Here is a 125,396-nt window from a genome sequence, read left to right as displayed (position 1 = left end):
ATGATCTGTCGACATTTATCAAATTGTACTGAAACTTCCTGCTTCCTTCACAGCTGTCGTGATTTGTTTTATATGGTATGACTTTATGTGCATAACTGGATGGAAAAGTTATGGTGGGATCTTTTTGTGTGTAAAATTAATTCTGCGAGAAATGGCTGCTGAAACGACTTTATGGTCAAATATTTATATAGGCCTAATAACCATCATATTGAAGTAAACTTGCAGTCAGGTGATGATTTGGTGTGTGGACCGCTATGACTCGAGGAAACTGCAGTTTATTAGTCTACAGATGAGAGAAATTATGATTTGATTATATTTATTAGGATTAACCATTAGACAAAGCCAATTGCGACAGCTAGTCTTACTGGGATCCGACATATAACAAAAAATACATAAATTAATTCATGGGGTTGTGAAAGTGCCAGTTGATGAGCTTGAGGGTCTTATTGTGGTGACATCCTTGTGCCATGTCTGAAGAAAGATCTTTGTTGTCATAATCAATGTTCCCCCTAAGCTCCGAGTATGTGTGGGCAGGCAACTCCCCCGGGACTGCCTCACAGAAGAAATATCAGCTCGCCCTGCGCAGAAACGCACGAGATTAAACTTCACTGAACTATCTAGTTTTCCCTGTTAATACCTGTCAATGTTTCCCTTTACAGTAGGAACTGTGATTGAATCAACGCAATATTATCTACTTTCAATGCAACATAATGAAGCAAAAACAAACTATGCAAGACTTTTTATGCAAAACTGTTGTAGTCATTATGTGTCAGAGTAGGATTCTGTTGCATTGACAGGCAAGACTCAGGCCGTACTCTACACAGACCGGTGCACCATAACCAATCAGCTGCAGTAAGTCTATATGCAAATAGACCATTGCCATATATGGATCAGTGCCATTCACTTTGAACTGGACTGTTTTTACAGAATGAGCTTGTCTTGAGATCAAACCGAGAGCTACATGTAGCACAGTGTACACGTTCGTTCATATCCTTTGCTAGTGAGTTATTAGCCCAGTCAAATATCATTTGTAGTCAGCAATGGGGGAGTGATTGCTTCCTACAAGAGCACAAAATGTGTGCACTTGTTGACATCTTTGAAAAAGAGAGTCTGGTAAATAGCTTTTTTTAGTCTTAAAAGGGCAGTGTTGTATTTTGAGACAGGCTAAGATAAGATAAGTTGCCAATAGGCAGAAGGTAGCATAATTTGTCTGATTCTCTTATATGGGAATAATGGTGCATTTTATTTTGTTAAGTAATTTCTTGCATCAAGCAACACAACTAAATGTAAGTCACTTTTCTGAAAGACAAGTAGATAGACAGGTTAATGTCAAGCCCTTCATGTTTTTTCTCTCAAATTATTTAAACTGTAGGCCTACATTGAACACCATACTTTGATTGCTATTGTAGGCTGAATGATAGAACAGCTATTTCCATGTTAGCATGTCATGGGATGCATTTTCATCAAATAGCCACAGTAGCCTACTTGAACCCTGTTATAACTGTAACTTAAAGATGGGTACAGCCTCAGTGTTCACAGTAAACGAGTGCCAGAGGTTCCACAGAATTCTCACAATGTTCAAGTTTGCACTCAGCAGACCTGAAATTTGCTTGTGTACTTTTTGAAATCAGACTTGTATCTCTGTCTGAACACACAGTATGAGATGCTTCCCACTGGGCAAAGATGTCAATTCAATGTCTTTTCCATGTTGGTTCAACAAAATTTCATTGAAATGACATGGAAACAACGTTGACTCAACCAGTGTGTGTGCCCAGTGGATTGGTGCCTTCCATACCGTCTGGGTTAAAGCTATAATCTACAGTTGAAACAATAGCAAAGCGCCACCCTGCCTCTGATTTGGTAAAAAGCTGAGGGACCAAGCTTTAATTTCCTGACTGATGTCTTCAGATGTTGCTTCAAAATAACCACAATTGTTCTGCCTCATGATGCCATCTATTTTGTGAAGTGCACCAGTCCCTCCTGCATCAAAGCACCCCAGAACATGATGCTGCCACCCCGGTGCTTCACGGTTGGGATGGTGTTCTTCGGCTTGAAAGCTTCACCCTTTTTCCTGATCATTTATGGCCAAACAGTTCTATTTTTGTTTCATCAGACCAGAGGACATTTCTCTAAATGGACAATGACCCCAAGCATACTTCCAAAGTTGTGGCAAAATGGCTTAAGGACAACAAAGTCAAGGTATTGGAGTAGCCATCACAAAGCCCTTACCTCAATCCTATAGAAAATGTGTGGGCAGAACTGAAGAAGTGTGTGCGAGCAAGGAGGCCTAAAAACCTGACTCAGTTACACCAGCTCTGTCAGGAGGAATGGGCCAAAATTCCCCCAACTTATTGTGGGAAGCTTGTGGAAGGCTACCCAAAACATTTGACCCAAGTTAAACAATTTAAAGGCAATGCTACCAAATACTAATTGAGTGTATGTAAACTTCTGACCCACTGGGAATGTGATGAAAGAAATAAAAGCTGAAATAAATAATTGTCTTTCATATGTAAATGCACTTAAGCCTTTGTCAAAGAACACAACTCTTAGTCTTACACATAAATTCCCTCACAGTCATTGTATGTCCCAGCAGTGTTGAGTTGTTCTCTTGATCAAACAAACTCTTTATTGATCTGAGTTATCAGCCACATTGATTTGAGTAACATGGGTGAATACCAAACATTCACCACCTTGAAATTCTACAAGTTAATAAAAACACGACACCTAGCATATCATTTACATTGTTCATGGAGTGTTTAATTGAATTATCCAGGGTAGACAGAATTGCATGCAAAATGTACTTTAAAAAAAGTATTGCTTAGCTCCTTGCAAATGCTAGACCCCTTGCACTTGTCTAGGAAAACACTAGACAATTAAACAATTTTGTAGCTCAAACAATGGATGTTTTACACTTGCCTCTATATAAGACATAGCCAGAACAGCACAGATCACTGTTTCTTTCACAGTGCACAACACAACATGCCTACCGTTGGCTAAATTGTTTTCATTGACTCTTTATCAGAGAGCCTGTCTGACAGGCAGTATATTAGAACCCAGTTGAACTCTTCTTGAACATTTTATAGTGCAGTATGAAGTCATTTTTATTAAGGTACCCCCCCACCCCCAAAACAGGCAGTACCATCTCCCTAATGATGTTCCTACCATGCTCCTTCCTTTTAATTTCTCCCTCTCCCCCTCTATTTCTTCTTCACTTCTCTGTGTTTCTGTCTCTCTCCTCTCAGACATGTTAACCTTGGCCCTGATATTCCCTGTCAGGGTTGCTTGCTCCACAGCCCACCACTGCTTTGATTGATCAGAATAGACTGGACAGGACACAGGTCTACATTGGTTTACAGCCCTGCCCTTTTCACACTCAACTGTATTTATCTTGTAGGTATTATATGTTATACATTGTGAAAGTAGATTTGAACAGAAAATCTAAGGAATCTAAGAAGAATTCAGGATTTGGCTATTAGGGGAGAAATCACTCTGGTATGCAGTTCTTCTCCTGACACTTGTGTGGAGTGCCGCACCAGTGCACTTTTCACATGGGAGAAGAGAAACAGCATGTGACTTAAAATTGGCCTGTGATCATCACACATCAGTAGTGTTGCTTGATAGTCTACCACCTCTCCTGTATGAACCCGATGTAGTTGGAGTGATAATCTATGCCTCCTGGAATTGAAAGTACCTGGTACCCGCTGTGTGCTAACCCTTGTATGGTTCATTGTCATCAGGTTGGCTAAGGCTGCACAAGCCTTATTTTTGTTCATGTAGCTTCCACTGCATCTCTGAGGAAGAAGTGCCTCTATAGGAATTATATGATTGCTCCTCGTCTCTGAAATACCCATATCACACCACATGCTGGCTTCAGTGTTGAGTGCCTTTCTCCTTCCTCTCTCTCTCCCTTTCTTTATTTTCTCTCTCCCCCTGTGAGAGCATCTGGGAGAGGTCTTAATTAACGAGTAACTGATCTGTTAATGATTCATTCCTGCTGAGCTCCTAATGAGAACGGAGGCTGGAGGAGGAGGAAGGGGAAGAGGAGGTGGAGTAGAGCAGGGGCTGTCAGCCCCAACCAGCTGATGATTAATACAGGGACTGCTGGGCTTTGTCTCCTGAGTCCTGCATGGTGTGCTACTGGGTTGACACATCCTCTGACACACACACCTGTGATCCCTCCCAGTCAAGGACACAGTGACTGCATTTGTTCTGAGCAATAAAAAGAGCTGTGTTTGTCAGGTCTTTCATTGCGTTAGCAACGATCCTCCAGAGGTTTTCTGTGAGTGAATTCCGAAGCCATAAGAGTATGGATTTTTAGCATTGTAAGAAATGCCTCATCAGTACTGGACTGATCACCAAATTCAAAATGACATCCAATGGTGAAGGATTTTGCAGGGATTTGGGTTTTATTGTTATATTACATGGAACAAGACTGTGCGCATACATAAGTGGAACAGGCAATTTCTCCTTTGTTTGTTTTAGCATTACTTTGGAATTTTGCAAGGATTCTGTGTAAAAGAAGAAGGAATGACAGTAAGGCTGTTCCCTATAGAACATTTCTCACTTTGCACACCTTGTCAGCCTCACATACAATACATACAGTACTTACCACTATGCGAGGTCATTGATAGGAAGGGTCAACAGTTCCCTGTTTTTTCCTACTTCCTTCCATACTGCGACACTCAAAGGCAGATAGAAGTGTAACGGATGTGAAATGGCTAGCTACTTAGCGGTGGTGCGCGCTAATAGCGTTTCAATCGGTGACGTCACTTGCTCGGACACCTTGAAGTAGTTGTTCCCCTTGCTCTGCAAGGGCCACGGCTTTTGTGGAGCGATGGGTAACGATGCTTCGTGGGTGTCAGTTGTTGATGTGTGCAGAGGGCCCCTGGTTCGAGCCCGGGTATGGGCGAGGGGACGGACTAAAGTTGTACTGTTACAGAAGGAAATCAAGAAAAGGCCACGGTTCCAGTGTATTATCTAGAGCTGTACCAGACTGAGCAACATTAATGTAAGCTCTCGGGATCAGGCGGCTTTGAGAGGCTACCACACTGCTACTGTACATTGTCTTTATGTTGTCTCCACAGGAGTGTGATTACATTTTACATTTGCATTTTAGTAATTTAGCAGACACTTATCTAGAGCGATTTACAGTTAGTGCATTCATCTTAAAGTAGCAAGGTGAGACAACCCCCCTCCCCTCTGTTTTTATACTGCTGCTACTTCCTGTTTATTATCTATGTGTAGTCACTTTACAAATGACCTAGACTGTTTATACCTGGTTCTAACAGGCAGTCTTTGACCTGATCTTGAACACATTCTAATTGTGCCCACATTTTTATACAAGTGTAGTCGATTAAAGGACGCATTGTGATCTTGTCTGTTTACACTTAAAATATCAGGTCAAGATCAGGGCGAATGACGCATGTTAACGGCGGGAGCTGGAAAAAGACCTATCACTCCAGCTGGTGTGTGTGTGTGTGTGTGACCCATACTGTGTGTGTAACTGCCCTAGTTTCAGTGGATCCAGTGGGTGTGTGGTTCTCCTGTGTGGACTGGTCAGTGTGTTCTTGTCACTCTGTTCCATCAGCATCTGAGCTCCCTGTTGTAGCCGTGAAGACCGAGGACAGTGTGACCTTCAGAGAGACAGGAATCAGATTAGAAACCCTAGGCTGAGAGACAGCCTTCAATTATACAGCTGAGAGACAGGGAATAGTGAAGGAAATTGACTTGCATTGACATTGTCAGTGAGCCTGTGTGTTAGTTTGTGCGTGCGCACGTGTGCGTATGTGAAGAGGTTCGGTTGGTGCTAGTGAGATGTGTTTTTTCCTTGAGGATCCACAATCCCATGGGACTACTCTCTTGCCCTCTGACATTTTTCTATGGCTGCCCCAGCACCTGTCACCGTGGTGATAAGGGGATCAACATTGATTCCAATTACTGTTCAACACCTGGCTGGGATCAGTCACAGGTCATCAATATCCTCTATAGTGGACAGGGGATGAAACAAGGTTTAGATGTTCAATGAGATGATATACGACCACGGGGAGGCAGTGGATGGCCAGAGCAGTTGCAAACTCAGTCTTTACTCTGCTGTCACAAATGTGTTTTTAATGAGTGTGCACCCCTGACTCCTCTGCAGAGGAGAGACAGCCCTGTTCTGTAGGTTCAGCCTGACCTGAATATTTTCTGAGAAGCAGCGGGGCTGAACAGACCTAAAATCACATACTGTAACGTAAATAACCTTCACCCTCTGCTCTACATCATCCATCTGTATGTAGGCCTGGTTTTCCTGCATAGAGGTCATTCCTGCTTCTATCCACAATACAAAGGGGATATTAATTACTGGTGAAGCAACGACTTTCTTATAATATGGGAATACGTTTTTGTATGGACATGTCTTCAACAGACAAACAAAAAAAGAAACATACAAGAAAATGGGAAAGGACAAATAAGGAATAGTATTTACACCAGATAAATATTTATAGGTAACTGACACAATAATGAAAACACTTAATGAGCGATTCAAAGTATATTGACAGCAGATACTTCCACATACAGTGCCTTCGGAAAGTATTCAGACCCCTTGGCGTTTTCAAAATTTTGTTAGGTAACAGCCTTATTCTAAAATAGATTTTTTTTAAATCCTCATCAATCTGCACACATTACCCCATAATGACTAAGCAAAACAAAAACAGTTTCAGAAAAGTTTGCTAATTTATTAAATAATAAAAAACATTTCACATTTACATAAGTATTCAGTACCTTTGGCAGCAATTACAGCCTAGAGTCTTCTTGGGTATGACGCTACAGGCTTGGAACACCTGTATTTGGGGAGTTTCTCCCATTCTTTTCTGCAGATCCTTTCAAGCTCTGTCAGATTGGATGGGGAGCATTGCTGCACAGCTATTTTCAGGTCTCTCCAGAGATGTTCGATCGGGCTCAAGTCCGGGGTCTGGCTGGGCCCCTCACGGACATTCGGAGACTTGTCCCGAAACCACTCCTGCGTTGTCTTGGCTGTGTGCTCCAGACGAGATGCTTGGCATTCAGGCCAAAGAGTTCAAGCTTGGTTTCATCAGACCAGAGAATCTTGTTTCTCAAGGTCTGAGAGTCTTTAGGTGCCTTTTGGCAAACTCCAAGTGGGCTGTCATGTGCCTTTACTGAGAAGTGACTTCTGTCTGGCCACTCTACCATAAAGTCCTGATTGGTGGAGTGCTGCAGAGATGGTTGTCCTTCTGGAAGGTTCTCCTATCCCAACAGAGGAACTCTAGAGCTCTGTCAGAGTGACCATTGGGTTCTTGGTCACCTCCCTGGCCAAGGCCCTTTTTCCCCGATTGCTCAGTTTGTCCGGGCGGCCAGCTCTAGGACGAGTCTTGCTGGTTTCCAAACTTTTTCCATTTAAGAATAATGGAGGCCACAATGTGCTTGGGGACCTTCAGTGCCACAGAAATGTTTTTGTACCCTTCCCCAGATCTGTGCCTCGACACAATCCTGTCTCAGAGCTCTATGTGCAATTCCTTCAACCTCATGGTTTGGTTTTTGCTCTGACATGCACGTTCAACTGTGGGACCTTATATAGACAGGTGTATGCCTTTCCAAATCGTCTCCAATCAATTTAAATGAACACACAGGTGGAATCCAATCAAGTTGTAGAAATATCTCAAGGATGATCAATGGAAACAGGATGCACCTGAGCTCAATTTTGAGACTCATAGCAAGGGGTCTGAATACTTATCTAAATAAGGTATTTCTGTTTTTTATACATTTGCAAACATTTCTAAAAAACTGTTTTTCGCATTTGTCATTATGGGGTATTACGGCTACCATGGCTATGCCCCCATAGGATGACAATTCCTCCATCCACAGGGCACGAGTGGTCACTGAATGGTTTGATGAGGATGACAACGATGTAAACCATATGCCATGGCCGTCTCAGTCACCAGCTCTCAACCTAATTGAACACATGGGAGATTCTGGAGCAGCGCCTGACGCAACATTTTAGCAATTGCTTCCCTCACATAAGCTCGGCTTCACCAATTTGCTGCATATTCTTGGGTAATTTAAGGAAACCACACTGACAATACTCACCCAGTTTCTCCATGATTAATGCACAAGTTGATGTGCATCATTACATTTGACTGTTGTATTTACTGAGGTCACACCAGCACTATCTATGACCTGAGGATGAGGACCAACAAGCCATACATCACCAGATACATTCCACTATGTACTGTATATAACTAGTGATCATATGATACAAATACAACCGTCGGTTTTAGAACCATACAATCAAACGAATAGCCCTTTCAGGACAACACAGCATAACAACATATGACCATTTTAGAAATATCAACTGAGGAAGCACTCTCCCTCTGTATGTTATTGCAGGTCTAAAACCATGCATTGTTGATTGAGACATGGTAGTCACAGTCACTTCCTCAGCATAAAACTCCAGATCCTCCATCCATTCAGTCCATAATGAGGTGTTCTACTGGTCCATCAGATTGATCTTTTCACATTGACTAGTGAGATTGGAGGGGATTCACCGCCCTCTCAGTGAGTCCATTGACTCCAGTTTGTTAGTCATTGAGTCCAGTGAGTGTCAGTGGAGTCCTCTGAGACCTGTTTGTCTAAGGACTCACCTCTGAGCGGATGACAACACCTCCCTGCCAAGAAATGTCACCATGAAATGTCAGGAGCGACTATCTGAACAGAGGAGAATGTCACATGCTGTCCCTGTCCTGTTGTGTTGAGCTGGAGGCCACACAGGAAACAGGGGGGAGGGGAAAGTGTAACATTCTGCTTTATAATGGCATCTCATTGTAATTGGCTGTCTGCCTTCCTGGCCAATGGTAGTCATTGGTCTTGATGGAAGCCTCATCAGACTGTATGATAAGGGAGCGGTTATCCATGTTCTTTTCCCAGTCACTGTCAGTGGGACAGGTGTGGTCTTCACTGCCAAGGAAAACAAAGAGAGGGTACATAGCTCGGATAGTGCATTCAACACCTTCATGATTATAAAATGGAATCTGTCCCAGTTTCCGGTCATTATTTATATTATCTGTAGTATACAGACTAACCACAGTTATGTGTTGCGAGGTACCTGTGTTGTGCGTCCATGGCCATAGAGGTGTCCTCATAGATTTTCAGCATGGTTTCTGTGCGGTCATCATGAAGCTCTTTGGGCTCCTGAAATCTGGTTTGACCAGTATTTTACTTAATTATTTATTTGACATAGAATTTCTGTATTTTGTATCGATGGAGTTGTAGTTTGTAAGGGAACCGTATATCATTATTACCTTGGTTCTAGGCGCTCTTTAACCTTGGCGATAGACAGGATGTATGGTCCAATCTGTCGGGCGATGGTGGTCAGGTACAAGTTCTCCTGCTTCAGCTGCTGCAGGTCCTGGAGCTGTGCTAGAATGTGGTCGAACACAAATGCCATGTCAAAGTACAGAACAAAGCACATGCATCACATCCAAAGATGGGATTAGATCATGATGCATGTTACCAAGTCCAAATGTACATACAGTACATACAACAGATTGATGTTTAGTTAATGGGTAAACCTTACCTTCATAGATCTCCTGCTCATTAGTGACCCTCTGAAAGGTCTCCTCCCAAATCTAAAAGGGAAATATGGTTTACTTCCTTTAATAAGGGCAAATCATTCACAAGGCCAAGTCATTCATCTGCACAAAACATCGGATATAGTAAATGATCTATAAGCTGCTTGACCTCCTAAACATATTGCTGCTGTTCGATATGGGGCCTGTGGATGTACCTCTTCAAACAGAGCCCTCATGGTCTCCACAGAGGAGTACTGGGAGGAGATCTGTCCGTCGATGTGCAGGGAGCGGTCCAGGATCTCCCCCATGGTGTCTGTGTTGATGAGGGAGTGGTGTTTGGTCAGGTCCCTGTGTAGCTCCTGTACCTGGTCCTTCATGTTCTGGATCTCAGTCTGGAGGGTCTGGGTCAAACACACAGATTAATGTATGCACGCACGCACGCACCAACACTGTCACAGACACCCTATCACAAGTGAAGTGGCCAAGTCACTCTACCCATAGTTGTTGTCATTGTGATCATGTCACTCACCCTGTAACTGTTCTCATAGTTGCGGCAGTGCTCAGTGAAGGGTGTGTCGGCCCCCTCTGCCAGGAGGACCTTGGTGCAGATGTAGCGGTGGGAGGTAGACTTTCTCCCCGCGGCCGAGCCCAGGGGCATGTCACTGAGGGACGGGGAGCGGCACGACATGGAGAAGGGGGAATGGAGCCTGAGGGAGGGGAGATAAAACCACAGGGCATCATTCATCGGGAAGCCTCGTCCTAAGTAACAGTTATTTATTTAAGGCTATAAATATATATATATCAGAGAGTACGTTTTACAGCCTATCTATCCCATTTTATATAAATATACTGTCCCTCATGTTCAATATTATATTCAGGTGTTCTCACTGCTAATGTTCCAGAGAGAGTGATTCATAGTTGAAGCGTGCACCTCAAAACCATAACTCAACACAGGCTATTCCGATAATGGCATTCTGAAGACCATGTTTACAACTAACAATGTAAAACATTTGCTTGCCCGAGTTCCAGTTCAGAAAATTACTTTGCTATAACATTTTGAACAATAGAACCATTGCTTCATATACTGTATTTGCAACCAATGGAAATGATAAATATTGTAGACTGTACTTGAGTCGCTTTTGAGACCCGGCTGAACTGGAAACATAAAATTCTCCCCGTGAGCTTTAAGACAAAGAGACAACCAGGACAGACAGACAGACGGGCCCTGACCTGGCTTTCCCTCACTCCTTACCACCACCACTACCACTGGAGTAATAGATAGCGATTAATGTAATACTGTAGACCACTTTAACAGACTTTCCTAACACTTAATATTACAATTTTAACCAAATATTTGTCATAGTTTACAATTGTCCACAAATGAGGGAGGGCTATGTATCATACCAATGAAACACGGAATAAACTCTGGAATATATAACAGGTGGAAATATCATTAGCCAGTTGGTAAAGACAGATATTCTATAATTACGGAAAAGTTTATCAGCACACAACTGGGGAAGACATGTAGCTTACCTGGGCCCTGGAATGCTTTCAGTCCTGATTTCTTGCTTGGCACATGCCCTGATACAGCAGTAGAACTATCCCGAGAGTGAGTCTCTGATTGTTTGCTGTGAATGTCTCTTTCTCACCCTGCCATACGCATTTAGTCCTCTGAGCATCCACTTGCTGCCCCCACCACTGATACCAATTTAAGACATTGGCAAAAGCAGTGACATCAATGGCATGGAACAAATTGGCCCCGCCACTCCTGTGTGCCTAGCTACCAGATGAATCCTGGAGAGTTCTGTGAAATTCTGATAAAAATAGTGCCAGCCTGCTCAGTGCCGTCCCCACCCACTCCGTATCCTACATGGAGGGGGCACTGGTTGGGAGGGAGGACTGTCAGTATGTTGGGGGTTTGGGAAAAGGGGGAGTTACAGACCTGTGAACAGTTGGGAGTGATTGATGTGGAAAATTGGTCAGGGAGCATGCGTCCCTTGTGTCTACATGGACAGGGACAGAGTCTGCATCTGAATGAGTTTGTGAGAACAAATGGCTCCATTTTGAAAACAAATGAATCTCTATGTCTGTGTCAAATACCTACAACTATAGCTTACACCAACTAGGAACCAAGGCTCTGGAAGGGGACATTTTGATTCTGTTAAAACTCTGGTAACAGCTAAGCCCAGTGTAAGCTCAGTCCTTGAATTTGGGTCCAGTCATCCTCACTGTATCTTATACTTCAGCCAAATACATTGACACCCCAGTATGTGTGTGTATTGAGAGACATACTGTCATGTGTGTCAAGGTTTGCAAGAGATCCAGACTGTGTTGTGATATCCAGACAGACACAGAGCCTTGCTGGAAAAAGCTGTTTCCTGGAACCCTGGCTTTGCGCTGGTCACTCTGGCCCAGCCCACTGTTATCACCCGTATTTCTGGCACGGAAAGGACGGGACTAGCGCCCGCTATAACAGGAAGACCGCCACCAAAAAGGTGAGTTACGTAGCCTAAGCATGTCTGTGCCCAGAGCTTACAGGCAGACAGGATAAGTGACATAGTGGGGCTCATAATGGAGTCTCCTTCCCTCTCTCTGTGGTTATCACCATCTGCCAGTTGTGCTTCCAAGAATTGTTTATATTATATCTCATGTTTCAAGGAGATCATCTCATATTTTATATGTGCAAACATTTGGGTCCAGAGATTTGGTCTCATTAAAAAGCTCCACTTGTACACTGAAAGACAGAGATTAGGGAAGAATATTTTGCACAAGAGTTAAAGGCCAAGCAGACTCACAGGGCTGCAATACTAGTTGCGCCGGTAATGGAGGCTGGGCGGCGCTGTCCCAGCAGCAGGAGGGGCTCCAGACAGCGAGCAAACTCAACCCTGTAGCCTGTGTTAATCTGAGGGGAGAGAGAGATCATCTGGGTCAGAGCTTGTTAGCACCTTTCTTTGAAGAAAGAGACAACACATTTACTGTGTGTATAGTATTAAATGCTAATTTTACATGACATCCTTACAAAAAAAGATTCCAGTCAGTGTGCAGTATAACTGCAGTATGTTGCAAATACTGCGTCCAAAATACCACAGTCGACTGCAGTTACTGCAGTTTCAAAACAGCAATATTTTTTTGTAAGGGCAGTGTGGATTGAAGTCACATTGTTTTTTAAGAACAGAGTAGACAAGCCACACTCACTTTGCTGCTTTGCACTGGTCGCAGTTGATGAGGGAGCTTCACAATCCTCCTCAGCCTTTCCATTAGTTGCTGTGGAGGAGAGAGCCACGATGTTTGATGCAAACCTCTGGTTAATTTACCCATTCTATCTTTGATTCTCTTCAGAATATAAAGTGCCAGCACTCACATATCCCATGTCCAGAAACTCAAACTTGTTGGCTGAGCTGAGAAAGGCTGAGCAGGTGACCAGGTGAACCTTGGAGAGGGCATCAGAGAGGGTCAGAGGTCAACCACACTGGAGGGCTTGTGAATAATAAACTGTTCAGCTAATAATGGCCAAACTATACCACTGTCAAATGTATTTATGGGTATCAACTAGGTAACAACTAGTTATTGGCCTACACTGTTAATTACAGGCCTGGGGATATAGAGATATGATGATCTAACCTGCAGGGTTGGCAGGAGGGCAGCAAGGTGTGAGAGCTGCTCCTTTAGCGCCTTCTCCTTTTCTTCATGTTGGCTACAAACACACACAACATTTCCACTACACGTCTATCCCCTCGATGCAATACAGAAACCCATACTTCATGTATCCAGGTCCTTATCTATGTTCTGCTCTCCGTAACAAACACATACACACCGACAGACACTGAGACGGAAACACACAGCCTGCCATAAATAGCTTTTAACTCCCTTCTGGGAATCCAGACAGTCACTGGGCCGCTTCCAGGCAGCGAGCCGAGAAAGATGGTGGACACGGGGCCCAAAAATCTCAATGAAGATCTCTACACAATGCAACCTGATACACTCTCTCCTATACAGACTTCAGAGGCAGTAATGCTGCAGTCCAGTGGCCCCCAGGATCTAGCTTCCTGCTCCACTGGTTGTGATGGACTGCTACCAGAGAGTAAATATCAATACCAGAGGTTATCTACACATTTTCATTGATTAAATGTAACCATGAACTGCAGCTGTGGACATGGAACGATGAGTAGTTGTGTTGAAGCAGTCCTTACTCTGTTTGCCTAGTCATTCTTGTTTGAATTGTTTACTGTGAAGTCTATCTCTTGGGGCCAAATAGAAACTAGCCTACACCAGGGTGTAACATATAATCGCTGCAATACATTCATGTTGGTAAATTAGATTTGCTAACTATGTACAAACTGTACAATGTAAAGCACATTGAGACCTAGGGAAAATCGCTAAATTCAATCCATGCCAATCAGATTGCCTATCCATAGTTTTTCTGTTATCAAAGCAACAGTTTCATAGCAAAGTAATGCAGTACCTTTGAGCCGCTCGCAACAGAATGTTCTTCCTCTCAGCCAGTCTTTCCTGTCAGATGAGAGCAGAGAAAAAGTTAACCACAAGGAAAATGGATATGAAAACGTCTGCTAGTAGTCGGTCTACTGTGAAAAAGACTGTTGGCCTTGTTTGCCACCCTCCATTTTTCAAAATAACTGTCTGAGGATTTAACTTCTGATTCATTTCCTCTAAAATGTAATTTTGTGGTACACATTGTCTTGTAATTGAACCAGTATGGGTTTGGTCCATTCATGGAGTTTTTGTTGAGAGCTGAAGACCCTTGCAATCTTTTAACAAAAAGAGCAAGAGAGTCACCCAGTGGTGAGGCCCCATCATAGCATCTTCAGAGTTATATATTCCATGTAAAGGGCATATCACATATTCAAATGTAGAATCATTTTCATTGTGTTGCACCTAGATAGTTAAATTTCACAATGCTTATTTAATACATTTCAGGTGACCTGAAAAGAGTCCTGTAGAGTCCTGAAAAGAGTCCTTACCTGCATACTGGTGAAGATGTTGCAGATTGCATTCTCCTCTTCCTCCATATTGGAGCCCACCGCTCCTATCATGGCCCTCAGCATGATAATAGCCTCACAGGCCGATGTCTGCAGCTCCTTCACTGCCTACAGAGAAAGCAAGGCTCACACATGGTCATGGTATATATTCTCACTCACCTGTAGCTAAACCACACACATGATCATATGCTTTATCTCAAACTCAAGACCCACCCGGTACCTTTTCAAAATCGACAACATAAGCATCCTATATTATGTCAAGTAAAATACAGCATGGAAACAGAGTTGCAGAGGGAGATTCATACTAGGCCATGGAGTTGTGAGTGCGTTAGGGGAGAGTGGGGTATGTTGAGCCACCCTTGTTTATATGTGACCATACACAAAATGTATAATTTGACCAAATATTTAGGAAGAGGTCATCATTTCATGTAGTCTGTGAAGGAAGAAACCACATTGAAAAAGTGGTAAGCAAACTTAGGTCCCCAAAAATGTATTTTCACTATGTCAAATGAGGTTTCATGATGCTTGTATCTAAACCAAAGTAGATAATTTAAAGATTGTTGTATACATCAGTTGGGGGCTTGTGTTCTCTAAAAGCTTCAATATGAGGTCCTAAACTTAGCATGCTATAGCTGTGTGGGCTAATATAAACAAAAATACAAAAAAAGAAACATCCCTTTTTCAGGACCCTGTCTTTCAAAGTTAATTCGTAAAAATCCAATAACTTCACAGATCTTTATTGTAAAGGGTTTAAACACTGTTTCCAATGCTTGTTGAATGAACCATAAACAATTAATGAACAAGCCCCTGTGGAATGGTCGTTAAGACACTTAACAGTTTACAGATGGTAGGCAATTAAGGTCACAGTTATGAAAACTTAGGTCACTATAGAGAAGCCTTTCTACCAACTCTGAAAAACACCAAATGAAAGATGCCCAGGGGCCCTGCTCATCTGCGTGAACATGCCTTAGGCATGCTGCAAGGAGGCATGAGGACTGCAAATGGGCCAGGGCAATAAATTCCAATATCCGTACTGTGAGACGCCTAAGACAGCGAGACAGGGAGACAGGACGGACAGCTGATCGCCCTCGCAGTGACAGACCACGTGTAACAACACCTGCACAGGATCGGTACATCCCAACATCACACCTAAGGGACAGGTACTGCATGGCAACAACAACTGCCCGAGTTACACCAAAAATGCTCAGACTGTCCGCAATAGGCTGAGAGAGGCTGGACTGAGGCTTGTAGGCCTGTTGTAAGGCAGGTCCTCACCAGACATCACCGGCAACGACGTCGCCTATGGGCACAAACCCACCATTGCTGGACCAGACAGGACTGGCAAAAAGTGCTCTTCACTGACAAGTCGTGGTTTTGTCTCACCAGGGTTGATGGTCAGATTTGCATTTGAGCATTACACCGAAGCCTGTACTCTGGAGCGGGATCGATTTGGAGGTGGAGGGTCCGTCATGGTCTGGGGCGATGTGTCACAGCATCATCGGACTGAGCTTGTTGTCATTGCAGGCAATCTCAACTCTGTGCATTAAAGGGAAGACATCCTCCTCCCTCATGTGGTACCCTTCCTGCAGGCTCATCCTGACATGACCCTCCAGCATGACAATGCTACCAGCCATTCTGCTTGTTCTGTGCGTGATTTCCTGCAAGACAGGAATGTCAGTGTTCTGCCATGGCCAGCAAAGAGTCCAGATCTCAATCCCATTGAGCACGTCTGGGACTAGAGGGCTAGGGCCATTCCCCCCAGAAATGTCCGGGAACTTGCAGGTGCCTTGGTGGAAGAGTGGGGTAACATCTCACAGCAAGAACTGGCAAATCTGGTGCAGTCCATGAGGAGGAGATGCACTGCAGTACTTAATGCAGTACCCCCCCCCCCCCCCTTTGAGGAGCATCCAGACGCTGCACTTGATGAAATTATGAAATTGCTTCTTCCAATTATTGATAAACATGCACCTGTTAAGAAACTGACTGTTAGAACTGTTAAGGCTCTATGGATTGATGAGGAATTGAAAAAACTGTTTGGTTGAAAGAGATGGGGCAAAAGGAGTGACTTATACGTCTGGCTGCACATCTGACTGGTGGACTTACTGCAAATTTAAAAACGATGTGACTAAACTCAACAAAAAGAAGAAGACATTTTATTATGAAGATAAGATCAATGATATAAACAATGATAGAAAAAAACTTGAGTTAATAAAATTATGGGCAGAAAGACAAATTCAACTCCATCTTTCATCCAATCAGATTGCTTATTCATGACAAAAACTTTTGATGTTGCAATTTTTTAAAGGATTATTTAATTGGCAAAGTGGGCGAACTTAGGCAGGAAATGACCACAACAAACAGTGAGCAATTATATTCATGCATAAAAAAAACTATTAATGAAAGAAAAGCAGTGCATGTATGAATTTTGTAAAGTTAGTGTGGGAGAGGTGGAAAAATTATTGTTAACGATCAACAATGACAAACCTCCTGGCATTGACCATTTAGATGGAAAGCTACTGAGGATGGTGGCTGACTCTATAGCCACTCCTATCTGTCATATTTTTAATCTGAGCATTAAGGAAAGTCTTTGTCCTCAGGCCTGGAGGGAAGCCAAAGTAATTCCGCTACCCAACAGTGATAAAGCGGCCTTTACTGGTTCTAACAGCAAACCTATAAGCTTGCTGCCAGCTCTTAGCAAACTGTTGGAAAAAATTGTGTTTGACCAAATACAATGATATTTTTCTGTAAACAAATTAACAACAGACTTTCAGCATGCTTATAGAGAAGGGCACTCAACATGTACTGCACTGACACAAATGACTGATGATTGGTTAAAGGAATTGATAATAAGAAGATTATGGGAGCTGTACTGTTAGATTTCAGTGCAGCCTTTGATATCATTGACCATAAACTTTTGTTGAAAAAACTTAAGTGCTATGGCTTTCAACCGCTGCCATATTGTGGATTCAGAGCTGTCTATCTAATATAACTCAAAGGGTTTTCTTTAATGGAAGCTTCTCTAATGTCAAACATGTAAAGTGTGGTGTACCGCAGGGCAGCTCTCTAGGCCCTCTACTCTTTTCTATTTTTATCAATGACCTGCCACTGGCATTAAACAAAGCATGTTTGTCCATATATGCTGATGATTCAACCATATATGCATCAGCAACCACAACTAATGAAGACATTGAAACCCTTAACAAAGTGTTGCAGTCTGTTTTGGAATGGGTGGCCAGTAATAAACTGGTCCTGAATATCTCTAAAACTAAGAGCATTGTATTTGGAACAAATCATTCCTTAAGTGCTAGACCTCAGCTGAATCTGGTAATGAATGGTGTGGCTGTTGAACAAGTTGAGGAGACTAAATTACTTGGCGTTACCTTACATTGTAAACTGTCACCATCAAAACATATAGATTCAATGGTTGCAAAGATGGTAATAAAGAGATGCTCTGCTTTTTTGATATCACACTCCAAAAAGCAAGTTCTGCAGGCTCTTGTTTAGTCTAATCTTGATTATTCTCCAGTTGTGTGGTTCAGTGCGGCAAGGAAAGACCTAGTTAAGCTGCAGCTGGCCCAGAACAGAGCGGCACATTTTGCTCTTAATTGTAATCAGAGGGCTGATATAAATACTATGCATGCCAGTCTCTCTTGGCTAAGAGTTGAGGAGAGACTGACTCCATCACTTCTTCTTTTTGTAAGAAATATTAATGTGTTGGAAATCCCAAATTGTTTGCATAGTCAACTTACACACAGCTCTGACACACCCACTTATCCCACCAGACATGCCACCAGGGGTCTTTTCATAGTCCCCAAATCCAGAAAAAAATCAAGAAAACGTACAGTATTATATAGAGCCCTTATTGCATGAAACTTCCTTCCATCTCATATTGCTCAAATAAACAGCAAACTTGGTTTCAAAAAACAGATAAAGCAACACATCGCAGCACAACGCCTCTCCCCTAGTTGACCTGGATAGTTTGTGTATATACATTGATATGTAGGCTACGTGTGCCATTTTAAAAATGTATGTAGTTCTGTCCTTGAGCTGTATCTAATGATGTTCTGTATTATGTCATTCTGTATTATGTTTCATGTTTTGTGTGGACCCCAGGAAGAGTAGCTGCTGCTTTTGCAACAGCTAATGGGGATCCTAATAAAATACCAACGTGGCCATCGTCATAGGATGCCGCCTTTCCAACAAGTCAGTTCGTCAAATTTCTGCCCTGCTAGAGTTGCCCCTGTCAACTGTAAGTGCTGTTTTTGTGAAATGGAAATGTCTAAGAGCAACAACGGCTACAATGCAAATTGGTAAGCCACACTAGCTCACAGAAAGGGGCCGCTGAAAAATCGTCTGTCCTCGGTTGCAACACTCACTACCGAGTTTCAAACTGCCTCTGAAGCAACGTCAGCAGGATAACTGTTAGTCGGGAGCTTAATGAAATGGGTTTCCATGGCCGAGCAGCCGCACACAAGAGAAAGATCATTATGCACAATGCCAAGCGTCAGCTGGAGTGTTGTGAAGCTCGCCGCCATTGTACTCTGGAACAGTGGAAACTCATTCTCTGGAGTGATGAATCACACTTCACCATCTGGCAGTCCAAAGGACGAATCTGGGTTTGGCGGATGCCAGGAGAAACGCTACCTGCCCTAATGCACAGTGCCAACTGTAAAGTTTGGTGGAGGAAGAATAATGGTCTGGGACTGTTTTTCATGGTTTGGGCTAGGCGCCTGAGTTCCAGTGAAGGGAAATTTTAACACTACAGCATACAATGGCATTCTAGACTATTCACGGCAAAAGTTTGGGGAAGGCCCTTTCCTGTTTTAGCATGACAATGCCCCTGTGCACAAAGCGAGGTCCATACAGAGATGGTTTGTCGAAGTTGATGTGGAAGAACTTGACTGGCCTGCACAGAGCCCTGACCTCAATCCCATCAAACACCTTTGGGGTGAATGTAAGATAGACTGTGTGAGCCAGGCCTAATCGCCCAACATCAGTGTCCAACATCCGTGTCCGACCTCACTAATACTCTTGTGGCTGAATGGAAGCAAGTCCCCGCAGCAATGTTCCAACATTTAGTGGAAGCCTTCCCAGAAGAGTGGAGGCTGTTATAGCAGCAAAGGGTGGACCAACTCCATATTACTGCCCATGATTTTGGAATGAGATGTTCGACGAGCAGGTGTCCACATCCTTTTGGTCATGTAGTGTATCTTTGTTAGAAATAATACTGATGCTGAATGTTAAAAATGGCTAAATTCCTCCTTTACAGAGGAAAACTGTGATTTTCAGAGGTAGTGACTGTGACATATCAATGTAATCCCAGGTAGCGCACATTTGTCCTTGGAAGTTGTGGGAATGTATATTTTTGGTTTTATATTGGTTATGGGAACAAAGCAATATGATTCCTGACATACTGTAGTAGTTACAATTTTGCATGTTCTAGTAACATTTATTTTTTAGGTTGCAGGGAGGTTGTGAGAACATATTACTCTGGTTCCTTGAAGGTTTTCATGAGAGGTTTTATTAACACTGAGAATGGAAATTATAGGTTATTTCAAGGTTTTTGAATAACTTTCTTAAAACTTTCATTGAATGTTTCAATAAGACATTCAATAACATTGCTAACTTACTTTCAGTTAACTTGTTTGAACATATGGAATATAATTTCCTTTGGCATTAATCATGCAAACACATTTTATTTTGACATGGGATCAATGAGCTTCGAACACAATCTTCTATTCTCTATCCATTGAATTAGTCCAAAGTGCCACCAGAATGGTGCAATGATACTGTATTTTTTTTACACAGCTGTTCATTTCAGTCTATCCAAATAGACCCCATTTCAAAGGAAACAAGCACGGATTAAGATCAGGCCAACACACATGAACACACTTAAGATTGTTTTTATGGAACCTTATCTTCACGTTCTCAGAATGGAATGTATGTTTTTAAAGAGTAACTCTCACCTCTAATTTCAGCCTTTGCCCAATACCTTTAAATACATTTAAAAAAGCATTCTGGTGAGAAGTTGTGGGTGGGGGAAATTGCTTATAAATATTCATTTTTGGGGTGGGTAAACCTAGTTGTACCTGATCCCAACACTTTATCACTAAAGCATACTTACCAGAAGTCCACTGGCACGCTCTGAAAATAGAATTATGTGCATTGCATACAAATACGGCTCTGGACAGTTAGCTCACAGTGGCACAACGCCGAGTTCCTGACATCTATTGCCACTTGCGGTGTAAATTTGAATACCCCATGGGGGCAAATTCAAAAAAAAAAATGTGGCCTGACATTTATTGCGGTATTGTGTTGGGAAGAAAAGTGCAATCATCACCTTGCAAATGAAGGATTAGGGGCTCAATTCAATCCAACCCTCATTGCAGTATTTACGAAATAACTATTTTTCCAGTGGTCAAAGTAACTCACAGACTGGTCTTGGGAACTGCATAAAAACCTACAACTACTATAGTACCAGGGCGACCCCTCTCACAGGTATGCTTTCACTTTTCAGAATTAGAAGTGTGTGGGCATGGGATGAATATTGTAAATTACATTGTTTAAAAAATAAATAAAAGACAACTGCTCCATGTGGGATTAGAACTCATAACGACTAAATATGAGCCAACTGTTTTAGCAGACTACGCCACCAATCAGACATGGTAGTGAAAATATACAAATAATGTTACGGTGCGTGAATGAGGACCCAAAAGCGAATTAACGTAAACAGAACTTCTTTAATAACAAAACATAGGTAGGCTCAGATGGACCGGCAGATTCCGACAGGACAGGACAAGGTTGCAGCAAACATGACGATAGTCTGGTTCAGGCATGAAAAACACAAACAAGAATCCGACAAAGACAGGAACAAAAACAGAGAGAGATATAGAGGACTAATCAGAGGGAAAAAGGGAACAGGTGGGAAAAGGGGTGACGAGGTAGTTAGGAGGAGACAAGGAACAGCTGGGGGAAAGAGGGGGAGAAAAGGTAACCTAATAACGACCAGCAGAGGGAGACAGGGTGAAGGGAAAGGACAGAAACAAGACACAACATGACAATACATGACAGTACCCCCCCACTCACCGAGCGCCTCCTGGCGCACTCGAGGAGGAAACCTGGCGGCAACGGAGGAAATCATCGATCAGCGCACGGTCCAGCACGTCCCGAGAGGGAACCCAACTCCTCTCCTCAGGACCGTACCCCTCCCAATCTACTAGGTACTGATGACCACGGCCCCGAGGACGCATGTCCAAAATCCTACGGACCCTGTAGATGGGTGCGCCCTCGACAAGGATGGGGGGGGGGGGAAGACGAGCGGGGGCGCGAAGAACGGGCTTGACACAGGAGACATGGAAGACCGGGTGGACGCGACGAAGATATCGCGGAAGAAGAAGTCGCACTGCGACAGGATTAATGATCCGAGAAATACGGAACGGACCAATGAACCGCGGGGTCAACTTGCGAGAAGCGGTCTTAAGGGGAAGGTTCTGAGTGGAGAGCCAAACTCTCTGACCGCGACAATATCTAGGACTCTTAGTTCTACGCTTATTAGCAGCTCTCACAGTCTGCGCCCTATAACGGCAAAGTGCAGACCTGACCCTCTTCCAGGTGCGCTCGCAACGTTGGACAAAAGCCTGAGCGGAGGGGACGCTGGACTCGGCGAACTGAGATGAGAACAGCGGAGGCTGGTACCCGAGGCTACTCTGAAAAGGAGATAGCCCGGTCGCAGACGAAGGAAGCGAGTTGTGGGCGTATTCTGCCCAGGGGAGCTGTTCTGACCAAGACGCAGGGTTGCGAAAAGAAAGACTGCGTAAGATGCGACCAATAGTCTGATTGGCCCGTTCTGCTTGACCGTTAGACTGGGGGTGAAAGCCGGAAGAGAGACTGACGGAAGCCCCAATCAAACGGCAAAACTCCCTCCAAAATTGAGACGTGAATTGCGGACCTCTGTCCGAAACGACGTCTGACGGAAGGCCATGAATTCTGAAAACATTCTCGATGATGATTTGTGCCGTCTCTTTAGCAGAAGGAAGCTTAGCAAGGGGAATAAAATGAGCCGCCTTAGAGAACCTGTCGACAACCGTAAGAATAACAGTCTTCCCCGCTGACGAAGGCAGTCCGGTGACAAAATCTAAGGCGATGTGAGACCACGGTCGAGAGGGAATGGGAAGCGGCCTGAGACGGCCGGCAGGAGGGGAGTTACCGGACCTAGTCTGCGCGCAGACCGAACAAGCAGCCACGAAACGACGCGTGTCATGCTCCCGGGTGGGCCACCAAAAACGCTGGCGAATGGAAGCAAGCGTACCCCGAACGCCAGGGTGGCCGGCTAACTTGGCAGAGTGAGCCCACTGAAGAACGGCCAGACGAGTAGGAACGGGAACGAAAAGAAGGTTCCTAGGACAAGCGCGCGGCGACGGAGTGTGAGTGAGTGCTTGCTTTACCTGCCTCTCAATTCCCCAGACAGTCAACCCGACAACACGCCCCTCAGGGAGAATCCCCTCGGGGTCAGTGGAGGCTACTGAAGAACTGAAGAGACGAGATAAAGCATCAGGCTTGGTGTTCTTAGAGCCCGGACGATAAGAAATCACGAACTCGAAACGAGCGAAAAACAGCGCCCAACGCGCCTGACGCACATTAAGTCGTTTGGCAGAACGGATGTACTCAAGGTTCCTATGGTCAGTCCAAACGACAAAAGGAACGGTCGCCCCCTCCAACCACTGTCGCCATTCGCCTAGGGCTAAGCGGATGGCGAGCAGTTCGCGGTTTCCCACATCATAGTTACGTTCCGACGGCGACAGGCGATGAGAAAAATACGCGCATGGGTGGACCTTGTCGTCAGAGAGGGAGCGCTGAGAAAGAATGGCTCCCACGCCCACCTCTGACGCGTCAACCTCGACAACGAACTGTCTAGAGACGTCAGGTGTAACAAGGATAGGAGCGGATGTAAAACGATTCTTGAGGAGATCAAAAGCTCCCTGGGCGGAAACGGACCACTTAAAGCACGTCTTGACAGAAGTAAGGGCTGTGAGAGGAGCTGCCACCTGACCGAAATTACGGATGAAACGACGATAGAAGTTCGCGAAGCCGAGAAAGCGCTGCAGCTCGACGCGTGACTTAGGGACGGGCCAATCAATGACAGCTTGGACCTTAGCGGGGTCCATCTTAATGCCTTCAGCGGAAATAACAGAACTGAGAAATGTGACGGAGGAGGCATGAAAAGTGCACTTCTCAGCCTTCACAAAAAGACAATTCTCTAAAAGGCGTTGGAGGACACGTCGAACTTGCTGAACATGAATCTGGAGTGACGGTGAAAAAATCAGGATATCGTCAAGGTAAACGAAAACAAAGATGTTCAGCATGTCTCTCAGGACATCATTGACTAATGCCTGAAAGACAGCTGGAGCGTTAGCGAGGCCGAAAGGAAGAACCCGGTATTCAAAGTGCCCTAACGGAGTGTTAAACGCCGTCTTCCACTCGTCCCCCTCCCTGATGCGCACGAGATGGTAAGCGTTACGAAGGTCCAACTTAGTGAAAAACCTGGCTCCCTGCAGGATCTCGAAGGCTGAAGACATAAGAGGAAGCGGATAACGATTCTTCACTGTTATGTCATTCAGCCCTCGATAATCTATGCAGGGGCGCAGAGACCCGTCCTTCTTCTTGACAAAAAAAACCCCCGCTCCGGCGGGAGAGGAGGAGGGGACTATGGTACCGGCGTCAAGAGCTACAGACAAATAATCTTCGAGAGCCTTACGTTCGGGAGCCGACAGAGAGTATAGTCTACCCCGGGGGGGAGTGGTTCCCGGAAGGAGATCAATACTACAATCATACGACCGGTGTGGAGGAAGAGAGGTGGCCCTGGACCGACTGAACACCGTGCGCAGATCGTGATATTCCTCCGGCACCCCTGTCAAATCACCAGGCTCCTCCTGTGAAGAAGAGACAGAGGAAACAGGAGGGATAGCAGACATTAAACATTTCACATGACAAGAGACGTTCCAGGAGAGGATAGAATTACTAGACCAATTAATAGAAGGATTATGACAAACTAGCCAGGGATGGCCCAAAACAACAGGTGTAAAAGGTGAACGAAAAATTAAAAAAGAAATGGTTTCGCTATGATTACCAGAGACAGTGAGGGTTAAAGGTAGCGTCTCACGCTGAATCCTGGGGAGAGGACTACCATCCAAAGCGAACAAGGCCGTGGGCTCCCTTAACTGTCTGAGAGGAATGTTATGTTCCCGAGCCCAGGTCTCGTCCATAAAACAGCCCTCCGCCCCAGAGTCTATTAAGGCACTGCAGGAAGCTGACGAACCGGTCCAGCGTAGATGGACCGACAAGGTAGTGCAGGATCTTGAAGGAGAGACAGGAGTAGTAGCGCTCACCAGTAGCCCTCCGCTTACTGATGAGCTCTTGGCTTTGACTGGACATGAAGTGACAAAATGACCAGCAGAACCGCAATAGAGACAGAGGCGGTTGGTGATTCTCCGTTCCCTCTCCTTAGTCGAGATGCGGATACCTCCCAGCTGCATAGGCTCAGCACCCGAGCCGGCAGAGGAAGATGGTAGTGATGCGGAGAGGGGGGCAACGGAGAACGCGAGCTCCTTTCCACGAGCTCGGTGACGAAGATCAACCCGTCGCTCAATGCGAATAGCGAGTTCAATCAAGGAATCCACGCTGGAAGGAACCTCCCGGGAGAGAATCTCATCCTTTACCTCTGCGCGGAGACCCTCCAGAAAACGAGCGAGCAAAGCCGGCTCGTTCCAGCCACTGGAGGCAGCAAGAGTGCGAAACTCAATAGAGTAGTCTGTTATGGATCGATTACCTTGACATAGGGAAGACAGGGCCCTGGAAGCCTCCTCCCCAAAAACAGATTGATCAAAAACCCGTATCATCTCCTCCTTAAAGTCCTGATACTGGTTAGTACACTCAGCCCTTGCCTCCCAGATTGCCGTGCCCCACTCACGAGCCCGTCCAGTAAGGAGAGATATGACGTAGGCGACACGAGCAGTGCTCCTGGAGTAAGTGTTGGGATGGAGAGAAAACACAATATCACACTGGGTGAGGAACGAGCGGCATTCAGTGGGCTCCCCAGAGTAACACGGCGGGTTATTGATTCTGGGCTCCGGAGATTCGAAAGCCCTGGAAGTGGCCGGTGGATCGAGGCGGAGATGGTGAACCTGTTCTGTGAGGTTGGAGACTTGGGCGGCCAGGGTCTCAACGGCATGTCGAGCAGCAGACACTTCCTGCTCGTGTCTGCCTAGCATCGCTCCCTGGATCTCGACGGCTGAGTGGAGAGGATCCGAAGTCGCTGGGTCCATTCTTGGTCGGATTCTTCTGTTACGGTGCGTGAATGAGGACCCAAAAGCGAATTAACGTAAACAGAACTTCTTTAATAACAAAACATAGGTAGGCTCAGATGGACCGGCAGATTCCGACAGGACAGGACAAGGTTGCAGCAAACATGACGATAGTCTGGTTCAGGCATGAAAAACACAAACAAGAATCCGACAAAGACAGGAACAAAAACAGAGAGAGATATAGAGGACTAATCAGAGGGAAAAAGGGAACAGGTGGGAAAAGGGGTGACGAGGTAGTTAGGAGGAGACAAGGAACAGCTGGGGGAAAGAGGGGGAGAAAAGGTAACCTAATAACGACCAGCAGAGGGAGACAGGGTGAAGGGAAAGGACAGAAACAAGACACAACATGACAATACATGACAAATAATTGACAAGAATACCATTGTCATCTATTTCTTGTTTTGATCGATGTAGCTACGAATATAAACATAGAATTCTGATAGCCTACATGTTTTGTTTTTCTTTGTAAAAGCACATAGATGTGTATGAAAAGATAAGCAAAAACTGTCAAAAATGTAAATGTGTCTTACTGCCTTTTGAATTTTGTGTAATGTCAGTAGTCAAGTCAAGGAAGCATCATGCAAAATATATTGGCAAACTCCACTGAGAGTACCAATACCATTGCCAAATAAGGCGCACTGTCACCTGCTTTTTTAGTAAGCCTTGAGGTGGTACTACCCAGAACATCTAGAAGGGAGCGGATTTCATACAGAAGCCCTCAGTTGAGATAACGTAGAGGTACCTTCTCAAGGTGCCTCTGCATCACGATTTCAATGGTAGAGTTGAACCGCTATAGGGGCAAAAACAGCTAGATTTACTACTAATTTACTACTAATAGACAAAATAAATATATACAAACTGTCAAAATTAAGACCAGAATTGACGTGTTTCTAATAACTAATCTTAAAACATCTGGTTTTTGATGTAATAAAAATCATGGAAGTTACTCTTTTTAAATAACATTCTTAGAACGTTCTCTGAATGTTACTAAAGTTTTCTTGACGTTTTTATTGAACTTTTCTTAACGTTTTCAGAATAATTTGAGAGCATTAGCTTGAATAGAACCATGAGGAAACATGTAGGAAACATTATGCTGAAGTACTGGAATTCCCACAGAAGAGCTGAACTATTTGAGAACATTCCCAATGTCAAACCAGTTTGAGAACGTTCCAAGAGCATTACCAAAATTGAAAGACCATGTTTGTACTTTTAGGAAACGTTCTGTTAAAATAATGAAATTCTAAGAAAATAGTGTTTTTTTTGTCAAATTCCTTAAATGTGCTGAGAATGTTCCAAAACCAAGCAACTACCCTCAACCATTCCCAGAAAGTTGTGGAAGGTTGTATGCAAAATAACCATAGGACAACCACGCTCTCACCAATCTCTAAGAAACATGTAGTTCTCAGAATGTACACAGGCATTGAGCATGTTGCTCTACAAAGGAGAGTAGGTAACATCGAGGTCCTACTACTACGGAGGAGGAATGCCTACTGGATATCCTGTTTAAAAACATTGACCTCTAGTGGTCTGAATATTGACTTTGATTTCTGCAGTGGCGTGAAAAGTACCCAGTTGTGATACTTGAGTAAAGTATAGATACCTTAGTAGAAAGTTACTCAGCCAGTAAGATACTACATGAGTAAAAGTTTTCGAATGTAAATATACTTAAGTATAAAAAATACATGTAATTGCTAAAATAAACTAAAGTATCAAAAGTAAAAGTATAAATAATTTCACATTTCTTATATTAAGTAAAGCAGATTACATGTTCTTGTTTTTAAATTGTACAGATAGCCAGTGGCACACTCCAACACTCAGACATAATTTACAAATTATGCATTAGTGTTTAGTGAGTCCGCCAGATCAGAGGCAGAAGGGATGCCCACGTGTTATCTTGATAAGTGCGTGAATTGGACAATTTTCCTGTCCTGTTAAGCGTTCAAAATTTAACAAGTACTTTTGCATGTGAGGGAAAATGTAGAGAAGAAAAAGTACATTATTTTCTTTAGGAATGTAGTGAAGTAAAAGTAAATGTTGTCCAAAAAAGAAATAGAAAAGCAGTACAGATACCCCAAAAACCTACTTAAGTAGTACTTTGAAGTATTTTTAGTTAAGTACTTTACACAACTGGATCTCAGGCCCTTCTAATTAACAATTTTCTATGAACAAGTCTTATAAATGAATATATTATTTATTCAGCTTATCCACATACATCCAATATGTTCCCCCTGTTGATGATGCTTATTATGCATTATGGTTGAACCAAAATATTACATGGAACAAAAATTGAATGAAATTGGAAACAATTAAATATACTGTATTTGTGAAATTCAATGAAACAATCATGTATGTTGATGATAATCTTATGCTAATGATAACAATAGCCAAATATATTCAATATGCTGTAAACTGTTGTCTTTTAACAGTTTCACAAAATTAATTTGAATTAACCTGATAATTATGACACACCCCTCACTATTGTAATTGGTTGCACTAATTGCACTGTTTTGTCTACATAACCTGGTTCAAGCATTCATGACATCACCCTGAAGAAGGCACAGTGATGCCGAAACATTGGTGGTTTACCCAATACATACCTGGAGTTTATACATAGAGTGTGCAACTTTCTTTGTTTTTCTAGCTGGGATAACACACAATGTATCTAGAGAACAAAAGTCACAATTCACCTACCAGCACTGCCTGGTCTAGTATCTCACAGCCTTGTATGTATGCTGTCTCAATATCGATGCAGTGTATCCGGCTCTCTCTGTGGAATTTAGCAGAAACATCAATTAGCTTTACTCACAGTGTTCCTGTCTGAATCTGTGGCGTGGCTGTAGTAGGAGCTTCACTCACACTTGCATGTCTCTGAAACACTTGATGCAGAGCATCAACTTCTTCTCTGTGGAGAACATGATGTAGGGCTCATCGTGGAGAGCTGTGGAGACATTATGTTAGACCATCACATCACTGTTTCCTTACAATAAGATAATCATCCCACGAACATGGCAACACTTAATTACACATTCACTTGATGAAGGTTATTCTACATGTAACTAATGATGTTATTATTACACATTCTCGTGTTCCACTATATAACTAATGTTTTGTAATTACACATTTGAAAGTCATCTGTGAATTACCATGTTAATAACTCAAACCAAAATCTGATCTTGGTACATGTAACGACAAGGTTCCACAACCATTGAATCCACATGCAATACCAGGGTTGATAAATAGGCTAGGACCTGGTAACAACAATTGTAACAAGGCACATTAACTACTGGCCATTTTCAATGAGTTTATTTCTATGTTATGACCTGGCACAAAGGCTATACTGAATCAAGTGTGATGCAAGAACATTGTAGTTACATAGGATATACTTGCAGTTATCATGTACCTACCCAGGAGCAAGCAACTGAATGTAAAGTGTAGCCCAGTAGGGTATAATCTTTATAGTTACTACGCAGTTACAATGTAATAACCTTTGCAGACAATAGACTAACCAGGATAAATTAGGAGACAGGAGAACATTAGGATGAACCCTTTTACAATGTAACAATCTTTAACAACCAACTCTGTGATTACATTGTTGTTACAAGGGATATGCATGTATTTACAATGCACATACCCAGGAGCAAGCAACTTAATGTAAAGTGCAAGTACACCGTTCTTTCTCAAAGATTGTTACATTGTGCAATGTAACTAAAAGGGTTATACCTAATGTTATCATGTCTCTTATTTTCTCCTGGTTAGCTTAGTAAAATCTATGTTGTTAACAGTTATTACTGTGTTAGTTACGCAGTAATAGGAGAAACTTAACGTAAAGTGTTACCATAGGTTATTATTAGATAACAATGTAATTATAGCTAGAAGCCGCTGAGCTCTTGTTGTAGTGTGAACATAATACAGGTGGTACTCACAGCACATCCGGTGGCACACTTTGGTGCGTTTGGCCAGGAACACAATCTCATGGTGGGAGAACATCTTGGCCTTGTGTGTGGAATCCCTGCAAGCTCCACACAGGGGTTGGCTACACGTGTTACAGTAGTACATTGGCCCTGTGTCCTATAAAACACACACACACACACACACACACACACACACACACACACACACACAATATGATCCATGATAATAAATGCTCTCTATTAAGATCTATAGCATGGTTTGTTAGAGTTATTTCTGTTGTGAGGTACCTGTTTGTTGCTCTGCTGGTCACAGTTGGCACACTGGACTGTCTCTTCACAGTCATCAGTAGAGTTATCAACTAGGAACTTCAGCAAACGGTCCTCTGGTGGGAGTGCATTCATTCCTTTTACAACTGATGGGTATCTGTGACACAGATGGATCCAGCAACAAAAGCACAGTAAAAATGTTTCATGCAGTGCTTCATTCAAATTGTTATTTCTCGCTACACTGATCATAAAAGAGTAGTGAGTTGCATTCCCAAGGCTCTCCAGCAGATGGTGCAACATATCTAATCGCAGAAGCTTTGCTAACATATTCTGAATTCAGTAGGTGGCAGTAGTTTTTTTACTACAGGTAAAACACATGGCATGTCATAAACATGTCAAACAATAATTCATTTTAGAGTTTAAGTATGCAACCTCTAACATTGACCTGGTTCTACCAGATCAGAGGCAGTAGGATTCTCTTCCCTCCTCGCCAATGTTTATCTAGTTTGCATAGCAACAGGGTCTATTGTGTGCTACTAATAGCAGTGTAGCAAATTCCCGAGATTACATGGTTATTGAGTGAGTGGATGGCAGTGGTGTAAAGTACTCATTACATTTTTAATGCTTAGCTGGACAGGAAAATGATCTAATTCACACACCTATCAAGAGAAGCAGTATTACACGGGTGACCCGGGATGTTCTCTTGATAGGTGTGTTAATTAGATCATTTTCCTGTCCAGCTAAGCATTAAAAATGTAATGAGTACTTTTAGGTGTGAGGGAAAATGTATGGAGTAAAAAGTACATTGTTTTCTTTAAGAATGTAGTGAAGTAAAAGTTGTCAAAAATATTAATAGTAAAGTACAGATGACCAAAAAAGTCATTTTACTTAAGTACTTTACACCACTGTCATCCACTCACTCAAGAACCATGTAATCTCGGGAATTTGCTACACTGCTATCAGTAGCACACAATAGACCCTGTTGCTATGCAAACTAGATAAACATTGGCGAGGAGGGAAGAGAATCCTACTGCCTCTGATCTGGCGGACTCACTAAACACATGCTTCGTTTGTAAATGATGTCAGAGAGTTGGAGCGTGCCCCTGGCTATCCGTAAATTAAATAAAAATAGGGAAAGTGGCCATTTGGTTTGCTTAATATAAGGAATTTGAAATGATTTATGCTTAAGTATATTTTTAGCAATTACATTTACTTTTGATACTTAGGTATATTTCAAACCAAATACTTCTGGACTTTTACTCAAGTAGCATTTTACTGTGTGACTTTCACTTTTACTTGAGTAATTTACTATTAAGGTATCTTTACTTTTACTCAAGTATGACAATTAGGTAGTTTTCCCACCGCTGATGGTTGGTAGTACTGATGAAAATAGCAACAAACAGCACTTCCGTATTGCCCATGCACAGGCCACAGGGCCAGGGGGACCTGCAGGGAGAGAGTGTGCCCAATGGGTTATCTCCCCTCTGAACACACTTCACTCTAGTAGCCTACTACACAATGGTCCCTCCATAGATCCATCTGCTCACTCCTGCAAGCTCTTCAATACCTGGAATGAGAGGAACTCTGGTATAAATTATGCCTGGTCGAGAGCCACAGGGAGCCAATTTTAAATAGGGAAACCATCCCATAGCAGTCGTACTCGTACCAACTATGTTTTATTTAACTTATCATCTTGCATGATCGGATGGGATCCAGTGTTTGGTTTCATCCCAGATATGTAATCACAGAACACACAAGGAGACCTTGGGTTCTGGGGGGACAATGCAACTGCAGAACAAAGCAGCAACCATAGCAGTTGTGGGCTCGGGCAGGCAGGGCAACAAATCCCCTCTGGACCACTAGAGATCTACAGGGACAGATTTAGCTGTAGGCTTTGATACTATCAGAACCCGCAGAAGCGATAATCTTACAGCTAGTTGTAAGATTATTTTACAGTCTGATGACCTGCGGTCATCCCCTTTCTCCCCTACAAATAAAATCCAACTTAACCCAGGATGTTTCAAAATTACCCAATGTCAGAGGAAAGATTTGGACAGAAAGGATTTCAGCAATCTACTGTTTGTTTGGCATCACGTTGGGGAGTTGATCAGGGGACCTCAGGATGTATTCAGGAAATGGACTGAAATTACTGATCGTGTCAGCTGCATACTGTCCCACTGTGCACAGATGACAATTCAACATCTACTCCACATTGTTTCAATGTAATTTCATTGAAATTACATGGAAACAACATTGATTCAACCAGTGTGTGCACATTGGGGTATCTGTTCAAAGCAGTGTATCAGTTTGGCTGTAACATCATCCCCAATGTGTTGCTCATCACTACTTGATCCAGTGATCTAAATGGGGTTGCCACCACTTTTCTTTGTATCTGCTTGTGTTTTGGGGTTTGAAGATAATCAAAGATAAGTGATACGTTCATATGCTGAAAACTATCTTTAGTGATAGAAAAGGCCCAATCTAAGATCAGTTTTATTTCCAGTATAATCTTTTTCCTGGAGAAGTTTTGTTCCACATAGCCATGTGCTCTTTGATCAGTAAGAGCTAATCTAATCCAGAGGGCCTTTAGGTAATACTGTTGGCCATGACTCATTCTCCAGTAGGGGATAACATGGATTGGGCACTGTGAGGTCACATTTAATTGCCCTGAGCTCCCGGCTCCATTGCCAAGATGCCTGTGTAGGTTTTGTTGTAGTGTGACTGCATGGTGGCCTTAACATGGTGCTAACTCAGAGCCAGGGCTGACCCTGCAGCTGTCCCAGCCGCTCAAACCATCCTGCCCTGGTCGGGCTAGACCAGGTCACTCTGAGCCATAGTCCTTAGCAGACTGCTTGACTTTAATCCACTAAGGCTGGTATTGATTGTAAGGATAGGTGAGTCCCTGTCATGTTCTCCATTCATGTGTAGATCAGAGTTGGCTGTGCAGTATGTATGCTCTAAGCGCCCTGTAGAACTGGAGAGTTACACAGATTCTTAAGGGGATTCCTCCTATTTCATAGCCAAGACTGAGATGCAATGCCTCATGCTCAAACCCAATGTTTAAACAAGTAACAAGTAACTATAGGTCACCACAAAGATACAAATGTGGTTGGGGGCATTTAGTTATTCTTAGACTAACAATAGTGTCAAATCAAATGCACAGCTTGTGTGTTCAGAAAGCTTCTTTCAGTAAGTTAAGATCAGTCCCTTACCCGCAGAGGGGGCAGTTGAGACGACTTTCATTGGCTCTGCCTTGTAGGCAGCGCGCACAGAAGATGTGGTAACAGTCTAAGAGGCATGGGTGCTGGTACTGCTCATGGCACAGGTGACAAAACAGGGGATGGACATTGGAACAGTCCACTCCACACAGATTATCCAAAGGAGAGAGGACACCCCCTGCCATCTACAGAGAGAATGTAGTGACAGTGAATCCCTTAGGATTAGCCTCTTTTTCTTTCTTTTTTTAACTAAACTGACATTTAAAATAAGCCACGATGTAAGTAGGACAACATGTTTGACTTCACATATAGAGTTTGAGATCATATAGATAATTTTTCAAATGGAATAATGTGATGCAGGACTAGCCTGGGTACCAGTCACTTTCTGCTAACATTCCACTCCTTGTACCCCGTGTCAATGCCAATGACTCGGAGTACAAGAAGTGGAACTGGAACATTAGCATTACCACACTGGTACCCAGGCTAATGCAGTACATAATACTCCCATACCTTTAGTCTAATTTAGTTGGAACAGTTAGGTTAGAGATAACTTCCCTCTTTCACTTACCTTGCCAGCCATGGTAGAAGTCCTCAGTGCTGTGATGAAAAAACACACATGATGTGACATGAAAGTTCTATTGTTTTGTCATATTAGTACTTCTATTGTAGCCTACTGCTCTATATGTCCAACCAAACACAAGGCATCCCCAACACAAGATCTCACTGTAAAAGTGTAGTGGATGGAGTCTGTTCCTACATATGGACAGCACGGAGCGCTACTGTCTTACCTTTCAGTGGTACTATCAACTACCCCCAGCAGGAATGACAGCAATGCAGAAACTCTTCTGGAGTGGCCTGGTTGAGCCCTGACGCCAGGCAGCTGACTGCTCCCCTAGCCAGCAGCCATTCTGCTCACAGAGTGGGGGACTGGGGATGGGCCAACAGTGCAACCATACTGTCACAGATGACAAAGGGAAATCAGATATTGTTGCCATGTCAGCAGGGGAAAAATCCCCCCAATATAGAATATTCTCCCCTTAGTTAACCAGGAATCAGGGATTGAATGGGTATCACCACCAACACATATGCTGCAGTCTCAGAAATATTGAAATGAGGGCAGGCTTTTTGACTCAATTGTAGAGAGAAGCTATTTTATTTTGGGCAACAACAGGATTTAGAGGATACCTGTACCCTACATATGCCTGTTGAAGTTATACTAATTGTCAATAATAATTGTTGAATTGGACTACCCTCAAAATGGTCTGTAGCCGAAGTGTAGAACAATTATTAATCTGTTTTTGCCAAAATACTTATACCTCAAACTGGGCATAGAATATCTCCTGGATTAATCTATCACAGATTCATGTATTTCATGTATTTATGTAGACCGGATATAGGATTTAGCAAACCCTGCCTCTTCCTTTCTGGACAAGAATCGCCGGCCAACATGGCTCCGATTGTGAGTACTCACGTTGAAATAGGTTGTATAGCTAAGTATATCACTTTTTGTCTGTCGTTTATTGTAGTTAATGTTCACGTAATAAATCCACATTGATCTGTGTTTCCAAAGAAGAATTGTAGCACCAATCGATTGCTTTGTTTACCAGTTGGGCCTGCACCCATTGAACCACGTTGTAGCAATTTAGCTATAGTAGCTAACACAGCTAGCGAGTTGGCAAATGCTAGTAGTAACCGTGAACGATGGGTGGCTAGCCAGCGGGAAATACACTAGCTAGAAGTTAGCGTGCTAATTATAGTCACATTCGTGACCGTTTTAAAATATGTTTAATCAAATGTGTTACCAAATTGATATGCTAAAGTCTAGTCCCATCGTTAGTTTACACGCGTCACGACCAAACATTTCCGGACCAGTTTGATAACACAAATCAATCAAGTTAGCTAATTTCAAAACAATCTAGCACGTTAGATACTAAAATGACACAGTATGGTGTCCCATTCAGTATTTTTCATGTTGAAGTTAATAACGTTAGACCCTCTGCAATGTCCTGACAGAAGAAGCAGGTCGTCAAAAAGACGAAGACGGGTGGCAAGAAGAAGAAGCAGGCCCTGAAGTTCACCCTGGACTGCACTCACCCAGTGGAGGATGGCATCATGGATGCTGCCAACTTCGTAAGTAGCCTATGTTAGAGAAAAAAATGCAATATCCTATTAAATGTCATGCTTTATTACTAGACATTTTACATATATATTTTTTAATTTAACCTTAATTTAATTAGGCAAGTCAGATAAGAACAAATTCTTATTTAAAATGATGGCCTACCAGAAGGCAAAGGGCCTCCTGCGGGGACGGGTTCTGGGATTAAAAGTAATAATATTGGACAAAACACACATCACGACGAGACAACGCTACATAAAGAGACACATAAGACAGCAACACATGACAACACAGCATGGTAGCAACATGGTAGAAGCACAAAACATGGCACAAACATTATTAGGCACAGACAACAGCACAAAGGGCACGAAGGTAGAGACATCAATACATCACGCAAAGCAGTCACAACTGTCAGTAAGAGTGTCCATGATTGAGTCTTGGAGGTAAAAACGGTCCAGTGAGGTTTTTTGCAGCTCGTTCCAGTCATGAGCTGCAATGTACCCATTGCCTGTCACAAATTAGCCTCTTAGTTCCAGGAGACCTGTACACATGGGCAACCGTCGCTGAAGGCTACGTCCCATATCCCCGAAAGCATATTTACCAGCCCTCTGGTTGACCTATTTCTGATCAACTTTTCCAACCACTGAAGACAAAATTATAATCCGGGATGCCTTACCAGTCAGTACGAGTTATAACATTTATATCCCACTTCCTGAATACACTCTTATCTCCATAAAGGTGAGCTTCCATCTGGGACCTAATATGGAGTTAGTGAACTTCGTAACATTTTAATTTAAATGTTTGTTTTACCATAGTTTAAACATTTTATAACCCTTACCGACTGATAAGGTATTATAGATTTGCCTTCAGTGGGGAGGAAAGTTTCTCGGAAATGGGTAAGCTAGAGGGCTGGTAAATATGTTTTCTAGGCTTGGGCAGTATACTGTATATACGGGATAGTTTTTCAATACCATTGAAACTTGAGCTTTTCTACACGTTTTAATATTTTCAGCTATTTAACTAAATACCTGCTGTCAACTTGTGCAATGCGTTAGGAGATAAAGCAGATTGCGTTATTTCACCTGTTATATTATTTTACATTGTGAAGCTTAGTTCCCCAGCAAAGTTGAGCCAGTCACGTGTTTGTAAATAGCACATCAGGAGAAAGCGGGAGCAGGATCATCAGAGTCCAGGGGTCGTGTTTTTATATTGAAAGTCAAGTGTTTTTTGTTTTTTTTGCTTCGATTGAGTGATCAGGGACATGCAAGTATAGTTTTCCTTCACGGAAAACACATCCGGTGTAAAATAGCTTGATTTTCATCAGATGAAAATGAAATAACTGGCAATCACAAGTAAATGAGCTCACAATAAAAAAGCAAGGTCTTCTTTGCAAAAATGATGCATGGCCAGTGACTGTGACCTCAGTCTCGTGTAGCCATATCTCCAAGTGACGTTGTCATGCCTCCTTTGGAGGTCTGTAGAATTTTGTGTAAGTCAACTGCTTGACTGGTCTGCCAGCTTTCAGCGGATGTTACATTTCAAGACCCATACCCCCACATGCCTGTAGAAGGGGTGCTGCGTGTAATGTTTGTCACTGTTTTCCGACCGGGTAGGACACATTTTGCAGAGTTGTTGCGCATGCTAGTTTGCAATGTTGCAGAAAATGGAAGAAAACCTGGAGAAAAACATAATTCTGTTTTGTACTCAATACTTTTGTACTCCTGGCCATCCTCACGCACCTATGGCACTAATCTAGTGGGCACCTTTTTAGAGATCTGCACAAGCAAGGGGTTTGATTGGTTTAACATTTGAGGTGTTAATGATTTACATGGGGTTTCCACCCCATTGTAGCTACTTTCTGCCATTGAATTCAGGAGGCTTTCCGATTAGGGAAGCCTGGTTCTAGACTAGGCTACTATAACTGTGGTTATCGTACATAACTACCTTAATTAAAATTCACAAACTGTAAATTGCTACTAGAAAAATAGCAAAATGAAAATGTTTAAAATGTAAATGATATTCAACTTATGGTTCTCATATTGACAGCTGTATGTAGCATTCATTACAGGTAGTATTCCGTTGGGATGGTTCCATATTTGTCCTAAAATCGACCTTTGGCCTCGTCTTCTACAGGAACAGTTCCTGCAGGAGCGCATCAAGGTCAACGGTAAAGCTGGAAACCTGGGTGGTGGCGTGGTGTCCATTGAAAGGAGCAAGAGCAAAATCTCTGTGAATTCTGAGGTGCCATTCTCCAAAAGGTATGTGAATGAAATCTTAATTTAGATTATGAATTGTCCTTGTGATGTGGCGAGCAACATCATCTTCCATTTTATGTTGTGTTGTCTGATGGTGGTACTTGGTTTGTGTCCACAGTTATGCATGTATTGCATTTTCACCTGTTTTTATTAGGAAGGTGGAACTGTCCTTTGCTTTCAGTTGTGTTGTGGTATTGCATTTACGAAGGCAGCAAGCAACATGGCACAAATAGTTATCTGCTCATTGCGGTTTTGCCATCGATGTTGGGCTTTGATTGGCTTTCTGTTGTCTTACCTGATGGACAGTCTGGAGATTATCCCAAGTCTAATTCATTGTTTGAAGGAGTGCTTTTAAGGTGATTATTAGTGTTTCACATAAAATACTATCATTAGACAGGCAGATGAATATGAGTAGAAAAAGTTAAGAGAACGCACAATGTTTATTTTTGACTTCAGTCAGCTTTATTTCCACAAGGGGATGCGGTGCTGTGATCTGATCGAGGTCTCCAGCAGGTCTTTCATCAGTCTCAAAGTAACATTGTTGTTTCCAAGTCACCATGTATCCTCTTAGACATTCATGTATTCTTAAGCACCTTCTGAAGCTATATTTGGGCCTACATGGCAGGAAATTATGGAACACTAGCGACACCCCGCCCTTACGGGCAGTAAATAATTGCCTATTAATAATTTGATTCAGTGCAATCTCTTCCCCCCCATGTTTATTTTTTAGCTTTTCAGTCTCTGGACATGCCATTTTATATTTTAACTTCTTAGTTAATATATATATATATATATATATATATATATATATATATATATATATATATATATATATATATAAATATAACCCCCAGAATACGCCGCGGGAGTAGACAGGCACTGTTCAGCTAGCTCCCCATTCACCAGAGCCAGCTCCCCAGTCACCAGGGCCACCAGAGTTAGTACTCATATATAAATAAAATGTGTATTTCCCGTGGGATCGTGGCGCTTGCTTTCTCTGAAATGCACTGTTTTAAATCAAATTTCCCCCTCCAGTGTGGGCCTAGTGCTTAATTGATTCATTATTAACCTTTATTTTGTAAGGGTTTGAGGGTTAGATTGGAGGGCATGTTGGGAATAATGGGCCAGGGAGAAAAAAGAAGGGAAAAAAAGGAAAATAAACAAAAATACAAGACACAGCTGAGTATGAAGTGGCCATTGGTATGTCTCTGGATGGCACTTCTTGTGAGCCTAAAATGAAGAAAATTGGCACAATTGTAGGAGAAAATCCCGTCGTAATTTTGTGAATCACATGGCAAGCAGTGTGAAAAAGAAAAAAAAAAGTGTTTATTAAATTTTTTTATGCACGAGAAGGAGCGTGTTTGAAATGGAATGCACAGGACTAAATGAGGTAAAACAGACGGGCTGCGAGCATCAACGGCATCATCTTAAATGTATAGTTGGTCTACTTAGTGCCTTTTAGGCTACTACGATTTTAAGATGATACAACTGTTTATTATGGCTTTTCATGACAATTATGCTGGTTATGCTACGCGGTCTGTGAATTAACACTCGCAACTCTCGCACACACATTTCACTTCGTTGATGGACGTCTCCCTGTGTGAATTTGGCTTTACGGTATTCTAATATAGATGTTTCAGTACAGGCAGGGAAGCAAACGGGGCTCTTTTTAAAACAAGCCTTTTAACATCTGTACCCTCCACATAGATCCCTGGATGTATCCCTGATCCTTTTCTTCTGATATGGATAGGTTCAGTATTTTGAACAGATTCAGTTTGTTGGTCAGGTTTTCACAGTTGACTTAAGATGTGAATGCCATTTGACTAGCATTAATGCATGGTGATTTTGGTGATTTAGTACATCTAGGCTTTATGTAATAGGGGGGGGGGGGGGGGGTCAAGGTTTAAGTTATACATTGACTCTTGTAGATGACTGAAGTGTCTTGGGGTGCCTGACGTCTATCTCTAACAGTTGTTGGGGGAGTCTCACATAGAAATGTTAAATTCTTAGGTGGGATCCCTGATTTGTTATGGGGGTGCCAAGACCTGCTCTAAATTGAACCCGGAGAGTGCATTTGGGGGGGGTGGGGGGGGCACATTGCAGATCGAATGGTTAAATATGGAGCTGATGATTTGAGGTTCTGCAAGTTATATTGTCTGTTCTATCTGAACGTTCTGTTATGTTGCACCATCCAGAATAAACCCCAGGCCTAGCCTGATAAGTACTCAAAATGTAATGTCATTTTCAATGGTGTTTTAAATTGCTGACACTGCCCATCTATGTGCCAGGTACTTGAAATACCTGACCAAGAAGTACCTGAAGAAGAACAATCTGAGAGACTGGCTGCGTGTGGTGGCCAACACCAAGGAGAGTTATGAACTGCGATACTTCCAGATCAACCAGGATGAGGAAGAGGAGGAGGACGAAGATTAAATCCATGCTTTCTTTTGTCAATAAAATGTCTAAAGAACAAAAGCTTCTCCCATGGATTTTATTGGCTGATTTTGGACTAAATCTGCATAATGTTTGGAAGTCATTGTAACTACTTTTGCAATGAGCTGGTTAGACTTGAAAACCTGTATTCTTTATAATGTGAGGATGAGTTCTGTGCTTACAAGTTAATATCATGTGCACAAGTACAGTGAAATGCCTTTCTTGCAAAATCTAAACCCAACAATGCAGTAATCAATAACAATGTAGTACTAAAAATAACAATGTAGAAAAAAAAACAAGCTGTAGAAGCACACCCATAAAGTAAGCAATCATACTATATACACTTCTGGTACCATATTTACAATGTGTAGGGATACTGGAGTGATAGAGGTAGATATGGGTACGGTGATTAGGCAACAGGATATGCTAAACCGTACCATCAGCTTATGTGATTGGGTGTGCGTTTTAGTCAGTATAAATACGTGCATATTATGTGTGAGCAAATGGAGTGTGTAGGGCCCTTTTGAGTGTTCGTAGAAACGGTGCAAAATTAAAATGGTCTGTAGCCATTTTGAGCAGTCATGGCTTGTGGATAGAAGCTGTTCAGTAGTCTGTTGGTGTCAGACTTGCAACTTGGTACCGCTTGCTGTGATGAAGTGGAGAGCAGAACAGTCTGTGGCTGGAGTCGAAGGATTTCCCGGCCCTTCATTTCACACCGCCTGATATAGAGGTCTTGGATGGCAGGGAACTCGGGCCCCAGAGATGTACTGGGATGTCCTTACCACTCTAGGCCCATGTCAAATCTTTACAACCTGAGGGGGAAGAGTCATGTCATGGCTTCTTCACTACTGTGTGTGTGGATGAGGAACTTGAAGCTCTCCTTTTATACAGGCTTCTTTTTCACTCTGTCAATTATATATAGGTTAGTAATTGTGGGGTAACTACAATGTGATTGATCCATCCTAAGTTTTCTGTCACAGCCATTAAACTATTTTAGTCACGATTGGACTCATGGTGAAGGACACCTGTGTCTTTGTAGTGGCGAGGTGTATTGATATACCATCCAAAGTGGTATAACTTCATGTTTGCTTCATGTTTGCTTTTTTGTGCCCTTTGCAAGGCATTGGAAAACCTCTCTTGTGGTTAAATCTGTGTTTGAAATTAAGTTCTCATCTGAGGGATCTTAAAGATAATTGTATGTGTGGGGCACAGTGATAAGGTAGTCTAAAAAAATCATTGTTACACACATTTTTACTCCTCAGTAATACTTATTCACTCGTGACATTTCAGCGTTTTATTTTTTATTAATTTGTTAACATTTTGAAAAACAATTCCACTGACATTATGGGGTATTGTGTGAAAAAATATATTTAATACAATTTTAAATTTGGGCTGTAAGACAACAAAATGTGGAAAAAGTCAAGGGGCATGAATACTTTCTGAAGGCACTGTAAATGCAAAAAGTGATATTGTGTCTTATAAGGTCCTAAACGATATAACCGCCATCGATAAAAGAGTACTGTGCAGCCGTCTACATCGACCTGGCCAAGGCTTCTTATCGGTAGACTCAATAGCCTTGGTTTATCAAATGACTGCCTCGTCTGGTTCTCCAACTACTTCTCAGATAGAGTTTAGTGTGTCAAATCGGAGAGCCTGTTGTCCGGACCTCTCGCAGAGTCTATTGGTGTGCCACAGGGTTCAATTCTCAGGCCGACTCTTTTCTCTGCATATATCAATGATGTCGCTCTTGCTGCTGGTGATTCTCTGATCCACCTCTACGCAGATGACACCATTCTGTATACTTCTGGCCCCTCTTTGGACACTGTGTTAACTAAACTCCAGACGAGTTTCAATGCCATGTAACACTCCTTCCGTGGCCTCCAACTGCTCTTAAATTCTTGTAAAACTAAATGCATATTCATTAACCGCTCGCTGCCTGCACCTAGCATCACTACTCTGGGCGGTTCTGACTTAGAATATGTGGACTACAAATACCTAGGTGTCTGGTTAGACCGTAAACTCTCATTCCAGACTCACATTAAACATCTCCAATCCAAAATTAAATCTAGAATCGGCTTCCTATTTCGCAACAAAGCCTCCTTCACATACTGCTAAACATACCCTCGTAAAACTGACTCTCCTACCGATCCTTGACTTCGGCGATGTCATTTACAAAATAGCCTCCAACACTCTGCGACCTGTATGCTCTCGTTGGTTGGCCCTCGCTTCATATTCGTTGCCAAACCCACTGGCTCCAGGTCATCTATAAGTCTTTGCTATTTAAAGCCCCGCCTTATCTCAGCTCACTGGTCACCATTGCAACACCCACCCGTACCACACGCTCCAGCAGGTATATTTCACTGCTCATCACCAAAGCCAACTCCTCTGGCCTCCTTTCCTTTCAGTTCTCTGCTGCCAATGACTGGAACGAATTGCAAAAATCACTGAAGCTGGAGACTGATATCTCCCTCACTAAATTTAATCATCAGCTGTCAGAGCTGCTTACTGATCATTGCACCTGTACACTGCCCATCTGTAAATAGCCCACCCACCCAACTACCTCATCCCCATATTGTTATTTATTTTTTGCTATTTTGCACCCCAGTATCTCTACTTGCACATCATCATTTGCACATCTATCACTCCAGTGTTAATGCTGAATTGTAATTATTTTGCCACTATGGCCTATTTATTGCCTTACCTCCCTAATCTTACTACATTTGCACACACCGTATATAGATATTTCTATTGTGTTATTTACTGAACGTTTCTTTATCCCATGTGTAAGTCTGTGTTGTTTTTGTCATACTGCTTTGCTTTATCTTGGCCAGGTCGCAGTTGTAAATGAGAACTTGTTCTCAACAGGCCTACCTGGTTAAATAAAAAATTATAAAATAATAGCACAGAGCTTTCCAAGAAAACAATTTAGACATTTATGGTCTGTTTACATATTTTTTAGAGGCTATTTATACAGAACATGTGTATAAAACCGGTATAAACTGTATTTATAATTATATGAAAATATTTTAGGTTGACAATTGTGTTACACAATTTCTGATACACCTTCCTTTTACATAATCCAGAAAAATCTGGATTATGCCTCTGCCCTTCATTCCAATTAGACTGGTTTGGATTTCTCCCTGGCTGCCATTTTCACCCAATTCTGGAACTTTGAAGTTTTATGACAGCCCCTCGGGTAATTTAATAGGATCTCTATGGTTGCAATGACTTTTCGAATCTGCTTTCAAATGCAGCGCCTCTAAACAATAAATATTGCAATATTCCTTTTTCATGTGGTCAATCACATTCCTCTGGAGTTGCCTGCTTGAGTCTATTACAGATGTCATTCCCGATCCCCCCTCCACTGCTGTGGATTCTGGGGGAGCCCTCTCCCTGGCTCAGGCAGTCTATGCGACTCCAGCAGAATTGCCACGGGGTAGTGAGCCTATGTTGCTGACAGGACCCAATTCCTCACCACCACCAGATCATGCCTGCCTCTGACTCTCAGCCTGTTCCTGAACTAGGGGACCCTCCAGCAGCACTGGACCTGTCTGCTGCTACCTCTGATGAGCGGTCCAGCCCTGACCTGGGCCCATGGGAAGACCTAGCCACACCACTATCACCAGCTACTGACAGTACTGCTTCACCTGACCCATCCACAGCCCTGGGTCCCATTTGGGGTGTCCAGGATGCCTCTGTCCGGGATGCCCCTGCCCAGCATGCACCACATGACCGATCTCCAGTCCTGGTCCTGCTGCTGCTGGACTCAACCCCCGACGTGACTGTGTGGGACACACCAGACCTAATCGCGGGCGACTACCCAGACTTGACTCCCCAGTGTCCTGTCTCAGAGGCACTACATATTCCTGCTCCTGGGGTCCGAGCTGATCCACCATCTGCCCTGGACTCACCATCACTGCCTTCTGATCTGGGCCTTGCTCTGGGACCTGCCCTGGGTCCTGCACTGGGGGACTTGCCTGCCTTAGTTTGGGAACCGTCGCAGCCAGGCCTTATCTCCTCTACTGGGGAACAGCAAGACCCTGTGGGGGAACACCACCCCGCTTGCTCTCCGCTGCTGGGGCCTGCCTCAGTTGGGGAGTCGCTGCCGCTGGGCCTGCTCTCCTCCCTGGACATGGGGGCACTCCTGGCCCGCCTCTGTGGGGGAGCCCCCCCAGCACCTGACTTGCTGCAGTGGGCTGGCCCTACTCTGAAGTGCCATCAATATGGACAACCTCAGCACTCTGTCCCCTGGCTGCTTCTTGCCTGCCTCTGATGGGGTGGTGGAAATATGGTGCTCATATATAGGGGTGGCTGTTAGGAATTCCCTGCTGGTGACTTATCAGCACCTCACAACCCCTTAGCTGCACTACGGGGTACCATAAACCTGCCTCTCAAACTCTTTCTGACCTTTGTGGCATGTGCCCTGATAGGTTGCTAGGTAGGCTACTAGGTTGACTAAACAGGTCACACAATACCTCAAGTCTCCCTAAAGCAGTGGCAGAGAGCAACATCTCTGTCTCTGCCCATCAACAACTGGACTCATTCATATCTCTGAACTTGTGAGATGGGATGGGTGCCCAAAGTGAGTTGTGTGATATTTGTATATTGTTCTTCATAGTTGGTTACTACTATTGTGTATTTTATGTTGCCCCTCTGTGTTTACTGTGTTCTATAATACTCTGCAGATAGCATATACAATCTCTACAGTCCTTTGACATTTATTACTGCTCTATTCTGTATCTTGATTTGTGCCCTGGTATATTCATTCAGTATGTGTGTATTCATTACCTCGGTTTCGGTCCATTACAGAACCATTACCTTTCCTACAGAACCATCCCCATGTACATTCTCATATGCATCCCCATATTCATCGTCTCCTGTATGTGAATAAAGTTCCCTGTGTGTGTTCACTCTTTGGCTGCTTTATTCTCCTCTATCTGGGGGCGGTGTCAGTAGCTCTCTTTCAGTAGGAATTGCAATTCGTAACATACACTAACTGTACAAAACATTAAGGACACCTGCTCTTTCCATGACAGACTGACCAGGTGAATCCCGGTAAGAGTTTTGATCCCCTATTGATGTCACCTGTTAAATCCTCTTCAATCGAGATGAAGGGGAGAAGACAGATATCCATAAAAAGTGTAGTTTAAAGTTTGCCACAAGCCACCTGGGAGACACACCACACATGTGGAAGAAGATGCTCTGGTCAGATGAAACCAAAATTGAACTTTTTGGCAACAATGCAAAACGTTATGTTTGGCGTAAAAGCAACACAGCTGAACACACCATCCCCACTGTCAAACATGGTGGTGGCAGCATCATGGTTTGGACCTGTTTTTCTTCAGCAGGTACAGGGAAGATGGTTAAAATTGATCGGGAGATGGATGGAGCCAAATACAGGACCATTCTAGAAGAAAACCTGATGGAGTCTGCAAAAGACCTGAGACTGGGATGGAGATTTGTCTTCCAACAAGACAATGATCCAAAACATAAAGCAAAATCTACAATGGAATGGTTCAAAAATAAACATATCCAGGTGTTAGAATGGCCAAGTCAAAGTCCAGACCTGAATCCAATCGAGAATCTGTGGAAAGAACTGAAAACTGCTGTTCACAAATGCTCTCCATCCAACCTCACTGAGCTCGAGCTGTTTTGCAAGGAGGAATGGGAAAAGATTTCAGTCTCTCGATGTGCAAAACTGTTAGAGACATACCCCAAGCGACTTACAGCTGTAATCGCAGCAAAAGGTGGCGCTACAAAGTATTAACTTAAGGGGGCTGAATAATTTTGCACGCCCAATTTTTCAGTTTTTGAGTTGTTAAAAAAGTTTGAAATATCCAATAAATGTCGTTCCACTTCTTGATTGTGTCCCACTTGTTGTTGATTCTTCACAAAAAAATACAATTTTATATTTTTATGTTTGAAGCCTGAAATGTGGCAAAAGGTCGCAAAGTTCAAGGGGGCCGAATACTTTCGCAAGGCACTGTACACTGCTCAAAAAAATAAAGGGAACACTTAAACAACACAATGTAACTCCAAGTCAATCACACTTCTGTGAAATCAAACTGTCCACTTAAATTTCACATGCTGTTGTGCAAATGGAATAGACAACAGGTGGAAATTATAGGCAATTAGCAAGACACCCCCGATAAAGGAGTGGTTCTGCAGGTGTGGACCACAGACCACTTCTCAGTTCCTATGCTTCCTTACTGATGTTTTGGTCACTTTTGAATGCTGGCGGTGCTTTCACTCTAGTGGTAGCATGAGACAGAGTCTACAACCCACACAAGTGGCTCAGGTAGTGCAGCTCATCCAGGATGGCACATCAATGCGAGCTGTGGCAAGAAGGTTTGCTGTGTCTGTCAGCGTAGTGTCCAGAGCATGGAGGCACTACCAGGAGACAGGCCAGTACATCAGGAGACGTGGAGGAGGCCGTAGGAGGGCAACAACCCAGCAGCAGGACCGCTACCTCTGCCTTTGTGCAAGGAGGAGCACTGCCAGAGCCCTGAAAAATGACCCCCAGCAGGCCACAAATATGCATGTGTCTGCTCAAACGGTCAGAAACAGACTCCATGAGGGTGGTATGAGGGCCCGATGTGCTTACATCCCAACACCGTGCAGGACGTTTGGCATTTGCCAGAGAACACCAAGATTGGCAAATTCGCCACTGGCGCCCTGTGCTCTTCACAGATGAAAGCAGGTTCACACCATAATTTGCAAATAAATTCATTAACAATCCTACAATGTGATTTTCTGGATTTTTTGGGGGTCTGTCATAGTTGAAGTGTACCTATGATGAAAATTACAGGCCTCTCATCTTTTTAAGTGGGAGAACTTGCACAATTGGTGGCTGACTAAATACTTTTTTTGCCCCACTGTATATATATATATATATATATGTTTATATACAGTTGAAGTCGAAAGTTTACTTACACCTTAGCCAAATACATTTAAACTTAGTTTTTCACAATTCCTGACTTTTAATCCTTTTAAAAATTCCCTGTCTTAGGTCAGTTAGGATCACCACTTTATTTTAAGAATCTGAAATGTCAGAATAATAGTAGAGAGAATGATTTCTTTCAGCTTTTATTTCTTTCATCACATTCCCAGTGGGTCAGAAGTTTACATACACTCAATTAGTATTTGGTAGCATTGCCTTTAAATCGTTTAACTTGGGTCAAACATTTCAGGTAGCCTTCCACAAGCTTCCCACAATAAGTTGGGTGAATTTTGGCCCACTCCTCCTGACAGAGCTGGTGTAACTGAGTCAGGTTTGTAGGCCTCCTTGCTCTCACACACTTTTTCAGTTCTGCCCACAAATGTTCTATAGGATTGAGGTCAGGGCTTTGTGATGGCCACTCCAATACCTTGACTTTGTTGTCCTTAAGCCATTTTGCCACAACTTTGGAAGTATGCTTGGGGTCATTGTCCATTTGGAAGACCCATTTGCGACCAAGCTTTAACTTCCTGACTGATGTCTTGAGATGTTGCTTCAATATATCCACATAATTTTTATAGCCATCTATTTTGTGAAGTGCACCTGTCCCTCCTGCAGCAAAGCACCCCCACAACATGATGCTGCCCCCCCCCCCCCCGTGCTTCACGGTTGGAATGGTGTTCTTCAGCTGCAGCTTTTCCTCCAAACATAGCAATGGTCATTATGGCCAAACAGTTCTATTTTTGTTTCATAGGACCAGAGGACATTTCTCCAAAAAGAACGATCTTTGTCCCCATGTGTAGTTGCAAACCGTAGTCTGTCTTTTTTATGGTGGTTGTGGAGCAGTGGCTTCTTCCTTGCTGAGCGGCCTTTCAGCTTATGTCGATATAGTTTCCGTTTTACTGTGGATATAGATACTTTTGTACCTGTTTCCTATATATATATATATATATATATATATAAATGTGGGTATGTGAATGTATGTGTATATATATATATATATATACACATACATACACATATATATATATATATGTGTATATATAGATATATATATATATATATATATATATATATATATAGATATATTTACCAAAAACATATATGAGGGATTGGAAATGATGCAGACAATTACATTGATGGAAGCAACATTCTATCCTCAATATTAAAGCTGATCCACCCCCTCTAAAATAAAATAAATTAACATATCATACGAAGGTGGATGATGGACATCCACAAGTTACTAAATACCAATACAAAGCGTAATATTTCATAATAATGGTGGTTTCCGGATTTAAATTGACTATGTTATGTCTACCCCTGAGTTCAGGTTGCAGCGTAACCTTGACAACTGTTCTAAGCAATCAACACAGTACTGGCTGCGTACTTGCAATTTTATGTAGGTGAAAAAGCAAGTAAGTTTGTTGAATGCATGTATACCTTGACTAAATAATTGCTCAAACAAAATGTATAATATATTTGAAATTGCCAATTCAAACAAGTTTAGTGTAGGTTGCAATAATTTCAGGAACGAATACATTCTCTGTAGAATATGACTTTGTAACATTGACTGTTCAACATGCGCCGCCTTCAAATCAAGATGCAATACACACAAACATATTATCGTTGCCCTCGTGTCAGCGAGCTATTTGCATCCTATATTTTAAAGTTTAAAGACGAATTACCCACATTGCCTCAAGTTTAATAATGCCAATAGATATATTAACTTGGCTTTATGATTCTTGCCATTGTCATAATAGCCCACGTTTCATTAAAATACGCAAATTTGTCGATTATTCAAACCAAGTTGGACTTAGATGGTCTTACAACAGGATACATTACACTGCATCCAATCCATTTCAGACGAAATGCGAAGTGGGGGCTCAGGAGGGGATTGAGTGAAGTTTTTTCCCCATATCCTGGTGTAACCTCAATTTCTACAGACTTGCTTGGGAAAACGGGCAAAGAGACAGACGGGGAGAGATGCACACATTGACATTGCTACTTGCAGCACTGCATACAACTAGTAAAAGTGGTAACTAGGGGAGCATGACTTAACTAGTTGTGGTGAAAATTATGGGATGGATTGTCATGGCAACAGACCAGACGTCACAATCTGGGCATGTGTGTTCCAGTTTTGTCTCTTTCTTATTTTCAGACTGGAGGACTTGGATAGAGAAGAGTGTAAAAGGAAATACATGTTTTCCTACAAAAAGAGGGAAGTCATCATTCTTGAAAATATACAGATATACATTTTATTTACACAAGACCCAAATAATTATTTTCGGGGAGACAATACGAGGTGAACAGTGGCGTTTTGAGGGTTAACTTTCAGTTAATTCTCAGGCAAGAGGTTTTTTGGTATGCGATAAAGATGCCTGGGTCGTTAAGCAATGAAGACGAGGGACAAGAGGACATGGATTTTGAAGACGAAATACCAGGTGAGGGAGTGAAGTAAGGTGGGGGGAGTTTCTGCCCGTCAGATATTTTGCGCTGCTACGCCTAGTTGAATGCGGGAAAAGGGCTTGTCGTACTATACGTTATAGGAGACAAGAGGGGTGGGGTGCAGTAAGCGTTTCAATTTTTGCACAACCCGTTGTTTTCCTCAGGGGCACATGTCCGCACTTGTCGCCACTGTGTCATCTTCAAATATGATATAGATAGACGAATGAAAAGCCACCATCTGTGGTACTGAAATGAGCCGGTCCGAGAAAAGGGGGACAGCCTACAATCCGTGCATTCTCGAGATGTATTTTTATTAAAAGCTCAGATGTTAGGCCACCGATCTCCATTTGACTTTGATTGCGATCAGCATATATCCTACATTTTTCTTATTAGAATGAGGCACATGCACACCATTTTAATTGTGCTGTTTTGAGGGTGCGCCCTTTTATTTTGCTGTTAGGCAACAATATAATACATTTGTGTGTTTCCATTTGAGGTCAGAAGTTTCACCTCACATGTTGTGACAACTGAATAAAAGGTATACGTTATTACTAAATGAATGTCCATAGACTGTCCAACTCTCCCTGGTGATGCACCATCATCAAAATTGAACAGCTGTGTCCCAATTGTTTTGAAGCTCTTGTCCAATTGATTCGGTAGTGGCCACAAATGTGCTAGGCTGTGACTGAACCCACGTGTACCAGGAAAACACTGGTTAGGGCAACTGTCCTGTTGATAAGTCAAGTGTAATCAAACTGATTGTGGCTGTCAACCAGCACAATGGGTTGATACTCTCCACACATCCATCATACTAGTTAATTGCACATGCCATTTTCCACAATGGTGTCTTTGTTACTGCACATTTGAGTTATTTAGCAGATACCCTCATCCAGAGCGATTTACAGTAGTGAATGCATCCAGTTTTATACCTTTTCATACTGGTTCACTGTGGGACTCAAACCCACAACCCTGGTTTTGCAAGCACCATGCTCTGCCAACTGTGCCATGCAGGACTACTGCTGTGGTAGTCTTTCACAGAATATGACTGTGAAACAAAACTAATAGGCCTGCACATTTGAATGCACTCAAGACCACGTGAATCCTCCAAAGTTAGAATGGTGAGAGCATGGTGGATGAAATCTGTAAACCCATCAACTCATGTGGTCATCTGCAACAGGACATGCCTCTTATTTACACTGCTAGTTAAAGAGGGTGTCTATGTGGCCCCTGAGCCTGGTTCATAAATCTCTCCATCCATGACTGTCAACCAGGTCATACATCTCTGGGGAGCCAGTTGCTGAGCCCGGGGTGAGTTGATGAAGTGCCCTACAGCAAGTGCCTAAGTCAGGAGCCTGCCCTTTTATACTACCATGTCAGTTCAGTAAATAGAATCAAACATTCATAGTTTTCTCGTCCAGCTAGTGCCAGGCCCCAGATGATTTACGCCTGGATTAGCAGCCAGGGCAGACCAATATGCCCTCCTGCCCTCATAGCATTTGCATTAGCCTATTAGTGTGAAATGGTTGGCTGGTTATGGCACCAGTTTATCATGGTGCAATAATGACATTGCGTTAGGCCCACCTTTGTAATGTATTGTTAAGTATTTTGCTTGAATTTCATGCTGTTTGCGTGTAAGAGTGTTATGCACTGTGGATAGTTGGGGGTTTGCATTTAGCCTGTCATTAATACCAAAATGCCTGTGTCTGAGCTTCTTTCTGATAGTAGCCTATGGAATCAATACATGTACATTATTGTTTCCAACAACATTTCTGACTTTGGAACATACAGAAAAGGTTAATGAATGTAGTCATGGGTTTTATGGAGCAAACCGACTCACAAAATAACTTTTTTTGTATTGGTACAATTTAGTAAAGAACTGGTTATCTTTAGAAGGGGGGAGAGCTCTGTGATTTCAGTACATGCAGTCTGACAGCTGCAACCTGAGGGATAAAGCAATCACTTATGCATATCCCCAATAAGCAACAACTAGTGGTTAAAAAGGGAGGTAAATTGCATACAAATAGCTATGGAATGTGTTAATAAAGAAATCTTGCTCCTGTTATGTTCCAGTTGGTTCTTCATATGCTTTAGATTTATTTTCTCTGAGTGTATCAATCAGTTCTGTTCTATAATTGTGCATATACCATCTTCCTAACCATGCATGTGCCTGATGCTTTGATGAGAATGTTCTTCATATAGACCCAGCCAAGCTTGACAGCAGTCTAATGAACTTCAGGATTGGCAAGGGCCCTCCACAAGCCATGGAGGGAGAGCTGAGGACCCACAGTACAGTAGCTTCTACTGTTTGCTGTCACAGCCATACACTCCACCACTCACTGCCTCAAACTCATTGTTGTCCTTCCCATTGTCCTGTTCTTGGGCATGTCACTAGCGCTGTCCCCGTGTCTCAGTTTTACCTTTTGCTACTGCCTCTGACATTTCTCTTGGTCTTGTTTCCTTTTGAAATTGTTTTGTCCTTCAATGAAATTGAAAGATTAGCATGGGCTTTTGTGTGCCTACTAAAGTCATCCCTGATTGGTGGGGGCTATTTCTGGAGACTCCACTGTGAAAGCTGACACCATTTTTGACCATCTGTGTGTGTGTGTGTGCGTGTGTGTAATGCTTACCCAAGTAAATGTGTGTTTTATGTGTTTACTCGGTCACACTTGTTACCACTGCATTTTTGTTCAACTGCACATGTATGTTCTAATTACACTGTCATAATAATATACTGTGATCTCATAATATTTATGGTGCATGAAAAGGAATAGCAAATCACAAAGGAGCTGTAATGTTACATCAGCTGCCAGATTATACCCTGCCACCACCAGGCTTCTGCTGACTTTCCCTAAACTGACCCACAGTACAGTGCCTTGCGAAAGTATTCGGCCCCCTTGAACTTTGCGACCTTTTGCCACATTTCAGGCTTCAAACATAAAGATATAAAACTGTATTTTTTTGTGAAGAATCAACAACAAGTGGGACACAATCATGAAGTGGAACGACATTTATTGGATATTTCAAACTTTTTTAACAAATCAAAAACTGAAAAATTGGGCGTGCAAAATTATTCAGCCCCCTTAAGTTAATACTTTGTAGCGCCACCTTTTGCTGCGATTACAGCTGTATGTCGCTTGGGGTATGTCTCTATCAGTTTTGCACATCGAGAGACTGACATTTTTTCCCATTCCTCCTTGCAAAACAGCTCGAGCTCAGTAAGGTTGGATGGAGAGTATTTGTGAACAGCAGTTTTCAGTTCTTTCCACAGATTCTCGATTGGATTCAGGTCTGGACTTTGACTTGGCCATTCTAACACCTGGATATGTTTATTTTTGAACCATTCCATTGTAGATTTTGCTTTATGCACCTTCTTCCATTCCATTGTAGATTTTGCTTTGAGCACCTTCTTCCACATGTTTGGTGTGTCTCCCAGGTGGCTTGTGGCAAACTTTAAACAACACTTTTTATGGATATCTTTAAGAAATGGCTTTCTTCTTGCCACTCTTCCATAAAGGCCAGATTTGTGCAATATACGACTGATTGTTGTCCTATAGACAGAGTCTCCCACCTCAGCTGTAGATCTCTGCAGTTCATCCAGAGTGATCATGGGCCTCTTGGCTGCATCTCTGATCAGTCTTCTCCTTGTATGAGCTGAAAGTTTAGAGGGACGGCCAGGTCTTGGTAGATCTGCAGGGGTCTGATACTCCTTCCATTTCAATATTATCGCTTGCACAGTGCTCCTTGGGCTGTTTAAAGCTTGGGAAATCTTTTTGTATCCAAATCCGGCTTTAAACTTCTTCACAACAGTATCTCGGACCTGCCTGGTGTGTTCCTTGTTCTTCATGATGCTCTCTGCGCTTTTAACGGACCTCTGAGACTATCACAGTGCAGGTGCATTTATACGGAGACTTGATTACACACAGGTGGATTGTATTTATCATCATTAGTCATTTAGGTCAACATTGAATCATTCAGAGATCCTCACTGAACTTCTGGAGAGAGTTTGCTGCACTGAAAGTAAAGGGGCTGAATAATTTTGCACGCCCAATTTTTCAGTTTTTGATTTGTTAAAAAAGTTAGAAATATCCAATAAATGTCGTTCCACTTCATGATTGTGTCCCACTTGTTGTTGATTCTTCACAAAAAAATACAGTTTTATATCTTTATGTTTGAAGCCTGAAATGTGGCAAAAGGTTGCAAAGTTCAAGGGGGCCGAATACTTTCGCAAGGCACTGTACATCTAACTCACTCACACACCATCACTCTGTACCCTTAGATCGAGACTGCACTGCCACCATTTATTACCACTAACTCCCAAGACCCAGGAGCAGGAAAGTGAGCTCACAGTCAATGACTACTACTCTGATTCTATCATGAAGTCATACAGTCCACAGTTCAGAATGCTACACTATAACAGCATTTCCGCTACTAGAAAGACCAACATCAAATCAAATCAAATGTTATTGCTCACATACACATGGTTAGCAGATGTTATTGCTAGTGTAGCGAAATGCTTATGCTTCTAGATTCGACAGTGCAGCAGTATCTAACGGGTAATATCTAACAATTCCACAACAAAACTTAATACACAAAATCTAGTAAAGGAATGGGATGAGAATATATAAGTATAAAATATACGGATAAGCAGTGACAGAGCGGCTAAGATGCAATAGATAGTAAAGAATAGATAGAAAGGGATACAGTATACCTTATATACAGAAAGGGAAAAAAGTATTTGATCCCCTGATTTTGTACGTTTGCCCACTGACAAAGAAATGATCCGTCTATAATTTTAATGGTAGGTTTATTTGAACAGTGAGACAGAATAACAAAAAACAGAAAACCGCATGTCAGAAATGTTATAAATTGATTTGCATTTTATTGAGGGAAATAAGTATTTGACCCCTCTGCAAAACATGACTTAGTACTTGGTGGCAAAATCCTTGTTGGCAATCACAGAGGTCAGCCGTTTCTTGTAGTTGACCACCAGGTTTGCACACATCTCAGGAGTGATTTTGTCCCACTCCTCTTTGCAGATCTTCTCCAAGACGTTAAGGTTTCGAGGCTGACGTTTGACAACTCAAACCTTCAGCTCCCTCCACAGATTCTCTATGGGATTAAGGTCTGGAGACTGACTAGGCCACTCCAGGACCTTAATTTGCTTCTTATTGAGCCACTCCTTTGTTGACTTGGCCGTGTGTTTTGGGTCATTGTCATGCTGGAGTACCCATCCACGACCCATTTTCAATGCCCTGGCTGAGGGAAGGAGGTTCTAACCCAAGATTTGACGGTACATGGCCCGTCCATCGTCCCTTTGATGCAGTGAAGTTGTCCTGTCCCCTTAGCAGAAAACCACCCCCAAAGCTTAATGTTTCCACCTCCATGTTTGATGGGGGGGATGGTGTTCTTTGGGTCATAGGCAGCATTCCTCCTCCTCCAAACACGGTGAGTTGAGTTGATGCCAAAGAGCTCCATTTTGGTCTCATCTGACCACAACACTTTTACCCAGTTGTCCTCTGAATCATTCAGATGTTCATTGGCAAACTTCAGACGGGCATGTATAGGTGCTTTCCTGAGCAGGGGACCTTGCGGGCGCTGCAGGATTTCAGTCCTTCACGACGTAGTGTGTTACCAATTGTTTTCTTGGTGACTATGGTCCCAGCTGCCTTGAGATCATTGACAAGATCCTCCCGTGTAGTTCTGGGCTGATTCCTCACCGTTCTCATGATCATTGCAACTCCACAAGGTCAGATCTTGCATGGAGCCCAAGGCTGAGGGAGATTGACAGTTCTTTTGTGTTTCTTCCATTTGCGAATAATCGCACCAACTGTTGTCACCTTCTCACCAAGCTGCTTGGTGATGGTCTTGTAGCCCATTCCAGCCTTGTGTAGGTCTACAATCTAGTCCCTGACATCCTTGGAGAGCTCTTTGGTCTTGGCCATGGTGGAGAGTTTGGAATCTGATTGATTGATTGCTTCTGTGGACAGGTGTCTTTTATACAGGAAACAAACTGAGGTTAGGAGCACTTCCTTTAAGAGTGTGCTCCTAATCTCAGCTCGTTACCTGTATAAAAGACACCTGGGAGCCAGAAATCTTTCTGATTGAGAGGGGGTCAAATACTTATTTCCCTCATTAAAATGCAAATCAATTTATAACATTTTTGACATGCTTTTTCTGGATTTTTTGTTGTTGTTATTGTGTCTCTCACTGTTCAAATAAACCTACCATTAAAAGTATAGACCGATAATTTGTCAGTGGGCAAACGTACAAAATCAGTAGGGGATCAAATACTTTTTTTCTCTCACTGTACATATGAGATGAGTAATGTAAGATATGTAAACATTCTTAAAGTGACATTATTAAGGTGACTAGTGTTCCATTTATTAAAGTGGCCAATGATATCAAGTCTCTAGGTAGACAGCCGCCTCTCTGTGCTAGTGGTGGCTGTTTTACAATCTGATGGCCTGGAGATCAAAGCTGTTTTTTTTACTCCAAGCTTTGGAGTAAATGCGTGTGAGGGTGCCTTTGTGTGTCCTAAGACATAAGTAGAGTGAGCTATAAACACCCTCTCAATGATGGGAGAAGCCTGAAGTCACTCTCTTCACATTTGCGGTCAGGGCACCATTAACTGGGTATTTCCATAAGGAGCCTGTCAGAGAGAGTGGCCTAATGTGTGTTCCTGTAAATGCTGGACTTCTCAGGAATGAGAGGGTCATGAATCTCCCTTCTAATGGAGCGGTCCGGTGGCCAAGACCTTGCAAGAAGGTCAGAGCGGTGCTGCCTGCCCGCCGTCCACGCTTCAATGTGGGCACAGTGTGCCAAGTGAGGCTGCAGTCTAGTTCAAACTGGTCCTGGTGCCAGCTGTCCTTTGCCACATGCCACAGTGATCCCTCTCATCACCCGGTATGAAGCAGCCACCTCTGGAAGACATCACAGAGCATTAGAACAATAGCTGCCAGAACGCCAGAGGCTTCTCTCTGGGATCACACACTTAGATGTGGTGCCTTAAATACATTTTTACATGTGCAGACATAATGTGTTTGTCTCAATTGCATTGATGGTAGTGGCCATTTCTGGTAAACTTGGTGGTAAATAATGGCGGGTTTCACATATCAGCAAGGAGGAGAATTAGATGTCTTGAGATGGAAACAGCAGATTTGTGCATGGCCAAAGAGCATGGCCAAAGAGCTCTATTTTCATAAAGTTTATACAGTCTTTTTTGCTCATCTTTATCAAGGCTGCCAATAATTTTGAACCTGACTGTGGCTCAGAAATGAAAGAGCTCCCAGTGTGAGGTACTGCAGACATGTTGACTTAATAACTATAGAGCTGGCACTACCTACACTTCATTTAAATACAATTACGTTGAACCAACATGGAATATACTTTGAATTGACACATACAGTACCAGTCAAAAGTTTGGACACACCAACTCATTCCAGGGTTTTAGTAGCCACCCTTTGCCTTGATGACTTTGCACACTCTTGGCATTCTCTCAACCAGCTTCATGAGGAATGCTTTCAAACAGTCTTGAAGGAGTTCCCACATATGCTGAGCACTTGTTGGCTGATTTTCTTTCACTCTGCGGTCTAACTCATCCCACACCATCTCAATTGGGTTGAGGTTGGGTGATTGCGGAGGCCAGGTCATCTGATGCAGCACTGCATCACTCTCCTTGTCCCACTAAGCGCAAACCAGATGGGATGACGTATCGCTGCAGAATGCTGCGGTAGCCATGCTGGTTAAGTGTGCCTTGAATTCTAAATAAATCCTATTTCTTTCCTGTGATGGTCCTCATGAGAGCCAGTTTCATCATAGCGCTTGATGGTTTTTGCGACTGCACTTGAAGACACTTTCAAAGTTATTTGATCTTCATGTCTTAAAGTAATGACGGACTGTCATTTCTCTTTGCTTATTTGAGCTATTCTTGCCATAATATGGACTTGGTATTTTACCAAATAGGGCTATTTTCTCTATACCACCCCTATCTTGTAAATACAACTGGCTCAAACGCATCAAGAAGGAAAGAAATTCCACAAATTAACTTTTAACAAGGCACACCAGTTAATTTAAATGCATTCCAGGTGACTTCCCAAGCTGGTTGAGAGAATGCCAAGAGTGTGCAAGGTCGTCATCAAGGCAAAGGGTCGCTAATTTGAAGAATCTCAAATATTAAATATATTTTGATTTGTTTAACACTTTTTTGGTTACTACATGATTCCATATGTGTTATTTATTAGTTTTGATGTCTTCACTATTATTCTACAACGTAGAAAATAGTAAAAATAAAGAAAAACCCTGGAATGAGTAGGTGTGTCCAAACTTTTGACTGGTGTTGTCACATGCACCAAATATAACTGGTGTTTTACCATGAAACGCTTGCTTACGAGCCCTTCCCAACGATGCAGAGTTTAAAAATAATAATCAAAATAAAATAGTAACACAAGAATAATACCAATAAATACATGAGAATGGAACTATGTACAGGGAGTACAAGTACCAGATCATTGTGCAGAGGTATGAGGTATTTGAGGTAGATATGTACATAAAGGCACTCACGCTGGCACTGGTGCCAAGTGCCCCTAAGCCACTACTGTTTCTCCTTGAAATTAGAGAATAGTCCAAGAAACCAAATATTGTACAGTAAAGTGACTAGCCATCAGGATAGATAATGAAATATAGAGTGAAATACTTCAACTATGACAGGCAAAATGAGAAAATAAAATCCAGAAAATTACATTGTAGGATTTTTAATGAATTTATTTGCAAATTATGGTGGAAAATAAGTATTTGGTCACCTACAAACAAGCAAGATTTTTGGCCCTTACAGACCTGTAACTTCCTCTTTAAGAGGCTCCTCTGTCCTCCAGTCGTTACCTGTATTAATGGCACCTGTTTGAACTTGTTATCAGTATAAAAGACACCTGTCCACAACCTCAAACAGTCACACTCCAAACTCCACTATGGCCAAGACCAAAGAGCTGTCAAAGGACACCAGAAACAAAATTGTAGACCTGCACCAGGCTGGGAAGACTGAATCTGCAATAGGTAAGCAGCTTGGTTTGAAGAAATCAACTGTGGGAGCAATTATTAGGAAATGGAAGACATACAAGACCACTGATAATCTCCCTCGATCTGGGGCTCCATGCAAGATCTCCCGTGGGGTCAAAATGATCACAAGAACGGTGAGCAAAAATCCCAGAAACACACGGGGGGACCTAGTGAATGACCCGCAGAGAGCTGGGACCAAAGTAACAAAGCCTACCATCAGTAACACACTACGCCGCCAGGGACTCAAATCCTGCAGTGCCAGACGTGTCCCCCTGCTTAAGCCAGTACATGTCCAGGCCCATCTGAAGTTTGCTAGAGAGCATTTGGATGATCCAGAAGAAGATTGGGAGAATGTCATATGGTCAGATGAAACTAAAATATAACTTTTTGATAAAAACTCAACTCGTCGTGTTTGGAGGACAAAGAATGCTGAGTTGCATCCAAAGAACACCATACCTACTGTGAAGCATGGGGGTGGAAACATCATGCTTTGATGCTGTTTTTCTGCAAAGGGACCAGGACGACTGATCCGTGTAAAGGAAAGAATGAATGGGGCCATATATCGTGAGAATTTGAGTGAAAACCTCCTTCCATCAGCAAGGGCATTGAAGATGAAACGTGGCTGGGTCTTTCAGCATGACAATGATCCCAAACACACCGCCCGGGCAACGAAGGAGTGGCTTCGTAAGAAGCATTTCAAGGTCCTGGAGTGGCCTAGCCAGTCTCCAGATCTCAACCCCATAGAAAATATTTGGAGGGAGTTGAAAGTCCGTTTACCCAGCAACAGCCCCAAAACATCACTGCTCTAGAGGAGATCTGCATGGAGGAATTGGCCAAAATACCAGCAACAGTGTGTGAAAACCTTGTGAAGACTTACAGAAAACGTTTGATCTCTGTCATTGCCAACAAAGGGTATATAACAAAGTATTGAGATAAACTTTGGTTATTGACCAAATACTTATTTTCCACCATAATTTGCAAATAAATTCATTAAAAATCCTACAATGTGATTTTCTGTTTTTTTTCTTCTCATTTTGTCTGTCATAGTTGAAGTATACCTATGATGAAAATTACAGGCCTCTCTCATCTTTTTAAGTGGGAGAACTTGCACAATTGGTGGCTGACTAAATACTTTTTTGCCCCACTGTATATATAAACTGAAATATCACATTTACATAAGTATTCAGACCATTAACTCAGTACTTTGTTGAAGCACCTTTGGCAGCGATTGCAGCCTTGAGTCTTCTTGGGTATGACACTACAAGCTTGGCACACCTGTTTTTGGGGAGTTTCTCCCAGGTTGGGGGGTTCTTTTCATGTCTCTCCAGAGATGTTCGATTGGGTTCAGGTCTGGCCTCTGGATGGGCCACTCAAGGACATTCAGAGACTTGTCCTGAAGCCACTCCTGCATTGTCTTGGCTGTGTACTTTGGGTCATTGTGCTGTTGGAAGGTGAACCTTCGCCCTAGTCTGAGGTCGTGAGCGCTCTGGAGCAGGTTTTCATCAAGGATCTCTGTGTACTTTGCTCTGTTCACCTTTCCTTCGATCCTGACTAGTGTCCCAGTCCCTGCCGCTGAAATACATCCCCACAGCAAGATGCTGCCACCACCAGTCTTCAACCTAGGGACGGTGCCAGGTTTCCTCCAGACATGACACTTGGCATTCAGGCCAAAGAGTTCAATCTTGGTTTCATCAAACCAGAGAATCTTTTTTCTCATGGTTTGAATGTCCTTTAGGTGCCTTTTGGCAAAGTCCAAGCTGGCTGTCATTTCTACTGCGGAGTGGCTTCCGTTTCGCCACTCTACCATAAAGGCCTGATTGGAGATGGTTGTCATTCTGGAAGATTCCTCTATCTCTACAAAAGAGCTCTGTCAGAGTGACCATATGGTACTTGGTCACGTCCCGGACCAAGGCCCTTGTCCCCCGATTGCTCAGTTTGCCAGGCGTCCAGCTCTAGGAAGAGTCTTGGTGGTTCCAAACTTCTTCCATTTAAGAATGATGGAGCCACTGTGTTCTTGGGACCTTCAATTCCGCAGAAATGTTTTTGTACCCTTCCACCGATCTGTGCCAGGACACAATCCTGTCTCGGAGCTCTATGGACCATTCATTTGACATCGGGGCTTGGTTTTTGCTCTGACATGTACTGCCAACTTTGGGACCTTATATATACAGATGTGTTCCTTTCCAAATCATGTCCAATCATTTGAATTTACCACAGGTGGACTCCGATTAAGTTGTAGAAATATCTTAAGGATGATCAATGGAAACAGGATGCAACTGAGCTCAAATTTCGAGTCTCATAGCAAAGGGTCTGAATACTTACATAAATAAAGTATGTCTGTTTTTAATACACTTGCCAAAAATTCTAAAAACCTGTTTTCACTTTGTCATTATGGGGTATTGTGTGTAGATTGATGAGGAAAACATTTATTTAATCAATTTTAGAATAAGACTGTAACATAACAAAATGTGGAAAAAGTCAAGGGGCCTGAATGCACTGTATATGGTGTGTGTATATTTTGCTTTGCGTAGGGTCAGAGCAAGATAGAGTCAGCGCAGATAGTTTGGGTACTATTATTGACTATTGAGCAGTTTTGGGGGTAGAAGCTGTCTTGGAGCCTGTTGGTCTGAGAGCAAATGCTTCGGTACCGTTTGCCGGACACACGTGGGAAGATGCATGCAGCTTATCCAGTGGTGAATGGGAATGTATAGATAGACATTTCTATGGGTCTCTCATTGATAGTGAACCTTGGAAGCACCTCGTGTCTGTGTGGCCCCTCTTGACTAGCCTGGCTAAATGGAGGCTAAGTGGATTGCAAGCCAATGTTTGTGCTATGGAGACGGGGAACCCCTCCTCCCTACTCAGTGTCCCTCTGGGAGTGGTAGGCTGCAGGGCTAGTCTAGTGTTGGCTGGCTGATTGACTCTGATACATGTGCTGCATATTTCATGCCCTCCAGTCTGTGTTTGTGTGTGAGGAGGCACCGTGGGAGTGTCTCTTTATAGTGATGTACTGTCTACTGTCTAAGGCAGTCTCCCTGGCCCTGCTGTCTCTCTTACTCCTCTGTGACCCACTATGGCAGCATTGAAGTCTGGAGCACCGTTATACACTGTTGTCAGCATGCTTATATGTATACAACAATATTGAGACAATACAATTGACAGAGAACTAGCAGCCCACTAGGTTAAGGTTTGAGCCGTGCCTGGCCAACAGGATATAAGGTAAAAGGGGGAGGATGGTAAAGTGATGACTAACAGAAGCCCCATGAAATCTGTATGTGTTACAATAAGAGTCAAAGTTGTGAATACGTGTATCATGTGGTTCTGAAGGCCATGTTTGTGTTTGTGTGTGTCTAGATGAGGATGAGGATGGTCAACGTAACACTGTCCCGCTCACACCTCTGGACAGCTTTTTCACTGACAACGACTCCCCCAAACAACAGAAGAAGAAGAAACCCAAAAAGATGAAGGAGGGCAAGATGCCTAAAGTCAAGAAGAGGAAAAAGGAGGTAAACTCTTATCAGATTACAATCATGTCATGCAGAATAACACAGAACCTCTAAAAAGCTACAGTAGATGTTGTGCCGTATACTGTAGTCCTTGAGCAGCCATTTATATTGGCTGGGATTGAACTCCGATTTCTTTACTGGGGTACAATATTTGGTTTCTTGGACTATTCTCTAATTTCACGGAGAAACAGTAGTGTCTTTGGCTTAGGGGCACTTGGCACCAGTGCCAGCGTGAGTGCCAGTGTAAGCTGTGGGCTTTGAGTGCTAGTGTAGATTGTGGATCAGGAGAAGCGCCTGTCCCTGTGGCAGTCAAAATGGGCGGTCGGTCAGGAGTGCTAGAGCGTGTGCCAGTAAGTTCCAACAACATTGTGACAGAGCTATTCTGACAGCAGAACTCTACCAGGCATTAGTTCCTGGCATTCAGAAAACAAGCTTTAAACAGCAGCACTGAGCTGAGGCTCTCCACATACCACACCACCACCATATATCAAAACAGACAACAAACCACTCCTGCATTTTATTTGTTTCCACGACTGCTCCTTAGATTCTTGGCTATTTGAGGTTAACCACAAGTGTGCCTTGAAAGACATCATAGTGAAGTCAGGGGAAAATGTTTGGTGCAACACAGTGACAGTGAGCCGGAGGAAACATCCCTCTGCCATTTGAGGGCCTTGCTCTTTATACAGTTTGTTTTGTCTTTGCGGTGCCTGTTTCTCATTTGTGTGTCCCCTGCTTGTGTTCACGTTTGATCAGTGTTCTGAACTGTGGCGGTGACAGAGCAGGGATGTCCCTGTCCAGGGCTGCCAGCTGCACTGTGAGGAGCTCTGGTGGCCAGTCTGTCACCGGCCCTTTGGCTGGCCACGATAAACACTGAGCATTGGACCCCGCTGTGCTAATGAGGGGTCTCCCTGTCTCTTTCCTCTCTCTCACACACTCTCTTTCTCTCCATACCGCTCTCTTTCCATGCTCAGTTCACAAGCTCTGCTAGACAGTACACTGTAAGTGTTTATCAGGCAGCACTCTCTGTTAAGGGAAACCACAACTAGCTGTTATTCACTTACAATCTCTCCCCAAAGTCTACTGTCAGACATAGGCCACGGATCAATGGAGGTTACAGCCCTGTCAGTGGGCCTCTCTCCCGCAGGTCAGTCTCAGAGCTGAGAAAGCAAGCAGTGCTCAGACTCCCTCGAGCAGGGCCCAAGCACACACCACAGGAGAGCTGTTAGCACTGATGACTGGCTAGATCAGTTTTAAGGAGAGAAATCCCTTTAGGGGGACTGCGAGTTGATAGACAGCAGTGCCCCCCCCCCCTGTTGCACTGTACAATTGTACGCAGTTGGGTGTTTATGGTATCGTTAGGATGTGAAGTTTGTGTATTCAATCTGACATTCATTTCCTAAATAATGGTTGCACATTATACAATTAGTATGTACTAATTTAATTTAGTACTGAAACTAGATGCTGAACAGAAATTAAGTTGATACCAAAGGGAAGTCGTTATACATAGGAATAAACCATTTGGTTATGCTTTAGGACTTTATTTATTTTTCATGATCTCCCAGGAGAGTCCTCCTCTTTCTTTCCACGCTGGTCTTATGTATCCTGTGATGTGTTTGTGTACCATTGAACCCTGTGTGTGCCGTCAGTGGTTGGGTTAAGTCACTTCTCTGCAGTTTCTCTCTCTAGATTAACGGAGGTTCTGCTTCTCTGCTTCTACTACTTCCACCACCCCTCCACCCTTTTTCATTTGGACCTCCCTCCAAACTCATTCTGTCTCCTTCTCTGTATGCATAAATGAGATTTGTCTAGACGGGCGCTGGAACACAGGCTCTGCAACCACAGGCCTCTGCATAACAAGCTCGTTATGCAAACGTGTCTGATTGGATGGCACCGTTTCATTGGCTGCTGCTGCTATAGAGTGAGGGTAAGAGAGAGAGGGGGAGCGAGAGAGAGAGCTCCAGACTCTGCACGGGTTGGTCGCCATGGCAACACAGACGGGCTGGCGGTGGGGTTGGCGGGCGCTGCGGCAACGTGAGCCTTTCCCCTGCGCCACAGAGCGAGACGCCTGCGAGTCTCTCCATGGATCCACACAGGCCTACTGTGCAACAGGCAACAAGCTGCACACAGCTCTTTCATGCGCATGCACGCACACACACACACACACACACACACACACACACACACACACACACACACACACACACACACACACACACACACACACACACACACACAGACACACACACACACACACACACACACAAGCCAATGCCAGTGCTCACTCATACACTTTATCTATAAACGTTCATCTGTGTAGCCTTCCAGATGTTGCCATAGCGAGGCCATGGAGACAATAGAAGGAGACAATACCTGCCCTAGTCTTATTGACTGTGGCTGGGAGGGGGAGATGTGATTGAGCACCCGCTCAAGGTGTATGATGCTGTGTTGTTGCAGTTCTCTGTGTAAGCAGCAGCCAGTTTAGAGGTGAACAAGCCTCTGATCATGACTTCTATGGAGCTCTCAACAAGCTGGGTGCTAGATATTCAATTGATGAAATGTGACTGACCACCTCGATTCCGTCTTATATAGCAAAATTTGAAATGGTGTTTTTTACATTGGATTAAAGTAGAGACTCAGCTACAAAATGGTGTATAATACACTGCAGTTGAGGAACAATGGGAAAGTAATTCTGCTTTGAAAGTTGATACATTTGTAACCACACTTTTTAGAAAATGGCCCTACTGGAGAGCTCTTCTTTGCCTACACCAATTCTGCATCATTCACACTCTCTTAAGCATTAGCCCCACCCATCTCTTTACGGATTTACATATGGGGCAATGTGATAAACATACAGAGTAAGGTATTGTAGTAAACAACCAAAGATTTCAAGACTACAGTGGAAAGTAGTAGCCTAAAATGAGGCAAAACTCCAGGTAAAAATTTGAGGTTGAACGATTATGATTTTTCAACACCGATACAGATGATTGGAAGACCAAAAAAAGCAGATACCGATCAATCGGCTGATTTTTATATATATATTTGTAATAATGACAATTACAACAATACTGAATGAACAATGAACATTTTTATTTTAACTAAATATAATACATAAATAACATCTATTTAGTCTCCAATAAATAATGAAACATGTTCAAATTGGTTTAAATAATGCAAAAACACAGTTTTGGAGAAGAAAGTAAAAGTGCAATATGTGCCATGTAAGAAAGCTAACGTTTAAGTTCCTGAGAACATATGAAAGCTGGTGGTTCAATATTCCCAGTTCTTCAATATTCCCAGTTAAGAAGTTTTAGGTTGTAGTTATTATAGGAATTATGACGCGTCGACTATTTCTCTCTATACCATTTGTATTTCATATACCTTTGACTATTGGATGTTCTTATAGGCACTTTAGAATTGCCAGCCTAATCTCGGGAGTTGATAGGCTTGAAGTCATAAACAGCGCTGTGCTTCAAGCATTGCTAAGAGCTGCTGGCAAACGCAGTAAAGGGCTGTTTGAATGAATGCTTACGAGCCTGCTGCTGCCTACCACCGCTCAGTCAGACTGCTCTATCAAATATCAAATCATAGACTTAATTATAATATAATACACACAGAAATACAATCCTTTGGTCATTAATATTGTCAAATCCGGAAACTATAATTTCGAAAACAAAACATTTATTCCTTCAGTGAAATACGGAACCGTTCTGTATTTTATCGAACGGGTGGCAACCCTAAGTCTAAATATTGCTGTTACATTGCACAGCCTTCAATGTTATGTCATAATTACGTAAAATTCTGTCAAAATTAATTACGGTCACACAGTTCGCAACGAGCCAGGCGGCCCAAACTGTTGCATATACCCTGACTCTGTTGCACTGAACGCAAGAGAATTGACACAATTTCCCTAGTTAATATTGCCTGCTAACATTAATTTATTTTAACTAAATATGCAGGTTTAAAATATATACTTCTGTGTATTGATTTTAAGAAAGGCATTGATATTTATGGTTAGGTACATTTGTGCAACGATTGTGCTTTTTACGCGAAAGCGCTTTTGTTACATCATCACCCATTTGGCGAAGTTGAAGTAGGCTGTGATTCGATGATAAGTTAACAGGCACCGCATTGATTATATGCAACAAGCTAGTTAACCTAGTAATATCATCAACCATGTGTAGTTAACTAGTGATTATGTTAAGATTGATTGTTTTTTATAAGATAAATGTAATGCTTGCTAACAACTTACCTTGGCTCCTTGCATACACCAGGTTCTTTTGATTCTACACTCGTGTAACAGGTGGTCAGCCTGCCATGCAGTTTCCTCGTGGATTGCAATATAATCGGCCATAATCGGCGTCCAAAAAGGCAGATTACCGATTGTTATGAAAACTTGAAATCAGCCTTAATTTATTTGCCTTGCCGATTAATCGGTCGACCTCTAGTAAAAATACAATTTATCTAGTTCTAGGCCTATATCCCAATCTAACTTTGGTGCAGGTCATGTTTTTCTTCACTTTACTGTCTCTGGTAAACACGTGTGTAAATAATGGGTCATGCGAACAAAATGCTATACCTACCCCCCAGCCACATCTAGCTAAGTGGATGGGTCATTATTGTCTAGACATGTATGTATGCATGTTCATGAAATACAATAGATGGCCATAATCACCCCCAGACACACCTGGCTAACTTGATGGATCATGTAATCATCTGGCGAAGTGAAGTCTTTTGTTTTGGCATGTAGCTAGTTAGCTAGCTAAACAATGAACTATAATCCCAACCCTTACCGTACAAATGGATTATCATAGCTAGCCACCGTGCATGAAATGCTGTTGTGTGAATATGCAGGTAGCTAAAGCTAACCAACTAACTTTAATGTTAGCTACTGTAGCTAGCTAACATTAGGCTATAAATAGCAATGCAAATAGCTTTCTGAGATACAAATGATATTACTACACAGATCATACACGTAATGTTAGCTAGTGAGCCAGCAAGCTAACGTTCGCTAGCTAGTGAACAGTATGCTTTAACTTGCAATGAAAACGACTTTCTGACAAAATTAGAAACATCTGAACATTTTGCTAGACTCTTACCCGTATACATGGTTCCAGTCTGCTTCACGGAAGACTGGAACCACTTTAACTAAGTAAGACGTCTAGCTGTGTCGTTTCCGTTTAGTTTTGGAGCTACAGCTTGTTTGGTCCATTGTGTCAAGTCACTCTGGTTCTCACTGACCCTGTGCATAAAGCAGTCCATCACAACCTTTCCCCACTGATCTTTGTCAATAGCGCCTGCTAAATTCAGGGGATCATTGTTGTTGAGAGCAGTAGCAACACTTTTGCATTTCTCCATGGCTAACATTATATTTTTCAAAAAATCCACAGTAGCAAGGATTATCCATACATTTTAACCTTTATTTAACTAGGCAAGTCAGTTAAGAACACATTCTTAATTTCAATGATGGCCTAGGAACAATGGGTTAACTGCCGTGTTCAGAACGACAGATTTTTAATCTTGCAACCTTTCGGTTACTAGTCCAATGCTCTAACCACTAGGCTACCTGCCGCCCCACACTGAGAAGCTCATGTTATAGGCAGACGTGGGCTACGTGGCAGACCAATTCGAACTCATCTCCCGGCATGTCCAGCCTATCCATTATCTCAGCCAATTGTGGCTAGTGGGAAGGTTCCTGCCTTTTTCCTTGGCTAAAACAACTAGGCTTGTAATTTAACCGTTTCATTAATATTTACAGATGGCATACACTTTTGTTATAAAGGCACGTGAAAGTTCACATGTTCCAGAAGGCATTCCTGCCAAAAAAGAATTTTGATAAAAAATAAATGTTTACGTTCAAATGCCTCTCCTGTGAAGTAGTGATGTGCGACATACGCCTAGCTTCCTGAAACGGTTACAAATGGTCATCATTATCCAGATGGGACTATCTTTTTTTAAATTTTTAAAAAAAAATTTTTAATAAATTTTACCCCTTTTTTCTCCCCAATTTCGTGGTATCCAATTGTTGTAGTAGCTACTATCTTGTCTCATTGCTACAACTCCCGTACGGGCTCGGGAGAGACGAAGGCTGAATGTCATGCGTCCTCCAATACACAACCCAACCAGCCGTACTGCTTCTTAACACAGTGCGCATCCAACCCGGAAGCCAGCCGCACCAATGTGTCAGAGGCTACACCGTGCACCTGGCAACCTTGGCTAGCGCGCACTGCGCCCGGCCCGCCACAGGAGTCGCTGGTGCGCGATGAAACAAGGAGATCCCTACCGACCAATCCCTCCCTAAGCTGGACGACGCTAGGCCAATTGTGCGTCGCCCCACGGACCTCCCGGTCGCGGCCGGTTACGACAGAGCCTGGGCGCGAACCCAGGGACTCTGATGGCACAGCTGGCGCTGCAGTACAGCGCCCTTAACCACTGCGCCACCCAGGAGGCCGGTATGGGGGACTATCTTTCCTCTTGAAGTACAGACTCTGTATGTTAGTGTTATTTGCTGACTCATTGTCTGTGCATCAAATGTCTCCTGAATGATTGACAGGCAGAGGGGGTGAGATTATAAGTGAAAGTAATGATAGTGTTGAGACGATAAACAATGTTGTATCTGTGTGTGTGACAGGGAGGAGGAGGTGGAGGAGTAGGAGGTGGTGGCAGTGACTTGAAGGAGCAGGCCCCTGAGCGGGAGGATGACCGTCCACTGCAGGGTCCAGAGATTGGTTCAGAGAGCGAGAGCAGCACCTACGCCCCTACCACAAAGAAGAAGAAGAAACCTAAGGATAAGAAAGAGAAGAAACCCAAACGGAAGAAGAGAGAAGAGGAGGAGGAGGATGACGATGATGATGATGACGAAGATGATGAAAATAATAAGGTACAGTAAGAGTGCCTCTGTTAAAACATCTCTGTCTAGTTTGAAATGTATTTGATATTATTTGGGGCCTTTTTGGATTTATAGACTGAACTCTTACTTCAGTGTTGTTGTGCCCCAGGAGCCCAAGTCGTCCAGTCAGCTGATGCAGGAGTGGGGTCTGGAGGATGTGCAGTATGGCTTCACAGAGGAGGACTATACAACCCTCACCAACTACAAGGCCTTCAGCCAGTTCCTCAGGTACTATACATGTAGGATCATCATTTAATGCCTTTCTTGTCTATGGATGGCTGTCATGGCTGTGTAGCTTAGTTGTAGTTTGAGTATATCCAAATAAAACTGTACAGAGATACTGGAGCAGGGTGGTGAACACTGGACTGTTTGTTAGAGAGAGAGAGAGAGATGTTGTGGCTGTGTGTGACAGCCTGGAAGCTCAGAGACTGAATGCATTGACCGAGTATCTCAGAGAGACCAATGTGCCGAACCACAAGACATTGGTTGACAAATCACAATCAAAGTACTCACACAACAAAAGTCACTCTAGTGCAGATTGTTACAGTATATAATTAACTAAGAAAATAACAAAGATAGTAAGATCACAGTGTTCTTTCTCTTTCCCTGGCTTTCCTCAGGCCACTTATTGCCAAGAAGAACCCTAAGATCCCCATGTCAAAGATGATGACAGTGTTAGGGGCCAAGTGGCGAGAGTTCAGCGCTAACAACCCCTTCAAAGGCACCTCTGCAACTGCTGTGGCTGCCGCGGTGGCTGCTGCCGTGGAAACGGTCACCGTTGCCTCGCCCACCTCTGTCAAAGAGATCACTACACTGTCAAGCTCTCAGCCTGGGCAAATCAGAAAAGCCAAAACCAAAGAGGGAAAGGGTAAGGGCTGTCATTAAATAATTCTGTATGTCAGTATGTATTGAAATGTACTAATAAAGTACCCTCTATACCTCTCTGGCCTGTGCTGGATGTTGTTGTCCTATAGGGCCTGGGGTTCGACGGAAAACAAAGACTGTAAAGGAGGTAAAGAAGAAAAGTAAAGGGAGGAAGACCAAATCAAAGAAGAAAGCATCCTCGGTAAGGTTTGGAGCGGCACGTCTTCTTTCTTACCTTCAGTCACATAACTATGACTTGAGAAGAACACTCAGGTATGGATGAGGTACAGTGTGTGTGCTTATTGTCTTAGTTAAACAGCAAAATACAAATGTTGGGGTTTTATGTCCAAACTTGTGTGTGAACGTTATTGGCTCTCATTGCTGATTGACTGTGTGGTTGTGAATGACTCGTGTCTGTTGGCAGAGTGAGGAGGACTTTGGGCTGGAGGAGTCGGACTTTGATGATGTCAGCATCCACAGTGCCTCGGTGCGCTCTGATACCTCGGGGAATGCCAAGAAGAAAGCCCGGAAGGGTCGGAAAAAAAGGAAAAGTATGCTATGTCCGTTATCTACACTAACCAGTTCCACTAGTTTGTACTGTATATCTTCCTACCTTTTCATAACCCTCATAATATAATGACTGTTACTGCTGTGTGTGTGAAGACACAGACTACATTAACTTTTATCTGTGTTTCCTGTCTTGTGTTCAGGAGAGGATGGGGACGGCTATGAGACAGACCACCAGGACTACTGTGAGGTGTGCCAGCAGGGAGGGGAGATCATCCTGTGTGACACCTGTCCCAAAGCCTATCACCTGGTGTGTCTGGACCCTGAGCTGGAGAAAGCTCCCGAGGGCAAGTGGAGCTGCCCCCACTGTGTGAGTAGTACACCTTAACCTGGACTATCACTAAACACAGCAGAAGTACATCATCCCTATCACATTGTAGAAAGATATACAGTACATGATCACTATCCCTCATCTGTGCATTCAGGAGAAGGAGGGCATCCAGTGGGAGGCCAAAGATGATGACGATGAGGAAGAGGAGGTTGCGGTTGAGGAAGAGGACGACCACCTGGAGTTCTGCAGAGTGTGTAAAGACGGAGGGGAGCTGCTGTGCTGTGACACCTGCCCCTCCTCCTACCATATCCACTGCCTCAACCCTCCACTGCCTGAGATACCCAATGGGGAGTGGCTGTGCCCACGCTGCATGGTGAGTGACAAGTTCTCCCACCAGTCAGTGTGATGATCCAGTTGATGAACCATGTTATTTGTGAGAATGCACTTGGCTCTCCATTATTAAAATAGACTGCTGGAAACAAAATGAAAGTGTCATTCTCTGTGCAGGCTCCCAAGAGAGAAAAGAGAGATAATACCATGCTGTCTCACACAACTCTCTTTTCCCCTCTAGTGTCCACCTCCGAAGGGGAAGGTACAGAGAATTCTCCACTGGATTTGGGGGGACCCCCCCTTACCAACTGAGGTGCCCCCTGGCCCCGATGGAGAGACTGTGGACCCGCTGGTAAAGCCCCCCCTGAAGGGCCACCCGGAGAGGGAGCTGTTTGTCAAGTGGGCTGGTCTCTCCTACTGGCACTGCTCCTGGGTCAGTGAACTGCAGGTGAGACACACATTTGTCTGTTTGACTGATGCTGAGGGGTTTGCCAGTGTTTGAAAGTCAGCCATGGTCAAATATACTGGCTTACTCTCACTTTAAAAATCTAGCTTGCAGAAGTTACATGACTCTACATTTGCTACAGCACATTGTCACAAATACGACAAGAATTTTCTGCAGCATCGTTGGTTAAGCCATGGTCTTGTCTGTGGTGTGTGCAGTTGGAGCTGTACCACGCGGTGATGTATCGTAACTACCAGAGGAAGAACGACATGGACGAGCCCCCTCCGTACGACTACGGCTCTGGGGAGGAGGAGCTGAACAACGAGAAGAGGAAGAGTAAAGACCCAGAGTACGCTGCCATGGAGGAGAGATTCTACCGCTACGGCATCAAGCCAGAGTGGATGGTCATCCACAGGATCCTCAACCACAGGTGCCCACCCCAGACACACACACCTTCCTCTCCCTGTCGGGACATTCTCTCCCCCAGACTCACGCTCAGCACTTGATATACAGTGGAATAAACTAGAGACAGAAATCTCAACCATACATTTTTGTCCCAGGTTTGAAATATGTAACTGAAACCTTTCCTTTTGTATTCTGAAGCTCCCAGAGTTGTGATTGTCATTGTTCCTTGCGTTCTCTACAGTTATGATAAGGATGGAGATGTGCACTACCTGATCAAGTGGAGAGACCTGCCCTATGACCAGTGCACCTGGGAGGTGGATGACTTTGACGTCCCTGAGTATCACAACGCCAAACATTCCTACTGGGACCACAGGTCAGCTCAGAACTCACACTTTTCTCTCTCTCTCTCAATTCAATTCAAGGGGCTTTATTGGCATGGGAAACATATGTTAACATTTCCAAAGCAAGTGAAATAGATAATATACAAAAGTGAAATAAAAAACAAAAATGAACAGTAAACATTACACTCACAGAAGTCTCTCTCTCTCTCTTTCACTGTATCTCTCTCTCTCTCTCTCTCTTATGCATGCACATACAGACAAACATATTTCACATGATTTCACAACCTGAGTAGACTGTTTGTTGTTTGTCTCCTGTGATTTGACAGGGAGCAGATGATTGGTGACGACCAGCGCCCTTTAGTGGTGAGAAAGGGAAAGAAGGGCAAAGAGGAGGAGAAGAGGAGGGAGAGAGAAATCCCTCCTAACGCTCCAATCATAGATGTGAGTGGGAATCATTACTAGGGACTAAAACATACTGTACTATTGGCTCAACAATAAGCTGATACACCTCTGGCTGTTCTTTCCCCGTCACTAGCCTACCATCAAGTTTGAACATCAACCGTGGTACATCAATGCCACTGGGGGAACCCTACACCCGTACCAGCTGGAGGGGTTGAACTGGCTGCGGTTCTCCTGGGCACAGGGCACAGACACAATCCTGGCAGACGAGATGGGCCTGGGCAAGACTGTCCAGACCATCGTGTTCCTCTACTCACTCTACAAGGAGGTGGGTGAGGAGGACAGGCTCATACAGGAAAGGGGTCTATTTGTTTATTAATGTTCCATGACATTATTAAGTAAATACAATACATAATAGAATCAGTAGTGATGAAAGTAATGCGATATCTGTTGTGTATATCATCAAACAGTGTCCTTAGTCATGACTGAAATGTCCTCCCCTCTCAGGGTCACTCCAAAGGGCCATACCTGGTCAGTGCCCCCCTGTCCACCATCATCAACTGGGAGAGGGAGTTTGAGATGTGGGCCCCAGACTTCTACGTGGTGACCTACACTGGGGACAAAGAAAGCCGGGCGGTCATCCGGGAGAACGAGTTCACCTTCGAGGACAGTGCGGTCAAAACAGGCCGCAAGGTCTTCCGTATGAAGGTATCCCCATAAAATACAAATGTATTGAATCTCAGTAAACATCGACAAGCATGTCATTTACAGGCCAAAGGAGAGTGGTGGTCATATATAGACTCTCTGTTTTGGTCTTGACAGAAAGACACGGCCATCAAGTTCCATGTGTTGCTGACGTCATATGAGCTAATCACCATCGATCAGACCATTCTGGGCTCCATTAACTGGGCCTGTCTAGTGGTGGACGAGGCCCACAGACTGAAGAACAACCAGTCAAAGGTAATCCAACTCAAGTTAAACCAATGCATTCTACAAATGGATGTAATTGTTTGTTTTTTTGTCACTGGTGAACGGTAAATTGGCTAATAGTGTTTCTTAAGGTCCAAATTCTGATTTCTTTACAATCTATGATCAGTATCTTATCTATCTCCTCTCTTCCAACATCATCAACCTTGTATAGCATTATGACTCAACTCTTATTTGTGGCTTGGTTGAGTGTCTAATGTCGCTGTCACTGTTCCACAGTTTTTCAGAATTCTCAATGGGTATAAGATCTACTATAAGCTGCTACTGACTGGCACTCCTCTGCAGAACAACCTGGAGGAGCTGTTTCACCTGCTCAACTTCCTCACCCCAGAGAGATTCAAGTAAGAGCTGTGCTGTACTTCCTCCTGTGGCCATCCATTAGCCTGGCATTCTGCCTCTTGGGCCTCTTACCTGCTGCAGTAGCAGAGAGTAAAGACCTAATGCTGAGGGAGATTCAATTGTTACCACAGTGTTCTCCTTTCAAATCCCTGCATACTAAGGCTTACAGTACAGCCTAAAGCCATGGCGGACACTTAAGCGCCAGTTGCTCCTCTTAACATCGACTGGAACAAATGGGGATTGTGCCGTCTTTAAATGGTGTCTATAAACGGTTTTGCTGTGTCTGTGCTCGCTCTGTGTGCAGTAACCTGGAGGGGTTCCTGGAGGAGTTTGCAGACATCTCCAAGGAGGACCAGATCAAGAAGCTGCATGATCTGCTGGGCCCACACATGCTCAGGAGATTGAAGGCTGACGTCTTCAAGAACATGCCTTCCAAGACAGAGCTCATTGTACGAGTGGAGCTCAGCCCCATGCAGAAGTGAGTTAGTCCTCTTCTAGTACTTTTCTGTTGAACCTCTCATTGTTGTATAAAAGCCTTCAGAGTGGTTCCCCCAGGCCTAATCCCGCCTTTCATGTTTGACCTCTGACCCACAGGAAGTACTACAAGTTTATCCTGACGCGGAACTTTGAGGCGCTCAACTCCAAGGGCGGGGGCAACCAGGTGTCCCTGCTCAACATCATGATGGACCTGAAGAAGTGCTGCAACCACCCCTATCTGTTTCCCGTGGCAGCCGTGGTGAGGGAGGGAGGAGAGATGGGATCCCTCCGGGTAGAGGGAGGGAGGAGGGAGGGAGGGGAGGAGACAGGGCAGAGGGGGTAGACCATGCTAAGGCCTGCGGGGAGAGACTGATGTTTAGGAGGAATTGTGTTTCTAAATGTGTGTATCATTGGAGGCTGCTGAGGGCAGGACGATTCATAATAATGGCTGGAATGGAGTGAATGGAATGGTATCAAACACATTGGTTTCCATGTGGTTGATACCATTCCATTGACTCCATTCCAGCCATTATTATGAACCTTCCTCCCCTCAGCAGCCTCCACTGGTGTGTATTGTAGAAGTTGATAGGTCGCCAACATGCAGGTATGTTTGTTTATCAGTGAGAGTTGACTCTCTGTGTGTGAGGGGCTGTGGCCTCTTGTTGGGTTATTTGCTCATTGTGTATACGCAGGAGGCACCAGTGTTACCCAATGGCTCTTATGATGGGAACCAGCTGGTCAAGTCCTCAGGCAAACTCACCCTGCTCCAGAAGATGCTGAAGAAACTCAAAGATGAAGGACACAGAGTTCTCATCTTCTCCCAGATGACTAAGATGCTGGATCTGCTTGAGGACTTTCTGGAATACGAGGGCTACAAATATGAACGCATTGATGGAGGCATCACAGGGGGACTACGACAGGAGGCTATCGACCGCTTCAACGGTGAGTTACGCTGCTGTTCTGTATTTCTCCAGCAGGGAGCAGCACAAACAGCACTCACAGTCGCGTACTCACTCACTCATTGACTGTGTGCCTTGATTCTTACTGCAGCACCGGGTGCTCAGCAGTTCTGCTTCCTGCTCTCCACCCGAGCTGGAGGCTTGGGCATCAACCTGGCCACGGCAGACACCGTCATCATCTACGACTCAGACTGGAACCCTCACAACGATATCCAGGTACTGTGGGACATGGTACCGACTAACACAGGCATACTGTACATACAGTATACTGTCTTCTGAATGCATTATGACCCTCATAGTGTTATCTCGTTCTATCTGTCTTCCTCCTTGACTCCCTGTTATGTTTCTTTATTTCTAACTCTGTAACTGTCTCTGCCGCTCTCTCTTTCCCTCCCTCCATCTCTCTGCTGCAGGCATTCAGCAGGGCCCACCGTATAGGTCAGAATAAGAAGGTGATGATCTATCGCTTTGTGACGCGAGCTAGCGTGGAGGAGCGCATCACCCAGGTGGCCAAGAGGAAGATGATGCTGACCCACCTGGTGGTGAGGCCCGGCCTGGGCTCCAAGACCGGCTCCATGTCCAAACAGGAGCTGGACGACATCCTCAAGTTCGGCACCGAGGAGCTCTTCAAGGACGAGATGGAGGCAGCTGCACGGGCCATGGGTTCGCATCAAAAACTCTGTAAGAATAATGGTACGCACACTGACTACACTGTGTCACAATATAAAGCAATCAAGCTTCTAAACGTGCCTCTATTTTCAAGCAAGCTGCTATAGTTATGGACACACAGCCAAAGAAAGGTATAGTGTGCCACTCGTGTTACCAGAGGTATAACTAGAGCAGTGGGCTTCAAAGTTGGGGTCACGGGGGAACTGCAGTGGGGTCGCCAAATAAATAACTGAGTAGGGATTATTGTATGGGATCAATATACAATTCACCCCAAGGGTTTAGCATTTCTGTTTGAAAAGTCAGACCTGTTTTGCTAGGAACATATAGTCGTTTTGAACTGAACATTTAACCAATTTGCATTCTTCTAATATTGTCTCTAGATTTGACATGGATGTAAAGTAAACGAGCCTGTATTCCTCTGATATATTGTGATACTTGTGTTTACTCCAGGGGACATAAAAGATGGAGATGAGGGCAGTGTCATTCACTATGATGACAATGCCATCTCCAAGCTGCTGGACCGTAGCCAGAATGCCACGGAGGACACTGAGATCCAGAACATGAACGAATACCTCAGCTCCTTCAAGGTGGCCCAGTATGTTGTCAAAGACGAGGACGCAGAGGTGAGGACACACACTAACACACTCAGTCAGCATGGGCGTTGCTATGTCTAGGAGTGGCTCTGTTATGTATTCTCAAGTGTGTATGTGTGAGTATTTTAGCAGTCTCTTCATTGTATTCTCATTGATTACCAGTGTTTATTCAGTAGTAGCTAACCATTTAGTTTACCCTGGAGTATCCTTGTTCAGTATTCTTATGTTGTGTGCATGCGTGTGTGTTCAGGAGGAGCCCCAGCGGGAGATCATTAAGCAGGAGGAGAATGTTGATCCAGACTACTGGGAGAAGCTGCTGAGGCACCACTATGAGCAGCAGCAGGAGGACCTGGCCCGCAACCTGGGTAAAGGCAAACGCATCCGCAAGCAGGTCAACTACAACGACACGTCTCAGGAGGACCAAGGTTTGCCTCATACTGTACTGTACCTTCTGGCCTGCTATTCTCTTCTTCTTTAAAGGGATACTTCAGGATTTTGGCAATGAAGTCCTTTATCTACTTCCCCAGAGTCAGATGAACTCGTGGATACCATTGTCATGTCTCTAGCGTTAGTGCAATTGCTAACTCAATGATTGGACGTATTAACTGCTAGCATGTTAGTAGATACCATAGACTTTTAGTTATTGTGTTAATGCTAGTTAGCATTGGCTCATGAAACTACCTCTAACTTACTTCATACTGGATGCAGAGTATAAAACATGGATCCATGAGTTCATCTGACTCTGGGGAAGTAGATAAAGGGCTGCATTGCCAAAATCCTGAAGTATCCCTTTACTGTAACAGTAATGCTATGCTTATTGGTCCCCCTCCTTTTAGAAAACATTTGAGTGAACTTAGCATCACTAGAACAGTGGTATTCAAACTTTTTCAGTGGGGACCCCATTTGTTTTGGCCAGAATTTCTGGGGACCCCATTTTTTTCCCCAAGAATTTTGCGTGACCCCACCCCAAATCTAATGACACAACCTTACAATCGGTAAATTTATATTCTTACGTCAACAAATAACCTTCAATTCATCACATTTTCATCTTGAAAAGAAACCAATAAATACATTTACTCAATAAAATTGTATTTTTCAAATGATCTTTCTCAAAAAGTTTTGCATATGGGTCCCATACAGTAATATGTACTTTTTCATTTATTAATTTGTCGACCCCACTGCAGTTCCCCCGCGACCCCAACTTTGAAGCCCACTGCTCTAGTTATACCTCTGGTAACACGAGTGGCACACTATACCTTTTTTTGGCTGTGTGTCCATAACTATAGCAGCTTGCTTGAAAATAGTGGCACATTTGAAGCTTGATTGCTTTATATTGCTTATAGCGTTACAGTATGCAAGTTGTGTAGAGTTCCTCTTATAACACTACCCCCCATAGTTCAACAACAGGCATTTGAGACTGAAAGGGAAACATTTAAACCCATCTAAAGCAAATGCACACTCAGAGACATGAAGTGTTGATGAAGTGCACAGTCCACCAGTGTAGTGGCTGGGAGGACAGAACAGACAGAGGCTCTGCTGCTAGTCAGTAGTAGTTTTTGAAAGAATGCCTGCCCCCCAGTGGTGTAGTGGAGTAGTGTCAGTGTGCATGCCCACTGTAGCGGTCTGCGGTTCTAGCCCCCCTCCCCTCCTCCCCCAGTAGGCCCCTACACAAGTGAATGCACTGTGCTGTTTCTCTCTGATCTGATCTGTGGCTCAGAGTGGCAGGATGATCTTTCAGACAATCATTCCGAGTACTCCGTGGGGTCCGAGGACGAGGACGAAGATTTCGAGGAGAGGCCGGAAGGTGGGTGTCAATGAGACCTGCGTAATCACTACGCTATAGATACCTAACTCTCTCAGTGCCTGCTCTGTCCTGTGTAGATGGGCCTGGAACCTATCATTGATAAGATGTTGCTGAGGCACCTGGCTGATGGTGGTGGGGGGGGGGTGTTTCTCTGTAGGTGGGCGCAGACATTCTCGCAGGCAGCTGAAGAGTGACAGGGACAAACCTCTGCCACCCCTGCTGGCACGCGTAGGGGGCAACATCGAGGTAAGGAAGAAAGCACTCTGGTTTTAATGTAGTAGACAACATGTGTATGCACATTGATTTGACCAATGGGTATAATGCCCTGTGCCAGGTGCTGGGGTTCAACGCCCGTCAGCGGAAGGCCTTCCTCAACGCTATCATGCGCTGGGGCATGCCTCCTCAGGACGCCTTCAACTCTCACTGGCTGGTCAGAGACCTAAGAGGGAAAAGTGAGAAAGAGTTCAGGTATTTAAAGCTCCTCCTGTACTGTATTTTAACTGGGGTTCAGCTGCAGTCTACTGTTCACTCCCATAAGAAATGCAAGACAATTTTAGTTCAAGTATTAAAAAAATATATATATTTTTTTTGTTGTATCTTTTTCTATTTAGTTACTTTTTTTCGTGGTATTCAATTGGTAGTTACAGTCTTGTCTCATTGCTGCAACTCCCATACGAGCTCGGGAGAGGCGAAGGCCGAGAGCCGCGCATCCTCCGAAACACAACCCAGCCAAGCCGCACTGCTTCTTGACACAATGCCCACTTAACCTGGAAGCCAGCCACACCAATGTGTTTGAGGAAACACCGTACATCTTGGGACCGTGTCAGCGTGCACTATGCCCACCACAGGAGTCGCTAGTCTACGATGGGACAAGGACATCCCTGCCGGCCAAACCCTCCCCTAACCCGGACGACGCTGTCCGAATTGTGCGCCAGCCCATTGGTCTCCCGGGCGCGGCCAGCTGCGACAGAGCCTGGACTCGAACCCAGAATCTCTAGTGACACAGCTAGCACTGCGATGCAGTGTCTTAGACCACTGCGCCACTCGGGAGGCCCCAATTCAAGTATCTTTGTTACTATGATCGGAAATTGATTAGCTGTATGAATGTGACCCTGTCTCTCTTAGGGCCTACGTGTCCCTGTTCATGAGACATCTTTGTGAGCCCGGGGCAGACGGGGCGGAGACCTTTGCAGATGGGGTTCCACGAGAAGGGCTGTCCCGTCAGCATGTCCTCACCAGGATTGGGGTTATGTCTCTGGTCAGGAAAAAGGTAAACATCAACCAGTCATCCAATGACTACATAGTTACATGAATAAAACCCAGCAGAAAGCAGTAAGTTAGCCTCCTAACAGGGTTGAGAAATGTCTTGTAGCCTATGTTTAGATTGAGTAAGGCTGGTTCCCTGCCTCTAGCATCTGGTTTTAGATTGCATGCATTCAATAAAATGCAACAAGTCTAGAATGGTGGAGAAATCCAGTTTCTTCTGTTGTTAGATTGTTAACTCACTGTTGTGTCTGTATCCAGGTCCAGGAGTTTGAGCATGTCAATGGGAAATACAGCACTCCAGACCTGATCCCTACTGGACTGGAGCTGAAGAAACTGACTGAGAGTCTGTCCTCTGACCCCAACACCCCCGTCCATGCTAGCCCTGCTGCCACACCCCAGCCTCCTGGAAGTCCTGTCCCACCAGGTCAGTGTCACATCCTCACCCTGTCCAGTGTGTGTGGTACGTGTGTGTGTTTCAGAACTCCGCTTAGTTCATTAGATTCAATAGACAGGAAATGTGAGACACTGCTTGGTGATTGTTTTGCTGTTTCTACAGAGAAGGTGGACTCGATCTCAGGGCCTGCTGAAGACAAGGAGCCCACAGAACAGGAATGCAAGAAGCTACCAGAACTGGAGGTCAGAGTTCACGCTTCTTCAGAAATGTCCCTTTATTCCCCGCTCTTATTCTTCTCATCCTTCTATCCTTTACTGTCTTCATACATCTCCCCATAAATCTCATTTGATTATTATTGTAATACAAAACACATGCCACTTTCTAACTGTCACCTTTTAAAGTAAACTGTCTCCTTTTTGTTTTACTCTGTCTCCCTCTCCATCTGTGATGGCTGTCTCTCCAGACTCATGTTAGTACAGAGTCATCATCCCAGGTAGAGAAGACAGACATCGCTCCTGACAGTGATGAGACAGAGAAAGGCAGCACAGAGGACAAACCAGTCTCCTCAGAGGAGAGTAGTGAAATGACAGACATACCCTCCGCACTGATAGAGCCATCCATCAATCCTAAAGAGCCTCCATCCATACAGACAGAGCTGTTGTCCAATCAAAGCTCACCAAAAGGTGAGTGGTGCATTACATGGTTATAATCAAATGAAGTGTAAATGGTTGGTGTAATGGCTTTGGTTTGTCCCACTTCATAAAAATCAGTTGTAACATGTCTCTGTTCTGATGTGGTCATCTGATTGTCTATGACCCTCTAGCGGAGCCCTGTCGAGAGACAGAGAAGTCCTTAGAAAAAGGAGACAGTGATCCTGCTCCAGCCAAACCCGAGGAGAAGGAACTGAATCCAGGTATTTGCGGAACAGCGAAAAACATGAAAACCTTGTCACTCTTTGAGTGACACTTTTTGCAGAAAGAGGACCTCAACAATGTAAGCTAGTTGTTCCATTTCCTTAGTTGTTTCAGACGAGGCCAAGAGCGAGGACTTGCTCATGCCCGAGGGACGGCTGAATGGAGAAAAAGAAGCACAGGAGGAGATGGAGGAGTTCAGGAGGGAATTACTGGAGAAGAATGGTTTCAAGATGAGGTTCATGTTCAACATTGCCGACGGAGGCTTCACAGGTGAGGGATGGGCGGGAGAAACAGCTAAGGTGTAGGAACATTACATACACTACATGACCAAATGTATTTGGACACCTACTTGTCAAACATCTCATTCCAAAATTGTGGGCATTAATATGGAGTTGGTCCACCCTTTGCTGCTATAACAGCCTCCACTCTTCTCGGAAGGCTTTCCACTAGATAATGAAACATTACATCCTAACAGGGTTGAGAAATGTCTTGTAGCCTATGTTTAGATTGAGTACGGCTGGTTCCCTGCCTCTAGCATCTGGTTTTAGATTGAATGCATTCAATAAAATGCAACAAGTCTAGAATGGTGGAGAAATCCAGTTTCTTCTGTTGTTAGATTGTTAACTCACTGTTGTGTCTGTATCCAGGTCCAGGAGTTTGAGCATGTCAATGGGAAATACAGCGCTCCAGACTTGCTTCAATTCAGCCACAAGAGCATTAGTGAAGTCGGGCACTGATGTTGGGCGATTAGGCCTGGCTCGCAGTAGGCTTTGAAATTCATCCCAAAGATGTTCGATGGGGTTGAGTTCAGGGCTCTCTGCAGGCCAGTCAAGATCTTCCACACCGATCTCGACAAACCATTTCTGTATGGCATCGCTTTGTGCATGGGGGCATTGTTATGCTGAAACAGGAAATGTCCTTCCCCAAACTGTTGCCAGAAGTTAGATGCACAGAATCATCTAAAATGTCATTGTATGCTGTAGCATTAAGATTTCCCTTCACTGAAACTAAGGGGCCTAGTCCAAACCATGAAAAACAGCCCCAGACCATTATTCCACCTCCACCAAACTTTGCAGTTGGCACTATGCGTTAGGGCAGGTAGGAATTCGCCAAACCCAGATTCGTCATTCGGACTGCCAGATGGTAAAGCATGATTCAACATTCATTCAGCTCTAGCAGGGTAGAAGTTTTACGAACTGACTTGTTGGAAAGGTGGCGTCCTATGACGGTGCCACGTTGAAAGGCAATGAGCTCTTCAGTAAGGCCATTCTACTGCCAATGTTTGTCAATGGAGATTGCATGGCGGTGTGCTCGATTTTATACACCTGTCAGCAAAGGGTGTGGCTGAAATAGCCGAATCCACTCATTTTGAAGGGGTGTCCACATACTTCTGTATATATAGTGTAGATGTTTGATCTGATGTGTTACTATATCTCAGAGCTGCACACCCTGTGGCAGAACGAGGAGCGGGCTGCCGTGTCATCTGGGAAGATGTATGACATCTGGCACCGTCGCCACGACTACTGGCTACTGGCTGGCATCGTAACGTATCCTTCCTCTGCATCTAACACAGCTGTTCGGAATTCACAGTGTGCAGGTCTCTCTGTTTGTGATGTGAAGCCCTTTTATCATGTTTGTTTTCCTTTACGGGGGAACCTCAGACATGGCTATGCCCGCTGGCAGGACATTCAGAACGACCCACGCTATGCCATCCACAATGAGCCCTTCAAGACTGAGATGCACAAGGGAAATTACCTGGAGATGAAGAACAAGTTCCTGGCTCGTCGCTTTAAGGTGAAATGCTTATTGCTGTCATACGAACACATTTGTGAACACCTTCAATCTGAAAAGTGGACAAGACAACCTAAGGCAATATTCAATCTCCACCTCTCTCTCACCACCCTCTCTCTCTCTCTCTCTCTCTCTCTCTCTCTCTCTCTCTCTCCCTCTCTTTTAGCTGTTGGAGCAGGCTCTGGTGATAGAGGAGCAGTTGAGGAGGGCAGCGTACCTGAACATGACCCAGGACCCCAGCCATCCGGCCATGGCCCTAAACACTCGCTTTGCTGAGGTGGAGTGTCTGGCTGAGTCTCACCAGCACCTGTCCAAGGAGTCTCTGGCTGGAAACAAGCCAGCCAACGCTGTGCTGCACAAAGGTCTGTCATCTCCCAGTGTGTACACAGCAGCAGGACTAAAACACTGTCTACAAACTCAAGATCTGGGTGAATAATAATTAAGCATTGCATGAACTGTAGATAAGATTGAATACGTTAGTGCATTCTCGTTATTGACGGTGTGTGTGTATGTGTTTGTTCTGTGTCTGTCTGTGTGTGTGTATGTGTGTATGTGTTTGTTCTGTGTGTGTGTGTGTGTGTGTGTGTGTGTGTGTGTGTGTGTGTGTGTGTGTGTGTGTGTGTGTGTATGTGTGTATGTGTTTGTTCTGTGTGTGTGTGTGTGTGTGTGTGTGTGTGTGTTTGTTCTGTGTGTATGTGTATGTGCGTTCCAGTACTGAACCAGCTGGAGGAGCTGTTAAGTGACATGAAGGCGGATGTGACGCGGCTTCCCAACATGTTGTCCCGGATCCCCCCAGTGTCTTCGCGTCTGCAGATGTCTGAGAGGAGTATCCTCAGCCGCCTCACCAGCCGCGGCAACGAACCTCCGCCCCAACAGGTACTGTACTGTCATTGGCTCTGTTGTGGTGATAGGTAGTTTTGGTTGATTCCATCATTGACAGGATGTGTAAAATGTTTACTCTACCTCCAGCCGTTCGGCCAGGGCTCATTTGCCTGTTCCCAGATGTACAGCACTGGCTTTGGGGGCAGTTTCCGGGGGCCTGCAGGTGAAGCCATGGTCAACTATAGCCAGATGCCCCTGGGACCCTATGTCAGTAGTAAGTGGCCTGTCTCTGCACGACTTTAACTGTAATACAAGATGTTTCAGCTGAACAGTCGAGGACAGAATGTATGATAACTGAAAAAGAGGGAGCACTGTAAGATTAACTACTGCTCTGCTTCTCTTTCTAATAATATGTTATGGAATACATAGCTTCAAATATTTTATTTAGGTCATCTCTTTTGCTGAGCACTCTTTGTTTGGTATCCCTCCCCCTCCCCAATCATTCCCCCCTTTCTAGTGTCCAACGGCCCCCCTCCTCCATCCAGCCACTTGGACAAGAAGTCCTGCGACCACCTGAGGGATGTCACCACCCCTGACCTTAAGTCAGGCAAGCCCAGTGATGTTATCTGTATTGAAGATTAGGTAACCTACTCCAAAACTGATCTGGAGTCAGCCAAGCCAAGGGATGTCAACTACTGTATCAATGATTACAGAATCAACCCGCCAGAGAACTCCTAACTAATCTCTATGTCTATGGATGATAGGATAACACTAAGAACATTACACTGATGTATCTGTCTATCGTATCAATTGCACTTCTATCTTTCAAGGATTCTTCAACATACTTTGCAGTAGCTATTTGCTTTTATGACTTAGGTTGGTGAGTCAAGCAGAGGAACTGTCTATTAGGATGTGAGAGTCAAACGACCTCATACGCCCCGACCTCTGCTACCTGACATGTGGAAGCATGTTCCCCTGCTCAGATGTTGCATGCATCAACAAATGGTTGGGTGCTACGCCATTGACTGTGCCATCGGGCACCACATGGTTACACATAAAATACCTATCCAGGGGTTGTAAGATCTGCCATGTGTCAGCAACGGCTGGGCAGAGGAACACGACCGCGGTGATCTTGTAGGATGACTGGAACTGCCCTGTCTTGGCTACAGGGAGAGCTGGGAAAGTCAAAGTTCACATGAAGATGAGCCGGTGGAGTTGCCAAGGCTGCTGTAATGAGACTTATCTGTGTCTATTTATTCCATTTAGGCCTGGCTCTGCTCCTTCGTTCTGGGTCTTTTCCTCCTGCGTTCATCATTGGCCTCTTCATTGAGCATCAGGACTGACCTCTACTGGAGCGTTGTGCTTTAGCTACATACAAATAGAAGGAAAACCACGAAGGCATAAGTCTCCCCTCCTAGAATTATAGAGATGATAAGTGGGTGCTCATACAGCAGCCAATTCTCTGGTCAATTTTAGTACATGTGTTTGTTTTTATAGTTTCGGGGCAGGGCCTTGAGTTGGAACTTGTAAGAATAAGAGTGACTTTAAGGAAGGATAGCTGCACTATGCCTCAACCCATAAAGACTGCCATCTCCCGCCTCTGGAGAAAGGGATCCTAGTTACAGAGCTAGCTACTAATATACTAAGGGTTCCCCCTTGTAATGTACATAGTTCAAGAGAGTGCTGTTTATTTTGCCTTGCATAATCATTGTGAATTTAATGCATACATGCATAACAATGTAACAGGCTGGATTAGTGCAAAAAGTGACGATCACATAGAAGTTACAGAACATATCTAACTGTGGTACAGTTTGTAACCATTTGTACATTTCAGAAGAGACTCAAGACTAGCCTATTTCTGCCAATGGTATAGTACATGTATTTCTTTAACATTTGAATGTGATTATTGGCTGTTGCCTGCTACACATACAGCTCCTCCCTCCCTGTTCCATTTTGAGAAATGATAAATCAAAAAAGTGCTTATGACTCTGCGTCCGTCACCTTTTGGCCTAGGTTTCATGTTTTCCATGAAAAGTGCTTTATTGTGTGTTCTTCATGTTAAGGTAAAGTGTTATTTCAGTATTTACTGCTTTAGTGCCACTAAAAGACGGCTGCTCACTCCGTGTCCTGGATGGCTAACGTCCCAGATTGTATGCTGATAATCTTAGACTTTGGTGAAAATGTTTTCATTAAGAAGTGAGGGCAGTGGTGGAATTACACAGCTAATTCATCATCTATAGATTAGAATCTTCATAGATATTAGCCATCAAGGAACATGGTTGGAGAGCATTGCAGAAAAAGTATCAAAACGTATTTTTATGTTTCTTTTTATATATGGGTTCCTTGGAAGAGAACTGTTTATTGCATTGCGTGCTGTGAGGACTAAACTGTATCAGAGCGACAGCATGGATTCACTTGACAATACTGTTTATTCCATCTGTCTGCTAATGTGATTGTCCAAAGTGAAACTACTGTTTTGTATGTTTAATGAGACTTCATTTGTTCAGATTTTTCAAGAATGTGTGTATTCAATTTTCTCATTGCAATGTTTGCTCTTATTTTTCTCTCAAAGAGTAGAGGCATTACCTATTTGTATTGTTTTTAATGACAGGGCTATAGCACTTATAGTATGTGGAGGTTTTGAGAAAGAAATTGTGAATGGACCATCCTGAACTGAAGAGATTCCTGTACACAGGGTCTGATTGTAGCTCTGCTCTGTCGGCTTTTTATATGAATCTCCTGAGGTGCTCTGTCATGCCCTCTGTTGGCTGGAATGTGTAACTACATATAGTTTCAGGTGTTGATCCCAAATGGACCCCTAAGCCCTACTCCCTATGCACCTGTGGAGGTGTGAGAGGATAAGCAACATGGCAAGACTTCCACATAGTGTATCATAGGGCAAGGTGGAGCTATAACCATATTGCTTACACCCGTCAAATCCTCTAAGATCTCCCAAGGGAATAGGGCGTACTGTAGGTCTTAAGGCTCCATTTGGGATTGGGCCACTGTCTTCTCAGACAAAGCACTTCACCTGAAGTTTGGATAGGAATTTCAACAAATAGGGCACATATCAGTTCGTAAGCTATTATTTTGCACCTAATTGAGTGCGTGTTTATCAGTGATGTTCTGTCCATGGAGAGTGCAGTCCCAGTGTTTCTGTTCAGCCTGTTACGCCATTTGTAAGTCATGTGAGGGTCCCTGTGTGATCTAAAGTGTTGCTTTGGATGGTTTGGACAAGACCCACACCTTGTCATAAATTGGAATTGTGTCACTGGACAGAAGCAAATAGCAATGCTATGTAAATACTAAGACTTCCAGTGTTTTGTCTTTCTCATACTCTTATCGATCATGTACCTAACTATACTGAAAAAAATATAAACTCAACATGCAACAATTTAAAATATTTTACTGAGTTACAATTCATATAAGGAAATCAGTCAATTGAAATGAATTAATTAGGCCCTAGTCTATGGATTTCACATGACTGGGCAGGGTTGTAGCTATGGGTGGGCCTGGGTAGCAGCCAGGCCCAGCCAATCACATGACCAGGCCCACCCATTGGGAAGCAGGCCCAGCCAATCAGAATGAGTTTTTCCCCACAAAAGGGTTTCTCCCCCCCCCCCCCCCCCCCCTGTGCTGGACGTGGTTTGCGGTTGTGGGCCGGTTGGACGTACTGCCAAATTCTCTAAAACGACATAGGAGGCAGCTAATGGTAGAGAAATGAACATTCAATTCTCTGGCAACAGCTCTGGTGGACATTCCTGCAGTCAGCATGTCAATTGCACGCTTACTCAAAACTTGAGACATCTGTGGCATTGTGTTGTGTGACAAAACTGCACATTTTAAAGTGGCCTTTTATTGTCCCCAGCACAAGGTGCACTTGTGTAATGAGCGTGCTGTTTAATCAGCTTCTTGATATGCCACCCCTGTCAGGTGGATGGATTATATTGGCAAAGGAGACATGCTTCCTAATAGGGATGTAAAGAAAATTGTGCACAAAATTTGAGAGAAATAAGCTTATGGTATGGAACATTTCTGGGATCTTTTATTTCTGCTCATGAAACATGGGACCAACATTTTACATGTTGCATTTATATTTTTGTTCAGTGTTCATAGAATGCGTGAGAGAAAATGAATGTTGCAGGGTAGTTGCCATAGAACTGCAATGTGCACACAGAATGTGTTCAATCAAATCCACGTCTGTTTCCTTACGGAGTGCGGAAGTGACTGAAATCAAATTGTTTAAATGAAATGCAATCAAACTGAAGTCAGTATGAATGTAATGTGTATGTAAGAAGGCTTCAGTCTAATATTATAAATATATTTACGGTACATGTACATGCTTATAAACAAGGCTTCAAAAAGCTACCAAAAGACCGTGGTAAAGGCACCTTTGTTGCGGAGAATGCACAGCATGTGAAATGTTTTGTATGAAGGTTCACTTTGCTAAAGAAAGAGATGGTTGCTCTGCGTAGCTAGCTTTGAGAGAGCTATTGAATTCAAGCAGTGTTATTATAATGGTACAGATGTTTGTGCTAAATTGCAAATCAATGAAAAAAAGTTAATTGTAATCTTTTACTTTGTACTTTGTGTATTTGTTCAATGTATTTTAATAAATCCTCTCAACAACAATAGGCATACCTCAATGTTGCTTTGATAAATGCACATCTGAGAAAAGAAGCTAATTCTCAGCTTGAGTATGTATGTATGTGTGAACTGTGAAGCTTAATTTTTAAGTAGACTTCCTGTTGCTCTGAGTGGAACCCACAGGGCAAATGGAAGGTTGGCCGCCCAAAAAAAGGCATGGAACAGGACACATGAGAAGGAGATGAAGAAGGCAGGAACCACCTGGAATTATAAAAAAAAAAATGTTCCAGAACAGAGTTAGCTGGAGATGCACCACTGAGGAGCTGAAAGGACTAAGTCACGTAAGTCAAGTTGCTCTGAAACATCAATAAAGAGAATGAAGGAACTGGAGAAAAGCTGTTATTTTTTTGCTTGTATTATCTTTTTGCTTACAGGTACAATATTCATGTACATTTACAAAGTTTATACCCTAGGCTGCCACAACAACAAAACAAACAAAAACTGAGAAAAAATAATTACATACTGAGAAATGATCATAATAATAATGCAATTGGTATGTAAAGAAAATAGAAACGAAAAGTGGTGGGCCTATCTCCCCTATTTACTTATTTTATTTAACTAGGCAAATCAGTTAAGAATAAAAAATATTATTTACAATGATGGCCTACCCTGGCCAAACCCGGACGACGCTAGGCCAATTGTGCGCCACACTATGGGACTCCCAATCATGGCTGGAGGTGATGCAGCCTGTATTCAAACCAGGTACTGTAGTGATGCCTCTTGCAATGAGATGCACTCTCCTTAGACTGCTGTGCCACTTGGGAGCCCACATTCTCCCCAGCCCAACATGTCTCCGTCCAACTCCCCGGCAGGAAAGTTGACTGCACAATCTGCTTCCTGCTGTTCATGGAGAGGCAAGATCTATTTCTAATGAAGATGTCCATATTGAATCGTAGCTTTCTATCTAGCTCATCAGTATGTTTTTTAAGCGTTAGATCTTTATCAATCCAAACGCCCAGGTATTTATAAGCGGGATCCCGCTCGTTGAGAGAGCCACCCAATGAGTGAATATATAGTCCATCTGAGACATTTTTCAGTGAATTAGTGTTAAGGGCTTTTTATCAATAATGACTAAATTATGTATACATTTCAATCAGGATTGACTAATCAGAATACTATTATGTTACTGTATAGATGTATGAATTTTATATTAATCCTAGGACTGAATATAATGTGTGTATAAACGCTATTACTTGATTTTGAGACTGGTCTCTGCCCATTTTATGCAAATAAGTATCTTACAAATCTTTAGAAATGGGCTGAGTGTATTAATTGAATTGGTTAATAAACATATAGGAATTTAATTCCTCTAACAATTAGAGAACAACATATGTTTAGAACAAGTTTTAAATCAACAAGGGCTTTCTGTAATGCAACTAAATCAGATCGCAGCTCTAACATAGCTTGGTCAACAGTCTGTGCAATGACATACATAACCATATCGCCTGCATACAGATGAATATTACAGGCTTGAATAAATAAACAAATATTATTTACATACTGTAAATAGTAAAGAGAACAGGTCCCAATACCGACCTCTGCGGTACAACTGTCATAATATTGAGAAAACTAGACTTGACACCATCAGAAAGCACACATTCTTTTGTACTTTTTTTTACCCATTTTTCTCCCCAATTTTGTGATATCCAATTGGTTGTTACAGTCTTGTATTATAGCTGCAACTCCCTTACGGACTCGGGAGAGGCGAAGGTCGAGAGCCATGCATCCTCCGAAACACAACCCTGCCATGCCGCACTGCTTCTTGATCGCTTAACCCGGAAGCCAGCCACACCAATGTGTTGGAGGAAACACAGTACAGCTGGCGACCGAAGTCAGCATCCATGCGTCCGGCCTGTCTCAAGGAGTCACTAGAGCTCGATGGGACAAGGACATCCCAGCTGGCCAAACTCTCCCCTAACCCGGACGACGCTGGGCCAATTGTGCACTGTCTCATGGGTCTCCCGGGTCGCAGCCCGCTACGACACAGCCTGAGATCAAACCCAGGTCTGTAGTAACGCTTCAAGGTTTTTAATGGTTAGAGAATGGTCAACGGTGTCGAATGACTTGGAAAGGTCTATAAATAGGGCAGCACAATGTTATTTTTTGTTTTTGTAATTTAACACATCATCAAACACAAGCAGAGTGGCTGAAACAGTGCTATGTCCAGATCTAAAACCAGACTGAGAATAGAGTGAGAAGTTAAACAAGTTCTTAGCTGGGAGTTCAGGGATTCTTGTACCCTGGCTAGGCAAGATAACTTGGAGATAGGGCGGTAATTATCTAAGTCAGAAGGATCTCCGCCTTTATGTAAGGGGAGTACATGTGCTGCTTTCCAAATCTTAGGGTCAAAACCAGTAGCAATTGTCAAGTAGAAAATACAGGTTAAAGGTTAAACAATGACTGGGGCAGAGAGCTGTAGTAAGAATGGGTCAAGTGACTCAGCCCCTGTGGATTTTTTTTACATCGATCTTTAGCAAGGCACTTAATATACTACATATTCTATCCATATACTGTCTATAAGGTCTATACATACCATCATATACATACTGTACATACTGTATATTTACAGAATATTCCAGACTGACATTGCACGTCCTAATATTTATATATTTCTTAATTCCATTCTTTAACTTTTTAGATTTGCATGTATTGTTTTGTATTGTTAGATATTACTACAGTGTTGGAGCTAGGAACATAACACATTTCACTACACCCGCAATAGCATCTGCTAACTATGTGTATGTGGCCAATAACATTTCATTTGTTTTAATACATCGTAGACATCAAATGGTTGAAATTAAAATAAAGTATGTGAGTCTGTTAGAGCATCATTCTCCACAATCTGTTCTGAGGTGACTAAAAGACTCCCTGTTTCAGAGACTATTCTTTCAAACAGGTGGCCAGCTGAAGCAAAATGGTTATTAAAAGCAGTACACATTTTCATTTTGTCTAAAATGGGACCAGAGGCTGTCAAACAAAGCCTGTTGGGGCAACGAGGGGGTGGAGTTTTGTTTCAAAGATTTGACCACTTTCCAGAAGTTAGCTGGATTACCACCACTCTGATACACAATTTTCTTACCATTTGTTTCTCAAGTGTCTGAAGGACAATCAGACGTACAACCATTCAGTCTAGCCTTAGCACAAGCTACATTTCTTTCCTGTAATTTCTCAGTCAATTAATGCGTCAATCAAGGATTTGATTATCATTAGCCATTTTGTACGACGCATGTTTATGTGCAACAGAGTTAAATTTAAATATATTTTAGCCCATCAGACACTGGCATCAACAAATGCAGATTAAGGTCACCCACTATGAATAATTTGGATTTAGCATAGTTAGACAGCAGGTCAGACAATTTGCTGAGAGCACATGAGGAGGCAGAGGAAAGGCGATAAACTCCCAATAACATTAGTTTGGCATTATTACAAAGGCCCACATTTAAGACCAGGCATTCAAATTGCTTTGGGACAGAGATGGTAATACACACAGCAACATTCAAGTTGTTCTTTATGAATATAGAAACACCCCCACCCCTGCCAGCTCTGTCAAATCTATAAACATTATATCCATATTATATCCATTCAGAGACACATCAGAGTCTGGCACAGACATTTTTTTTAACCAAGTCTCAGTAATGATCTAATTGTCCGTGTTTGAGAAGACAGAATTACTATACGAGCCATTTTCTAAATCAAACTTCTGACATTTACATGAATCAGCCCAAATCCACAACTGCGGGATGACATATCAGACAGAGTATCTAACACAATGCTAATGATCAGTAGATAACCCTTATATGAAATAGCCATGCGGTTGGCCTGAAATGGTATAGATAAAAGATTTCTTAGAACTGTGCCATTTGGTCTATGGCTTGAATGAGGACGTGGATTAATAGAAGACTCCACAAGGGTTACCTGCTCCGGGCAAGGACTGATACCTCATCACTTTAGTAGTAGTCTTTCAATGTTAGCACTCAGCATTAAAGCTCCTCTCCTGTTCAGGTGCAGGCCGTCCCTTTTTTAGGAACTGTGGTCACTCCCGAAACAGATTGAAATGTTAAATAAAATCCAACACTTTTTCAGAGCAGAGACCTGATTTCATCCAAGAGTCCAGTGCTTATAGCATTAAGAAGCGATCAATTCCATGACAGTAACATAGTAGATGCAAACGCATTGAATATTTACCTTCATGCACTTTCGAAATGAATTTTATAACTTTGTCCCAGAAGCATTTAACTACAGGGCACTCCCACATCATATGAAGGAATGTGCCTACCTGATTTAGGGGACACAGTGAACAGTTGAGAGTTGGGGACAATTTCATTTTAAAACTGTCCCTTGTTAAATACGGTCTGTGAACAAACTTAAAATGCATGAATTGATGGTTGGGATTACGGGATGCCAAGGTCACATTTTTCCTCATTCTGTTCCAGTAAAAGGGTTGTTCAGATTCACTTAGATCTGTGGAACATACATTTTCAATGGCTAGTTTAGAATAGAAGCTTTCCAAAGGTTGTTTTTATATTATAGAGATCAGTCCTTTTGAGAGCCAAAATAATTCATTTATAAATCCCGTCATTGGATGGTTCGGTAGATGGGTTTCCCAAGGGACTCCATAGGCCAGCATAGCTGACCTAATAGAAAAAAGGAGTTATCTGGTAAAGGCATTATTGTGAAATATTGTAGTATGGGCATGCCATTCTAATTCCCAGTTACATTGTTCTTATATTCTGTGCCAAATAGAAATTGTGTGAGCAATAACAGGACAAAAGCATAGTTTATATTGTTTAAGGAATATATCATTGAAGACAATCTCTTCCAGGAAAATAGGAGACACCATATTTCTCTCTGTACTTGGCCAGGGGGCAGAATAATCAAATGAAACCAATTTAGGATGGGATGAAATGCTAGTGCCTGGAAATACAATTTCAAGTTTTGTATAGATGGTCCTCCTGTCTTTCCCTTATTGCAAATTTGTTAATCTTATCCGGGCTTGCTTACCTTGCCATGTATATAGACTAATGGTCAAATGTTTTAGAACACCTACTCATTCAATGTTTTTTCTTTCTTTCTACTATTTTCTACATTGTAGAATAATAGTGAAGGCATCAAAACTATGAAATAACATGGAATCATGTAGTAACCAAAAAAAGTGTTAAACAAATTAAAAAATATATTTTATATTTGAGATTCTTCAAATAGCCACCCATTGCCTTGATGACATTTTTACACTCTTGGCATTCTGTCAACCAGCTTCATGGGGGCAGGAGAGTTGAGGAGGGAGGGACTAAACAAGAGCGGAGAGAAAGACAGGGCAAAACATTTTGAAAAAGAGAGGGGAGGAACAGATGGGGGGGACTGAACCATGGAAGTGAGAGAGAGGGGGGAAGGTGGAGCCTCATTCAGAACAGCTAGTGTGCAGAGCAGAGCAGGGAAGAACTTACGAGTAAATAGTGCAGGATATTTCCAGTCTACTCCGCCTGAGGCTGGAGCCCTAGCAGCTTCAAAAGCAGACAGAGTGATAAGTATGAGGAACCTGTCAGTATAGAAGCAGGACGTTCATGGGAAGTAACATAAATAGTCCACAGGGAGTAACTGAAGCTTGTTAGTGGAACTACTGAGGACAGAAGGTGAGCATTTTTCTACTATAGTCTCTCTCCCTCTGATTACTCTTTTTCTGTTTCTTAAAAAAAATAATATATATTTCCAAGCAACAAAGACAGGAGCTTTGTCAGAGGGGCCATGGATGGAGTGGGGGTGGGTGGGTGAGTGTGTGTTGTTTTGCACTCTCAATCCCTGTGCCCGAAAGATTTCAGCTTGGGGTAGAGCTGGGGAGGAGGAGAGGAGAGCACTGCCCAAAGCTGGGTGGCCTCTATTTAAATACACTCTTTCACAAAGAATTACACCAGCGCTAGTGTTCAGGGCTGTGTCAGGTGTTTCACTACCCATCTTATCAGGGGTAAGACCATGAGACACAATGGTCCAGAGACAGACACCATCTTTTGGCCCTTTGGAAGGATGGTTCATTGATTCCAGTCAGAACTGGGCCAGAGCTACTCCACTGCACTACAATACTGTCGGTACCCCCTGCATCACCCCAGGTTGAAACAGGAATCCCTATCCAGCCCTAGTGTAGGGTATGCTTCCTGGAGTACAATAGCCCCTCCCTGCATGAATTTCACGCTGCCTCATCTCAACAGAGGCGAAAGGAGAAGGGAGAAGGGTCCTCTGATCTGCGTTTTGGAAAGATGCACTGTGTTTCTCTCTCTAGCCGGATGTCCCAGCAGTCAGACTGTTAGTTTCTTTTCCCCTTGTCTGACAATCAAGTTCCATTAATAGTCTATGCATGTCTGGCCTGTAGCTTAAACCATAAAGCTTCTCCTATGAATAGGAACCCACTCTCCTTCTCCTCTCATGCCACAGCCAATACACAGCTAAGGCCTTCCCACTCCTGGAAGCCCTAGGGAATGGGTAAAGAGTACAGTCGTAGGAGAGTAGTGTGTTGGTATAGTGAGGTACATAGGAGGATGTTTGGTATAGAGCTGTTTGTTATCGCTCTGTTTGCATCGTGTCAATTCCCTCATACTTGCTGTAACTGTGCTCTAACTTGCATTCAGACATTCCTAACAAAGTGACATTCTTAAGACTGCATCAAAGGGACAGCCCAACCACCCTCTGTATTGTAATAGGTAACAATTCTGTATTCTGATACTGAAAAACAACCCAGGCTGGCCGAGACTTAACAATAGAGAAGTATCAACAAATGAACGTGCACACAAATGTCCCAAACTGGCCAATAAAAATATTACTCCAACGAGCCAATGACAGGACACCCAGGTCATTATGTGTATTATTAAAGGCCCAGTACAGTCAACATGATGTCCTTCTGTTTTATATATATTTCCATACTATGAGGTTGGAATAATACAGTGAAATTGTGAAAATTATGATAATGCTATTTTAGTGTTACAGCTGTTTGAAAAGACTGCCTGAAATTTCAGCCTGTTTTCTTGGAATGGAGTTTTGGCTGGCCTGGTGACATCAGCAGGAGGTAAAGTGGTTAATAGACCAATAAGAAAGATAGTTTTAAACCTCTCTGCCAATTACAGCACATTTTCAGTTTTTCCCTCCCCACTCAGACGACTCCCAGACAGTCCTAGCAAAATTCTTTCTTGAGAAATTTGCCACTTGCTAAAAATAGTTTCTTTTTGATAATTTGAATAGAAAAATTGTTACCCATAAATGATTTGACAGGAGATAAAAACGGATACACTTCAGGACTTACCCTAGCTTAAGCCATACACCTACATCCGAATATTTATATTACAATTACATTGTTGTTACTGAGGTGACTTGCCTGCAGTATTTGGACTGAGGTATAGTCAGTACAGTCAGTGGTCACAGCAGAGATAGAGAGGCGAGGATACAGTAACACCAACGGCATCCTTGAGTAGTGTGACTACCATCCCACACAGTGGTCACAGCAACAGCTTCTGCAGGGGAGGTCGACTGAAGGCCAATGTGACTCTTGTATGAATAATGTAAACCAGCATGGCTGAACAGTACAGACCACGACAGTGCATATGAAAGCAGCCCATCATGAAGGTTTCAGTGTGCTGACCATACAGTCTACGATGCTGTATATTCTCAATATTCAGTAATCAGTACAGTATAGTGTAGCTTACAATGGAGCTTACAATAGGAGAAAAACAAACTGGGTTATGGTGTATGATTCATTCTACTCTGAGCTAAATCTGACAGTCAGATACTCTAACAAGTCCCTATGCTAAATGTTTGGCAGGAGTTGGTTGGAGAATCATGGAGGAGGCATACAATCCATTAGTATGTGTTACAAACACTCCCACTCATGGAGCTCTGCTTTTGACAGCTAAAAGGATGACAGTCAATCTGGTCAGAAGTGGTTAGCTTGTGTCTAAATGGGTTGTCTTACAACCCTATCTTTTGATAAGATGATTTCCTTTGGGAAATTGATATTCAGTGGAAGCAGGAAGGGAGCTGCCTCAGACTGTCACTTCTCCCAACTGTTTGTTGTCCATGGATCTTGTTGAAGAAGACGCCCATGAGAGAGAGGAAGTTCAGAAACCAGTCTAACCACCCTGCATAAAACCCAAGGAAGACCCTAGATAAAAGAAGGCTGTTTAAGCTGTCTTCTGTAAGAATTCCATTGCTGTTTATTCAGTCTCTACTCTGAACCAGCTGCAGCTGTGTTCTATTGTCCATTGATGTACCCTGATTCCCTCTCCCTGTCTGGCCAATGACTTGCCGGGCCTGGGCATTATGCATGCAGCCAGCAATGGACTCAATATGGCAACAGGTGTTGTTCATGTGGCATGTTAATAACGTTAGTGTGTGAGTAGAGTCTGAGGGTGTGTGTGGATGTTGGGGGGAGGGGGGTGACTGGGATGACTGGGATGGATGAAATGGGGTTACTGGTAAACTAAATTCTGGAAACTTTCCCCAAGTTTTTGTGGGTGAAATGCCACATTCAGTTCAGCCGATCTCTCCCAACTCATGTTCGAATTCCAACAAAGCTCTATGCATCCATACTTCTATAGATATCATATGCATGTGGTGTATTTGATTATGTGTATCAAATTAGAGACATATACAATTATGTGTATCCAAGATCTCCTTGACATCACGACACCTTCCCCAAACATTACCACACCATATCGGTGCTGCTGAACTCTTTATTTGGGTTAGGGTGTGTTGGTTTCATCTCAATTATACAAGCTATCCAATTTTCCTCAAGAATGGCTTTAGGACAGAACCAGTTCAATCTCCTTTGTTTCCTCTTGTCCTAGTCTCTTTTGACAGGCTGTCTAAAGGCCTTTGCACACAAAGTTTCGTTTTTAAATGTAAGTCATACAAAGTATTTCAACATGAGGAGGAGGATTCCAGAGCTTGAGGAGCCTAGTGAGGAACACAACAGCAACAAACTACTCTGAGTGTACAAAACATTAGGAGCACCTTGTTACGGTGCGTGAATGAGGACCCAAAAGCGAACTTAAACAGAGCTTCTTTAATTACCAAACATAGGTAGGCTCAGACGGACCGGCAGATTCCGACAGGACAAGACAAGGTTACAGCAAACATGACGACAGTCTGGTTCAGGCATGAAACACAACAAACAAGAATCCGACAAGGACAGGAACAAAAACAGAGAGAGATATAGGGGACTAATCAGAGGGAAAAAGGGAACAGGTGGGAAAAGGGGTGACGAGGTGGTTAGGAGGAGACAAGGCACAGCTGGGGGAAAGAGGGGGAGAAAAGGTAACCTAACAACGACCAGCAGAGGGAGACAGGGTGAAGGGAAAGGACAGAGACAAGACACAACATGACAGTACATGACAGTACCCCCCCACTCACCGAGCGCCTCCTGGCGCACTCGAGGAGGAAACCTGGCGGCAACGGAGGAAATCCTCGATCAGCGCACGGTCCAGCACGTCCCGAGAGGGAACCCAACTCCTCTCCTCAGGACCGTACCCCTCCCAATCTACGAGGTACTGGTGACCACGGCCCCGAGGACGCATGTCCAAAATTCTACGGACCCTGTAGATGGGTGCGCCCTCGACAAGGATGGGGGGGGGGGGGAAGACGAGCGGGGGCGCGAAGGACGGGCTTGATGCAGGAGACATGGAAGACCGGGTGGACGCGACGAAGGTATCGCGGAAGAAGAAGTCGAACTGCGACAGGATTAATGACCCGAGAAATACGGAACGGACCAATGAACCGCGGGGTCAACTTGCGAGAAGCCGTCTTAAGGGGAAGGTTCTGAGTGGAGAGCCAAACTCTCTGACCGCGACAATATCTAGGACTCTTAGTTCTACGCTTATTAGCAGCCCTCACAGTCTGCGTCCTATAACGGCAAAGTGCAGACCTGACCCTCTTCCAGGTGCGCTCGCAACGTTGGACAAAAGCCTGAGCGGAGGGGACGCTGGACTCGGCGAACTGAGATGAGAACAGCGGAGGCTGGTACCCGAGGCTACTCTGAAAAGGAGATAGCCCGGTCGCAGACGAAGGAAGCGAGTTGTGGGCGTATTCTGCCCAGGGGAGCTGTTCTGACCAAGACGCAGGGTTACGAAAAGAAAGACTGCGTAAGATGCGACCAATAGTCTGATTGGCCCGTTCTGCTTGACCGTTAGACTGGGGGTGAAAGCCGGAAGAGAGACTGACGGAAGCCCCAATCAAACGGCAAAACTCCCTCCAAAATTGAGACGTGAATTGCGGACCTCTGTCCGAAACGACGTCTGACGGAAGGCCATGAATTCTGAAAACATTCTCGATGATGATTTGTGCCGTCTCTTTAGCAGAAGGAAGCTTAGCAAGGGGAATGAAATGAGCCGCCTTAGAGAACCTATCGACAACCGTAAGAATAACAGTCTTCCCCGCTGACGAAGGCAGTCCGGTGACAAAATCTAAGGCGATGTGAGACCACGGTCGAGAGGGAATAGGAAGCGGCCTGAGACGGCCGGCAGGAGGAGAGTTACCGGACTTAGTCTGCGCGCAGACCGAACAAGCAGCCACGAAACGACGCGTGTCATGCTCCCGGGTGGGCCACCAAAAACGCTGGCGAATGGAAGCAAGCGTACCCCGAACGCCAGGGTGGCCGGCTAACTTGGCAGAGTGAGCCCACTGAAGAACGGCCAGACGAGTAGGAACGGGAACGAAAAGAAGGTTCCTAGGACAAGCGCGCGGCGACGGAGTGTGAGTGAGCGCTTGTTTTACCTGCCTCTCAATTCCCCAGACAGTCAACCCGACAACACGCCCCTCAGGGAGAATCCCCTCGGGGTCAGTGGAGGCTACTGAAGAACTGAAGAGACGAGACAAAGCATCAGGCTTGGTGTTCTTAGAGCCCGGACGATAAGAAATCACGAACTCGAAACGAGCGAAAAACAGCGCCCAACGCGCCTGACGCGCATTAAGTCGTTTGGCAGAACGGATGTACTCAAGGTTCCTATGGTCAGTCCAAACGACAAAAGGAACGGTCGCCCCCTCCAACCACTGTCGCCATTCGCCTAGGGCTAACCGGATGGCGAGCAGTTCGCGGTTACCCACATCATAGTTACGTTCCGACGGCGACAGGCGATGAGAAAAATACACGCATGGGTGGACCTTGTCGTCAGAGAGGGAGCGCTGAGAAAGAATGGCTCCCACGCCCACCTCTGACGCGTCAACCTCGACAACGAACTGTCTAGAGACGTCAGGTGTAACAAGGATAGGAGCGGATGTAAAACGATTCTTGAGGAGATCAAAAGCTCCCTGGGCGGAAACGGACCACTTAAAGCACGTCTTGACAGAAGTAAGGGCTGTGAGAGGAGCTGCCACCTGACCGAAATTACGGATGAAACGACGATAGAAGTTCGCGAAGCCGAGAAAGCGCTGCAGCTCGACGCGTGACTTAGGGACGGGCCAATCAATGACAGCTTGGACCTTAGCGGGATCCATCTTAATGCCTTCAGCGGAAATAACAGAACCGAGAAATGTGACGGAGGAGGCATGAAAAGTGCACTTCTCAGCCTTCACAAAAAGACAATTCTCTAAAAGGCGCTGGAGGACACGTCGAACGTGCTGAACATGAATCTGGAGTGACGGTGAAAAAATCAGGATATCGTCAAGGTAAACGAAAACAAAGATGTTCAGCATGTCTCTCAGGACATCATTGACTAATGCCTGAAAGACAGCTGGAGCGTTAGCGAGGCCGAAAGGAAGAACCCGGTATTCAAAGTGCCCTAACGGAGTGTTAAACGCCGTCTTCCACTCGTCCCCCTCCCTGATGCGCACGAGATGGTAAGCGTTACGAAGGTCCAACTTAGTAAAAAACCTGGCTCCCTGCAGGATCTCGAAGGCTGAAGACATAAGAGGAAGCGGATAACGATTCTTCACTGTTATGTCATTCAGCCCTCGATAATCTATGCAGGGGCGCAGAGACCCGTCCTTCTTCTTGACAAAAAAAAACCCCGCTCCGGCGGGAGAGGAGGAGGGGACTATGGTACCGGCGTCAAGAGCTACAGACAAATAATCTTCGAGAGCCTTACGTTCGGGAGCCGACAGAGAGTATAGTCTACCCCGGGGGGGGGGGGGTGGTTCCCGGAAGGAGATCAATACTACAATCATACGACCGGTGTGGAGGAAGAGAGGTGGCCCTGGACCGACTGAACACCGTGCGCAGATCGTGATATTCCTCCGGCACCCCTGTCAAATCACCAGGCTCCTCCTGTGAAGAAGAGACAGAGGAAACAGGAGGGATAGCAGACATTAAACATTTCACATGACAAGAGACGTTCCAGGAGAGGATAGAATTACTAGACCAATTAATGGAAGGATTATGACAAACTAGCCAGGGATGGCCCAAAACAACAGGTGTAAAAGGTGAACGAAAAATTTAAAAAGAAATGGTTTCACTATGATTACCAGAAACAGTGAGGGTTAAAGGTAGCGTCTCACGTTGAATCCTGGGGAGAGGACTACCATCCAGGGCGAACAAGGCCGTGGGCTCCTTTAACTGTCTGAGAGGAATGTCATGTTCCCGAGCCCAGGTCTCGTCCATAAAACAGCCCTCCGCCCCAGAGTCTATTAAGGCACTGCAGGAAGCTGACGAACCGGTCCAGCGTAGATGGACCGACAAGGTAGTGCAGGATCTTGAAGGAGAGACAGGAGTAGTAGCGCTCACCAGTAGCCCTCCGCTTACTGACGAGCTCTGGCCTTTTACTGGACATGAAGTGACAAAATGACCAGCGGAACCGCAATAGAGACAGAGGCGGTTGGTGATTCTCCGTTCCCTCTCCTTAGTCGAGATGCGGATACCTCCCAGCTGCATGGGCTCAGCACCCGAGCCGGCAGAGGAAGATGGTAGTGATGCGGAGAGGGGGGCGACGGAGAGCGCGAGCTCCTTTCCACGAGCTCGGTGACGAAGATCAACCCGTCGCTCAATGCGAATAGCGAGTTCAATCAAGGAATCCACGCTGGAAGGAACCTCCCGGGAGAGAATCTCATCCTTTACCTCTGCGCGGAGACCCTCCAGAAGACGAGCGAGCAAGGCCGGCTCGTTCCAGCCACTGGAGACAGCAAGAGTGCGAAACTCAATAGAGTAGTCTGTTATGGATCGATTGCCTTGACATAGGGAAGACAGGGCCCTGGAAGCCTCCTCCCCAAAAACAGATCGATCAAAAACCCGTATCATCTCCTCCTTAAAGTCCTGATACTGGTTAGTACACTCAGCCCTTGCCTCCCAGATTGCCGTGCCCCACTCACGAGCCCGTCCAATAAGGAGAGATATGACGTAGGCGACACGAGCAGTGCTCCTGGAGTAAGTGTTGGGCTGGAGAGAAAACACAATATCACACTGGGTGAGGAACGAGCGGCATTCAGTGGGCTCCCCAGAGTAACACGGCGGGTTATTGATTCTGGGCTCCGGAGATTCGAAAGCCCTGGAAGTGGCCGGTGGATCGAGGCGGAGATGGTGAACCTGTTCTGTGAGGTTGGAGACTTGGGTGGCCAGGGTCTCAACGGCATGTCGAGCAGCAGACACTTCCTGCTCGTGTCTGCCTAGCATCGCTCCCTGGATCCCGACGGCTGAGTGGAGAGGATCCGAAGTCGCTGGGTCCATTCTTGGTCGGATTCTTCTGTTACGGTGCGTGAATGAGGACCCAAAAGCGAATTAACTTAAACAGAGCTTCTTTAATTACCAAACATAGGTAGGCTCAGACGGACCGGCAGATTCCGACAGGACAAGACAAGGTTACAGCAAACATGACGACAGTCTGGTTCAGGCATGAAACACAACAAACAAGAATCCGACAAGGACAGGAACAAAAACAGAGAGAGATATAGGGGACTAATCAGAGGGAAAAAGGGAACAGGTGGGAAAAGGGGTGACGAGGTGGTTAGGAGGAGACAAGGCACAGCTGGGGGAAAGAGGGGGAGAAAAGGTAACCTAACAACGACCAGCAGAGGGAGACAGGGTGAAGGGAAAGGACAGAGACAAGACACAACATGACAGTACATGACACACCTGCTCTTTCCATGACATAGACTGACCAGGTGAAAGCATAGACTGACCAGGTGAAAGCTATGATCCCTTAGTGAAGTCACCTGTTAAATCCACTTCAATCAGTGTAGATGAAGGGGTTAAGGATAAGGAAGACAGGTTAAGGAAGGATTTTTAAACCTTGAGACATGGAGACATGGATTGTGTATGTGTGCCATTCAGGGGGTGAATGGGCAATACAAAATATTTAAGTGCTTTTGAATGGGGTACGGTACAGGGTTTCACAAACTCGGTGGTGGGGCCGGTGCTGTTTTTGCCATAGCACTATACTAGAGGTCGACCGATTATGATTTTTCAACGCCGATACCGATACCGATTATTGGAGGACCAAAAAAAGCCGATAGCGATTCATCGGCCGATTTGTTTTATTTATTTGTAATAATGACAATTACAACAATACTGAATGAACACTTATTTTAACTTAATATAATACATCAATAAAATGAATTTAGCCTCAAATAAAAAATGAAATGTTGAATCATGTTCAATTTGGTTTAAATAATGCAAGTGTTGGAGAAGAAAGTAAAAGTGCAATATGTGCCATGTAAAAAAGCTAACATTTAAGTTCCTTGCTCAGAACATGAGAACATGTGAAAGCTGGTGGTTCCTTTTAACATGAGTTTTAGGTTGTAGTTATTATTTCTCTCTATACCATTTGTATTTCATATACCTTTGACTATTGGATGTTCTTATAGGCACTTTAGTATTGCCACTGTAACAGTATAGCTTCTGTCCCTCTCCTCGCCCCTACCTGGGCTCGAACCAGGAACACATCAACAACAGCCACCCTCGAAGCATTGTTACCCATCGCTTCACAAAAGACGCGGCCCTTGCAGAGCAAGGGGAACAACTACTCCAAGTCTCAGAGCGAGTGACGTCACCGATTCAAACGCTATTAACGCGCAACCCGCTAACTAGCTAGCCATTTCACATCGGTTACACCAGCCTAATCTCGGGAGTTAGATAGGCTTGAAGTCATAAACAGCTCAATGCTTGAAGCATTGCGAAGAGCTGCTGGCAAACGCACGAAAGTGCTGTTTGAATGAATGCTTACTAGCCTGCTGCTGCCTACCACCGCTCAGTCAGACTGCCCAATCAAATATCAAATCATAGACTTAATTATAACATAATAACACACAGAAATACGAGCCTTTGGTCATTAATATGGTCGAATCCGGAAACTATAATTTCGAAAACAAAACGTTTATTCTTTCAGTGAAATACGGAACTGTTCCGTATTTTATCTAATGGGTGGCATCCATAAGTCTAAATATTTCTGTTACATTACACAACCTTCAATGCTATGTCATAATTACGTAAAATTCTGGCAAATTAGTTCGCAACGAGCCAGGCGGCCCAAACTGTTGCATATAACCTGACTCTGCGTGCAATGAACGCAAGAGAAGTGACACAATTTCACCTGGTTAATATTGCCTGCTAACCTGGATTTCTTTTAGCTAAATATGCAGGATTAAAAATATATACTTCTGTGTATTGATTTTAAGAAAGGCATTGGTGTTTATGGTTAGGTACAGTCGTGCAACAATTGTGCTTTTTTCGCATATGCGCTTTTGTTAAATCATCCCCCGTTTGGCGAAGTTGGCTGTCTTTGTTAGGAAGAAATAGTCTTCACACAGGTCGCTACAAGCCAGGCAGCCCAAACTGCTGCATATACCCTGACTCTGTTGCAAGAGAAGTGACACAATTTACCTAGTTAAAATAAATGTATGTTAGCAGGCAATATTAACTAAATATGCAGGTTTAAAAGTATATACTTGTGTATTGATTTTAAGAAAGGCATTGATGTTTATGGTTAGGTACACGTTGGAGCAATGACAGTCCTTTTTCGCAAATGCGCACCGCATCTATTATATGCAACGCAGGACACGCTAGATAAACTAGTAATATCATCAACCATGTGTAGTTAACTAGTGATTATGATTGATTGATTGTTTTTTTATAAGATAAGTTGAATGCTAGTTAGCAACAAGGTAAAAATCTGCCGTTCTTCCCCTGAACAAGGCAGTTAACCCACCGTTCCTAGGCCATCATTGAAAATAAGAATGTGTTCTTAACTGACTTGCCTAGTTAAATAAAGGTGTTAACATTTTTTATTTTTTAAATCGGCCAAATCAGTGTCCAAAAATACCGATTTAGTGTAGAGGTCGACCGATTATCGGCCCTAATTAATCGTCCAGTCTGATTAATCGGTCGACCTCTACACTATACAGCTGATTCAAATAATCAATGCTTGATAATGAGTTGGTTATTGGAATCATTTAGCCAACTTCACATAACTGTGGGAAGCATTGGCTTCAACATGGGCCAGCATCCCTGTGGAATGCTTTCAACACTTTGTAGAGTCCATGCCCCAATGAATTGAGGCTGTTCTGAGGGTACCACTTAATTTTAGGAAGGTGTTCCTAATGTTTTGTACACTCAGTGTATGTTCTGCTGACAATGGCAAGTATGTTTTTTATGCAAAAAGTGGCATGAGCTCATTAGTTGTCATTGTGCACGTTTTTTTGTAACATATTAGCTGTAAGACATGGCAATACCAGAGCAGAACTTATTATGAAATATTATTTTACCAGTCCTGCTTTCCTTCCTTTGGAAAAACCCTGGTGATTTTTCCATAATACATGGCGGTAGACAGCTAAAGTATTGAACCCCAAGAGGACAGTGGTTATCATTGATTTTATCCCACAGATACACCATTATACTGAGCAGAGCCAGGCTCTGACACATCACATACAGGACAGCATGTCCGTGACCCTCTGACCTGTGATCTAACTCCCAGCTAGCCCAGCAGTTCAGTTATCAACACAGAAACAATGCTTTCTGAAGGTGAACAGAGGTTTCTCCTACTACAAAAGGCTCATTGTTTATTAGAGCAGTAAGTGGGCCGGCTGGAGAAACCTGGTTTGTGGTACAGTGAACGGGATAGAGTCCATGGTGGGCTGGGGCCACACATGACTAGAATTGCTCCGACCGTGTGGATATGCTTAGTATTACCCCTAAAGGATAGAGTCTGTGAGTCTCAAAACTGGCCTACTTTGCCACTTGTCATGTGTAATATATTTCAAATTAAGATCAGAAAAAGTATCCCTGTGTAATTCCAAGCCATCACCATGCCAACAACATTATAGTACCTCACTCCCCTAAAACTGACCTGATTTACTCAGAATTGTCAGGAGACTGCTTGCGTTGATGAGGCTTGTAAAAACTGTAATTGACATTCTTGAGTCAGACTTTGTATTCAGGGGAAGATTTGGACTGAAAAGGAATTGTGCAATGATCTCCAAGTGGGCCAGCTCCAAACTACTTTCCCGCGTAGGCACAGATGATCGTGTCCACCCAACTCTACTCTTTGCTGTCATTCGCCAGAGGGCTGTGCAAACAGTCCTATCAGGGCCAAGAAAGTTCCTGCAGAGGAAACAGTTAGCAATAATCAAAATGTAAAGCACAAGCTGTACTATGAGACTTCACCAGAAGTCCAGGACTCAGGAGTGGTGCTCTGCTACATATATAAAGATCAGGATGTTGTTGAGGTATACAAAGACGAACTGATTCAACATATCCCTAAGAGTGTCATTGACCAATGCTTGGAAGACTGCCGGTGAGCTCGATAATTCGAATGGCATGACTAAACTGACACAGACCTCCATCCACTAGGGGTGTTAATGGCAGTTTTCCATTCATCTCCCTCCCTGATTCTCACCAGATTGTAAGCGTTGCGGATGTCCAGTTTAGTGAAGAATTGGGCCCCCTGGGCCAGCTCCAAGACAGTGGATATCAGGGGTAGGGGGTAACGGTTCTTAATCGGGATCCTGTTCAGCCCTCGGTAGTCAATGCAGGGACACAGACCTCCATCCTTCTTTCCCACGAAGAAGAAACTTGTACCAGCTGGGGATTGAGTAGTGAGTAGTGAGTAGTGAGTAGTGTATGAAACCTGACTTCAGCAACTCCTGGATGTAATTGTCCATGACTGCAGCTTCAGGGATCGAAAGAGAGTAAAGACAGCCCCGGGGAGGGGTGGAGCCTGGTAGGAGTTCTATGGCGCAGTCGTAAGGATGATGAGGAGGGAGGGTGAAGGCCTCCCGGAGGTTGAAGTATTCGGGAGGGAGAGCGGAGAAGTCTTGGTCTTCAATGGATGCAGGGGGACGTGGCGAGGCTTCAGGTGGGGGTCTTCGACATTTAGTCTGGCAGTTATTTCCCCAGTCTAGTAGGGGTCCCGTGGACCAGGAGAGTAGTGGGTTTTGTAGTGCTAGCCAGGGGTACCCTAGGATAAGGGGGTTCTTGGGAGCCGTGATTAAAAGAAAACTATGTCTCTGAGTGATTCACCCCAACCTGCAGTAGAATGGGCTTGGTCTGATATTCCACCTGGGCTTGAAACTCCACCAAAGGCTTGAAACTGCAGAGGGATAGGACATTTCACGCAGGGGATTTGTAATTCGCTGACGAAGTCTTGATCAATGAAATTATCTGCGGCCCGAGAGTCCACGAAGGCTTGAATTTGGTGCTAACGGTTGTCCCAGTGGAGGGTTGCGGGTAGTGACAGACTAGGTAGCCGGGGGGTAATTGCACAGCTTGTCAGGTTCTCCCCTTGTCCTGGTGAGCCCTGGCATTTCCACAGTAATGGCAGCAGCTTTCGCGCATGGGCCTGTCATGCTCCTGTGGGCTCAGACGTGTGAGTTCCAGCTGCATGGGCTCCTCAATGATGGGTTCGGGGGGCTTGGGGTGTTCAGGAAACCGGGATCGTTTCAAAAAAGCGCTGAATTCTTGCCACCAACAAACATATACAGTTGTCATTGCTGTTATGATTTCATTTGTCCTTGATGTCCTTTGTTTTAAATGTATTATATAAAAAAATGTGCATTGTTGTTTGCTGTTTTCTTCTGTCTTTTCCTTCTTTCTCTTTAGTTCATTATTTTGGTTGTTGGTGCATTGGGGGGTTCTTGGGGGTGGGGAATGGAATTAATTGTATTTTTTATTTTTTTTCTCCTGGGGGGGGGGGACTGTGGGAGGGGTCTCAAATGGTTGAGGGACAGCTATTGGGGAACTGTGGGGGGGATCTTGGAGGGTTCGGGTTTCTCATGATTGTGATCATGAGAAAGGAAACGGACATATATTTTATATCACTATCATGCACACGCACTCTCACACATAAGGATGGCTCTGCTCTGTTGCGGAAAGACTGATACATGTTTGATAGTGTCTTGATGCTGTATTGTTTGTCCTTCATGTTCTAATACTTTAATGTTACCCCTTCCTTGTGTTTTTTGCAATAAATAATAATTCAATTGTTCATTTAATTGTTCTCGGAGGTGGATGTTGATCCTGATTACCAGCGTTATCAGGGACTCAAGGTCCTCTCCCAGTTCCTGAGAGGCCAGCTCATCCTTGATGGAGACAACCCCTGGTGGAAAGCGGTGACCAGTGCCTCTGTATTCCACCCCTCTCGGTGGCGAAGTCAGCCTGGTCTGGCCCATTGGCGGATGTTGAACAGTCGGCTGGCCGCTTCTCATCCGCCGACTGGGTGGTCAAAAACCCGTCGCAGCTCGGCAGTGAAGGCTAATATGGAGCTGCAGGAGGGTGTCTGCTGTTCCCACACTGCTGTTGCCCACGCCAGGGCAATGCCCGAGAGTAGAGAGATTATGTAGGCGATCATGGCCCGATCGGTGTGGAACGAGGAGGACTGTAGGTCGAACACCAGAGTGCACTGGGTGAGGAACCCCTTGCAACCTCCCGGGTGGCCTTCATTCCGCTCGGGGGCTGGGATCTTGGTTTCCTGGTGCCATCCAGGACCTCTATATCAGGTGGTGTCAGGGGAAGGCCCTAAAAGTTGTCAAAGACTCTAGCCACCCTAGTCATAGACTGTTCTCTCTGCTACCGCACGGAAAGCGGTCCCAGAGCACCAAGTCTAGGTCCAAGAGGCTTCTAAACAGCTTCTACCCCCCTTGCCACGCTATTGCTATTTACTGCTGCTCTTTAATTATTTGTTTTTCTTATCTCCTACTTTTTTTTGTATTTTCTTAAAACTGCATTGTTGGTTAAGGGCTTGTAAGTCAGCATTTCAATGTAAGGTCTACACCTGTGGTATTCGGCGCATGTGACAAATGCAATTTGATTTGATTTGAACAATGGAAGTGGTAGGGCCTATGGCAGAATGCTTCAAAAAACATGCCCAAGTTCTCAAAATCACTTCAAACCAAATGTTATAGCCCCAACTACCATTAACAAATTACATACATAGAATATTGGAGGATATATAGGAATTCTGGTGTTTCCTGTAGGATAACTATTTTTCAGTGTGCATACCAATATGTGTACATTTAGAGGGTAGCTGGTTTCTGTATTACAGTTCTAGCAAGTATTTATACCACTGACATACTTTTATGCACTATTTTGACTGCAACTATGCTTATATGTCAGGTAATTTTTGTTTTTGAATTTTTGTACAATCTTAGCCGAGTACATGGGGTGCTATATTTTGGGAAATGATCTGTGTATCTGGTCAAAATCTCGAATACAGGTCCCTTCCACCCTCTGGTAGTATGGATAACATGTAATTATGTCTCCAGAGATTCAAATAAAAGTCATATTTATCAAATTATATACTATCATAGGCATAATTACTATATGTGGAATTAGATATTTTAGATTTTTGAGTCCAAATTGAAACAAAAACACTAAACCAGTATTTACTGTATTTTTGTTTTGGGGGGGGGGTTGAATAAACCACCTTTGGGCTATGATCAAAAGCATGCCTGTAATAAAGGTGTTTCCTTTATTTTAGCAGTTACCTGTGGTTTTGCATGTGAATCTGGGAATAGACCGTTTTCCCCAAAAATATTTTGCAGTTGTCTAAATGTTATTTTCTATTACAATTCATTTAAATGTAAACAGCATGAGCCTAATGTTTCACACCATCGTTTTCTCTGGAATTTAGATTGGAATAAAACAATTTGTGTAGTCGGAAGAAGCGGAGCCCATTCTAACATGACTCCATTTTTCAGTTTCATCCTGATAGTTCCCAGCACCCATACACAAACTACAGATTATAGAGTCTTCTTTGACTGTGTAAAGTTGAAACAACCATATCAGTCAATAAAAAAAGATCACAAAGTAAATAGGCCTTACCACAATGCTTGATCAACTATTTGAAAATGAGGTTCAACTTTACATGAAGTGTCCTGAAACCTTTGTCTTTTCATGGCAGGGAAATTCCACGATAACGTAATTGCGCTGACACTCACCTTTCTCTTAAAATGTAGTGCCAAAAAAACCCATTGATTTCATAGTTTGACAAACCATACAACTCTATACAGAAGAACTACTTTTAACATTTTCCGCTGAACATTTTCCAAAAACACATAAAATGTTTGGTAACAGAGTTTCTGTTTTTATATGTCCACATTTTTCAAAAACTATGTCATATATCGCCTCCGAATTAAGATTCAGCTATGTCTGCAGAAAGAATGGGGTGTCATTTATCACATGACACATTGACTGTTTGTGAACTACAGTAAGTGAAGTGGATTTACACCCGGTAACGGAATTGCGGCAATGGAATATAATCATTGGTCCCCGATTTGTAAAACAAAGAAATGCATAATTATGGATATAAATGTCATGGTGATGTATCGTGAACAGGTACACAAATGTATAAATATGCACTGTGCTGTCCAGACTTGTGAATTCAACTGTGGTTTGTAACTACTATGATTTCCCATTGTTGCCAATTCAATTTCAGAAATTCCATTACCGATTTTTCTGAAATACCATTACCAATTAGGGCCACCCACTTGGGAGCCAGGCCCACTGGGGAGCTGGCTCAGCTAATCAGAATACATTTTTCACCACCAAAGGGCTTTATTATCTCAGTTACATCAGCTTACTGATGGCTGGTCTCAGACGATACTGCAGGTGAAGAAGCCGGAAGTGGAGGTCCTGAGCTGGCGTTGCTACACGTGGTCTGCAGTTGTGAGGCCGGTTGGACCTACTGCCAAGTTCTCTAAAATTACGTTGGAGGTGGCTTATGGTAGAGAAATTAACATTCAATTCTCTGGCAAATGCTCTGGTGGACATTCCTGCAGTCAACATGCCTATTTCACGCTCCCTCAAAACTTCAGACATCTGTAGCATTGTGTTGTGTGACAAAACTGCACATTTTAGAGTGGCCTTTTATTGTCCCCAGCACAAGGTGCACCTGTGCAATGGTCATGCTGTTTAATTAGCTTCTTGATATGCCATACTTGTCAGGTGGATGGATTATCTTTGCAAAGGAGAAATACTCACTTAAAGTGATGTAAACACATTTGAGCACACAATCTGAGCGAAATAAGCTTTTTGTTCGTATGGAACATTTCTGGGATCTTTTATTTCAGCTCATGAAACATGGGACCAACACTTTACATTTTAATTTGATTGATATTAGTTGGCAGGGTTCTTTACTTCATTATTATTGTGTTTTGAGGTATTTATACTACTTTATGACTTTTTCTGGTGGATGTTTTCTGAGGCTCCTTTTTCATCAGTCTTTGCTTATTCCTAATTTTTATGATGGAAAATATGCCTTAATGTCTAAACAATCTAGACTTGGCACTCAATTTGACATGCTCCTATGAACTTCACATGTGGTGCTCATGGGTCCTTTTAGATGGAAATGACTAGTAATTACAGAGGTTGGTTAGTACTCTTTATTAGTACTTACAACTGTTATACCCTTTGTTGTTTGTGCATTTACACATTTGACATTGTATATAAAAAAACTCTAATCAGTTTCTAAATTGTAGCTAATTTTGTGAAGGAATATTATTTATGTTTTTTCTTCTTCAACATTTTCACTCTCCCTTTGTCTCTGTTCTCTGTTCTAGAGCTTGTCTCAGCCACAACAGAGGGATGAAGGGGAGGAGGAAGATGAAGAGCAAGGGGAGAAGTTTGGGTTTGTCGACAGTGCTGATGAAGAGAAAGAGCCAGCGGATTGTAAAGACCCTGTCTCAGACTTTGTAAAAGCCAGTCAAAAATCAAACCAGTCATTTAAGGAGGCTACAAACCCACCACAGGACAACACACTAACACCCACTGCACACTCACAACAGCACCTCAATGCAATGCCCCCTGCTGGTCAGGAGGACGCTCCCTCCCAGAGACAATACTCCACAGCCTCTCCAGGTGAAGTGTTCTTTCTATTACATCACATTGTGAGTGACTCTTCTCCAATGGTCTCATAAGGTGCTGTCAGTTCATGAAGTGATTTCATAATAGCTTCTGACAAACAGGCATAAAGGGAGCCAGGTTAAACCTTGTTATAATTGGATAAAGAGCAGTGTTTGTTTGTTATCAGTATAATATTGACTACCTGACTCAGTCATGCTGCCAAAAAAGCTCTGTTAATTACACTCCCAGCTAAAGCGGAAGATTTTAATCTACGGAAACTTCTGCTGGACAAAATGAAGTGACTAGTGCTTAATTAAACGGATTCTCACAAAGCCTACATGTAGTACAATAATCCTCTAAGTGGGTTGTGGAGCGTTCCTCTGCCCCGCTGGGGAATTCTGGGGTTGATGATGCTCTACAGTGAAAGCCTGTTACATAACTAGCGGCTGGTGGAGGAGTCGGTATCAGGCTGGGACTCAGCCCTGCAGGCAAATGAGAGGGTTTACATTGTCTCTATATAAATTAGATAATAGTTTGGGCAGGGATATCTTTCATAAAAGCTGCTGTACACACAGTGCCTATATACAGCTAATATTAAGATTCTGATGGGCTTTTCATCAGCAATTATCTTTGAGACACAGAAATTACCTTCCTATTCATAAAACAAGGTACATTAAGATAAAACATTTGGAATTCAACTAAGTAGGTTTCAATATGAGCAAAACTAACTGTTCTTCCCATATGGTACACATTGCACAAGTTACAGTAAAAAGTGACATGACGTTAGCATTGCTTTAACATTATTTTCTTGGCTCTAATGTCCCCACAGATGTTCCAGTTAGCGACCCACGCAGGCGGTAAGAGACTCCATGCTTTTTAAATACTATCACAGTATGTGGGAATTGGTATTACATCCTTAGAGACTGTGTGGTTTGGTCTCGGAAGAGGAAACATCTGTCTTCATTAGGTTATCAATATAGTTGCATAACACAAAATCAGATACAACTCTATTTTCATAGAGAAAGTGTGTGTCAAAGTTGAAAGGTTGGACTTCAAAGAAGGAATTCAAAGGAGACAGCCCATCTGTGACTGAATCAGTAGCCTAAACAAGTAGTCTATAGTCTGCAGGTTATAGCAGTTGTAACGATGTGCGCTGAGAGTCGGGAAGCAAGGTCAGGGAGTGAGTGTTTTAATAAAATAAACAGAACATAATGCAAAACAAGAACCTCGAACAAAGCACAGACATGAAACAGAAACAATAACGCCTGGGGAAGGAACCAAAGGGAGTGACATTTATAGGGAAGGTAATCAGGGAAGTGATGGAGTCCAGGTGAGTCTGACGACGCTCAGGTGCACGTAAAGATGGTGTCACGTTCTGACCTCTATTTCCTTTGTGTTGTATTTATTTAGTATGGTCAGGGCGTGAGTTGGGTGGGCAGTCTATGTTTGTTTTTCTATGTTGTGGGGCAGTTCTATGTTTTCGGCCTAGTATGGTTCTCAATCAGAGGCAGGTGTCATTAGTTGTCTCTGATTGAGAATCATACTTAGGTAGCCTGGGTTTCACTGTGTGTTTGTGGGTGATTGTTCCTGTCTTTGTGTTTGCACCAGATCGGGCTGTTTTGAGTTCTCACGTTTCTTGTTTTCGTTAGTTTGTTCATGTATAGTGTCTTCATTAAAATACAATGAACAACCACCACGCTGCGCTTTGGTCCGCTTCTCTTCCTCCTACAGACGAACGCCCTTACAGAATCACCCACCACAACAGGACCAAGCGGTGTGGTAATGGGCAACGGAAAAAGCAGCAGCAGGAGCAGCGCGAGGAGGTATGGACATGGGAGGAGGAATTAGACGGAAGAGGACCCTGGGCTCAGCCAGGAGAATATCGCCGTCCCAAAGAAGAACTGGAGGCGGCGAAAGCGGAGAGGCGCTGGTATGAGGAGGCAGCGCGGCGTCGTGGATGGAAGCCCAGGAGTCAGCCCCAAAAATTTATTGGGGGGGGGCTAACAGGGAGTATGGCTACGCCAGGTAGGAGACCTGAGCCAACTTCCTGTGGTTACCGGGGGGCTGGAGAGACCGGGCAGGCACCGTGTTATGCTGTGGAGCGCACGGTGTCCCCAGTGCGGGTGCACAGCCCGGTGCGGTACATTCCAGCTCCGCGTATCGGCCGGGCTAGAGTGGGCATCGAGCCAAGTGCCATGAAGCCGGCTCTACGCATCTGGTCTCCAGTGCGTCTCCTTGGGCCGGCTTACATGGCACCAGCCTTGCGCACGGTGTCCCCGGTTCGCCTGCATAGCCCAGTGCGGGCTATTTCACCTCGCCGCACTGGCAGGGCGACCGGGACCATTCAACCTGGTAAGGTTGGGCAGGCTCGGTGCTCAAGAGCTCCAGTGCGCCTGCACGGCCCGGTCTATCCGTCACCACCTTCACGCACCAGCCCTCCGGTGGCAGCTCCCCGTACCAGGCTGTCTCTCCGGCCCATCCTTGCAGGGGCTCTCTCCTCTCCAGCGCTGCCGGAGTCTCCCGCCTCTCAGGCGCTACCAGAGCCTTCCTCCTCTCCAGCGCTGCCGGAGGCTCTCGCCTGTTCGGCGCTAGGAGAGCTACTCAGCTACTCAGCTTCCCGTCTGCCCAGCGCCGCCAGCGCCGCCCGTCTGCCCAACGCCGCCAGCGCCGCCCGTCTGCCCAGCGCCGCCAGTGCCGTCCGTCTGCCCAGCGCCGCCAGTGCCGCCCGTCTGCCCAGCGCCGCCAGTGCCGCCCGTCTGCCCAGTGCCGCCCGTCTGCCCAGCGCCGCCAGTGCCGCCCGTCTGCCCAGCGCCGCCAGTGCCGCCCGTCTGCCCAGCGCCGCCAGTGCCGCCCGTCAGCCAGGAGCCGCCAGTGCCGCCCGTCAGCCAGGAGCCGCCAGTGCCGCCCGTCAGCCAGGGGCCGCCAGTGCCGCCCGTCAGCCAGGGGTCGCCAGTGCCGCCAGTCAGCCAGGGGCCGCCAGCGCCGCCAGTCAACCAGGGGCCGCCAGTGCCGCCAGTCAGCCAGGGGCCGCCAGTCAGCCACGGGCCGCTAGAGCCCCTCCGCCCGGAGCAGCTGCCCCTCTGTCCCGAGCAGCTGTCTCTCTGTCCCGAGCAGCTGTCCCTCTGTCCCGAGCAGCTGTCCCTCTGTCCCGAGCAGCTGTCCCTCTGTCCCGAGCAGCTGTCCCTCTGTCCCGAGAAGCTGCCCCTCTGTCCCAAGCAGCCCCTCTGTCCAGTGGGGTCATTGAGAGGGGTGGGCATGGTGAGTAAGCCACGGAGGCGGACAATAAGGCGGACTAAGACAATGGCGAAGTGGGGTCCGCGTCCCGCGCCAGAGCCGCCACCGCGGACAGACGCCCACCCAGACCCTCCCCTATAGGTCAAGGTTTTGCGGCCGGAGTCCGCACCTTTGGGGGGGGGGTACTGTCACGTTCTGACCTCTATTTCCTTTGTGTTGTATTTATTTAGTATGGTCAGGGCGTGAGTTGGGTGGGCAGTCTATGTTTGTTTTTCTATGTTGTGGGGCAGTTCTATGTTTTCGGCCTAGTATGGTTCTCAATCAGAGGCAGGTGTCATTAGTTGTCTCTGATTGAGAATCATACTTAGGTAGCCTGGGTTTCACTGTGTGTTTGTGGGTGATTGTTCCTGTCTTTGTGTTTGCACCAGATCGGGCTGTTTTGAGTTCTCACGCTTCTTGTTTTCGTTAGTTTGTTCATGTATAGTGTCTTCATTAAAATACAATGAACAACCACCACGCTGCGTTTTGGTCCGCCTCTACTTCACAACAAGAGAACCGTTACAGATGGTGACAGGTTGTGCGCCATAACGAGCAGCCTGGTGACCTAGAGGCTGGAGAGGGAGCACATGTCACAGCAGTTTGCAGTATAGAAGTTATATATGAGTTAGGGGCTTCATTAGAATGTACAATAGAAACATGTTATCCACCAGTGTACTGTATCACCCTCTTCATTTGTGATCCCCTACCTTGGCGGGGTCCACTGGTCCTGGTTAGGTAACAGCATGATGGTGTGCTAGGAAGTGTGTTGGGAAACCTGTGCTGATAGGAGAGCCAGGGCTGGCCATTCCTATGTGCTTTCCTGTGATAAGAAAGCAGGGGGTATCTGAGTGACTGTGATAAAGTATGTCTGTGTCTGTGTTTGAATAGGGTTGGATTGTGAGAGAAGGAACTGTTAAGTCTCTGCAGTTTCTCTTCGGGAGGATTTCTGCTGAGTACACTGTTCCACTGTGTGTCAACATTCTCCCTTTCCTAGTGGAGATATCAATAGATTTTCCAGAAAATCACATTGGAGGATTTTTAATGAATTTATTTGCAAATTATGGTGGAAAATAAGTATTTGGTCACCTACAAACAAGCAATATTTCTGGCTCTCACAGACCTGTAACTTCTTCTTTAAGAGGCTCCTCTGTCCTCCACTCATTACCTGTATTGATGGCACCTGTTTGAACTTGTTATCAGTATAAAAGACACCTGTCCACAACCGCATTGAAGATGAAACGTGGCTGGGTCTTTCAGCATGACAGTGATCCCAAACACACCGCCCGGCAACGAAGGAGTGGCTTCGTAAGAAGCATTTCAAGGTCCTGGAGTGGCCTAGCCAGTCTCCAGATCTTTGGAGGGAGTTGAAAGTCCGTGTTGCCCAGCAACAGCCCCAAAACACCACTGCTCTAGAGGAGATCTGCATGGAGGAATGGGCCAAAATATCAGCAACAGTGTATGAAAACCTTGTGAAGACTTACAGAAAACGTTTGACCTCTGTCATTGCCAACAAAGGGTATATAACAAAGTATTGAGATAAACTTTGGTTATTGACCAAATACTTATTTTCCACCATAATTTGCAAATAAATTCATTAAAAATCCTACAATGTGATTTTCTGGATTTTTTTTCTCATTTTGTCTGTCATAGTTGAAGTGTACCTATGACGAAAATTACAGGCCTCTCTCATCTTTTTAAGTTGGAGAACTTTCACAATTGGTGGCTGACTAAATACTTTTTTGCCCCACTGTATTTCAAATGGAATCAAATAAAAATCTATTCATCACACTCGTCGAAAACAACAGGTGTAAATGTTAGTGAAATGCTTACTTACATGCCCTTAACCAACTATGCAGTTTAAAAAAATACCCCAAAAAATAATAAGAAATAAAAGTAACAAATAATTAAAGAGCAGCAGTAAACTACCAATAGCTAAGCTATACACAGGGGTACCGGTGCAGAGTCAATGTGCGGGGGCACCGGTTAGTAGAGGTCATTGAGATAATATGTACATGTAGGTTGAGTTAATAAAGTGACTATGCATAGATAATAACAGAGAGTAGCAGCAGTGTAAAAGGGGGCAATGCAACTAGTTTGTGTAGCCATTTGATTAGATGTTCAGGAGTCTTATGGGTTGGGGGTAGAAGCTGTTTAGAAGCCTTTTGGACCTAGACTTTGTACTCTGGTACCGCTTGCCGTGTGGTAGCAGAGAGAACAGTCTATGACTAGGGTGGCTGGAGTTTTTGACAAATTTTAGAGCCTTCCTCTGACACCGCCTGGTAAAGAGGTCCTGGATGGCAGGGAGCTTGGCCCCGCTGTAGTGCCTTTCGGTCAGAGGCCAAGCAGTTGCCATACCAGGCAGTGATGCAACAAGTCAGGATGCTCTCGATGGTGCAGAATCTTTTGAGAATCTGAGGACCCATGTCAAATCTTTTCAGTCTCCTGAAGGGGAATAGGTTTTGTTGTGTCCTCTTCCCGACTGTCTTGGTGTGCTTGGACCATGTTAGTTTGTTGGTGATGTGGACACCAAGGAACTTGAAGTTCTCAACCTGCTCCACCACAGCCCCATTGAGAGAATGGGGGCGTGTTCGGTGCTCCTTTTCCTGTAGTCCACAATCATCTCCTTTGTGTTGATCACATTGAGGAAGAGGTGTTTGTCCTGGCACCACACGGCCAGGTCTCTGACTTCGTCCCTATAGGCTGTCTTGTCGTTGTCAGTGATCAGGCCTACCATTGTTGTGTCATCGGCAAACTTAATGATTGTGTTGGAGTCGTGCAGTCATGAGTGAACAGGGAGTACAGGAGGGGACTGAGCATGCAGCCTTGAGGGGCCCCCATGTTGAGGATCAGTGTGGTGGATGTGTTGTTACCTACCCTTACCACCTGGTGGTGTCCTGTCAGGAAGTCCATGATCCAGTTGCAAAAGGAGGTGTTAAGTCCCAGGGTCCTTAGCTTAGTGATGAGCTTTGAGGGCCCTCTGGTTTTGAATGCTTAGCTGTAGTCAATGAATAGCATTTTCACATAGGTGTTCCTTTTGTCCAGGTGGGAAAGGATAGTGTGAAGTGCAGTAGAGATTGCATCATCTGTGGATCTGTTTGGGCGGTATGCAAATTGGAGTGGGTCTAGGGTTTATGGGGTAATGGTGTTGATGTGAGCCATGACCAGCCTTTGAAAGCACTTCATTTCTACAGACGTGAGCGCTACGGGTCAGTAGTCATTTAGGCAGGTTACCTTAGTGTTCTTGGGCACAGGGACTATGGTGGTCTGCTTGAAACATGTTAGTATTACAGACTCAGACAGGGAGAGGTTGAAAATGTCAGTGAAGACACTTGCAAGTTGGTCATTTAGCTCGTCTGGTAGGCTTGTGTCACTGGGAAGCTCTCAGCTGTTCTCCCTTTTGTAGTCTGTAATAGTTTGCAAGCCCTGCCACATCCGACGAGCATCGGAGCCGGTGTAGTGCGATTCGATCTTTGTCCTGTATTGATGCTTTGCCTGTTTGATGGTTAGTCGGAGGGCATAGCGGGATTTCTTAAAGCTTCCGAGTTAGTGTCTCGATCCTTGAATGCGGCAGCTCTACCCTTTAGCTCAGTGCGGATGTTTCCTGTAATCCATGGTTTCTGGTTGGGGTATATACATACGGTCACTGTGGGGGACGACGTCATCGATGCACTTATTGATGAAGCCAGTGACTGATGTTGGGTACTCCTCAATGCCATCGGAAGAATCCCAGAACATATTCCAGTATGTGCTAGCAAAACAGTCCTGTAGCTTAGCATATGCTTATTCTGACCGAGTCACTGGTAGTTCCTGCTTTAATTTTAGCTTGTAAGCAGAAATCAGAAGGATAGAATTGTGGTCAGATTTGCCAAATGGAGGGCAAGCTTTTTACGCGACTCTGTGTGTAATGTGGGTCTAGAGTTTTTTTCCGTCTGGTTGCACATTTAACAAATTTGGTAAAACTTGCATCACAAAGAATACTTTGTGATAGAAACATTGTTGCAGAACATGCATAAAATGTCTACCTGTCTACTTAGCCTCAACCCAGGAAAGCAGTGGTATTGTGTGTGTGTCTAGGTATGTGTGATTCTAGGGCCTTTAACAGATACCTTTCATTAAGTGAGACCCTTAAGATGAAAAGTCCAATACAAAGGTCACCATGACAACTTGACACCTGACATTTATATATGGCTCTGCCTTATGTTCATTTGAGCTCTAAGCTTAAAGGTAAACACATTTAACACCCCACTGAAGCAACTCCACTTTACAACACTCCTTTTTCTTTAACAGCGTTCCACCCTTCCTCTACTGAGTGGTAGATCTGCAAGCTGTTAAAGTAAACAATGTCACAGTAGACATACTGTATGCAGACCTGTGTACAATGCTTTATGACTGATCGGTGCACACAGCAGATGGAAGATGCAGTTGATATAATAGGTGGTGTGTGTTTAGGATAGACTCGAAAGAAGGAGGGAATTGATAACAATGAAGCTACTGTACCAGTCAAAGTTTGTACACACCTAGTCATTCAAGGGTTTTTCTTTATTTGTACTATTTTCTACATTGTGGAATAATAGTGAAGACAACAACACCATGAAATAACACATGTGGAATCATGTAGTAAAACAAAAAGTGTTAAACAAATCAAAATATATTTATATTTGAGATTCTTCAAAGTACCCAGCCTTTGCCTTGATGACAGCTTTGCACACTATTGGCCTTCTCTCAACCAGCTTCATGAGGTAGTCACCTGGAATGCATTTCAATTAACAGGTATGCCTTGTTAAAAGTCAATTTGTTAAATTTCTTTCCTTCTTAATGCGTTTGAGCCAATCAGTTGTGTTGTGACAAGGTACGGTTGGTATACAGAAGATAGCCCTATTTGGTAAAAGACCAAGCCCTTATTATGGCAAGAACATCTCAAATAAGCAAAGAGAAACAACAGTCCATCATTACTTTAAGACATGAAGGTCAGTCAATGCGGAAAATTTCAAGAACTTTTAATGTTTCTTCAAGTGCAGTCGCAAAAACCATCAAGCCCTATGATGAAACTGGCTCTAATGAGGACCACCACAGGAAAGTAAGACCCAGAGTTACCTCTGCTGCAGAGGATGAGTTCACTAGAGTTACCAGCCTCAGAAATGGCAGGCCAAAGAAATGCTTCACAGAGTTCAAGTAAGAGACACATCTCAACATCAACTGTTCAGAGGAGACTGTGTGAATCAGGCCTTCGTGGTCAGATTACTGCAAAGAAACCACTACTAAAGGACACCAAAAAAAGAAGAGACTTGATTGGGACAAATAACATGAACAGTGGACATTAGACCAGTGGAAATCTGTCCTTTGGTCTGATGAGTCCAAATTTTAGATTTTTGGTTCCAACTGCATAGGTGAACAGATTATATCCACATGTGTAGTTCCCACCAGGAGGTGTTATGGTGTGTGGGTGCTTTGTTGGTGACAATGTCAGTTCTTTCTTTAAAATTCAAGGCGCAATTAACCAGCATGGCTTCCACAGCATTCTGCAGCAATACGCCATCTCATGGCTTAGTGGGACTATAATTTGTTTTTCAACAGGACAATGACCCAACACACCTCCAGACTGTGTAAAGGCTATTTGACAAAGAAGAAGAGTGATGGAGTGCTGCATCAGATGACCTGGCCTCGAAAATCACCCGACCTCAACCCAATTGAGATGGTTTGGGATGAGTTGGACCACAGAGTGAAGGAAAAGCAGCCAATAAGTGCTCAGCATATGTGGAAACTCCTTCAAGACTGTTGGAAAAGCATTCCAGGTGAAGCTGGTTGAGAGAATGCCAAGAGTGTGCAAAGCTGTCATCAAGGCAAAGGATACTTTGAAGAATCTAAAATCAAAAATATATTTCGATTTTTTTAACACTTTTTTTGGTTACTTCATGATTCCATTTGTGTTATTTCATAGTTTTGATGTCTTCACTATTATTCTACAATGTAGAAAATAGTAAAAATAAAGAAAAAACATTGAATAGGTGCATCCAAACTTTTGACTGGTACTGTATATCTAGCCCATCATCAGCATGGTCAGCACTGTTCCCCAGAGAGACTGGAGGAAAGCCATATAAAGAACGTTCCCTGGGTTGACAGTACTGTAGCTGGAGGGAGTTGAAACAGATCTCAGACAGTAAAGGCTTTGCATTCAGGCTGCTCAGTGCTCATGCTGTGCTTTGCCTCAGGCTATTCTATTTGCATTGAAAAACGTTCCCTGCCCTGCTCCTCTGTTCTCTCCTACAGGCCTATGACTCACAGGGACTTATATAGACAAGTGAAGGGTGTAGGCCTACAAAGATGAACCATAAAATATATACTCCTCCAACATTGAAATAATATTATTGTTCTCACAAAATGTCTCGTTAAATCCCCCTTTGAAACCATAGTTATGGGAAATGCATGTGAGCTGCTTTCTAACTGATTCTGTCTGATATCTTTGCGGAGCCAATGAAAGTGAAGATTTGCAACTTTTATTTGAGAACATTACTAGGGAGGGGATTTTAAGTTTGAACATTACTCAAACAAGCATTAGCTAACACCTTTATCGTTGTCTTGCCAACTGGCCAACAGGCTGCTCGCAAGCTATTTGGCTGCAAAATATTTCCTTCTCAACTTATCTGCGTAGTTATGTAACTATTGCGGTCTGTCAGGCATGTCTGGAACAGGGGAGAGGTACAATATCTTGCTGACTGATTGATTTACTGGCTGTTAGCATAGCCGACAGGGATGGTGGGAGGGATGCATCTAATGAGATTGGTTTCTCCTTCATCCCAGACCTAGCTGTATAATGTGGGAGGACTGCTGTAAATCTGACTGGTAGCTTGAAAACATAAGCAAGTGGTAGTTCTTTACAGAATACCGACAAGATCAGTATTATTAGGAGTTGTGTCAAAGGCAAAATTACAGGCCAGTTTTTTTTTAAAGCTAATCATTATTGTGGTCAGGCTTTAGATATGGCAGGTGACTAAGGGGTTTAGTTTAGGGTCAACTTTCATAGCTCACAGTTAATATAACAAACTGGAGGTAAGGTCACATTATCATATTCATGGTCTCAAATTAGTTCACCTGGACCAGAGGACTCTCAACCCCTCACAACAGCGGTCAGCAGAATCATCACACCACAGTGAATAGGACTGACCAACTTAGCAGAATTGAGCTGCACGAGGAACATATGTGCTGTGCCAGGTTTAATGGGAGTGTTAGAATGCTGGGACGGCAGTGCTTGGCCCCCGGCTACTCCACCTCTCCTCCTCCTCCTTCTCTTCCACCTCCTCCTCATCCACACTGCACTAAATTTGTAATGAGCCACACAGCACCCAGCCTAGAGTGGTCATAACTGCTTTCACTACTCTGTCTGGTATGTTCCAGGGTCTCTGGCCCCGTTGAGCTGGTTGAGCCCAGTGCCGGAGCACCCTCCATGGGAGAGCAGGCCCAGGGAGGTTCTGGTCCTGGAGAGGCATTACCTGTGGAGAAGCAGACGGACTGGGAGGACCATAGTGTGGAGATACCCAAGGAGAGCTCAAGTCTGAGGGAACACTCTGAAGGTACACAACAGCATAGTACAGAGATACATGAAACATGATATAGACAGACATGAGCAAGCTCACATCAATTACAGTATAGCCTTCATAACCTTCACCACAAGGCTTGTTGTTGGTAGCATAGCATATTTGTTGACATTGTTTTACAGTAAAAACTGTATTGGCCTGTAATCTTCTGTAACCTTCATGGAGGGCAACAGCAAATACATAGTCTCTCCCTCCTATGATTTGATTTACACATAGACATGAATTAAATTAATTCAGGATGAGAATCAATAGTGGACTATTAGTCTATTTCCACCAAGGGAAATTGCTCTTGGATTTTGACTCAGTCAGCAATGCTGACATTAGGCTTTTTGAAGGTGGTCCACTCAAAGACTGTATGGAGCCTGACTAATCCACACCTTTCTCCATTATTTCACCTTTCTCATTAGTTCTCTTTCACACCTGTCCTTTACTGTTTTTGTCAATATTGTTTATAATGATAATTTGGGTGTTTTTCATCATGCATGGACAGTATGTCAAAATTGTAGTGGACCTCAATTTTCTGATTCGCTACTGTGTTATTATTGTGACATAATTGGCATGAGTGGTTGTGTTTTCAATGTCTTAAGTACTGCCGCTTTTATGGGATTAATGAACTATTTCCTGTTAATAGCCAACAACCAATAGCACTATCCCTCTAGGACTAAAAGACTCCTTAACAGCTTCTACCCCCAAGCCATAAGACTGCTGAACAATTAGTAAAATGGCCACCAGACACTCCCCTAAGTCTTGGGTCTTAATCCCAAGACTACCCTAATTCTATGATTTTACAAATTTGACTTTGAACACATTCATCAAAGACGAACTGAAGAAAGCAACGTTATACTGTGCTAAAAAGTTATTCAGCAAACCAAGGTAAAACCTGCCTGAGTTGTCGCCTTCTGGGATTGCTGGGGGAGCTTGAAGAAACATACCCAGGCTGTTTGAAACATTGAGAGTTCCCAGAGGACTGAGTCAGTTACTTTCAGGATCTACAGATAGTCAGGTTGGTGGCCAAGATACAGTTATTCCCTTTTCATTCAGTACACATTCTTCACAGAGAGTGTTGCTCAGTTAGTCACTATTGTAGTAGAATAACACTGTGTCTCTCTCTTGGATTGTGTCCCAGGTTATTTAGATCCTTAAAGCAATGTCGGCTAATCCATGTCAGAATCTACATCTCTCATCAAATTCATTGAATCCAGGGATTGTTTGGGGCTTATAAAGAACCGTTCCAGACAAATCACAATTTAAAAGCGAATCAATAAATCCCCTAAACTAAATTAGACTGAAACACTCTCAAAGCAGTTAATGACTAATTCTGCGGACTGTGGAGATAGATAGGTTCGATCCATTACAAACAAGGTGGATCATGCTGCCACAATTCCACAGCACAATCCCACACTCTTAAAACCTTAAAAGCTTATTTGGCTGTCCCCATAGGATAACACTTTGAAGAACACTTTTTAGTTGCAGGTAGAACCTTTTTGGTTGCATGTATAATCCATTCTACAGACGGTTCTACATGGAATCCAAAAGGGTTCTACCTTGAACTAAATAGAGTTCTCCAGTGGGGACAGCCGAAGAACTCTTTTGGAACCCTTTTTTCTAAGAGTGCACACCTAGCACACATAACAGCAACGCACAAGGCCTATCTCCCTTCTAAGTCACTGCTAATAAAATAATAGGTATTTGATGTTTGAGATGAATCAAAACTGATGCAAATATGATTGCATAAATATACATTTACAAAATATATGGTATGTAACAGAAATGATGGCATAATCAAATGCATGTATGGTGGCAAAATGCAGTGTGCAATACTCTTGAAGTTTGGTTGCTTTGCCAGATTGCCAGTGCGAGGCCCTCCTCTTGGCTCTATGGTTAGGGGTTGTGAATGTGAGTGGTATTTACTGTCTTCCCCAGAAGATGTGACTGATGCTGAGGCTGAGGCTGATGCAGAGCCCCAGACAGGAATCCTAGAGGTGATCTATGATGACGTGCCCTGTGAGGGACCACTCTCTCCTGACGAAGGTGAGTTCTGGGTTAAGGGCCAGGGCTGGGGCCACTGAGTGCTTTTATTGTGCCTTGTCTGGTACTGCACCATCAGATCAATGGCTTGGGTTAAAATGTATTTTCGTTCCTTTAAAAAAACTTGACTTGTGCTTGATTAAGCTTGAGGGTCTGCTGTCTAAAAATGCACTGTCAATATTTGTGCTGTGTTGATGTCAGCACATCTCTGTCTGTGTGTGTGTGTCAGGGGACATGCTCTATGAGGATGTGCACAGAGAAGAAGGGCCCCAGGGTGCAGGCAATGATTGGAGCTCCAGTGAGTTTGAGAGCTACGAAGAGCAGTCTGATGCCGAAAGCAAACTACCAACCCTCAGCAAGGTAGGAGAGATGGTATTCCATTTGTGTATCTATGCCTGTCTGTTTGTCTGTCTCTCTGTCTATCTGTTTGCTTTTGTTCGTTTGTCTTAAATGCACAAGACATGACTCAAAGAGAATATTTCACCCAATGTTACTGCTCCCCACGAGTGCTTTTTTTATTCATGTGAGAAACTGGTGGGGAAAATACAAAGAACATGAAAAATGTATCAACCCTGTCTGTGTGGGTTGTATCTCGCTTTGTGGCCTGAGAATAAACAAGCTCCCTTGTCACTTGAAAGGCACCAATGCCATGACACTGTCTAGGTGCTGTATGTTATAACAGTTATATATAACATCTATGGTTATAACCATACAGTAGGTGACTGTAGCCTCTCTCTCCTCCACATGGGGGCAGTATTTACTCATTGACGTTGTGCTCTATTCTATTTGATCAGACTTGGTCCAGTCTCCTCCCTGTTGCATGTATGTCTGTAGGGAATATTTTCCTGAGCTGGTGCTATTGGTAGATAGATGTGGAAAATGTTTTCTCATATTTTTTGTATTGTAGACGCTGATACCACTTAATTTAAGAATATCCTAATATCGTAGGAAATTATATCCTCAGAACAATTGTTGGTTATGTTTGGGCAGTAACGATGGAGGCATTACTGTAATAAATATCACAGTAGGAGTGTGCCT

General features: G+C 43.9%; 3 protein-coding genes across 8 annotated transcripts; 2 read left to right on the top strand and 1 right to left on the bottom strand.

Moving 5' to 3' along the window:
- Window positions 1–6,456: 6,456 nt before the first annotated feature.
- LOC110528007 (RING finger protein 207) lies at window positions 6,457–35,388 on the bottom strand. Of its 2 annotated transcripts, XM_090241218.1 has the most exons (19): window positions 34,108–35,388; window positions 33,888–33,916; window positions 33,314–33,504; window positions 30,123–30,258; window positions 29,847–29,991; window positions 28,780–28,861; window positions 28,615–28,690; window positions 14,546–14,671; window positions 14,029–14,075; window positions 13,188–13,260; window positions 12,928–12,996; window positions 12,762–12,830; window positions 12,362–12,468; window positions 10,096–10,273; window positions 9,782–9,967; window positions 9,572–9,623; window positions 9,297–9,414; window positions 9,101–9,193; window positions 6,457–8,952 (listed from the first exon to the last, which is right to left on the bottom strand). In XM_090241218.1, the coding sequence occupies exons 2-19, from the start codon at window positions 33,897–33,899 to the stop codon at window positions 8,802–8,804; spliced, it is 1,911 nt and encodes a 636-aa protein (XP_090097344.1). In that variant the 5' UTR covers window positions 33,900–33,916; window positions 34,108–35,388; the 3' UTR covers window positions 6,457–8,801. The 2 variants fall into 2 exon arrangements, with proteins under 2 accessions (XP_090097344.1, XP_021465453.3); XM_021609778.3 differs by lacking the exon at window positions 34,108–35,388 and having other exon boundaries at window positions 33,888–34,100.
- Window positions 34,367–40,165, top strand: LOC110528006 (large ribosomal subunit protein eL22). 2 transcript variants are annotated; one of them, XM_021609774.3, is made up of 4 exons: window positions 34,367–34,778; window positions 35,333–35,449; window positions 37,569–37,693; window positions 39,979–40,165. In XM_021609774.3, the coding sequence occupies exons 1-4, from the start codon at window positions 34,683–34,685 to the stop codon at window positions 40,121–40,123; spliced, it is 483 nt and encodes a 160-aa protein (XP_021465449.2). In that variant the 5' UTR covers window positions 34,367–34,682; the 3' UTR covers window positions 40,124–40,165. The 2 variants fall into 2 exon arrangements, with proteins under 2 accessions (XP_021465449.2, XP_090097345.1); XM_090241219.1 differs by having other exon boundaries at window positions 34,740–34,800.
- An 8,837-nt stretch (window positions 40,166–49,002) lies between these two features.
- LOC110528005 (ATP-dependent chromatin remodeler CHD5) lies at window positions 49,003–88,217 on the top strand. 4 transcript variants are annotated; one of them, XM_090241217.1, is made up of 39 exons: window positions 49,003–49,501; window positions 61,911–62,062; window positions 68,691–68,939; window positions 69,058–69,176; window positions 69,569–69,816; window positions 69,923–70,014; window positions 70,237–70,363; window positions 70,523–70,689; window positions 70,805–71,023; window positions 71,222–71,428; window positions 71,644–71,855; window positions 72,072–72,203; window positions 72,498–72,612; window positions 72,707–72,898; window positions 73,078–73,278; window positions 73,393–73,530; window positions 73,777–73,898; window positions 74,201–74,374; window positions 74,491–74,632; window positions 75,066–75,315; window positions 75,424–75,548; window positions 75,746–76,013; window positions 76,452–76,624; window positions 76,845–77,019; window positions 78,333–78,398; window positions 78,556–78,644; window positions 78,733–78,866; window positions 79,524–79,668; window positions 79,923–80,088; window positions 80,221–80,300; window positions 80,522–80,741; window positions 80,882–80,971; window positions 81,078–81,242; window positions 82,411–82,519; window positions 82,634–82,766; window positions 82,930–83,125; window positions 83,476–83,639; window positions 83,733–83,859; window positions 84,103–88,217. In XM_090241217.1, exons 1-39 carry the CDS (start codon window positions 49,435–49,437, stop codon window positions 84,225–84,227), a joined length of 6,075 nt encoding a protein of 2,024 aa, XP_090097343.1. In that variant the 5' UTR covers window positions 49,003–49,434; the 3' UTR covers window positions 84,228–88,217. The 4 variants fall into 4 exon arrangements, with proteins under 4 accessions (XP_090097343.1, XP_090097342.1, XP_021465448.3 ...); XM_090241216.1 differs by having other exon boundaries at window positions 78,312–78,398; XM_021609773.3 differs by having other exon boundaries at window positions 75,746–76,025.
- The last annotated feature ends 37,179 nt before the right edge of the window (window positions 88,218–125,396 follow it).

Source organism: Oncorhynchus mykiss, chromosome 7 (assembly GCF_057628025.1).
Source record: "Oncorhynchus mykiss isolate SJ-2025 chromosome 7, ASM5762802v1, whole genome shotgun sequence".
NCBI classification, from domain to species: domain Eukaryota; kingdom Metazoa; phylum Chordata; class Actinopteri; order Salmoniformes; family Salmonidae; genus Oncorhynchus; species Oncorhynchus mykiss.
Note: the sequence above shows the minus strand (reverse complement) of the source record. Positions and strands in the feature narration are given on the sequence as shown.

Excerpts from the sequence above, each read along its gene's own strand:
- LOC110528007 (XM_021609778.3), bottom strand. The coding sequence starts at position 33,947 with ATGTCACATCATGTGTGTTTTTTCATCACAGCACTGAGGACTTCTACC. Across the intron at positions 14,076-14,545 it reads ACATCTTCACCAGTATGCAG|GAAAGACTGGCTGAGAGGAA; the intron begins GTAAGGACTCTT and ends CTCATCTGACAG. Across the intron at positions 8,953-9,100 it reads GCCATGGACGCACAACACAG|TGAAGACCACACCTGTCCCA; the intron begins GTACCTCGCAAC and ends TTTCCTTGGCAG.
- LOC110528006 (XM_021609774.3), top strand. The coding sequence starts at position 34,683 with ATGTATTTCATGTATTTATGTAGACCGGATATAGGATTTAGCAAACCC. Across the intron at positions 34,779-35,332 it reads CGGCCAACATGGCTCCGATT|AAGAAGCAGGTCGTCAAAAA; the intron begins GTGAGTACTCAC and ends ATGTCCTGACAG. Across the intron at positions 37,694-39,978 it reads GAGGTGCCATTCTCCAAAAG|GTACTTGAAATACCTGACCA; the intron begins GTATGTGAATGA and ends TCTATGTGCCAG.
- LOC110528005 (XM_021609771.3), top strand. The coding sequence starts at position 49,435 with ATGCCTGGGTCGTTAAGCAATGAAGACGAGGGACAAGAGGACATGGAT. Across the intron at positions 71,429-71,643 it reads CCTGGGTCAGTGAACTGCAG|TTGGAGCTGTACCACGCGGT; the intron begins GTGAGACACACA and ends TGGTGTGTGCAG. Across the intron at positions 80,742-80,881 it reads CAATCAAAGCTCACCAAAAG|CGGAGCCCTGTCGAGAGACA; the intron begins GTGAGTGGTGCA and ends ATGACCCTCTAG.